The following is a 144,179-nucleotide window of genomic DNA, read 5'->3' as shown; positions in this document are numbered from 1 at the left end:
TTTTTGTCACCTCCTGATGTGCATGTCATGTAACCTAAGTTTAATTATGTAAATTTTGCGAACTGAACTCAGAAATTTGCTAAGTAAGTGTCAATTTTTTACCCCCGCCAATGTGAAGAGCGTGCCGATTTTGCTCAAATTAATGATAATTGACAGGAATATTGAGGAGCTATCGTATCGGAAAAAATAGCCGAAAATCATGCTCTGCGGAGCTCGCAGAGGATAGCGCGCGACCAATTTTTCAGCGACACCATCGTAAGTCCCACGAAAGGAGGTTGGAAACCCAGCCCACACCGGCATCGTAGAAAGAGATAACGCAGACATAGCTTATCGCGTCCGGCTTCGGCTGGGACCATACCTTCCCTCTCCCAATTTCAGGAACGGTCACTTTTCCTACTATCACTGTGTGGGCTGGTTTTCAAGCCTCCTTTCGTCACACTGACAGTGATTGCGCTCAAAAGGTCCTCGCGCGTTATACTGAACTGCCCCGAGAAGCATGATGTTCGGCTATTTTTCCCGACAGGATAGATCCTGAACATCACTGTCAATTATCATGAATTTGAGTAAATTCGGTACCCTCTTCATGTTGGTGGGGTAAAAAAGGGGCCTTTACTTGGCAAATTTCTGAGTTCACTTCGCAAAAATTTACATAATTAAACTTGGGTTACATGACATGCATCAGGAGGTGGCAAAAACCCAATAAGAACAAATGCCGTTGACCCCGTGGTTCTAGGTGCTGGCGTAGTATTTTTTTTTTTTATTAGAATTCAATGACCCGTTTTCTGGGACACCCTGTGTAGAGTAAAACCAGAAAATGACAATTGCACAAACGTACAATGAAATAGCAGTGGCGAATAAACCGAAATAAGCAATATTTACGACATCTTTTTAAAGCTGACAAGGTAGAGCTAAAGGTTAGGAGAAACGTAAGGTTAGCGACTCTATGGTGGTGGTGCTTGCTCTGATCTGTTTAATACGTAACCTGACCTAATGCAACGTGATCAGTTCAGTCACAATGCATTAGACGACACTGCTTACAACATGTAAAGTCACGAGAAGACAGTTTCGATATGATATTTTACTGTGGTGGACAAGAAGGGGAAAGAACGTGTCGGCTGATAGGATGTCCACCAGCATGCTTTGCGCTGCAGCGTTACGTAACTGGTGACGTAGGGGCTCAGGTCGTCAATAGTACAGCCGAAGACAACAGACAAGCAGAACCTGAGCAACACAATGTACCGGAAGTTCCGGTGTATAAAGAGGTGGATGGCAACTAGCAACTGGAACGTTTCCTATGCACTCGCATCTTCAGTATATGGTCCCGCTTATGAGAATTAACGTAACGATAGTCAGTTCCATATAATGCTGCTTGGCCACAGTATTGACATAGGTGATCGACTGTATGTCGAGTTTAGAGATACAAGAACCTCTACATAGCCTGAACAAACATGAGCATGGGCGAGGCATCATCGCCAGGCAACTCGAGGCTTGCATTGTATGTTCCAGCCTTAGAACCATTATTTTCCATCATGTTTGACCTTTAATCGCGGGCATAGTCGCTCCCGGATGCACACATTTATACATACGTCCACTAACATACGGAATGATACACACGACGAGCCAGACCGTCTTGGCACCGTCTGATCACTGCACGACCTATTAGAGTGACTTACTCTCGGCGTTCTCTTCGGGATTGGGGAATACTTCAGTCACCTGAGCTGGACCATTCCCGCAAGCACAGACGAAGCCTACCAGCAGGATCGCGGCAAACCTTCGACTTGCTCCCATGATGTTCTTCCCGCCCGATGAAGCCGCCGGCCAGAATGTTACATGTCTCCGTGCTTAGCACGTGCACTTGTCCAAATGGCAGACAAGCCCACGGCCTACGGCCTATAGAGAGACCTGGACACGCGCCAATCATCTACGAGAAAGCCGGGTTAAAGGTTAGTTCTCATAACGACGGCTAGAAGCGCTACTTATCGTCAGTTAGAGAGAGGTAGCGATATCATCATCACGGCTGCTGCCGTCCGGCCGCTATGTGTTCTACACGTGACATTTACCACGTGACCATTACGTGACCACCACGTGACCACTATACTAGGGCTCCCAGCACCCGCTACCAGCACACTTCCCAGCACCGGGGTAGTAGTTCCGGCGATCACCGCTTAGCTACGTGATTTGGCGCTAGCTAGCACTGTTCGTTATTACATGACTTGCCGAAACCGCGGCAATGTATGGTGGGCTGTGTTGACGACGAAGAAGACGCATGGAAGAGGGTAGCGCCTGCATAGCAACGGTGGTGGTGGTGAAAGGGGTCGCCGTTGTCGGCCTCACACAGGTAGGCAATGGCGACGACTAACGCCCTGGGGGAATGTGCGTCCTGGGCGGACTTATAAGGGAGCTGTGCCGACATATGTCTGAAAGCCTGCATAGCAACAGGTTGTGTACCCATATTGAACTGTCCAATAAAACGTTGTACAACTGCGTGACCAGTACCACACAAGAAACGCCAATAACACCAGTGCCCGCACTGGACTCTCCAGTAAAGTCAGTGCGCACACTGGGCATTCAGTAACACTAGTAGCCACACTAGGCTGGCCAGTAAAACCGGTGCCATACTGGGTCAATAGTCCGGTGTGATACTGGGTGCTGGGTTCCAATCTGTCCAGTGTACTGTTTTTTTTTTTTCAATAGGGAGACGAACGACGGCGGCAATGATGATAATAATGTTCATGTTATTTTCTCTCCCTAGTAATTGGCTGTCTGAATACTACTTCCTTCTGCAGAGGTAGCTAATATTCATGCACTTGGCCACTGGCGTAACTAACACATGACCCGGCTCTCCCATATGTAGACGATTGCCGTATGTCCATGTCTCCAGTATAATAGTAGGTCGTGTACTACTCGAACGCTACTATGTAGCATTTCCTCCATTCCTGGAATCCTTCCGTCAATGAGTGAGGCTACTCTTCCCGGATTCCAGCACCAAAAATGTATGGAAAGGACCAAGGAACGATAGCGAACAGCCTTTACGCAACATGGCTGCACTACGCGGAAGAAGCGCAACAACCTTCTTCCTTTTCTTCGAAACAGTGTTGCGCAGTTTGTTGGTGTCGCACGCAATGGTACTGCGAGCTCCAGGGTCATCCAGCGTACATCAAACGGACACTCAAACTTCGTGCAGAGAGAAGCAGAAAGAACAGGGCTCATGTACCATTCCACCCCTCCTCCCTTCCCCTATACCATCACGATCTCTGCGTTGCATGCAATTACCAGGTGGAATAACTTCCGAATCAGCAATGGCACTTTGCAACCACGCTTCTTTAACGAAAGAGAACATGAGGTGATTGCAAGATAAAAGCATTAAAAACCCAGTGCAGGGAATATAAGAAAACAACAACAACTTTATTTTCAGACGATGAATGGGGGTCTTATCGCCAGGGGCGATACACAACTCCAATGCGGGTGATGATGTGGGGAACGAAATAATGTATCCCTTCACGTTAAGGATCGGAGTCCGATGGTGTTCCAAAATGGTCAAAATAGCTTTGAGGACAAAGCGTTGGTGGACTGGATTTGACGTTAAAAAAGACGACACAACACAGCACTAAACTACAAAAGAAATGACATTTTCATTGTTTTGCAGTTTACTGCTATGTCGTCTTTTCTTATATTCTATTGCACTGAGACTTTTGAACGCTTGTGTCATGGACTACAAAACACCTTGGTTCCTTACTCTTTTTGACCTTGTGACTACAGGTTAGAAATTTTTCAAATTCAGTACATCTGTTCACTAGGCTTCTTGTATTGATATGTACTAATTTAAAGTTCTCATTCGGCAAGTTTTTGGGACCTACGCAAGAAGTGCGTTATTGGCCACTATCCCCGAAGCTACGAACCCGTATATTCAATGGGCATTCTAGAATATACCGCACATTATCAATAAACAACATATCGTAACGGAGCTGAATCTCGTAACCGCACTGTCCCTGATGGTGGTGATGATGGCGCTTCTGAAACAGCTCGTGCTTGTGAAAGAGCTCACCATTGTCTGCGTCACAAGGTGCGCAGGCATAGGGCCGGCTAACTTTGTTGGCCTCACAGAGGTGGGCAACTTCATGACTAACACTCTGGGGGAATGTGCGTCCTGGGCCGACTTCTTAGCAAACTGTCACCATGAGCTTTTTTTAGCATAGCGTATGTGCTGAGATAAGTCTTCAACAATAGCAGGATCACTTCCCCTGTAGCCTTTAGAATTAGTATTTTCTCTCGGCAGCCAGAAGCCGCAGAATGACGGGCCATGCTTTGCTCCCTGATTTCCAACCTAAGCGAGGACATCTTTCTACTCCCTTAATTCGCAGATTCATCTTCTCACAAAAAATAAAAAGAAAAACTCAAATAAAAATAAATAAAAAACGACAAATAAATAAATAAACTAAATAAAAAGAAATAACAACAACAACAACAAAAAAAAAAGGATGTCAAGTGCAATGTCTTCTAGCTCTTGGGCACTTTTGTTTTCGTCTTCTACTTAAATTACAAGACCGTAGATTAGAATATTGTTTCGCCTTCCTCGATCTTCTAGATCAATAACGTTCACCAGAAGTTCCTCAGTATTTTTTTGTTTGTTCGGAAATCTTTTCTTCCTAGGAATCCACCTTGACCGCTGCACTTTATGTGTTAATTTCGCTACCATACCCGTTATCTCGCTCTCCACTGCTTCTTACTCATTACTTTTAATTTGCGAAATGCTCTCATTCATCCCCACATCAAATGTGACAACACCGCTTTCTACAAACCAGGAGTGATAATGACATCATTAAGCGCAATGGTTGACGTCTCCGTGTTCTGTCGTGGCTTGAGAGTGGCTCATGGATCACTGCTTGGCACTAACTCTGCCGTGATACCCCGCAACCGAAGAGAAAGTCACACACACACACACACACACACACACACAGGATACCAGTGTTGCTATATTGGAAACCCATTCGCCGAACTGAGCATGTAGTCACTGTTTCTGAACTACACACATTCCCAGGCCTTCCGCAAAGATATGCCGCCAGGGTGCTGTTTCGGATGAAACCCCATCGCACAGTTGGCCGTCGCTCCGCACAAGCCAGCCAAACGACGGGCCGCTGAATGTAATCTCATCTGTCGAGCGCCAGCGCCACCGTGCATAACTGCAGAAACTACAATATTGTTGCACGACAAGCACTGCAGTACGCTGCACTGAGCACCATGACTCGTAACACGTGGATAATTCAGCGATCCGATGAACGTAGACTGAAGCGAAAGCCTCTCAGGTGACCATTCGTTTTTTTTTTTTCTTTTTCGTAATAAACATATCCCCCCCCCCCTCTCAGGTCCAGGTTTCGAGATCCAAAGCCGCTTTTTCAGAATTTCTAAACGTGAATCCCGGGACGGGACTGGGATTTTTGTGGTACACTTCCCACAAATCCTATACGACTGTTCTCTCTGCTTTTCTACTGCTCTTCTCTTTTTATTGCCGAGACGAGTTTTCTAGAAAGGCTGTCTGCATTTTTTTTTCTTTTCAGTTTCGAATCAAACTATTAATGAAGATCAAGGGATTAGCAGAGAGAGAGGCGCACTTCTACAATATATTGTGTAGTCTCACTGATCGGATGAATCATTGTAATGTCGTAGGAATTTCTAATGTTACTTGATGGCTGCTCTCGGACCTGTGTGCTGAATTGTATCAGCAGCTAACCGTGTTTGCAGTGCGTCGCGGACGACGCAGTTGGGTTGGTTTCTCTTTGTAATTGATATTTTTTTTTTTTTTTTTGCGGAAGGGACTTTTGAAAACAAAGGTCGGTTATTAAGATACCGTCATTTTCTTTTCACACGTATCACCGCACATTCGTTCGTCGGGAAAGCCGGTACTGCATTTACTACCCCGAAATGCCGAGATTTGGCCTCGCAAAGTACCGGTATTTCCGGACACGAAAACAGGCCATAATCCAGGGGTCCAAACCCTGCTCAGGGCGGGAAGCGCCGACAACAGAAATTGTTCTGCTGCGGGCACAGTCCTCATCATTGGCATTGTTTTATTTAAAGGGCCAGTTGATTGTGGGTACAGAGTTGCGGGTTTCCGGAGTTTCTTTTTACGCATACTGGAAGGGTGTTTTTCGGAGTTTATTATTTTCCGAGAATTCGGTCTTTTCCGATGTTTATTGATTCCAATTGAGTTAATATCCGAAATTCCGAGAAAAAGCGACAGGATCGTGCTCTGCGGTGAGGTTCATTTTTAAGCCTGTGCGGTTCCGCTGGCGTGTCAACAAGATGGTGGTGGTGTTGGTGAAAGGGCTCGCCGTTGTCGGCCTCACCGAGGTGGGCAACGTCACGACTGAAGCCCTGGGGGAATGTGCGTCCTGGGCCGGCTTCTAAGGGAGCTGTGCCGACATATGTCTGAAAGCGTCTGAGGGCGTGTCAACAAAATGCCGCCGAATTGCAGATTTTGTCCAATGGGAGAGCGGCGACCGAGTCGCCAGGCGGTGTTGCCAGACGACTCGGCATAGTGCTAGGGAAAAGGAATGCTCTGCGCGAAGCTATTCAGTGACTCTAGTCCAAACTAGCTTCCGGGACCTGCTGAACGTTACCCCCTTCCGGAGAGGGCGCACGACGCGGCTGCCCCTCTCGCCCTCCCCAGTGTGAACGCACTGCGAGAACACACTGTGAACGCACTGCGAGAACACACTGTGAACGCACTGCGAGAACACCGATTCCAGAGGTCGGGGCTAGTAGAACCAAAGGAACACGATAAGACCTTTTGAAACTAAACACGGTATGAATGCAACGAGACGAAAATGAGTAAGAAAAATGAGAAAGTAAATATGGTGAGTGCCGTGTGCAGAGCTCTGAAAGGCTCCAACCTTTTCTTGAAGAACCTTTCTAGCTACTATACATATTTTGTAACTTTTGTGCCTTTTTCGGACACAGGACAAGTGTTTCCCATCGGCTGAACTGTGCCTTCCCCGGCTAGCTCCTTTCCCTCTTTATTTTTTTCTCCCATCTTCTCCTTTGTGGACGCGCATTTTTCCCATTTTGAACCAACTGTGTTGTAGGTGAACAAGGGTAGCCTGGCCGACTTTGTCGCGACTTATGGTAGATTTTTTATTTTCTTTATTATTTCTTTATCATCATCATTAGTAACTTCAGCAGCAGCAGAGCCTTCGGCGCATGTTAAAGATACCTGAGATGGGCAGAATCAATAGACCGACCACTGTGGAGTCGCATATGGCCATAACGGTCTCGCGACGTGAACCCGCGAATTATCATCATCATTAACTTTTACTTATTTTTGGCGGAGGTGGTGGTGGTAACGTGCCATTTCGGAGCGGTCTGCCTTCCTGCCCTCCAGGGGAAATCGTGCGTCCTGGGCCGGCTTCACAGGAAACTGCACCGACATTTGTCTTGTCAGAGCGTCTGGGGAAAACCCAGGAAAAACACCCAGGCATCACAGCCGTAGCCCGGATGCACACCCGGGTCACCTCCCACACTCCTAGAAAAAACGGTGGGGCAGTTACACCTTTTAGGAAGTAATAGTTGTCGCATATGTTGTGCTTAAAAGGTTGCAAAGTTCTACCTGCTTCCTCACTCTCAAAACAGAACTTCACCGCATAGCACGTTGTCCGCCAACGATTGCCACGAATGATAGGGTTACCGCTTTGATTTGGTGAGCGAGGGTCCGTAAGCCTTTTTGTAGGAATTTGGATATATGATAATTGATTTTACCACCCTTTTACACCCTTTATCAGACGCTATGTTAACCTATACGTGGTCACTATAGAAGTTACCACCTTTTCACACCCTTTTTTGTTAGAGTGCGGACTCGGCGAGGAGTGCCATCGCCGTCACCACTAAGCCAATGGAGCATTTTTTTTTTTTTACTAGCTTCTAATTTTTGTTCGACGCTTTTCTAACAACTGTACTCCCTTGTTCGAAACCCCTCGGATGCACTATCATTCCCGCGACCTTGCCTTGTTCTTGCAAATAGTTCTTCCGCAATATCGGATGTATATCGCAATCGACATTTCCATTGACGAAGAACCGACGCAGCTTTTTCCCATTTCGTTGTGTACGGCAGGATTCCAAATTCTCAATAGAGTGCACAAAATAAACTCTCGAATCTTTGAGAATCTTCTCTGAGCTACTTCAATCACGCCTTGTCTAAACCTATACGTCAATCAGCATCGCCAGACTTTAGAGCGCAATATCGTCCGTCCCTGGGACTCCAATTAGTGTCTCATCAAAAAGACGCCATCCAAGAGCCCTAAGATTCCTGCGCTAATAGGGCGAGGAATTTAATAAGTCTGCCCTGACAGCAGCACGAATTAGGAAGACGGGGGCAGTAATTGATCCGAGCCTACGTCACACGGGAAACGCCCGTTGGAGTGATTCGGTGCACACGGTACCAAGAGGGAAACGCCGGCCTCTAGAGTCTAGAGTATCATCATGAGGATGGTGGCGGGGAGCCCGTCGTGCGGTGGGGTTGCACATATGCCGAATGCGTCGCGGGGGCACTGTTGACGTAATATTTTTCGGCATTATTCTTAGTGATTGGTTTGGTTCTCATGGTAAAGCAAATCGTCAGCTAAACTGACAACACCCAGTGACGTTGGGGGGGGGGGGGGGGGGAGAAGAAAAGGAGGTGCTGGTTAAAGGGCTTGCCGTTGCCGGAATGTACTGTACAAAGAGAACTTCACGGAATAATACGTCCAAGGCGGCAGAATGATATTACTTTCGCATTCGAGGAAGAACTCGGGTTTACCCCTGTTGTTGGTGCACGTCACCATAAACGCAAAGTGACCCGAAAAACAAGGCGCCTAAAAAAAATTCCGGCAGCATTCGCTGGGCAGATTGTCATTGAGGTGCGACAGCACTTAAGAGCCCGTCGCGGGCATTCTCCGACGATGGACGTTAGAGGCCTGCACTCTAAAAACAGAACTTCACCGCATAGCACGCTGTGCGCCATCCATTGCCGCGAATGATATGGTTATCGCTCCTGATTCGAAGAGAGCGGTGGGAGTATGTTTTTTTGTGGCAATTTGGATATATGAAAATAGCCACAAAAAGGCGTACACCCCCCTCTCTCTTCGAATCGGAAGCGATAACCCTATCATTCTTGGCAATGGTTGGCGCACAGTGTGCTATGCGGTGAAGTTCTGTTTTTAGAGTGTGTGAAGACTGAAGCATAGCTGACGTACGTAGCCACCACTAGCTTGTCTGCTCAGTCAGACACTCAATAGACACAATCTATAACACCTTCCGTATGGTTGTGGTAAAGTCCTCGAACCAGTTGTTCTGGGGCTTCTTCATGTACGTATTGAAGTGCATCCGGTGTACCGCAGGGTGTTAGCACCGCAGTGTTCGGACCGACTTTTTTTGTTTTGTGTATATTAATGATATATCCCTGGGCATTTCATCTTCCATGCGGTTGTGTGCTGACGACTGTGTTTTATACAGAGCGATTAATAGTCAAACAGATAACAAACGGCAGCGAGATCCTGTGCTTGTACACGACTGGTGCTCGACATGGAAGATGAATCTGAATCCTATAGTAAGTGTGTTCATATTTCGTTTACCAGGCGAAAGAAACCGATCACAGGACAGTATTACATAGGCGGAGACCCGATGGGCACAAAACCTTCAACTAAATATTTAGGTGTTATTTTAGCGTCAGACTGCTCATGGAGCTTACACGTAGACAACGTGGTGACGAAGGCAGGGAGAGCTCCGAGCAACTTAAGGTCCTCGCCTCTCAACTTAAAGAGGTCTGCCTACACTCTTAAAAACGAACTTCACCGCATAGCACGCTCCTAACCAACCATCATCTCGAATGATATCGTTATCTGACCTGATTTGTTGAAAACGGAAGGCGTGCGCCTTTTTTGTGACACTTCTGCTGTTCATAATTGTCACAAAAAAGGCGTACACCTCCCGTTTTCAACAAATCAGAGCAGATAACGATATCACTCGAGATGATGGTTGGCTAGGAGCGTGCTATGTGGTGAAGTTCATTTCTAAGAGTGTACTTCGCGTGTGTTCGCCCTATCCTGGAATACGCTTGTGTTGTCTGGGACCCTGCCTAAAAGAGCTTAACTGAGAAGTTGGAGCGTATCCAGAACAGGCCGGCTAAATTCGTTCTGAGCCGTTGTAGGACGGGGAATAGTTGTACGGATATGAAGCATCAACTAAACTGGGAATCGCTTGCCTCTTGCCGAAAAAAAGGAAAAGAAAACTCCGGGTGAAATCCGTATACATTGTCTTTAACAACAGAACTGGAATAGATAAGGCAGTCTACATCAAACAGCCGCATTATGTGTCCAAGCGAAATGACCATATGCACAAAATCAGAGAGTATTTCACTAAGACTAACTTATTTCTTGTTAATATTATTGCGCAGTGGAATATGCTGTCTGAAGAGCAAGTGTGCTTGTTGAATGAAAATGTCTTTCTTTGTTATCTGTAACCCCTCTGCTTGTAACTCTTTGGGCAATGCGGGGTAAATCTTGAATAAAGAATAATAAGTATCCATGAAGAAGACCGAGAGACACGGACACAGAAGACGACACACGTAGGTTCTCAGACACTAATAATAATAATCGCTAATAATTTGTGTTCAGTCTTGACAGGAGTGACACGGGTTGAACGACCGTGCTTGTACAGAAGGTCATATGTTCCGATCTGCACGCGGTCGGTCTTGCACCCGCGGGCTGAACGAATGCTATCGTCCCTAGTGTGCCCTCGAGGAAAAAACTTCTTCTGGAAGAAGTGGTGTTTCTCGGTCTTCTTCATGGATCTATACCAGCTAGCCTGCACCCTTTCCCTTGTTTCTATAATAAGTATCACATGACAATCATGGGCATATTGTGTTCCTTCAAGTTTTCTACGAATGTGAAGTAATTGAAAAGTTTGACTAGAAGGACTCATTGATCTTGCCTTTAGGGGATCCCGGCGTAGTGTATACGAGCCCGATGAGTGGGGGGGAAGGGGGGAGGCACACATGTATGGTCCACTTCTAGACGCATAGGTGGGGTAACTTCGCCAATCATGCTGGTGGTTACCGTGGTACAGAGAGCATCCCAATGAAGGCTACTGAGGGATACAGGTGTGTTTTCTGCGTTGGGTAGTTCGCAACTTCCTTATTCCCAGATCAGGAGGGACTGCATACCCCTCCCTCTACTGTACCACAACCGCATTTCCCTTTTTGTTTTTTCACCCTTCCCTCTATTCCCCTACCTGGCTGAACCAAGCCGCCACCCACGAGCAGGCTGACCGCATCTCCCTAAAAAAAAAAAAAAAGAGCATAATTCCCTCGTATCTACGACGCATACGTCACCAACTTCATTTGCAGCGGCTAGGGAGAGTTCTACCTTGTCTATACTTTGAGTGTGGTATATCTCGGTTGCTAAGATGGTTTAGTCATTTCTCGAGTAGGTGGCGGCGCCGGCACTTCGGGTGTCTTCTCTCTTGGTAAGGGGAACACCAATGAGCGCTCATAAATGCTATCGCATTTAAATAGTTCAGCATACCGTTAAAACAGAGCGTTCGCCACAGAACACCGAGCAACCCACAATCAGAATGATATTGACGATGATGATTGAAAGAAAAAAATGGGGATTGTAGCCCTCATCACGAGGGCCGGCTACCCCAGATCACCTAAGGAAAGGAGTGCCAGACACATCCACCCACACCCACTGGAGATGTCGCGAAGCGGCGACCAACGCCACAGACAGGGTCATAGCCCGTCTAACAGCTTGATGTCCCATAAAAACTGTGTAACGGCTCGCAAAGCTGGCAGTTGAGTGCTCGTTGACCATGGGCCCAGCACCTTCTGCACTCCGAAGGGTCGATTGTCAACCCGGCCTAACGCGGCTACAACTATGTCACGACACTCAGAGTATCTTGGGCACGTAACTATAACATGTTCGACGTCTTCGATTGAGCCACAGACTGGACAATTAGGAGAGTCCGCCTTCCCAAGCCCGTACAGGAGTCTTGCACTGTATGGTACATTGAGCCGGAGCCTGTGAAACAATGACGTGAGCTGCCGTGGCATGGATGTTGGGAGGACCAGGGCAAGTTCGGGGTCAACCCGGTGCAGAAGGGAAGATCCAGCCTCGCCACAAAACCATTGATCTTTTGACAGCTTATGGCTCAGAGACTTTAAGGCACTCTTGGCGTCCGCCTTCGTGAAGTAAACACTGCGGAATGTACTATTTCCATGTGCTTTCCCAGCGTTGTGATCGGCCGCATCATGACCGGTGATCCCACAGTGGCCAGGTATCCACCGGAAAATCACGTCATGGCCAGCGATCACTGCTTTTTGATCAGAATGATATTCTTCTATAGACTCCTCATTGAAAGTATATGTACGCCTTTTTGTGACAGTGAATGCAAACTATAGTGTCCAAAAAGGAAGTGTGCCTCCCCCCATTTAGCAAATCGGGAGGAAGATAGGATAGAGAGTTTTAGTGAGTCGTTTTTCCTCAAAGGGTTTGCGAACGGTTTCGCGCATCATGAATGCGAAGGAGAAGCGACTCGGAACATATTCATCTGATTGGTTCGTGGCAAAACCGTTCGCGAACCGTTTGAGGAAAAATGATTTACTAAAACTCGCTATAACCCGGAATTATGGCCGGTTATGGTTGGTGTTATGTGGTAAAGTCCTATGTTATCAGTGCAGAGCATACCCAACGACCAGTATGCATCTCCATTATTTTTTTAATCACATCACCTTCACCGACCAGTATGTGAAGATCAAACGGAAGGAGCTTGCTGATTAAAAGCAAATTATTTGTGACGAAACGATAAGCTGAAACGATAAACGGTAATTTGTGTCATAGTGTATTGTGCCTACTAAACAAGTAATAATTTCTGTTCAATAATTTGTATCAGGCAGAGTAATAATTTGTGTTCAGTCTTGACAGGAGTGACACGGGTTGAACGACCGTGCTTGTACAGAAGGGCATATGTTCCGATCTGCAGGCGGCCGGTCTTGCACCGGCGGGCTGAACGAATGCTATCGTCCCTAGTGTGCCCTCGAGAAAAAAACTTCTTCTGGAAGAATGTCGGAGCAATGTTCGTACACATTGGGCCTAGCCTAATCTACGTTATGAATTGTAAAACCCCAGACGCTTGTAGTCGGTTCCACTTGTGAAGCCGCAGTCTTCATATTATTTTGCTTCCAAATCCAATCCAATTCAATCCACGCTTGCCTTCGCTTTGCCTGGTGTGTACATTTCAAAGACCAACCCATACAATAGATTCGGACGACTTACGCAAAATTTCAGTGGCCCACAAAATGCAAGCCAAGCTACGCGAGAAAGAAAAAGCAGGATCTCTTATTTCCCCTCTCGCGTTCAATGACATGACATGGGAGAAAGCGCGCTTCTGGCGGAGCAACGAAAACCGGCCACCGAATCCGTCTTGATTTCTGGGTCTAGCTCCTCGCATTACGTTGATTATTATACTAAAGACGGTAACGGCATCATCGCACGAAATGTAGCAGATGTGCGCCGAAGTTGTATCAGTTAAAAAAATCCATTGGTCAAAATTAATGAGGCTAACACCCTACACTCTAAAAAAATGATGGTAGTAGTGGTGGTGATGGCGAGAGAGCTTGCCGTTGTCGGCCCCACACAGGGGGGCAACTTTACGACCGACGCCCTGGGGAATGTGCGTCCTGGACCGACTTCTAAGGGAACTGTGCCGACATACGTCTGAAAGCGTCTGAGGAAAACCCAGGAAAAACCCCAGACAGCACAGCCGGCACCGGGATTCGAACTCGGTTACCTCTGAAAATGAACTTCCACACATAGCACGCTCCTAGCCAACTATCATCCCGAGTGGTATCGTTCTTTTCCCTGATTTACTGAAAATGGGGGGCGTACGCCATTTTTGCAGCATTATGCAGTTCATAATTGCCACAAAAATGGCGTGCGCCTCCCGTTTTCATCAAATGAAGGGAGAGAACGTTTTCGGGATGACGGTTGGCTAGGAGCGTGCTATGTGGGGAAGTTGTGTTTTAATACTGTATGACTTTGCGGGCGCGATAGTGAGGTGGCCGGAATGACCTCGAATATATAGCCATTTATTGTGATTCAAATAAATCAGGGCGTCTCCCTTCTTTTATAAAAGTATGGCCATAGTTAGCGCGGACACCCCATATGCTAAGGCAGGTAAATATAAAAGCGATGTCGCCTTTCGTAAATGCACAATAAATTCCTTTTATGGCGCGCCCCTTTAAATATTGCAATATATAATTATATTCAACGCGGCATCAAACACTCTGGATGATGATGGGTGACGCCAAAGATGCCATCGGCAGATCTACGCTGCGCCAGGTCCATTGTTCGTCTGGATGTGCCGGTTTGAAGGGTCGCTAATCCGAAACTGATGAGCCTTTAACCTGCTGTAATCCGCTTCGCCGCGGATAAGAGGATCAGAGACGAAAGTGGATTGTACCAGTTTCTCCTGCAGGGTCCCGATCTCTGGGTAATAGGCATGTGTGGAGAGGAAAGGAAAAAAAATTATGTTGCACACCGTTTCAAAAGTTGCGTGGCGAACTGAAAAATAGCACCCCGCGGAGCTCAGGACGGATGGAATTGCGATAGTAGACGCCGTTTTCAACCAATGTGAGGGTCATGCGTCGCTGTGCTGTCTATGAAGAAAATACGTACGTAGAGGATGAGAAACGGAGCCACGAATAACTAAGCGTGACAAGAAGGCACGCAAGGTATTTCCTGTTTCTCGAACAGAGCTGGGGAAATTACTTTTATTAGGTAATGCATTACAACAACTACTTACAGTTTTGTAACGTAAAGCATTCCATTTCACGTTACTTTTTCCTGCTTGGTAACGCCATGACTTTGACATTACATGTGCCCAAAAATCTCTAACGCAGTCCTATGTGGTGTTTGCAGCGAGTACTGCGAAGAGTCGTGGTTGTAACACATTATCGTGGATAGTAATTATAGTTCGTGCAAAATCACAACGTATTAATGAATGAGAGGCAAACACAATATGCGTAATCTAAATGAGAAACCACAGATACATACGTATGTACAGTGACTATAAAATAATACAATAAATACAATAAATTCATGGCAGCGTGCAATGTGTTGGAGTTCTAAGACTCCACTTGGACACTGTCCTTTTTGATGACCAAGGTAGATGGGGGTCACCAGGTTGGGAATTAATTTGTCTGTATACTTGAGAGGGGGGACTGAGATTTTTTGTACGCTGTGAGCGAAAACTCACAGGAAGCGCTGAGCGGCGATAGAATATGCCGCGGGCACCGCACTGGAGCAGCCTATGCGCGGCATTGCAGGGCGCAGACAGTTGGCGCATCCTGCGAGCGATCCGCAGGGCTCACTGCACTGTAAGAAAAAATCGTGTGAAAAGGTGGTAACTGCTATAGTTACTACCTAGGTCAACATAACGTCTGATAATGGGTGTAAAAGGGTGGTAAAATTAATTATCATATATATATATAAATTCCTACAAATTGCCTCTCCCCACTGCAGCCACTGCGGCGCTGTTGAAGATCTAGAGCACACTCTTCTCCATTGCCCACACTACCAACCTTCCCGAACCGTACTCTCCGCATCCCTCAACGAGCTAGACTCCCGCCCCCTCTCTCTCACAAAATTGCTTGGTCCCTGGCCACATCCAGCACACCAACGCTCTGCCCTCAAGGCTCTCTTCACCTTTCTGGACACCACAGGACTTCGATCCTTATTATGAAGGGGCTCATTATTTCATTCCCCGCATCACCACCAGCAATGGGGTAGAGCATCGCCCACGGCGTTGAAACTCCCCAGCCATCATCCCGTAATAAAGTTGTTGTTGTTTTGCTACAAAAAGGCGTACGCCCCCTTTGCTCACAGAATCAGAGGCGGTAACACTATCGTTCGTAGGTAGCAAGTAGAACTTTGCAACCTTTTAGGCACAACATATGCGACAACTATTACCCCCTATAAAAGGTATAACTACTCCATCCTTTTTTCTGAGCGTGTGTCGACGCAGCTCGCGGCACAGTAGCGGACCACGTGGCTCTGGGCAAAGGCGGATCTCTGATTTTTCTGAGAGGGGTGTCCTGCTTTGGACAGCGTCCTAGCACACTAGATAATATCAATTGAAACTCAATGTGACGACAGAAATTGAGGGGTCAGGACATCTGGATCCCCTCCCCCTAGATCTGCCTCTGGCTGTGGGTTCAATATGAGCGCGTAGAATGTAACACCGGGTATATGTGCTGCGTATTACTGCAAAAATTGGTAATGTGACGATAATGAAAACGCCCTCTGTCTGAAGAACAGAAGATCGAGGAGAAGGGAAAACACGGCAAGGCGCAACGAGAGGGACGTTCAAAAGAGAGCGAAAGCCGCGTCTTACTTCGTTATGGGGCGTTTGGTTAGTTAATTAGATCCTGTTCTTTAGCCCTTTTCAGACAGGGCGGGCTATTTTTTAATAGCCTCAGAGTAGGTCTCTGTATAGGGAGTTTTCACCCACGTCACATTGTGACATGGCAGTGACGTGCCATGCTCGAAAGCTCCTCCCACTGGTTCTCACACATTCAGCGGCATTGAAAGATGACAAATTGCGATATTTTTTCAATGCGACAACCATAGTTTTCATAACAGAAAATGCGAGAACGACAATGACGAAGTGCCTTCGGGTTAAAAGAAGAGTACGGACTCAGCCTGATTTCGAAAACCATTCAAGGTTTCGTTTTCGAGCAAATGAATCTCGGCAGCTGCGCCGAAAAAGTGACCACCACCAAACGCGTTCGCTTGACGTCATGTGAAAACACCATATCGTCACATCCCACATGAAATGGAAGTTTCCTACTGCCCTCTGTAGCCGTTTCTCGCCGTCATTGATTGTATCCTTCTATGCCACTCCCACAGATGGCGCTTGGTGCCACTTGTAGGCGGGAGTGTTTGAATCATGGTTGTTAAAAGGTATGTTGATGATATTTTGGTGCTGTCAGCGCAGAAGGATCTTGTTACCCAGTTAGTTTTTGTGATAAAGTCTGTCGCCCCCGAACTGGTGTTCACGCAGGAGGACATGTCCAATCAAAAACTGCAGTTCCTTGACCTGTGCTTACGCTCAACCCCGGGCCTTTGCTGATCCTACGGGAACGCGGAAGCGAAACCTTTATTACCCGCCAGCAGTTCTCACTCAAAGCTGATCAAGTCAGGTGTTATCATGTCTCTCTTGCGTTCGGCCGTCGAAAAGTCCTGCTGTCACTATGGTTTTGAGAGTATTGGTTGCCAAGTGAGCCGGTTGCAGAAAGCTGGTTACGGCTATTGCCTACATCGCAAGTTGTTAGATTTTGCTACTGGTTTGGCTCGGCCACCAGTTGCCCAGAAAGAAAAATTGCCGCGTGTTTGCATCCCGTACTATCATTCCGTATCACACAACATTTTGGCTGCCGCACGTAGATTTAAATCTTCAGGTTGTTTTCTCAAATATTTGTCGTCTTTCAAAGTTTGCCCCTTCCCGGATGTGGTATTTCTCACAAAAATGCTTTCGTGACCTGTGCAAAAAGTGTGGTGTTTTGTATACCGCTATGTTGTGGGTTTTGCTATGTAGGTCAGGCTGGACGGTGTCTAAACACTCGGCTTAGCGAACACAAGAGAAATGCGGAGTCGTTGTCTGGGAATTCCAAACTTGTCGCCCATCTTAGGCTTTGCAATAATTGTTCCCCAGCCTTCGACGAGACAAGTGTCCTAGATTCTGTTCGGGACCCTGTGGACAGACTGTCAAAGGAGTACAAAGAGATTGTCACGAGGGGAAATTGTGTGAGTGTGGCCTCGGTTGCTCCCTCGCCACCAATTCGGAAGTTGTTGTGTACGTCGGTGATTCTGTCATTAAAGGAGCAGTCTAGAGGCCCAAAACTTTGTTGCTGTTTTTGGTCAGTATGGAATGCTAGGCGGCCGAAAACAGTTTTCCCACAATTAGTGCAACCGTAGCGAAATTGGGACGCCTGCAATAGCTCCCCGAACCCCCCGTGCGCGAAACACCCTCCTTCGCCTTCACGATAGGCACATGAGGAGCGCCACCACGCGCGTCACTATGTGACGCAAGTGGTGAGGACCACGGTGGTAGATAGTAAGGTGATCCGACGCCGCGTCTCCTCCACGCCGTCGGGTGGTTCAAGGTCGGTCCGCGCTTCTCTTCCATGCCGACAGAGCGCGACACTCGTATTGGGGCCCTCTTATCATTGCTTCCGCGTTTACCGTGCATTGGCTCCAAATTGAAGAGCGCGCTATTTTGATTCTGAGTCTTGCCTCCGCTTACAAACTCATGTATTTGATGACAAAAAAAGCTCTGATGACAACGGATCCGACATGGGGAAGAAGTGCTTCGTGCCGCGATGTAACTCCGGGTATAAAACGTGTACAGAGAAGGTGTCCCTGTTTTCCGCTCCTGAAGAAGAGGACCGCCTGAAGGTTTGGAGACATGCTACTCCACGCAAAGATCGCCTTCTTCAGACTACAGACTACGTCTGCGAGAAACATTTCAAAGAAAGGTTCGTCTCGAAAACCTGGGACGCGCTTCACGATGGTCAGGTTGGTCGATGCGCTTCACGGTGGTCATGCGTGTGAGAAAGGAGTATATGACCAGACAATTGACTACATCCTAGACAATTACAATTTGTCATTCCCATGCAGTGACCATAAAGCTGATACATACCTGCCAACTTGGGAACATCCAAATTAGGGAGATTTCAAAAGCACGGGGGGGGGGGGGGGGTAAGAGAAAGCCGATGTTGGGTGGCTTTTATTTGCATTCGTAACACGAGCACACTTCACCCCAGTGCACTCGGGCACAAGTTTTGCAGCAACAGACTTTGTCCTCTCCAAGAAACTATCTGAGTGTCAAGCTGTGACAAGGCTATGACAAGTGCTCAAAAGAACGTGAGGTAACAAAACTACGTCTCTGTTCTCTTTGCGAGGTACGCAAGGTCGAAACAGCTATAGTGCAAAGGCACCTTTGTCGCCCGAAAACATGGAGGAAATGCACGGAAACTAGAAGTGCTAGAACTAGAACTATGACCAGAACACCTGAACTCCGTAACACAGAGGCTCTGGGAAGCGGCAGCGATTCCGACGGCAATTGGGCTGGATTTGGATTGACGTTTTCTTCTGTGTGCCCAGAGAAAAAGCAGGCGTTTGAGATATAGAGAGGGAAACTGCATTTTCCGGGAGATTTGCTTCTCGGCCGTACAATCGTACAAACCGGTCCGAATCCGGGAGTCTCCCGGATGAATCGGGAGAGTTGGCAGGTATGCTGATATAATGGCGCATATGCTCCATTACTACGTTGCAGAGCGAATGCGCCAGTACTGTACCCAGCTCAAAAGAAACGAAAAGAACAAGACGCGAAGTCTGCGCAAGCTTTCAAAACTAGTCTAGTGGTTTAGCGGAGTGCCGCCTGGTTTTCCACCAGCAGGACACGACTTCTAGCACATACTTTTTCGGCGTCGTAGTCTTGCTTTGTTGATATCGCACTGATTTGAATTTGAGCGCCCGTGTGTGTGCCTGACGCTTTTTTAAGTCGTCTCATTTTTCTTTCTTGACATTTTTAAATGTTTAATAAATGTGTCGCCTAGCCGTGTCGACTCCGTTCCCCTTTCCTTTTTACCTTGCGGTAGCCCTTCGGCAAATCTCCTAATACTGTACCGGCAACCTATTCAAACTTTCAGCACTTCTTAAGTTGTTTCCTCGCTCTCGCCTCTTCCTATATATTAGTACCACATTTTCAAAACAACGCAAACAATTGAATTTCTTCTTAATGCAAAGAAACTCTAATTTGTCGTTGCCCCCTATTCTCTCCGTTTCCTTGGCTTGCTGCCGTTTCGGGTTCCGGTAGCACATTCGACTGTATGCCTTCCACTTCGCGCCAGTGGTTCACTTTATGCTGTGGTGACAATGTTCAATCAGGCGACTTACGACATTCACCAGAGCATTCGTATGAAGGCTTACAGAAGCGCGCTACACAGGCATGATGCTTTAGCAGCCCTTGCTTTCCATGCGAGCGGAGCCGCACGTCGGGCCCAATCACGGTGGCGCCAGCTCACGGCGGATGTTTGAACCGCGGACAGAATTTTGCTCTCTCCCGACGCGCCGTCACTCCACCTGAAAGACTTCTACCACCGTGGTGAGGACGCTCCTCACTTGACCACATGATCGAGGTGAGCAGCATCGTGCAGGCCGGAGCGTCTGCTACCGCTTCGGAGACGCCATGCGTTCTCTGGCTACGTGATGTCCGAAACGGAGGGTCTGAAGGCTGTCCACGACACAAGCAGGATTTTTTGGGACCGCAGACACCACGGGAAGAACGAATGGTGCAGCCCGAAATTAACTGCGCTTGTACAGCGAAAACCCCTTGCTTCCCGACAGTGTGAAGCCTGTCCGACAGTTTTCACTGCGCAGTTGGTTAAGTGGCTAACAGGTGGCGCCACAATACCGCCGCCATCACTTGCTTTCTGCTACTGTGAATTCTGAGATTGCACAGAAGCCACGGATATATTACCCTTGTGATCGTAATCTTATTTTCTCAGGCTGCATATATGTTTTGTTTTCTGCTTTTTTTAGAAAACGTGATATAAATCATATAAAGAATAGAAGTCAACAAGAAACAGCTCGTAATATTCGTAGCAGACGGTTTTTCCTACGAGCGAATGAGGGGCTCCCTACCTACGTCACAGTAGAGTGGGTGTGGTCTGCAGTTGGAGCGCTCCGGCCTGTCACCGCGAGAGCGATTTTCCAAATGAATTGCACCGTGGTGAAACAACTTTGGAGAGAAATATTTTGTGGGAATGCTTTTCACATACTGCTTTACAAGATGACAGCAGTTTTTGGCCATGTTAGATACCACTTTAATGCTCCTTTAAAGGGTTTGCTGTGTTTGAGAACGTGTCGTGTCGTCCCTCCTCTGTCCCTTTCTCGGGTTCCATTTTTTCACCATGTACCAGCTGGCCTGCACCCTTGCCCTTTTGCTTCCCTTCTCCAACTCTAGGAGAACGGCCTATGGGTGGCACTGCGGGTGCTTCGAATAGTGTGGATGGCTCGTTCGATCCACATAACGTTTGAAGTGTTCGTGGAGAAATTTACTTATTTTTTATTTATGAAAAACCTCAAATGCCCTCCTGGGGCGATACATGAGGAGTGGGGAGGATTTAATGCAGGCTTACTCTAGCATTCAAGAAATTCAACAGGATTACGACGAAATTAGGTAAAATTAGTGATAGATGCGAGTGACTGCGGCAGGTCATTCCAGTCATTAGCGTATAGTTTTGGGGAAAAAACGAGTGCATGAAGTATGAATTGTGACAACGGATGGGCTCCACTTTAGAGGAATGATCTAGCCTCGATGAGGTGTAGTTAGCAGGACGTATGAAATGAGGGCGAATGGAAGAAGCATAGTAGAGTTTGTGAAACAGACATAAACGGGAACATTTCCTACGTGATGAGAGTAAAAACAGGCCAAGGGGGAGCATGGAAATCATTTGGAACATATTTTTCACCGCTTGATATGAACATACTACCTTCATAAACTGTCACGCAAAATATTTCGTTCGAAAAGCGCGGATTTCCTTAGAAAATTAGTTTGCAAGAATGCGCTCCGCGGCGACAGTGTCCCCCCCCCCCCCCCCCCCCCCGAGTCTGGCGTGAGGTGACGTCAGGCGGCCGAGGACTTCATTGGCTGCCGGAAGCGTCCGCTCCCCGCCAGAATTGTCTGCTAGCTCCGGAATCGTGGCGATTTACCGACTGAGACGCTGTTGCTATTTATTTGCGTTTGATATTCACTTGTGTTGTTACGTGATTTGTCGCGTACCTTTTGCAGAAAACAAGACTGCGGGCGGTGTAAAAGGTGTGGCTAGACCTCTGTGTTGCTGTGACGGCCCGGGTTGAGGTGGATCGTACGCGGTTGTGGTTTCTGTTCCGATTGTGCTGAGGTGTCGTTAATTAGTGAACAGTATTGTGCCTGTGTGTTCAGCATATATATGATACGACTAAATACATTCCTGTCAGTTGGAGATTTATTCCATGTGCCACTGTGTATGCTGCGTATGACCATTCAAAAAAGAAAACGCTTATTTGGCTATGTGTTTTGGGGTTTCCCACAGATCGCTAGCATATGAAATCTACTGACTTTATTTAGGTGTCCATGTTGTTGTGCTTGTGGAGACGTTGCGCCCCTGATATCAGTAAGATATGGTACGCGCGATGTAACACAGCTATGCATTCATCGGTCCGCTCTTTCGCCTTGGAGATGCCAGTGTCCATGCAGTTCAGAGCCCATAGTGTTGACCATAACACCACAACACGGAGAAGTCATGATGGTCGACGACCTCTTCAAATGAAAACATTGGTCACTCCGCCGCGTCTTCATGACTATGCATTTGTAACCAAGAAGGAGCACTATATTTCAATCCGAATGTTCGTTCACACTTAGCGGGATCACTTACCAGCCTTCGGCAGTGCCGTGTATGCCAAAGGGAGTCTGGCCATTAGGAGGAGCCTAAAAAAGAGGCTCGACCTGTCAATCAAATTCAGCGTTTTTTATTGGCTACTGTTTTCTATGTGGGCCGTCATGACACCAAAATTTTCCCGAAAATGGCAGCGTAGCTTGGAACGGCGAAGCGAGGATTTCATGACAAATTTTTTTCACAAATTACATGGATTGTATTCTCTAGATTGTGTTGCAATTATCTTGCAAATCACCTTTCAATTACGCTCCAGTGTCGATGTTTGCCTGAAAATAACATGTTTCATTGTCCTAGTTAGGCCTAGTTACGACAGCAATCATAGGCAAATAGCGAGAAAAACGCTATGGACTGCCAAAAATTTGCATTTTATGACATAGTTTTATTCATGTACCCACCTTTGCCCATTCTCGATTCAATCATATTGTGTTTTATAGTTAAAATACGTATAATACAGGCAGTCTGTTACAACTATAGCGGTCCTACCGACCAATCAGTTCTGCTAGCATGCACTTCTGCCTTCTGCTACTTCTGCCTTCCGCTATTCTGCGTCTTCCCAACATGCCCCTCTCCATCCAGATGGTGCCGTTAAAAGTGGACGCAAAATCCATAATGTTGCTTGGTCGTCAGGGAATATCATCAGGGAATATCATCAATTCAATCCAATCCAATCGAATCCAGTTTCCCGAAAATGTCGGCACCCAGTGTATACAGATAATTTATAGCTTGGATAGCCTGGGATCAATAGCGAACTATATTTTGCCTCGTGATTGGCCAGAGAGCTCAAAAAGTGAGTGGAGCTCCAGGTATAGGCATGTCCCATTACCAGACTCCCTTTGGCATACACGGCACTGGCCTCCGGTACATTCATGTTGCGAAATCGAAGCTGGCAGAGCTTATAGGCTCCAACTCAATAAAACGTTTCGTCAAGAAGAGCAGACCTGTCGCCTAAAGAGTGTTCAGTTCATCACCTCTCCTTCCCACGACGTCCGATGAACAACAACGCTTCCTGCTCGGTCGGCTTGCCGGCGTCGCGACGCCGGAGAAATCGCAAAAAAGAATGAAAAAGACGGCGCGGCCAGATGACGTCAGCGGCTGACACCGAGTGACGGGGCATTTCAACCGCGAGATTCAAAGCTCCCTCGCGCGCCAGGATTTAGCGCTACGCTCAAACTTTTTTTGCAAATATGTCTCACAGGACTCAGAATCGCAATTTCTACTTCTCCCGTCATATTTTATTCCGATCATTTCCATGCTCCTTTAAAGGGATAGTCTCATCCGGAAGCGTGTTCCGGAACTGTTATGGTCATGTTCCCCGTCATTCATAATGTACGCCGGCAAATTTTCTCCGCACAATCCACTTGGTTGACTCAGAAACGATTTTTAAATGTTCGCGCTTCCGGCGCGCACGGCAATCCCCGTAAGGCGCCGACACTGGATGACGTCACCCGGATAAACCCACCATCAGGAGGCGCTCCTTCCCGCCGCAGATTCTGTGTGTCTGAGCGTGCGTCTGACCCCTTTTCTTGTTGTCTTGTCGCGTTTGCTTTGAAGTACTTTGAACCACAGCGTGTTGCCTAGGATTTCACGCTGTTGACGTGCGATGTCACAGCCAGGAAACTGCTGCTACGTGCTCGGGTGCAGAAAGGCGTGAGAAAGACTTATAACGCGAACCCCGAGCTTACATTTCACCGACCTCACAATGGCGAAACGAAACGAAAGTGGGAGGCAGCGATCGCCAGCCACTACTGTGGTGTGGCCCAAGGATTGAATGTTTCACGCGTCTGTTCCTGTCATTTCGCCGACGACGCCTATTTTGATGAATATGTATTGCAAGTTCGGCTCGGGCTACGGCAGAAACAGAAGCGGCTGAAGATTGACGCCACGCCTACCACATTCGATCAGGAACAAGGGCAGGAACCAGTAACGGAGGTAAGTGACAATCTTGCGTGGTCACAGCTATGCTGCGATGAAAAATATCAGTTGCCACAGTAAACATCATCGCGAACACCTGGCCTCGCCGCCAATTGTAACGTCACAGTCACACCGGCTACTAATGTACACAAATTATTACTTATGATTGCAGCATTCTGACGCAATAGTACGCGTACTCCAGAGAAAAAAAAATGGGTGTGTTGTTGCTGTGCTAATTGTCGCCAGTATTATGCAGGAGTAACGTAACACTCCCACATAACAGCGTTATTCTAATGTTATTGCAGCTAGTGGATGTTTAACCCCCTTGCCTCCCATCAGAGGTTTTCGAGGATACTATAGGTGTGGTCTTTTCGTCATTGCAGTGTGGGGGATGTTTTGTCTTGTCACTCTGTATCTCCAGTTGAAATCAACAGACTGTCTACCCGTGTGCACAGCAAAAACTACTACACGTGGCAGTATTAGCTCTGGCATCAAATCCAGACTGTACTGCACTAAGTTAGTGCCGAGGTGGGTGTAGTGACGGGAATAAAGAATGACCCTATAATTGTATCGATTTATTGTACAGTGGAGTATGACGGAGTGGGAATAACAAAATAGCTTAGGTTTATTTGCCTCCCATTATGTATGGGAGGCAAATAAACCTAAGCTATTTTATTATGTTGTGCTGTGGTTCTAAATTAATGTGGTGCGAAGTTTGGGTGGTTACAGGTATGCTGCCACAAGGATGTTAGGAGGGTTCATGTTGGCAGATCCATATCTGGTGTAGTAATACGCTATGCAAGTCTGTGTCCATGGTTTTCCTCTTCCTGGAATCAGGGGATCACAACCCCCTTGTGAGATGCGCCGTGAAGTGGGTCCCCAGCACTTGCTTCAGCCATGACCTCCACATCTGAAATATGGCCTTGACTGTTAACACTCAAAAGAATACGTTGAGGGCCTAGCGGGTACAATAACAAACATAAAAATGACTATGCAAATAAATCTTCCCCTTTGCGGTCCCTATTTCACTGGCATAGTTATTTTCCTTTCGACATTACGTTATAAAAGCTGGCAGCCGCATCACACCAGATTCCTTTCACAGAACTCGACAATTTTCAGAGCTCGTACATATCCATTATTTTGTGGGACGTGCAAAAAGAATTGCAATATTTTCGTGGCTGGACAAAACATACCAAATCCAGTTGATCCCGTTGACGTGCTTGCTGCCGCCTGAAATAGAGCCAGAAATTAGCAACAAGGCTGCAGTAGAATACTGATGCAAGTGTCTCGGACGTAGCCAAACACAGATTGCGATGTGTTCACATCCCTGAATGCCGCCATCAGGCTTACACTATGAACTGTAGGCCACTGCTCGCGAGCTGACGCCTTCGCTTCATTGAGATGTCGCAGCTGTGGCTTCGCAGGAAGAACCCAAGCCAATGCGTTTCCCGAAGATAGGCTGCAGAAAATGATTAACTGCGCTGTTGAAGCTGCCATGTCCAAAATAAGAGAAGGAATAAACTCCATCTGCTCAATGATTGCGTCGCTGTCATCTGCGATCTCGGGAGCTGTCTCAGTCATCCCTCTGAACAGTCCAGTCCCCCTGGTGTTAACACAGAATACCCAGCCTCCTATACAGACTCCTGATCATCGTCCCTGGACTCACAACCAACCAGCTTCTAATCAAGCCTCTGCCCAGTGCGCGGACCAGACAGCTGATGCCATGGACTTAACTTTGTCCATCTCTAAACGCGGCGCCTCTCCATCTGCGTCAAGGTGGTGTAGTCCCTGTGACAGCCCAATCGGCAAGCGATCCAGGAAAGTCAACCAAAGCGAGGGTAGCAGTGACGTTCTTGCTGCTGCTGTGGCGGAATCGATCTTAGTTGATGAGTAGCCTACGTGTACTTCAGTGGAATTGCCTCTCAGAATCCTCTGCCCTGTCAGACCTTCATACTCTTGCTTCTCATTGCTCACCCGACATAATTGCGTTACAAGAAACTTCGTTAGCCCCCCATCGCACTTTTTCCTTCCCTGGCTTTCAGGTCTACCGCCTAGACAGGCCTGCGGGCAAGGGTGGTGGCCTCGCAACACTCATCTCCTCAAAACTGGTGCATTCTTCTTGTGTGTTATCTCAGACTTCATCTCCCTCATCTTATCTCTTGCCGTTCAGATTACGCTCCCTCGTGGCGGATCTCTGACGCTAGTGAACGTGTACTGTCCGGCAGGCTTTCAATCACCTTCTATCCTCAACAATGTTCTCGCTAACGCATCTCAGCAGTTCCTCGTCGTCGGCGACTTCAACTCCCATCACACCACGTGGGGCCTCAAGAATGACGCATGCAGTAGGGAGCTCTGGAACTGGATCTGCCTGCGTAATCTCTCTGTAGCGAATGACGGCTCCCCAACGTTCCTACGCGGGACGACGCGATCCGTTCTCGACCTCTGCTCCCCATCAGTACGGGTGTCGTCGTGGAAAACGTCTGATTGGGGTTCGAACAGCGACCATCTCCCTATTTTCTTTGATGTTCCGACCCATGACCAGAGGTGGGCAAAACTCCTCACGGTCTTTGCCCTCACCTCGATTTTCCTGGACGGAGCTTTGTCCCCACCTCACCTCACCTCAACTACTTTTCGGAGAAGTTCCCTCACCTCACCTCACCAAAAAGAAATTCAGAGATTTTTCCTCGCCTGCCCTCACCTCAAATAATTTTTCAGAAAATTTTCCTCGCCTCACCTCACCTCAAAACATTATCCGAAAAATGTCCTCACCTCACCTCAGCCTTTCCTGAAAAAATCTTTCCTCACCTCACCTCACCTCAAAACCTTTTCAGAAAATTTCCCTCACCTCACCTCACCTCAAATTCCGTGAGGTGAGGGGGTTCAAGGCGCCCTCACCTCACTTGCAGTTAGGAGGGTGCCCCTCCCTGCTCAAGGTCGACGCTTCTCACTTTTTTAAATTACCAAAGTACGCAGCGTAAAGCAAGTATCGAGTCTAAAGCATCAGGTCCCGACTCTCTGCTTCAGCGGTAGATTGTGACTGTAGGTGTTTGTGGCGCAAGCGCAACAAAGGCCAGAAAGCGCCACGACTGCGGTGAGTACCTGATGAATGGCGATGATAGCTAAAATTATTTACGGATGATGTCCTACGCATTATATCATGGCCGCTCGCCATCAGCTAGTGGGATGGCAGGTGCATTGCTAATTGTCTCGTTCACCGCCTTCGCATGGCATCCGATAGGTTGAGCGCTACAGTGGTGGTCGAATCGAAGCGCAGCTTTGTGAATCATAATCGTATGAGTGTCACGTCATCAGTGCACCCAATGTCGTGCCCCCTACTTTTTGTGAGATGTGCAGCCAGAGTCTCTAGACCCATCGTCAGGACTCAGGACCAGCCAATAAGCAGCGATTATTGATAGTGAAGTGCAACGGCTCGCGTCGTTTGGTTTACAACAGTCACTGAAAAAACAAATCAAGTAAAGAAGACAGCCCTAACAACTACCTTTTGCCAACTTGCCTCATATCACCTAAAAATTTTCGGACAAATTTTCCCTTTTCTTCTCTCGACACACGAAAAAAAGTCCTCACCTCACATGAAAAAGGAATCCTCACCTCAGAAAATTTTAACAAAAGTTCCCTCACCTCACCTCAAAATTTTTTCAGAAAATGTATCTCATCCCACCTCACCTCAGGCTTTCTGGAGAAAAAATTTCCTCACCTCACCTCACCTCAAAAAGTTTTCAGAAAATTTTCCTCACCTCACCTCAGTCTTTCCCAAGGAAAATGTCCCTCACCTCACCTCAGCGTCTTCTAGGAAGATTTTTCCTCGCCTCACCTCACCTCAACCATTGCTCCAAAAGATGCTCCTCACCTCACCTCAAATTCCGTGAGGTGAGGGTGAGGGAGCCCTCACCCTCACAAGCCCTCGCGAGGGTGCCCACCTCTGCCCATGACAAACAGACTATCTCGGTCCGCTCTCACTGTAGCCGCTCTCTGCAGCAAACGAGCCTCGCCCTACTCCTTGACGAATGTGTTGGACTACCTGCCGTGGACCGCGCTTCCCGAGCTACCGATGCACTCTCGCGCTCAATAGTGACGGCTACGTTTCACCTTGAGAAGCACTCATCGTCAAATTGTGCGCCTTGGTGGTCCGAGGAATGCACTAGAGCCTATCGCCGCCGCAAGGCCGCCTGGAAGCAGGTTCTCTCAAACACGTCCCATGCAAATTGGAAGAACTACCAATTCCTCAAGGCCGTCTTCAAGCCTACCATCTCCGCCGCTAAGCAAGTCTTTTATAATGGCTGCAACTCATTCCTGTCCCACCCGAAGCGCAGGAAGGCCTTGTACAAGCACATCGCTTACATTCGGAGGTCTTTCTCTAGCGCCTCATGCAAAGAGCTTTCTGTCGCCCCTGACGACGTCGCAAAAGCCAGGCTTGAAGCTGTTGCCAAAGGTCTCTCCCTACGCTTCCGGAATGCAGTTCCCCGTGGCCCTGCCTTTCCCCAAGCGTCGCCATCTGGCTTCTTCCCTGTAACTGAAGAGGAGCTCGATGCTGTCGTGCGCTCCCTACCTAGATCTGCACACGGTCCGGATGGCATCACCGGCGCTATGGTGAAGTCTTTGTGGGCGTCTCACTCTCATGAACTTTTAAATATCGTGAATGTATCCGTGGAGCACGCATGAATCCCTGGTGTCTGGAAAATTGCAAGAGTGGCGGTCATCAAGAAAGTTCCCTCGAGGGGCCTGAAGATAGACAACGTCCTGACAATTGCACTGACTTCTGTCCTTTTCAAGACCATAGAGCGCGTTTTGCACCGCCGGCTCGAGTCTTACTTGGAGGCCTCATCTGTACTCAATGATAGCCAGATTGGGTTCCGCCCTCGATGCTCTATCTGGATGGCGCATGTGAATCTTGAAAGCCAGATCCGCCACGCGCGCGAGATTGGAAATATCTCTGCCCTGGTTGCACTAGATGTTGTCAAGGCTTATGACAGCGTGGAGCACAGCGTCCTACTCCACATAATGGCTTCGGTGCGCGTTCCCCCCCTACATCATCTCCTGGGTCGACAGCTTCCTTACAGGGAGGTCGTTCTTCTGCTCCGACGGCCGCTTTAGCTCCTCGCAGCAAGCTCAACACAGAGGCGTACCCCAAGGTTCCGTCCTGTCACCCCTGCTTTTTAATATCCTGATGAGCTCTCTGCCCTTAGACCAGAACATCCTCACCATAACCTACGCTGATGACATAGCCTTCAGATGCCTCTTCCCCGTCGCTGCACCTGCTATATGAGAAGCTGCAAGAGTACCTCAACGCACTTTCCGCCTGGATGCGCTCTGTTCACCTCTCGCTGAACGTTCAGAAGTGCGCGGTGCTCCTTTTCACACCCTCTAGTTACCCTTCGAGCCCTGTGACGATCGATCTCAAGGTTGCTTCCGAGTCCATCCGTCAGACGAACCTGTTGAAATACCTCGGTGTCTGGTATGAGGGACACTTGGACTGGGCCCACCATCTGGAGGGTGTCAGCCATAAAGCCACGAAGGCATGTAGCCTTCTCCATCGCTGCTCCAGCACCCATATTGGGATGCGCAAAACCGCCCTCCTGTTCGTTTACAAGTGGTACATCCGTCCTGTCCTGGAGTTCGGCTGCGTCCTTTTCTCCCACCTCCCTGATTACCGCCTCAGAAGGCTCTTCATCATCGAGAGGAAGGCGCTACGTCATTGTTTGGGCCTCCCTAAATACACCTCGAACCAAGCACTATACTGCGAAGCACGCATCCTCCATCTGAAATCACGTTTCCATGTCCTGACAATTAACGCTTTCCTCTCCTTGTGCCAGAGCCCTTTGTCTTTGAGGCACAATGGAGCTCTCAGGGACATGCGTTACTGGCTGGACAGGCGATGGCGCAAATCAAACACCCCGCAGTTGGTCTTCGCCGAGCTTTTGCTGAAACCTTTGGGTGTGCCGCTGACAGACGTCCCTCCGTCTTGCTGCCCCCTCTTCTGCCCATCTGTGAAGATTGAGGAATGTCTTTCAACCCAGCACCAGTTTTACAGACCACAACAAGCTTGAGGTAATCCTCAATCGCCACATTGACCGCTTTCCTGAACACCTGGTGGTAGCAACTGACGCGTCCGTCTCTGGTCAGCGCGCCGGCGTGGGCCTCGTGTTCCCTCGTCTTGATGGTCACTTCCCCATCCGCCTCCCTGACTACATCCCAGTCTTTGAGAGCGAATTCCTCGCTACTGTTCTGGCTCTTAGGATGGTCCCTGCCCGCTGTTGCAAGACGCTGCTCCTATCAGACTCCCTATCAGTCATCACATCTCTGGCGAACCCGTCTAGCCCACTGCTGCAATTGCTTGCCTCCCTCACTCCGCCCCACATCTCCGAAGTCGTGCTAACGTGGATCCCCGGACACAAGGCCCTCACGCTCAATGAAGCAGCTGACAGCCTGGCGAAGATCTCCCTTACTGGGCCCATCATCGATACCTTGCCACCGCTTCCTCAAATCGTTAAATCCAGATACCGGAGATTCTTGGAGCTTTCAGCGTGCCGCTCACTTCCCCCCAGATACGACCACCTGTCATCGCCATGGCAGCCCGACTGCTGCTCCTCGCGCCTCATAGAGGTATCCTTAACGCGCGCCCGGTGCCTTGCCCTCCCCCTAAACTTCTACCTGCATCGGGCTGGCGTCCACGATTCGCCATTGTGCCCACACTGTGGACAGGACGAAACAGTGGAACACTTCCTCCTCCACTGTCGCCTCTACGATCGACTTCGTCAGAACTATCTGGTTCGCCCTCTGAAAATGCAAGGCGCCTCCCTCTGCCTAGGCTCTCTTCTATCATCCGGGTCTTCGCATGCAGGGAGGTGGAACTGGACGGTAGCATCTAGTGTGACTGCCTTCATGACTTTTAGCCAGCGCTTTTGAGCTGCGAACGTATCGTCGCCTCGCCTTTTCTCTTGCGCTTAACTTCACGGCTATCCCCCGCGAATCCCATACCTATCGTTAGTCCGACAAGCCTCAACCTCCTCCTCCTCCTCCTCCTCCTCACATATATAGCTAGTGTTCAGAAAAATCCACGCCTATGATCCTCATCTGGTACTGGCCAATCGCCCTTAGTGGATAACGGCCATTTTACCTAGTGGTGGAAGAAAAAGTGGAGGATGAAGAAGAAGAAGACCGCTCTCCGCTCACTGCTAGCCTGGTACGCCCACCTTTCCCACGCTTGGCAGGCTGACCACTGCGTCTCCCCTCATGTTGAAGTTTTGCTGACTCGACTACGCTGTCTAGCTCTTCGACTGAACTTTGATGTACACCACGCGGGTGTCAGCCGCTCTCCTGCGTGCGTCCACTGCGGACAAGAGGAAACTGTGGAGCACTTTCTCCTGCACTGCCCCCTCTACGACCGCTCCCGCTTTAACTACCTTGCCCAGCCGTTGGCTAGAGTTCCCTTCTCCCTGGGCGCCATCCTGTCGTTTGGAGCCTCCCACACCGAGAAATGGCGGTTTGAAATAGCGTCGAGAGCCGCCGCCTTTCTCACCATCTGCGGCCGCTTCTGAGACATCATGCACCTTCCGCTTCCTTCCTTCCTTCTGCTATGGCTTCCTTCTACTGTCATGCGATCCTACCATCCTCATTGTCCCACGTGTGAAGCCGTGGGTCTCATGAGTCTTTAGACAGTACTCTGCACGAAACCTTGGCCAATCGCCCTGTGTGGCTAGTGGCCACTGTACCTAGTGGTGGAAGAAAAAGAAGTTTCTTAAGATGATATAGGACTGTGAAGTCTTACATTGGCGCAGCTGACAACCAAATGTGGGTTGAATTCCTACCAGAAGCCACGCCCGAAGGGCCCAAGGTGCGACACCGTGACGTCGGAGAGGACAGCTTCAACCTGGATTCTCACCCCGACCACCAAGCCCTCCTTCAGTATGTGGCTTCAAAGGCAAACCTCGAAATTTCGTCACCTGGGGCACTTTCAGGGCACTTTCAAAGTCAATATGAAGATCGATGACTTTGATTGGCTAGTCCGATTTCCTCGGAAGTCACAGATGCGACAAACGGCTTCGCAATCTAGTGGAGACGCGGCAACGTTGTTATCCATGTTTCAGCACCAACAGAATCAGTTGGCTGAACAACAGCGAGTCCTTGTTGACCTCATTCGCACCATGTCTGTCCGGGAGGATTCATCTCGCACATCAGCCTTATTCAAGCCAGAGGAATTTGACGGTAGTAGGGGTGCGGGGTCATGGATGCCTTTGTACGAACACGCGTGCAGCATAACCATTGGTTAACAGATCGAACAAAAATCGACAATTTACGAATCTTCCTTCTTGGATCTGCCAGGAGGTGGTATGACTTTCGCCTACTTGAGCATTACCAGACAACTTGGGAGTCATGGAAACAAAGCCTCCTTCTCTCATTTGGCGAGGATAAAGTGGCTCGTGGAATGACGCCATAGCCTTCAAGTGTGTTACTGGTTCATGCAATGACTACTATTTCGAAAAATTAGGCTTACTCCAGCTTGCCGAGCCACAGCTGCCCAGCTCCTCCGTCGTTGCTTTGCTAATATACGGACTACCCATTCATGTTGGGCAAGTCGTAAAGATCCGCGGACCATGAGATCCCGAAGCAGTATTGCAATGCCTACGCGACGCTGGTGTGTCTCGAAGCACACGTAAAGTACCAGCTACAACAGTACGTCCAGATGCTGTAGGAAACGCCAGCAACGCAACCTCAAGCCAACGCATTTTTCCGCCTCATGGACCGCACAAGCGGTCAGGCCGTCCAACAAATACACAAACCTCAGCTGTAGCTGAAGACTACACTGACCATGTAGTACAAAAAAAAAAAAAAAAACGAGTAAAAGAGGGTGCTGGTTTCCACCCGAAGACACAATATGAAACAGTTTACCTTGTATCAGCGAAACTCATTTACATGGATGTACGTGTCAACGACATCCTTGCACGTGCCCTCATAGACAGTGGATCCTCAATCACTTTCGTCAACACTCGCCTTGTGTCTCCAGAGGACGTGTATGAAGGAAGAACTGTATGTGTCAAAGGATTCGATGGCACTTCCAAGATATTCAGTCAGTGGAGTAAGGTATCCCAGCGGATTTCCAACGAAACTATCACCACACACGCTCTGGTCATTTCTGACGTGGACTATGACGTGCTACTCTCACGACCAGATATTAAACGCCTAAAACTCAATATCTATTGGGACGATACAGTCTCTACTGCAGATGACCGTATTCACGCTTCACTACAGATTTCCGCTGCTCCTGCTGCTGTTTCCAGAGACTTTGACGTACACAGCCTCTACCCAGAGTTGACACCGGGCGCTGGATTCCCTTCACCGACCACGGCGCTGGAGGTTCCGTTTACAATCCGGGACACCACACCTATTCGCCGAAAACCTTATAACTTATCACTGGACAAAAAGAACTGGCTGCAGCAAGAACTCCAGGCTATGCTCGACGCAGACATAATTCGTCCATCAACATCATCATTTGCCACACCCATAACTCTTGTCCCCAAAGCCGATGGCTCCTTTCGGTTGTGCACCGACTATAGGCTCATAAACCGTCAGACCGACCTTTTTCCGTTTCCCATGCCACATGTGGATGATATTATCAACCAAACAGGTGGGAGCACAGCCTTTTCTTGCATCGATCTCTGCAAAGGATTTTGACAAATCCCTTCGACAGAGGAAACAAAAATGTACACGGCCTTTGTCACACCGTTTGACTTATACGAGTACAATCGTCTCCCATTCGGATGGAAAAATTCCTCTGCGTGGTTCCAAAAAATGATGACATCTGTACTTTTACAGATGTACTTTTACAGATTACTTTTACATCTGTACATTTATTGGCAAGTTCGTACATGTCTTCATAGACAATATTCTAGTCTATTCGAGATCCACAGAGGAACATTATCATCATCTCCATATGGTACTACAAGCACTCAGTAAGGCCAACCTCCAAATCAACATTAAGAAGAGCGTTTGGTTCAGCTCTAGTGTTGTTTTCCTGGGCAGGCGAATTGATGGCATGACCAAAACAACTAAAGAGGAATCTGTGGAGAAGATCAAGCACATGACGATCCTCACATCTGCCGACCTCAAGGGACGCCTTGCAAGATGGGCCTCAAAGCTCCAACAATTTAAGATGAAGATCCACTACAAGCCAGGGACGGATCTTATCCAGGTAAAAATCCAGGATTAAATCCAGGATCTTATCCTGGTACAGAGGCGCCTACCTGGGATGAGAACTACACCACAAGGCCCATACACTGTTACCAAAACGGCATCGAAACAAGGCATACTTAAGATCACTGGTTATGTCACTGTTGATAGTCACATGCACATAGCCCCATTCTGCAATATATGCAAATATCATCCCAAGAATGACCAGTGTTGTACATATCGCCGTTACAAGTAACGCCGTTACTGTAATCGATACTTTTTCGGTATCGGAGTCCGTATTGCGATACTTTTTAAAATTGGTATCGGAAGAGTATTTCCGTTACAAATTTATGGTAACGCGATCTCCGTATCGTTACCGATACCGATACTTTTTAGTGCCCCACCCTTTCTTCACCGACGACATTTCTCACTCTTGTTCATTGTCAATGGTTTGCCTAGCCCTCGACAAGAAGCCTGTGGACATGTCCAAGTGCTCCGTAACCGGAATTATAGAATTACTATACCAAACACATGTTCACTGCTTTTCTTAGAAACTGGAGAAAATAACCACAACAAAAGAGTTGAGGTCAACGAACAGAGGTCAAGTCATTGACAGTACGCTCTGGATTCCACTGCTTAGCTGCCGTGTCGCACTGAGTCACGCTCACATATACTGTGGTATTGTTAACTTCGGATAGGATTCCTTGGTAATCGGACTCCAGGGTGTGTGGGCATGACACTAACGTAATTGTCATACTGGTCTCTGCCAACTGCCGGAGAGACCACGGCCTGAAAGGATGGCAGAAGACGAGTTCCAGAACGAGCTATTGATAAAAGTCTGCTGTCTTTTTACTGCAAAACTGTTCACGTAAGCGATACAGTATTTCTATGTTGCATCATCTTCGTGTTTCAAACAAAAGTATCGGGCAAAGTATCGCGTTACTTTTTTTTAGTAACGGTAGCGGTATTCGTTACTTTAAAAAAGAAGTATCGTTATCGGTATTTCGATACTTTTTACTCAAGTAACGAGTATCGGTATCGCGATACCATATTTCGGTAACGGGTACAACACTGAGAGGGACGAAACCAGCACCCCGGGTCCTATGTAAGGTGCCGAGAGGTGAATAAAGAGGAAGAGGAATGGGGCACGAGCCTCATTCTAGGTTCTTAAGAAGGACTGCGCGCTCTGCGATCGACCTGACCTTGTGCTCTCCCCGGATCAAGCTGTCTTCGTGGAGGGCCATCGATTCGTCCACCAACAGCGATCACCTACCCATTTATTTCGAGCTCCTGTCTCCTGTCCTCCGCACTGTCTCTGTGCGGTCCCACTGTAACCGCTCTCTGCAAGAGAAGAAACTTGCTTCATTGTTGGCTGGAACCGACGGTCTCCCTCCTCTGGACAGGGCAATCTCGTCTCTTTCCTCTCAATCTCTGCAGCAGTCCACTTTAAGGGTGGAGAAACGTACTTCCTCAAGCTGTGCTCCTTGGTGGACCGGTGACTGCACGAGAGCCTACAGACGCCGCAAGGCAGCCTGGAAACAAGTGCTTGCTAACACATGCTACGCGAACTGGACACATTTCCAGCGTCTCAAGGCTCTTTATAAACGCACTATTGCAGCAGCCAAGCGTGACTTTTATTCGGGTCGCAACTCATTCCTCTCAGCTCCGAACTGCAGGAAAGCGCTACGCAGACAGATTGCTTTTATCCGCAGATCCTTCTCCACAGCACCCCCCGCTCTAACCGTCCTTTCCGATGCCGACTCTAGCTCGCGCCTCGAAGGAGTCGCGAGGGGGCTTGCTCTGCGGTTCTCGAATGCGGTAGCTGTCGTATTACCTGCCCTTCCAGTTCCATCCTCTGGGTTTCATGCTGTCTCCCCCGCGGAGCTGGAATGTGCTGTGGGAGCTCTTCCTAACAGTGCTCCCGGTCCTGACGGGGTTAGTGCAGCGGTCGTTAAGCACCTTTGGGCGAAGCATCGATCTGTATTGCTGAATATTGTGAATTCGTCCCTGGAGCACGCATGGATCCTTCAGGTCTGGAGGCGGTCTCGAATTGTCGTCGTTCAGAAGGTACTCTCCAGGGGCCTCTCTCTCAACAATATTAGGCCAATCGCACTGACGTCAGTCCTTTGTAAGACTGTCGAGCGTATCATTCAGCGCCGGCTATCGGCGTTTGTAGAGTCCTCTGGCGTTCTCAACAAAACACAAATAGGTTTTCGCGAGCATTGCTCCATTTGGTTGGCCCACACCAGCCTCGAGTGCCAGATCCGCCTCGCCCGCGAGAGGGGATTTCTCTCTGGGCTGGTAGCTCTAGATGTTGCTAAAGCCTATGACAGAGTAGAGCATTCGGTGCTCTTCCAGGAGTTAGTGAACTCTAACACTCCCCCTTACCTGATTGCTTGGGTCATGGCCTTCCTTTGTGATCGCTCGTTCTTCTGTTCTGCTGGTTCCTTAGTTTCCTCATCTTACCCCCAGAGTAGGGGCGTCCCCCAAGGATCGGTGCTCTCTCCCATATTATTCAATGTTTTGATGAGCTCCCTCCCATGTGGCCTGAGCATTACAACTTTTACGTATGTGGACGACATTGCTTTCTTTGCTTCGGCGCCCTCATTGTCTGAGTTGTACGCTAAGCCTCAAGCCTACCTGGACATCCTGGCAGCCTGGATGAGCTCTATGCACCTTTCCCTGAATGTGAACAAGTCGGCCATGCTCGTGTTCCCGCTGAACACTCCAGTCACAATCGACTTGCAAGTTGGCCTGCAATCGGTCCGTCAAGTTAAGCAGCTCAAGTACTTGGGGATGTGGTACGACGACTCGCTGAGCTGGCGTCACCACATAGATCACTTGTGTCTAAAGGCAACGAAGGCAATCGGCGTCCTCCACCGGTGCTCTAGCCCCCGTGTCGGCATGCGTAGGGATGCCCTGCTCTACGTGTACCGTTCTTACGTGCGACCCATTTTGGAGTGCAGTCCTTCTTTCCTCCCTGTCTGACTGGCGACTAACCAAACTGTACATTTTGGAGCGGCGGGCCCTCCGCCTCTGCTTGGGCCTTCCCCGGTATTCGGCTAATGATGCACTTCTCCTTGAGGCCCGGTTGCCTTCTCTCAACACTCTTAAACCCGTACCTTTTATTGTAACTTTTAGAAACATGTAACTTCTATATAGACGTAGATTTCGAGATTTCTTATAGGTTACACCACTGTAACGTATATTTAGAGGTTAAAAGCCACCAAGGTCCTGTCTTTACAACACGAATAGAAGTTACATCTCGGAAAAAACAAAAACAGCTTGTTGTAACATAAACCTCTACTCCGACACTGTAACTTCTAAGCGAAATCTCCAACGATAATTTCTTTGTTAGTTTCTTATCGTTTGTTTTCCTTCTGTTTTTCAGCATAATGCCACGTTTCAGCCTCCCATTCGAGACGACAGTTGGGAATCTACGCTGTTATATTTTTATCTGTTTCAGCGTCATCTATACGTCGCCTACATGTTATCAATGCTGTATGAACACCGATTATAAGTTCGCAGTCTGGAATACTGATAGTATGTTTCTTTCTAAAGGGTGGAAAACCATTGTCAATGCCGCAACCACCAAGATTTCAGATTTCGCTGCGTAGCCGAGCATGGTCTAGGTCTATCCACACTGAGAACGGTTTCCTTGAAACGCTTAACGCTCGTCGTCCGTCCGTTAACAAGTGTAATCTGTTTTAATCAGTGGTTTTCCTCGCGTTTATCATAGTATCGTCAGGAACAACGGAAAAGCTAGATGTCGCTTGCAAACAAGGATATTTTCGGTGTTCTCAGGGGAAATTGTAGTGAGTGCGAAGATTGCAAAGAATATATAACCGAAAACGAACGTCACCACCGCAGCCCTAATTCACACACTTCATACACTGGGTAAGTGTACATTTTGTGCTAGGTACGTGCGTTATTTTGATAGCAAGAGCTCTTAGCGCATGTTTGTTGTGATTATGGCAAGTGTTTTGCGGTCCTGCATATGAACGCCACTAACGCTTGCTACTTTTCTGCTCTTACTTGGTCGCCAAGTCAATAGACCTCTACCTGTTTGTAAACAAATGACGTCATACTGTTCGACAGCGCCAAGAGTTTGGTAGAGTTGAACTACGTTCAAAGCTAGTGGCGAACAAGGTCATGCCCGAAAGCCACGGTTTTGAGGGGATTACGATGGTCTCTGAAAGGGACGCGACCTTCAGTTCTACTTTTTCTTTCAATAGGAGGTCGCAAACAATTGCCAATTCGTGGAACCCAGCTCCCCCCTTCCGAGCTGTTTCGGTTTCTGTCTGTCTACCAACGTCGTGATGACGTTTCTCGAGTAGAGGTTTACACACCGGCGTGCATTTTGCGAGCTGCGGATATATGCATCGAGATATATAATTCGCAGCTTCCTACTTGTTGTATTCTTACGATATTCTAAGACTCAATCGCGGAGTGAACGCCTTCCCGTATTTATGCTGCTTTATAGCTTGTGCTTTGTACGGATTTGAATGGTTCCGTAAATGTTACTCTCATTGCCCAAACTTTTGTTCCCAGGATCCCACATGCAGGTTCACATACCGTCACCAGCGCAATGCAGTACCTCACAAACTCGTCCCAAAGCGCCTCCAACGCTGATAACGCAGTAAGGTAGTGTCTCCTGCGTTACTGTACACTCATATTCCTCAAGGTTGTGTGCGTTTTATGTAATACTGTATTGCCATTTGCGCTCGCCTCTGCAACACGAATGTGGAATAAATTTTTTTCTGCTGCAATTCTCCATTTCGTTGGGTCTGTTCAGCTTAGCAAACATAGGTCAGTTGTTTTGACTCGCTGGCTTCCTCGCACTTTTATGCATTGCTTCTCACTTAGAAGATCTTTATCTTTCTTCATTCCACATACATGGTAAAGCGACCATGGTTTCTCCTCACATCAGAATCGCACTTGTGCACAATGTGTCACCTCTCGACAGACTTCTGTTTTTGTAATATACATATGTTCAAGATCTCCTTTTCTGCTGGCTCATTTTGGTACCTTGGTGTGTTCTGTAAAGGTCTGTCCATATCCCACGCACAGGGTGTTTGTTTGTATTCGCATCACACCAGCGCTCATTTGACAGGTGGGTTATGTTAATTTTCGCAAATTAATCCGTAGTTACAAACATTTCCGACATTTCCTGACGCATGTGTTTGTAACTACGGATCGATTAATTAGCAAAAATTCACATAACCCACCTGCCAAATGAGCGCTATTCTGTTGCGAATAAAAATAAACATCCTGAATAAAAAGCCGCACGTTGGCGTAACCTTTACGGGCAGGTGCTGGATTGAAGGCCGTAACCTCTAATTAGTGGGTTTCCTTGTAACTTTTATAAAAGGTACTGCTCAGAAGGTACCTGGTAGCTTCTGAAATAGAGGGTAAAATATTGCGATTTTTTACCCTTTACTAAAGGGTACCGAGTTAAGAGTGAAGGCTCGGTTCCGGCTACTTACTGTGAGCATCTTCCTGTCTCAGCGCCAGAACCCCCTTGCGCTGTCAAATAATGCGGCTGTCATGGATGCTCGGCTGTGGTTAACTCGGCAGTGGCACCGTAGAAATAATCCGCAATTAGTTTTCGCCCAGCAACTCCTTCTGCCATTAAAGGTATCGCTCTTGGATGTCCTCCAACTTGGGGCCCCGCTGGACCCTCCTTCTGTGAGTGTCATTGACATCTTCCCCACGAGTGTTCGTCATGCTCCTTTGCGTACTCTGCAGACAGTGCTAACGAACCATCTTCATCAATTTCCGCTACATCTTGTGGTCGCAACTGACGCCTGTGTCTCAGAGGAGCGCTCTGGGGTCGGCCTTTTCTTCCCTCAGCTTGAGTTCCAGTTCCCGGTGCGGCTCCTAGATTTCACCCCTCCATTTCATAACGAGTTCCTCGCCATGATTCTGGCTCTCAAAAGGGTCCCGCCCACCTGGGAAAGGGTGCTCTTGCTTTCAGATTCAGTCTCAGTCGTTTCCGCTTTGGCGACCCCTTCCCAGAACTTGCTCTCCATTCTGCTTACGCTCGCTCCCTCGCACATACGCGATATCATCATAACGTGGGTTCCTGGTCACCGTGGGCTTGCTGTAAACGAGACCGCTGACTGCCTCGCAAAAATGTCCCTCTCTGGGGCGGTTATTGGCCTGCTGCCCCCCCTTGCACATGTGTGTGTCGCCAGATATAAACATTTTGCACGGCTATCCTCTGGCCCCATTTTGCACCCTAAGTACGCCCATCTGTGCTTCCCGTGGAAGCCGAATTCCTGTCTTTCTCGGCAGTCAGAGGTCTCGCTGACGCGCGCTCGCTGCCTCCCCCTCCCCCTCAACTTCTATCTTCACCGAGCCGGCCGCTCTTCATCCCCCGCGTGTCCCCACTGTGGCCAGGACGAGACGGTAGAGCACTTCCTCATGCAATGCAGCTTTTACGCTAGGCTTCGAGAGGCATATATAAGTCTTCCACTCCGTCTGCTGGGGGTTCCCGTGTCCCTAGCAGCCCTCCTTTCGTTTGGAGCCTCCAGCACTTCCAGCTGGGATAGGTCGGTAGCGGTTGGGCTTGCATATTTCCTTTCTCGCTCGCGCCGCTTCTAGCCCACCTTTGCATCCACCCATTCACCCACCCACCCACAATCACCCATTGAGTGTTACCACGCCGTGTGTTACGTGCACGCCGAAGGTGCCCATTAGGTATGTGAAATTCCGGTGGCTCCCTCGCACGAGGCGAGTCAAAGCAACATAAGTCTGAAAAGGGTGGCCGAAGGTTACAATGGCATCTGATTGCTTTGGTTTACCCAAGTATAACTTCGTGCCACACTTTCAGTGTAGAGTATCCAACTCCGCGGGCTCCTACTTACCTGGAATAGAAAGCTACGGTCAAACACACAGCCACGCATCTACACTGACTACTACACAATTACTCTACTACAATGTCTACTGCTAATGAATACTACAATGCCTCTACATGTCAATTATGCAAATAACCACGACATGCACGATGCTTGCCCTTGTGCCATGGAGCCAAAACAAGCGAACTTCAGCACCTCCACCACTTCAACCACTACATTCCCCACCAACCTTCACATTCTCCGCCCAAATTGTCCCCGTCAAGTCATAGTACAGTTGGACATCCTCATAGCCCTGGCCGATCTCCCTTGGGGCTAATGGCCATTCTCCGTGGGACAAAGAAGAAGAAGAAGATATAGGACTGTGAAGTCTTACAGTTATTATTCTCCATTGCCTCCAACAACCTCCTTCCCCTACCGTCCGTTCTTCGGCATCCCCAGGCCGACTGATGGGCATTGAAGTCACCCAGCACGAGCGCCTGGGCTTCCAGAGAACCAAGTCAGCGTTCGAGGTCACTCCACGGGACCTGTACCGCGGGACGTATATAGATGCTGACGACCGTTAACAGTATGGGGCCAAGGCGGATCCTGCAGGTGACATAATCATAAGAGCGATGACAAACTGACCCTATGGGCGCAGCAACGAGGTCATTACGAACGTATAGCGCTGTTCGGCTCTTAGAGGATTGATGAGATCGATAGATTGTGTATCCATTAACGCGATGTGTAGAATCCATGCCAAGTTCGCATACTGCTATGAAAGGGAACTTGTACTGTTGTAGAGGTAATTTGAAATCAGGGAGCTTGTTACGCAGGCTTCGAGGATTACACTGCATCGCCATTGCCTTTCTATACAATGCCGTCAAGCTGATGCAACAAAGATAATGCCTCCAGTGCCAGAAGCGCTTGGACCTCGGGCAGTTGCGAGGCCCCAGGAAAAGCAGAGACAGTTTCCTTAAGGGCAGCGAGTACCGCTGAGAGGAGTCCCAGAGAAGGCACATCATCAGGGGCTGATGAAGGTAACTGTCTGCTCGTTCCTGCTGGTTCCGTCACACTGGCGTAAGTGTGTGTAATCTGCCTTGACGGACGAGGAGGCGATGTCTGGGTGCTTGTGATGGGCTTAGCCGTGATTGTGTTCAGCGACCCTCGTTCACCTCGTGCAGATCGAGGGGCAGTGCATGAAATTCTTGTGCATTTGTACCAGACGGGAGTGTGGCAGTACCACCCCTAGAAGCGTTACACGGAAGACGTAGTGTCCGGTCTTGGTGCCTTTTGGTGGTGGCGGTCTACACAGGACAAAGAAAATGATGCGGGATGGCTGGATTTGCAGTTAGCACACTTTGGCTCTGTTTTATTGTTGCAATCTGATCTCTGGTGAGGTCCGGCGCATATGCCACACCGTGTAGAGCCTCGGCAATTTCGTGCAATATGGCCAAATCGTTTTCAGTTATAACACTGCATGGGGCCTTCTATGTACTCTTGGACTGTGAAGGTCTGAAATCCGAGGGCAAGTCGGTGGGGAAGACGGATTTTAGGTTCAAAAGTAAGCATAACGCTCCGCAACGGGGTAAACACAACGCTGCCATCTTCTGCCATGGAATGCCGAACCTGTCGCCGTGCAGATAAAACCCCTGCGTCTTTGAGGTAGGAGCTATGTGACTTCATATGTCCCCTGCAGCTCCATTTCTTGTAGGTGGTATAGGTGATATCCACAGAAAAGTTCTTAGCATGTGTCACTATTGAGTGAACGACACGTAACACTTGTGCTTTGGGTCTCATGTTTTTGAGTCCAGGTTGAGAAGCGCTCTGCGATGGCGCCAGCTAGGCAGGCAGACCGGTCGTTTACCCAACGCTACCCCCCCCCCCCCCGTCTGCGATGCCGCTTTCTTTAAGAAACACGAAGAAGGCTTTAAGAACACACGAAGGCTTGAGCAGGGCCATTTACCTAACAGCTTACAAGGACTGAAGGGGCGCGAGTCGAGCTCGCTTAGGGCAGCTTCCAGCCTTTCCCGGTGCTGTTTGAAGGCTGGGCATTGGATGATCACATGGAGCGTATCTTCCTGACTGACCACAGAACACCTCAACTGCACTGGGGATTTGTCCATTGCAGAGTGCAGTGTACTTGTACAGAGTATTTGTTCACTTGTGGTGGGCATTGTGCAGGCCAGTCAGGCAGTTCTATGATCTCTGTGGATGCAATAAAATTATGGTCTGTTCAATGTTAAGTGCGCTTAAGTCTGCTTCATCAAAGGCAGTTATTGTCACTGAAGCGTTCATCATGTCACTAACTAACGTTTTTAAGAGATTTGGCCAAAAAATCAACCACATGATACCATGAAGCCTGAATGGGCCCCCTATCTCCATGTCTATACTTAATCTCTCACTTACCACCACCGCGACCTGGCTAAAAGTTTCGTTAGAGCGCAAGATGGCCAGCTTGATGAGCGCTCACTGCACAACCGTCGGGTCTCCAAGGAGACAAACACGTGTTTGCAACCAATATTTGCTCTTCAATAATATGTCTGCCTAGTGTTTTCTTTCCGTCTAGTGTTATGTGAGTGACCCGATCAGTTGTTCTTTCAGTAAGATGCGCCGCAGCGCGCATACACGTTTGCGGAGTTACCTTCAATTAAAAAAAAACATTATTTGAGCTTACCAAAAAGTACCTCTGAGATATTTTTGCCACGTCTCGCTAGGAAGACGGTGCATCGAGTGACACTTTGATCACGCTTCTATCCCCACCTCCTCACACCGAATTTTTCGGTCAAAAATGTGTATTTTGTCGAATTTTTACAACTTCCCGATTTTTTACCGCGACTTACAGTGCGCCGGAGTGGCTGTGGTTTTATTGCAGAGTTACTATTGTTTTTCTGTTGAGCTTTAGCAGTGTTGAGCTGGACAGCTGTGGCATTAGTTCACGGAACATACACGCACTGTACAGCGTGTCATATTTCCACAAGCGTTCCATGTATATGTTTCGAGTTCGCCACAGGTGCTGTCTCTTGTGTCAGCTATATTTTAAACCTTATTTTCGGAGTCCTTTTAGCTTCGATATTTCGGGATAGCGATGACTCATCTCTCCGTTCTATGGAGGGGTAGAACTTCGAGCGTTCCATTGTGTTCAACGGCACGCATAGATTTGATAATGGCAGCCCCGCAAATATTTCCTAGGTTGAATGCGCCTTTGCATGTTTATGATTCCAACCATGCAGCGTACGAGAAACTGCGCAGTTTAACCGTCACAGAATAGAAAAAAAAAAAAAAGGTGACGTATACCCTCAGTTTCTGCCATTCTTCTCGCAACTGAAAGTTCTGGAATACCATGCAGACAGCAGTTATATAGCTCTCTGCCTGCGTGGCGCATCAGTTGAAGGCGCAAATCAAGAGCAAGATACGTTGCATAACTAGAGAATAATGTCGTACCCTGTATCGAACACATCCGACTTCACTTATCTGCAAATGGAAGTAGTGGCCATGGCCCGATCCGATCGGGGCATTCACATTATTCTAACGGTAAGTATTTAATTATCGGAGGCATTCTCCGAGCATTGTATGTTATTTTGGGTGGTTAGGCTTAACTGTTAGGGTTTCTCGCTGCCGGCGATAATATTTTCGTACGTATGCGCGAATAATTACTATATTATGACCGAATAAATAGGAAGCAGCGCAAGAGAATCGGATATACATGGGGCACGTGTACGTATAAAAACGTCTGTACGGCATGTAGTGCACACGATATATTCGTACTGATCAGAATACGCCGTGGCGCTCGCTTTGTGTTGTGCCGACTCTTGGGCCCTGTTCCAGCTGGTATGTGGGTCTTCGGAACCATTTAAATATAGTACTCGTTTCGGACGAAGCATCGATTTGTCCCGAAATTCAAACAGCGAATTCCATATCCGATTCGGAAATCCAGACAAATACTTTACAGCTAAGTGGCGTTACCGCTTGAGACAAGTTGACTCTCCCACCTGCAGCCACTGTGGTGTTCTTGAGGATCTGGAGCATATTCTTCTTCATTGCTCCCAATACCAACCTCACCGAACCACACTCTCCGAGTCTCTTCGTCAGCTGGACTCTCGCCCCTTCTCCCTATCGAAATTGCTAGGTCCCTGGCCTAATCCAGCCCAGCAACGCTCTGCGCTCAAAGCTCTTCTGACATTTCTGGACACCATCGGACTTCGATCGTTATTGTGAAGGGGCTCGTTATTTTATTCCCCACATTCCCACCAGCAATGGGGTAGAGTATCGCCTGTGGCGATGAACCTCCTCACTCTCCAAAGCCAAAATAAAGTTGTTGTTGTTGGACATATTACGAGATGGAGCGATGAGAGGTGACAAAGAGCAGTTATACTGCTATCTCATCAGCCTCATTTTATCAGGATGAGCTTTTCTTTTCCTCTTTTTCTATCGGCGTTAAACGTATCCCCCCCTTCTATCTCGCGGCGCTACAAGTCAATTCCAGCTTACCATGAACTCTTCTCACAACGCTTCTGCGCATGCTCTGTGGCCCTGGCGGCGCCGAACAGGGTTCCCAACTTATTCAATAGGTGGCGCCAATATGACACTGGCTATGAAGTCCCTGCGTTGGGTTTTTATCCAATCCAGGTACTTTAACTGGCTATGCTTTGTCGCGCGCCGATCGTGTTGCGCTGGATAGTCGCTAAAATACGACGGGAGTGTGGAAAAAGTTCATTTGGTTTTATATTCATTTTTTTACCGCCTCCCGGGAGGTTCAAAGAATTACAATAGGCGCCGAAGAAAAGCCCTTATTTCATGCGGGTCGTCTTCTGTGCCCCGAAAGGAGAATAAGGTCCTGCAGGCACAGTCCTTCAGGGTTAGACTAGCAAGCCTTTGCAAGGTTAGATCGTATCGTAAGACACGCGCGTTGTAAGACATATCTCGGCACAGTCCCCTTAGAAGTCGACCCAGGACGCACGGTCTTCCTTGCGATAGTTGTGAGGTTGTCCGGCTAAGCGTGGCCGACAACAGCAAGCACCACCACCGGATCGTAAAAATAGAAGACGACCAGCCCAAACTTTGCAGATTGACAAACATTTGGCTGAAGCTTTATTTGAACTTTTGCGAGGTCATGTAAAAATAAAAATAAAAAGAACACATCCAGTATCTCACCTCATTGACTTTCAATGGCCTATATCACGCAAAGAACACAATTTTTCTTCTCCTGTCGGGCTCACATTCACATCAACACACAGAGGTTGCACTGCCTGCAGCAATAAGACATGCTGACGTTATGCACTAATCCTCTTGGTCTGTATGTTGGCGTCCCTTGTGTGCGGTGATACGAAAATGAAGCCGGCACAAGAAAGGGAAAATGGCGGTGTTTCGTGAACCACAAAAAATGCATGGGGTGAGATATTGCTCGATTCTTAATTTTTTCTATACATGACCATAATGCTTGCAAAAAGTTCCAATAAAACTTCAGAACAATGACTATCAGTGTGAGAGGTTTGGGGCGGGATATACACATTCTTGTATTTTGATCATTCGATCGAAATGTGTAATGATTGCTAGACTAACCCTTTTTGGTCCGTTCCGAGTATGAGACCACCTACAGCATTGAAGAAGCATGGAAGAGCCCGTAAGAAAAATATCTCAGGATGATTTTAGAAGCTAGAATTGCAAGACCTGAGTAGAATGAAAAGTACGAGTGCTCCCTTTAACAGTTGCCAGTCGTTGACGTCTTCTCATTCCGCCCAATAACAAGGAGCGCGCCTTTTCTCGTCGTTCTTTTCTTGTTTCTGTTGCCTTTTACTTTAACGAGTCGTTAATTGCTCGTTTTGCTTCGGCACTCACAATAAGGAAACAACGGGGCGAGAAAGCTTACGAGATCACCGCATAGTAATCGAAACAATGCGGAAGCGGATGCGGCTATTTTGACCTTTAGGGACGTGCAGGGTGTGTGCAAATAAACCTAATCGGCATTTGCACACATAACTCGTTGTCCACTTACCTGAGGAACTCCCGGTGGAGCACGATGGCATATTTTTAGGTGCGAAATCTGCAAAAAGAAAAAAAAAAGGAAAGAAAAGGGTGGGAGCCATGCTCCGCGTAAAAAATAATACTAATAAAATAAAATAAACAGAGCGCGAAAACGTCGGCTTCCATGCATTAGAATAGGGCAACATGGCGGTCTCAGGTAAGTTGTGTGCCGGTACCGCTAGGGCCACTACCGATGAGCATCCATCACAGCAGTATATCACCCAGCTTCTGATAGCGGCGGATGGAATGTGCTTCAGGAATTACAAAATGGCACACAACTCTGCAGACGTGGATGAGGTGCGGTGTGAGAGACGGTATGCATGGCACGGCGACATAGTCGGAATTGTAAAGGCAGCAGTGGAGCAGTGTAAGCTGGTCACCCATCTGTGTATACTGCAGTGTGCGAAGGGTAACGGCACTGCGTCATGTCTATCGCAAGTTGTTTCAACACGGGTGCTGCAACGTGATCCCTCTTGCTCTTGAGCACAGGAATGGTAGTAGAAATCTAAGGTATCGAATAGACCCACGGAGGGGACCTGGGGACGACTGATCTTCCAACAAAAGCCGCTAGCAAGGGCTTTACAGCAGCGATGCAGCGAGAAATGTTGCTCTGCCTCCGCCTTTTGACCTTCGAAACCAAGAGGCGACGACGGTGTTCCGCGACGAGGCGTAGATAATGGCGCACAGTTTCTCTGAGACGTAAGACCTCTACTGGCAGCTCGCAGGCCCCAGCCAACACCATGCACGTTTCACCGGCGCAGGGTACACCGAGGCAGATCCTCAAGCTTCTGGCCAACATACGCTGAAGCCTCTGTTCAGAAGTTCTTGAGATGCCGTGTAAGACCGGGCGGCTGTAGAGAATGGTTCCCCGAACACTGCATGAACCTGTAGGAGTGCTTCCTGATCAATCCCCTATGCAGCGCCAGCGAAGTGAGAAAAGACATTGGTCCAACGTTGAACTTTCGCTTCCAGGTACCTGATATAGGCGCTCCACGAGAGATCGGCATCCAAGATAACACCCAGGAATGTGTGACACTTCACTTGGCTGAGTACATTATTGCCGAGCGAAAGAGGGAAGGCGCTCATGCGTTTCCGCGTGAACAGGAGCACAACTGTCTTCTCAGCAGAGATGTCCATGCCAGCCTTGGTGAACTAATGCTGAACAGCATCCAACGAGTTTTGAAGGCGGCGTTGAATCGCCGGGCCTTCATTTACCGGTGGTCCAAACGCACACATCGCCTGCATATACATTGAGCTGAACTTTGCGATGAACGCAACGCTTTATATCAGTCATAACCAAATTGCAGAGGATGGGACTTAATACACTTTCTTGAGGAACGCCTTGGGTCAAAACTGTTTTTTGCGTGTCACCGTCCCGAGTGCGGACGAAAATGGCTCTGTTGGACATGAAGTCAGCCAGAGAGCAAGAAAAAGCCTGCGAGACACTCTATCCCACAGGAGGGTGTGCAGTACATAAGTATGACTGACCGTATCATAGGCACGTTTGACATCAAGGAAAACAGCCTCGACAATCCTCTTGCAGCTCTTGGCGACTTCAACAGCAGCCACAAGGTCCATAAGGGAGTCAACTGAGCTACGGTGCCAACGGAAGCCCGCCATATCATCAAGGATAACGTGGTTCCATTTCAACCACCATCCCAGCCCGTGTAAGACCATCCGCTCCATCACCTTACCAACACAACTGGTAAGGCTAACTGGACGGAAAGAGGACAGGTGCGACGGCTGCTTGCCAGGCTTCAGCAATGGGACCACCATGGCTTCCTTCCAGCTTACGGGTACCTGGTCAGATCTCCATGACCTCTTGCATAAAAACAGCAAGGTTCGAAGGCCCTCAGCGGCAAGATTTCGAAGAGCTGAATAGGTGATCCCGCCTGCACCGGGGGACGATTTGGGTCGGGACAAACGAAGGGCAGCTTTAAGCTCTGGCAGAGAAAAATCCGCTTCCATCTGTGCGTTCGACGGGAGCGTTACGCTCAAGACCCTCGCGAAGTTCAACCATGTAGGTGTGAAACGTTGCAGTTCCCGCAGCTTCCGCAGCCGCCGCCACAGTTTCGCAGAAGAACAGAGCTACGTCTACCTCAGACTTGTTGGGGATCAGAGTAAGTGACCCCAGTGGATTGGTGCGTCGAAGGCCATCACGTAGGCTACGCGCAGCTTGCCAAATTTTTGCGGGTGTGGATTGGGACGCGAGGCGCCAACACGTCGTTGTTGGCCACGTCGCGAACTGCTGTTCGGAGGCGATGGGCTTGTTGGGTTCAAGACTTCCGTCTGGTGCCCCACTGTTGCCACCCGCTTCTTTGGGCACATGGAACGAGAAGCGGCGTTAGGACCGCCACAGTTGGCACATTTAGGCTGCCTCCGAGCAGTGCGTTCTTAAAACTTATGAGTTCCAGCACATATCATGCACCGTGTTGACCCTCGACAAGAGCACGCTAGGTGACCAAAACTTTCGCACTTGTAACACTGGACGGGGCCTTTAATGTACTCAGAGACTTGGTAGGTATGGAAACCAAGCCGAAGAGTCTTCGCTCTCGTGGCAGTACATGCATAGAACTCACCTGAGGCCGCCATGTTGCCCTATTCTATGCATGGATGCCGACGTTTTCGCGCTCTGTTTATTTTATTATTATTTTTTTACGCTGAGTATGGCTTCCAAGGATTTCTTTTTCTTCTGCTTTTACACGCATAAACACGCCATAGTGCGCCACCGGAAGTTCCTCAGGTAAGGGGGCAAGGAGTTGCATATGCAAATGCCGGTTAGATTTATCTACACACACCCTGTTTATTAGTCAACACCAACGTAATCCTCGAGGTTGTTAAAGGGACTCTGACCAGAAGTTCGACAAATCTTTCGTTTGCATCTATTACGAAGGTATAATATGCCTCCAAGCCACACGCGAAATATTTTGGCTGTGCGCGGAGGCAAAGTTTGCCAAACGGGGAGCTGAAAACCGGCTTCGCTTTTCCCCCTCAACTCGCGCAATCGGGGCCGAAATCTAGCCTCTTTGCAGTGGACATCTGCCAATTTCCGTGTGCGTGACGAAATCACGAGGGCCACGTTTCATTGGGCGCCCGGACCGGAAGTTCTGTTGTTAGTGAGTTTGTGAGAGCGCCGGCATCCGTCCGGAGGGAGAGCGATCTTCAATATGGACGTCGAAGGAAGAAATGCGGAGACTTCGAGCCCGGAACTTGTTTCTGACCTTTCTGCGATCGAGAAGAAAATTCTGCGTGCTGAACAGCTCGGTAGGCTTTTGAAACGTCGCCGATGCCGCGAATGCGAGACGAAGTTAGAGCTCTACGAACATCAGTCACAGATGAAGCAAACAGCATGAGTCGCCTGTCTTCAGGTAAGCGATGAGCTTTTTAACGCACACTGTGATCGAACATGTAAACGTTCTCAGAAATTTCGTGTTCTGATATCTAATGCGCACTTGCTGTTCATGGTGCCGGTGTGGATGGTGTGTCATAATGCCGAAGGAGATCGAATGCTTGTGCTGCAAGGAGCTCGAAAACACTGCCGAATGACTGCAGTATGAGTGCATTACAACCCACAAAGATTTCCAACTTCTATTCTTCAATATGACTGTCCTGAAGGTCGCATATTGAACTCCGTGGGCAGCGCTAACCTATGAGCGACTATATTCACAAGTAAGTCACATGTGTCCTTGTCGAACGATGTTAAAATTTGGGCGCCCAAAACTGGTTTGGTCCTGCAATAAAGTCGTTAAAAACTCCAGTACAGGGCGCAGCACATAAAAAGGCTATACAGTACACGACTCTGAACTGGAGAAAACCAATATAGGCAATTTTGTAATTGTCAGTGTGCTGTGTCCTGAGTCACGTTTTTATGTATTGGCCGGTGCATAAGGTTTTAGCGATATTGAGTGTTCTTGATTGTCGATTCAATGAAAAGTAAAACAATGTTGGGTTCTAAAAGAACACAGCATGTGTAGTAATGTACAAGGTGTGGGCATGTAAACTGCAGTTGCTCTCAGGTACATGTAGAAATGACATTGCACACACACTGTACTGTATCCGGTTACCTATTTGCCTAAACTATATTTTATGTACATCTGTGTAGATGATGCAGATACACTGCGTATCGCCAGTTTGCAAGGTGAGTATGGCACAAGCTTGGGAAAAACAAGATCATGGTCATCCCAGCCTGTGCAGTGAAGAGGGTCTGGCAAGCCTTTCCCACAGAAAATGCCACAGGCTTCAAGTACCCAAGATCCTAACTGGGGGTAGCTCTTCGCACAGCTCGTCTATCACATTTAAAATAATTCAGAATCTGTATTTAGGATGATCTATAGCTCTCAGGATGATGCATGGTTCATGAGTTCAACATGTTGTGTTGAAACACAACACTAGTCCTTTTTAATGAGTCTTGCGGAACGATAGATGAGCACTCCTTTCGGGACATTGTGTACCATTGCTACGGTGAACAATTTCTTCAGCAAGACTGATGAACGAACGAAAAATGGAGTCTTGTCTTCCAAAAATGTATGTTCCTTGTAACTTCCGTATTTGTTAAGTGACCCATGTTGATGTCCCCCCTCATGTAATGCGTGCAATGGTCTTTGAGATATATTCATAAATAAATAAATATCAAAACAGGAAAAAGATGTAACATGTATCCTCTCTTTGTGTGAATGATACATAAACATTCTCAGAAGATTTGTACATAGTCACACTTTGCCTCATTTTGCATAAAGCCTAGTTCCACCTCTTACATCATCTCCACATCTTCAATCTCCAAAGCAGTACAAGGCTAAAGTAATCAGCTACTACATAAAAAGAAGGAGAGGAGGAAAACAAACGCTGGCACATCTAAAATTCGAAGAAACCCTGGTACTTTCACGGGGCTACTCACGGCTCAGTGCTCGATCAGATCCCGATGGAAAACAGCTTTTCTGAGCCTCAGTGATAGATTCCATTGATTGCACTGACTGTGAGGCACAACTCATTGGCTTGGTGGCAAGTGGGCTTACGTCTGATAGTAAGATTTGGAAGAAAGGGAGCAAGGAACATCTCTCTATGGTCTTAAGAAGGATATCAACATTACCTGTCAAGGTACAGCATTTCATGTTGCTTTCAGTAAGTACAACACTCCTCATAGCAGTTACCATTCGTGTTGGGAAAGCATGCTGAAGGTAGCTCAGACAGTGCATCCAGAACTGTGAACCGGGTTCATAGAGAGCACCTGGTGAAAGGGACAGCAACTGTGTCCAGTAAAGACTCTCCAGGAATTTTGTGCAGGTTTGGTGGACACAGCTTTTAATAGTGTTGATGGAAAGCAGGGTGTCTGAAACACTGACTTCTGGTAGATGAATTCTTGTTATTTATAACCAGGTACCCATGTTCTAGTAATCTAGAAAAAGCCTTGGCTCTCTTGGAGGAAATTGCTAATGAATCTGAGTGTCTTTTGTGGAAACAGGTTGTAACTGCCTTTCTATCCACCCTTCTTAGTTGCCCTAGCAAAAGCAAATATGTAATGCTGTACACCATATCTGATGCTAGCACACTAATTGCTTTGAGTGTTCTCAGGCTTCTGAAATGGAGCTACCCCGTACATACGCTGTGCCATGTCGGCAAGAACATAAATCAGACTGCCTTTACTTTTTAAATTGGCCCTTCAGTGCTTCATGTGACTGCAAGAATGGCACCCCCAAAACAATAGGCAACAAGAATGATTTCTGCAATGTATTGAGCTTTGTAAAACAACAACTTTATTTGAAAATATATTCCAAAAGCCGGGTGACAACCTGATAATGTAGCGTCCTTTACTGCAAACACCGCTCAACACAACGAATAAAAACAGAGCGTAAACGTTTTGTCGCCTATCCGGGTGGCATCATCAGTACAACAGAGGCCACACATCAGCCTATCTAAGAGGGAATCTTACACATCCGATAGGGGGCCACGGTATGTATTACAGGCTGAAGCATCACACCTGATAAAGCAGGATTCTAAGAACTTTCTAGGGCCCCATCGCTAGTCATGAGCAAAGGTTACTGCACCACCAAAATATATGTCCCTTAGGACAGCAGTGGTAGACTGATTCGGTCCTGTTTAGTTAAGCTAAGCATTAGTAGCCCTGGCAACTGGCTCTTTTAGTCTTGTCCCACGTCTTTTGTCTACCTCGCCAATGTTGGTTGCATCACATTCTATGCACTCAACTTGATATGCACAGTCAAAATGCCTGATGGGCACAGTGCCCTCCAAATAGCGTATGAAATACGTTGGATGAAAGGAATGCGGACCACCGATTTGACTCCTTTGATGTTGTTTTTGATTGTTCTCTGTTGGAGGGATGATGCCACCTGGATAGGCAATGAAACATTTACTCTCTTTATTCTTAATTGTTGTGTTAAGCCGGTGTTCTGAGTAAAGGATTTTACATTATGAACTTTGTTTGAATGATGATTAGTGGCGAGCTTCACACCCTGGGCCACTACTCTAAGAACTGCTTGTGGTAGTGTGGTGAAATGGAATAACGAGCCTTGTAAGACAATTTACTTGGCAATATATTTATTTATCTCTCATAGGTTGAAGAACCCAGTGTGGTGTTACATAACGGAGGGGCACGTAATCATACAAGACAGATCACCAAAAGGCCTTGCTTTTGACTAGATTAAAATTTGAAGCGATTGTAACATAACAAATGCTGCATGGTGGCGATACGATAGGTGCTCCTCACGAGTTGTCGCCACAGTTACGGTTAGTTGAGAAACTGCATATCCAGGTAGCAGGATCAAATTTTAATTAGGCTACTTTGGCCAACACGCGAGCATAGAGCACAGTGTCAAGAGCCCTTACAAAAGAAAAAGAATACTACATCTACGTGGACCCAGAAATCAAGACAGTTTGAAATGCTGTGAACGAATTCCACTACGTTAGTTTTGCCTGAATACCCTTTTCTAAAGCCATGCTGGAATTTAAAAAAAGAAATCGACAGACTCAACTTGGTTGACAACGTGGTAGTACATGATGTGCTCCATTAGTTTACAGGGAACCCTAAAAAGTGGAGCTGGTTAATAGATAGAAGGAGCATAGTTGTCACCTCTTCTGAAGATAGGAATAAGCTTGATACCTATGTCCTCGACTCGCACACATACTAAGAACCTTTGACACAGATTAACGTATCTTCATTCCAGCTCTTTCAGTTTGAGATGTTCATCTCTGTTGAGTGGTCTGTCATTCTTGTAATACAGATTGGAATTGAAATGCAGGTGCATAAGGGATGCTCTGAAAGAAAAGTGTTTGGTTTTAGTCCTCTTAATGTTTCTGAAAACGAAAACAAACTTCACGGTGACTATTCTTCTGAAATGAGCAATTCCAGGATGACAGCAAAAAAATATATCTCGCCATATCATTATATCCACCTGGCACTTCAATTGAATAATGGCAGTTGAAGATGATTCAATTTAATGACACATAAGCAACTCGGGCTATAGTGCGCCAAAACCATGGTAAAACTGTGACTTGTTAAATATCAGACGATTATGCTAAAATAATATACTTTGTTGGTTGGTAAATTGAGATATAGACAAAAACATGATATGATAAAAATAAGCAATTGAAGAAAAGGCAATTGTTGGCTTTGTGTGACTGATGTCGAGTTTGCCACACTACGTGTTGAATAATAATGTACGCTGATACGCTGTAGCATATAAAGTACAATCATACACACGCTCAATATGTGGTGGATATGTGAAACCAATATACACATACTTACATTTCAAACTTTCTTGAAAAAGGCAGTCCAAGTCTGTCGGATTTGCCAGACTCTATACAAAGCCAGTAGGCACAGTGTGGAATGACTGATTCATCTTTCGAAGGCAGAGGTGCAGCTACCACGACACTTCGTCATCTCAATGCTTCGGAGCGGCATAGCCTAGTAAGAAGCCATCAGAAGGATCTCATAAAGATAACTTGGTTGAAAAAGTGGATGGTTCTGTGGGATATGTAAGAAAGCATACGCGTTACACAACAGCTACGAGAATGATCAACTGCACCTGCATGGTTTTCAGTACGTAGACTTGGAACTGAAAAATAAGTGTGCTAACCTTGTTGATACTACTTTTCCGTCAGGACCAGACGAGAGCACATTTGGTTTCCTTAGTTGAAGGTATCATCAGGTCCCCATGCTCCTTTGAGATGCAGCAGAGAGAAGTTCGCTGAGGCGAGTGACTGCCGTTGCGGTTCGTCGCTTCGCAGCAGATCAAGAACAGTACACCGCAACGATAGGTGAAACGTTCAGAATAAGGTGACCAACTCCAACACCAACCCAATGACCCGAACAAAGAGGATGAACCGGGAGTCACACAAGTTCGCAGTTCGCAAGCTCGGCATACGGCATCCATTACAGCTGACCGGATACGGAAGCATATATCGAACGCCGTGTACAGATTGAAAAGAAAATCGTAGAAACTGTTGCAGGTGATAAATGCAGGGTATATTTTTCTTTTCGAGGCTCTGTAACAAAAACGTATTAACGTAGAAATGCCATTTCATGAAGGAAATTGACAGATATTGCGTGACCACGTGACGCGTTTGAGCCAATTGCGGGAGTTGCGAGTGGCCCCCGTGTTGACGTCATCTTGATGGTGGGCCGGGGTGGATATTCTATATAAACGTATGTTTTCTCGGTTTGACGCTAGGCGTGCTGCACTCGGATGAAGTCGAATGTTTAAAATTCGAATTTAGAGAAACCGTGGGGTTTTAATGCGTGAATTTTCGCATGGAGAGTCCTTGTTGGGTGCTTTATCGTTTACAAGTACGAAAGAGCTCCCACAGTTTCTGGTCAGAGTCCCTTTAACTCCGCCTGTCGATCAGCCCTCTTTTCAATACGCGTCGAGATGAACCGCATAGCAGCTTTGTACAGTGTCCTATTTGCAAAAATTTATATATGTTTTTATTTAGTAGTGCAAATTATCACTGATTTCGAGAATGCCGGCGGCGGTCTTCAGTTCGATTTGAGAACCTCAATCCCGCTCTAGGCACTGCACCGAGTTAGAGGCTCGGGGTTCCATGCTATTCGAATGTGTCAGTGCAGCATTGAGTTCGATGGGCATCGGCTCAATGCGGGTCGAAAGCACCCGTGTAACAGGGGTATAATATTCTCACATAAGGCGAAAAAACTATGTTTGAAGCGTCCATGCTCCTTTAAGGGACTCTGAGTAGTGGTGTGGGAGCTGTTTCGTATTTGCAGTCGATAAAGCAGCCAAAAAGGACCTCCATGCGAAAATTCGTGCATTTAAACCCCGAGGTTTCTCTTAATTCGGATTTTAAACATTAGGCTTCATCATAGTGCAGCACGCCTTGCGTCAAGCCCAGAAAACATACGTTTATGTAGAATATTCATCCCGGCCCACCTACAAAATGGCGTCAAGATGAGGGCCACAGACAACACTCACAAACTGGCTGAAATGCGTCACGTGGCCACGCAATACCACGTAAATTCTGACATTTATATGTTAATATGTTTTTGTTAGGGAGTCCATAAAAGAAAAATATGGCCTGCATTTAACACCCGCAGTAGATTTCACGATTTTTTTCAAGCCTTTCAATCTGTGCACGGAGTTCCGTACCCGGTCAGGTGTAACGGCTGCCACATGACGAGCTTACGAGCTTGTGTGAACCCCTATTTATCGTGCCCTTTTCGTGTCATTGGGCTGGTGTTGGAGTTGTCACAAAGATCTTCGACGGTGGGCCCAGATTGTGCTGCTGCACGCCAGGGCAAAGCATCTTCGATGCCGATACTCGATACCCTCAAAAAGTGTATTTCCGATACCGATACGAGATACAGAACCGAAATTGGTTTTCGATACAGACACTCGGTACTGTATCGTCGATACTTCGATACATACCTGAAATCCCGAATATAATACAGCTGGTGTTATGATTAGCAAAGTTTACATCACTGAAATAACAATATAATAAAGCTGGTAATATGATATGGGATGTAAAACATTTATTCGTTATTTCTAGAGCCTTTAGTGTATTTTTAGAGCGCACTTTTTCTGACAGGGCTTGAACGTATCCGACCGCACGGATTTAATGAAGCTGCACTGTCTAAGCAGCTAGTCTTGTTAGAACTTTAGACTGAAGCCATGGGTACGTTGAAACGATCGCATCAATAAGCAGCCTAGCAAAAAACAATTCTTTAAGACAATGTTCTTCGTGCGTACCGGTCTGTGAGCACTTGACTATACATACGAATAAACCTGAAAATTTTTTTCTGCTGCTTTTATCGTTTGGTACTGCAGTACTTACCCGGTAGCCTCTGACTTTGCCTCTGACTTGATTTTCTTAGTTGGCCGTTGTGAATTGTGAGCTGTAGAACGGGTTACAGTGCTCAAGCTAAGCCGGCGGTTATTCTTTCCGCATGGCAGACGCGGAATCCACACTTCAAGTCAAGTGGACGTGCTCTTGCGCACTGAGGAAGGGTACATCGGGCAGCGCAGTTCCAGAAGCCGTGAGGTTGGTCCTGTGTAAGGCGCTTTCGGCGCGCGCGCCGTAGAAAGAGACGGAAGAGATTCTTCTGGAACCAACCAGAAGCCGCGCGCGCCCACGAGCGCGTCCCAGGGCAGGGCCCAGGGCCTCCTCTCCGGGCGACCTTGACGATGGAGCGCGCGCGCGGACGTAAGCTTCGAACGAATTTATGGTCGACATGTCTACGCCGCTGCGGCCTGGCTTGTACTACCGCCTGAGCGAGCGCCGCCGACCCTATGTCTCACAACAGCCTCAATATTTGCGTCTTTTTTTAGTATCGAATATCGTTAAAATACATGATACACTAAAAATGTATTTTCGATACCGATACTCCGATACTCTCATTTTTGGCACGCGATACCTAATACCGATACACAGAATGTATTTAAAGATTGTATCGAAGATACATGTGTCTGCGATACTGCCCACCACTGCTGCACGCTTCGTCCCACAAAACTGCCTGCGACATATGAGCGGGGCTGGTGGAGTTCGAGAGCCTTGCTCACAGGGCTCACAGGGGGAGTGATCCGAGCCAGCATGCGATGGTAAGCGTGAATGACAGCATGGAACCGCCGTGGTGATCGTGCTGCCGGACGTGACGGTGCAAACGACTCCGGTGAAAGAGTGCGCACCAGAGGCCCCATCCAGCACATTAGAAGAACTTCCGTGGGCGATGGCTCTCCACAGAGGAAACAAAATTTAGAAACCAAAATTTGTACTTTACATTGAATCAAATCAAGTCAAATCACTAAAAACCAAAGCGCAGGGCCAAACATAAAAAGGTGACTCTTCAGGCTACTCCAGGACGCGTTACGCAGTTCAGAGTTGTGTCGTCTTTCCATGTGTTTCCCTGCACTGGAGTTTTTAGCGACTTTTGAGCGCCCAAATTCTAACATCGTTCGACAAGAACACATATGACCTACCTACTTGTGAATATGGGCGCCCATAGGTTCGCGCTGTCCACGGAGTTCAAAATATGAGGACAGTCTTATTGACAGAAGTCGGAAATCTTCGTGGGGGTAGTAACGCATTCGTACTGCAGTTCTTCGGGAATGCTTTCGGGCTCCTTGCAGGAGAAGCATTCAATCTCCTTGGCGCACCAAGTGAGCATTAAATATGTCAGCACGATCTTTTTCCTTTCATTCATTTTATTTCCTTTGTGGGAGTAGCAGATTCCATCAGGTGACGAATTCAATATCTTCCGTTCTTTTTTTTTTTTGTTTTTTTTCTTCTAAAATCAAACTCAACAACAACGATAAATAAATGAAAGATAATGAATGGGGAAATTCGCCATATAAGGTGCGGTCAAACTCAAACTTAATATGAGAGCACGACATTTTCAGAGAACGTTTACATGCTCGATCATAATGTGCGCCGAAAAACTCATCTCGTACCAGTCTGTCGAAGACAGGCGAATCTGTGACCGATGTTCGTTGAGGTTTCACTTCGGTTTGCAGTTCGCGGCATCGGCGATGTTTCGGAAGCAAGGCTCTCGAACTGTTGAGCACGCAGAATTTCATTCACGATCGCAGAGAGGTCAGAGAAAAGTTCCTTGCTCGAAGTCTCCGCATTGCTTGCTTCGGCGTCCATGTTGAAGGTCGCTTTCAGGATGCCGCTCTCAAAACTCACTAACAACAGAACTTCCGGTCCGGGCGCCCAGTGAACATGAGCCTGATGTGCACGTCACACACATTAAAATTGGCGGTGATCCACTATAAAGACGCTAGATTTCGGCGCCGATTGCGCGAGTTGAGGGGGCAAAACCAAACCGGTTTTCAGTTCCTCGTTTGGCAAATTCGCTGCCGCGCACAGCAAAAACATTTCTCGTGTGGCTTGGAGACATATTATAGCTCCGTAACAAATGCAAATGAAAGATTTGTCCAACTTCTGGTCATAGTCCCTTTATAGCATACTAAGCTATTCAAAATAAACAACAAGACGGTTGAACAACAACGACTTTATTGTGAGATGATGGATGGGGAGTTTCATCGCCAGGGGCGATACTCTACCCCATTGCTGACGAAGACGGTTGAGAGCATCTATACGTAATACGCAATGACCCATAGTTCCTTGCAGTATGCTGCACTCCTCTACAGCCAAGTCTAGCTTTCTGTATGTAACGAAAGTCTAGTGTTTGAATATTAAATAGATGATCTCAACCTTTTCTTTTCCTTTTTTTTGGGGGGGGGGAGGGGGGGGGGAGGAACCGAGATGCTATCACTTCTTTTTTTTTTTGCTTTCTTTCTTTTCCAGAACCCCTTGGTTACTGAGAAAGTCTCGAACGGTGTGGAGGTCACTGTGTGCCAACTACCGCGCGGCATAGAGAATGGGACAACCCAAACCCACGTCTTTCGCCTTCCTCAGATGCAAAACTCGTAAGTGAACCCGCTCAAATGAACCCGCTCGGGCAGCCCACTCAATCAGTTTTTTTTTTTTTTTTCAATGCCCATAGGAAACACCATGTACGACCAAAAGAAAATAAACTATGTTTCGTGTATGTGCCAGTAAAGTACTTTTTGTATGGCACAGAACCTCTAATACAAACATGGAAAATCGCAACGCCGCTTTCGCCCATAGAAATCAAAACGGAGAGGCTAGAAGAAAAGGTGTGTGTGTTTGAGAGAGAGAGTGAGAGAGTGAAACGGGGGATAGAGCATTGGATTCATACGGAGGCGTTATTTACTTCCAAACCACGGAGTGGAGGGCACAAGGTTCACACCTTGTGGTTCTTAACCAATAGCCTGTGGAAAAATCGCTCTCTTATCCTGGCTCCAGGTCACAGCAAATGCAGTCGTGAGGCCATGCAACCTTGTCTAGGTTCCGATTTGGCGCTGGCTGCCAATTCCTGGTTAACATAAACTCAAAAAATCATCACGTGAAGGTATTTTGCTGATAAAAGTTACACGATGCTCCTCACGTAGTACCTTATTTCAGCGATCGTACCATATCCGTGCACCGCATTGGGTGAGTGAACCTTAGCACCGGCGTCGTTACCACATAGTTCCGAATGGCGAACAGTAAGGTGACGCATGCGCAAGCGGACGCAAGCTGGGAGAATATTATATACATGTTACTCGTATAGATTGAAAGACGTTGCAGAACGGCAGCAGCGTAGTGTGCAAACGGTTTGACCGCCAGTCGTGAACGCCACCATTTTTATTACACGTGTATGTAATGACGTCAGGCCATGATCTGTCCGGAATGCATGCGTTCCTCTGGCACGCTATCCACCATGGAGCCATGGTAGGGTACACCTGTACAGGACGCCAGTACCGAAACAGACACGTAATAAGGGCATCATTGCTGTCCGTACTAGAGCTATAAATAGACACCTACCTATATGTGAAGGGCCGACAGCAACTTCGGCATAGCTGATACACATGAAATCCGCAGCACCCGCTTGATTTGGAAATTTCCGGCGCAAATATATCCTTGCTCACGCTATTAGTTGTCTAAAGCACGGTTTCACCATTAGTTGTTAACAGAGTTCGAGGTAACTCGTTACAAGTAACTCGTTACTGTAACTAAGTTCTTTTTTTTTTTTTTGGTGACTTCTAACTTAACTCGGTACTTTTGCGCCGTGGTAACTTTCAGAGGAACTCATTCCTTTTTGAGGTAACCTTGCCAAAGTAAGTTAAATTAAGTTCCAAGTTACATTTAACTCGCTTTTCACTCACGTCCACATATTTTGCTTTCTCTCCGGCTCCTTCATGGCATTTTTTGCCATAAAACATGATATTCAATCAATGCAATATCTTATTCAGGAAGTAGGAACGGCGGCCATTGAAATGAAGCTGAACCATTATGCGCCCACAGGGAGTAAGGTGCGCGTTCAATGGACCTCTACCAGAGAAATGTCATCATGACACTGGTAGACAGACTGAAACTGAAACCAATCGGAAGGAGAGGGCTGGGTTCCACGAACGTGCACTTGCTCGCTGCCTCCAACTGAAAGAAAAGCAGGACTGAGGGCCGCGTCCCTTTAAGGGACCATATCGTAATCCCCCCAAGACCGTGGCTTTCGGGGGCAACCTTGTTCACGTCTAGCTTCGCGAATAGTTCAATTCTACCAAATTTGTGGGGCTGTCGAACACTATGACGTCGTTTGTTTACAAACAGGGAGAGCTCTATTGTTGGACATAAACGAAAATGAATTAAGCGTGTTGCACCCCTCCAGAGACAACTCAAGGTCTAACTAAACTGCTCACGCGCGCTGCACCTGCGTAATGCTATTTTGAAGTAACTTGACAAGTAACTCGTTCTTTTTTTACGTAACTCACTAACTGCGAGTTACATTTCAGGCTGAGTAACTTCGTTGATGAACTTTGATGATTGAACTTTATTGATGGGTGAAACTTTACGTGTCCCCAGGCGAGGGAGTCGATAATATTCTTCTGTTTTTTTTTTACATTTTGCAGACGGTAACTTAGCTTGTAACGAGTTCTTTTTGACCGGTAACTTCTCAATCTATGGTTGTTAACGTTGAACCGAGATCAGGCGTTGCTAAAACTTGAAGTTAACACACTGCCTTTTTTTCTTTTTCTTTTGCAAAATTTAGTCGTTGACGTGATGAATGTTTCACTGACAATATCTTCTAAAGCAATGATGCTCAAAAGTCAAGTTAAGAGCATAGAAGTCTCATAATACTAGAAACCAAGCCAGCGAAGGGATGGATCTCAACATGTGAGCCGCCATGATCGATAGGCCTAGCGCCTTGCGAACTGTGTCTTCTTCGAGCTCGGTGCGCCGTTCTTTCATGTCGCGGCACAGGGTGTAAACCGTGTGATCCTCATTCCGTAGGATATCCAAGCACACACGTGATGGCAGACACAACACACACACTTCGCAAGCGGCATGGCACACGGAGCCCAGCGGAAGCGGGAGCGACTTGCATTGGATTGGATACCATTGCGGCGAAAGTCCGTGGAAAATCCGGCGGAATCCAGAATATCGATCATGGCGCCTCCCTGACTTCGTGGATTGGTTTTTTGCAGTATCTTCCAGAAGGGGCTCACCTCACTTTAGTAAGGTTAGGTCAGTTTTGTTTTCACAGATTGGGGCACGCACTAGGCGGTGCGGGCGCGAGACTGTGCCGCCGGTAACGAGGGCTCCCCTTCTGGAAGCTACTGCGAAAAACCTCTCCCCTGACTTCGACATTGGGAAACGGTCTTGTCCTCGTACAACTCCCTTGCTCTCCCTCATCACTCTCTCTCCCAGCTTTTCTCCTGGCCTCTACTCATGATTTCTATGGTTAACATACACTGTTAGAAAAATTTATACCTTTTGGGGTATAAACGGCTTGTCCCAGGGCTCATACCTTTTGAGGTATAAATGCTATACCTTCTTCAAGGTATACTATCTTTATACCTCCCTGAAGGTATATTATTTGCACCTCAGGGTATAAACATATATCTCCTAGAGGGTATGTTTTGAAGACCTTGTGGTATAATTGAAGAAAACGGCAATATTCGATTTGTTTCAGCGTCATATCCGAGTGTTGGCTTCCTAGCGCAGCTTTCCACAAATATTGAAGAAAAAAAAGGACCAAAGGAACGATAACATAAAAGAAAATACCTGGAGACACTCGCGCACAAACTCACAAAGCATGGATGTGAATCGGAGAGGAAAGAAATTAAGTAACAATTAGCATTAAATTGGAAACCAAGAAGCAACACCAACAAATATTAGAAAAAATATTTCCAGGAGTAGTTGGCATTTGCTGGAGAACAGATACATATACGACACACCGCGGCTACACATGGATCATCCTTCGCCCGGGAAGCAACTTAAGAAGTGAGGGCGTGTAAATTTATTTATTTTGGGATCAAATAATTGGCTTCCAGATGTCACTACCCAATATAATTAGAATGCTACTTTATTACTGGCTATGTTTTTAAATTAACTTATTGTTTAACTGATATGATATAGTCACCGTCACAAATTAATGTGATCCCAGATGTTGCGGGACGAAAGGTATACAAAACTCTGAAGGTATAAACGTAATATATAAGTACTTTTTTATACCCTCAGTTGCCGTGGAAGGTATAGAATCAGTGATCTATACCTTACACGGTTTAAACAGGGTATAGACAGTGGCGATGAGGTATAAAAGTCGTACTCTAGACCTTATTTATACCTTTTTTATACCTTTTATATACCTTTTCTTCTAACAGTGTACCGTTAATATTGCTTCAAATATCAGTTAGCGTTTGTGAAACCGGGTCGAAGTCAGCTGGATTGTCCACAACGTTGTGTCACGGGGTGTGTGCCCACCTCAGGTAGGGATCTATAGTGAGCGGCAGATGATCAACTATCAAGTTATCAATGTTATTTTGCCTTGGGTGAAGTGTACGCCAGTTTTATTGATGGGTGAAACTTTACATGTCCCAAGGCGAGGGAGGCGACAATACTCCTCTGTTCCACATACACTCTGAGAAGAAAGGAAGGAGTAGCGTGGGAGCAACTTCCATGAAGTACTCCATTTTCCCTGCTCCTCCTCCCATGTCACTTATCCCCTATTTCTTTCTGCATTTACCATGTAAATAATCACTGTAAATAGTTACTCCCTTCTGCGGTCCAAATTTTAATCAACAAATTTGTAACATCGCCCTCCTTATTATAAGGCGACTTTTGAGTAATAAACTATAGTGTTACTACTACAGTGCATCCATTCAAACGTTGCATCTTTTCTATTACAGATTCTCTGGTTTTGCATTCAGTCTCGTTGGTGAATTTCTCACCCTTACGTGAGGATATATCCTGACGTGTGACCTTCTGACACTCTAATTACGTTGAATACTTATCCCGCAGTTTACCGCGTTCGAGGGAGCCTGTGGAAAGTTCGGATGTCTCTTTTCGGCGAGTAGTTCTGCGGGACTACCCAAATTTCAAACGGAAAGGTGTCGCACCCCCCACCTCTTCTACACTACCATACGACTTCGCCTTTTACGCACAACTTTTCCCATCCCCATCGAGCGTAAATTAAAACGTACCAGTTGAGTTTCGGCTTCGACATATTTATACGCGGAAGCGCAGGTACCCAAAGTCAGAAATTTCACACAAGATTCCAAAGCAGCTGTAGAGGTATACCTGCATAAACCCGCTTGATGGTGTGAGCATCGTACCTATACCTGATGTCACACTTACTCCTGGGAAATCGAGTAAAGTGGAACTCCCTCTGGGAGGGTGTAAGCTTTGCTCCAAAAGGGAGTGCTCTAAGGCACAAGCCTATTACTACCCTAAAGGAGTTGCGACGGCGCTTTTTTTTCTCAGAGTGTTACGGTACTTTGGAGGTACACCTGGCTAGGTGAAATCAACAAGTACGGAACGACTATATGATAACTCCTTCAAGTGTCGTCACAGCTCCCGCATTTCAGATACACAGAGATCAGATGAAGAGACGGTACGAAGAGGTATTCCTGAAAGTGGACCAACATTCTTGTGTCCCTCCGTCAGATGTCGAACCTCTCCGTAGCGTTACAAGCCCCGTGTGTGCGCTTGCGTCACCCAGAGAGTGCACAGACAAGGAATACTTGACACCATTGGCTACTACCAGCACATCGTTCACTTCATGCTGGCAACTCTCAGCACTGTGCCTCCCAAATGGAGGTCAATGTAGGCTTCCGCACGGAAGAACAGGAACAGGAAGGGTAAACGGAGGATGGCAAGAGCCAGAGTCGAATAAAAAATTAAGTAAATAGTAGAATAAAGAGTACATATACACGTAACGTGCTGACGTGCTGTACGTGCCGCACGGTGTTACGGCCGCCTGGTTTTCTTCTCAGGTGCGCCGGAAATCCCCGACACGCGGTACTGGAAGAATAAAAGGTGACTTGCATGTAAAAGGGCTAGAGAACAGGCGAGCTATTACATATTCTAAAGGGTAAAACAGAGAGAGGGAAACAGAGAGAACATGGAAAGAACAAGGACGACGCGTTCTGTAAAACGTTTAGAGAACGTGTCGTTCTTATTCATCCCTTTCCCTGTCTCTAGCGTTTTGCCCTTTGGTGTCTTACATGCCTGTTCTCGTCGTTCCTTGTTTCAGTCATTTATTCGATGATTTCACCGCTGACTTTTTTCTTACTCGTGAAAAACGTGTCAGGCTGCTGTACAGTTATATGAGATGAAGATGTCGTATTCTGAGGCGCTTCTGTGGGCTGCTCTGTGTGTCACTACTATTATCATAACGACACGACGTCACGAGTCTGGACCTTTTGTCAGCCTACTCTACTAACGTGATTCCCCGCAGTGTCAAATACCGCTTTCGCAAGGACGACGGCTTGACCGGAGATAACGGTGGACAATACATGGAGTATTATATTACGCCAGGAGAGGTAGATTTCTACCAGCGAGAATCCGACAACAATCCTACTCCACTGACATGCGAAACTATCAACATAAAGGCACCGACGGTGCTGCAGATGAACGTGAAGGACGATGGAAAAATGGAGGTGAGCTTTCCATTTCACATTGATAGCGACACATTCGTGAGCCACTTACATCTGTATTTCACGTTACAACTGCAACTTCCATGCATTGCCCTCGACCTGGCGTCTCTCTTGGCGAGGTTGGAAATTTTCCGAGTTGCTGTTACATGCAGAAGAGCACGTCGTCCTGTGTTGCTTGTGATTTGAGTTCGACGAGATGTTCGTGTTAAGGCTGACCCGTATGGAGCGATTTGAGTACGCGACAAACTCCATCGCCGACGCGGACGAAGATACTCCCGCATGCAACAAGAGAAAAACGATGTGACAACCCTTGTTGCTCGCGCTACTCTCAGTGTTTTCCCAAAGTCATTCACTGTTAAACGAGCACTGCGGTGACATTTAACGTGGCTCGAATTCCTTCCTCCTCTGCTATGCTGAAAAAAAGAAAAAAAAAGAAAAAAAAAAGCAGTCGGAGAAAGTACCTGCAGACGTCCGACACGATTCTCTGTGACGTATTCGTGGCTTCGTGCCTTGTTTCTTTGTTTGTTTGTTTTTTCTTCGCAGATCACGCGTCGCTCATACATGCTTGACCATGTGCCGCTCTGCGTGACTGGTCACGTGAGGGGAGTACCATACGTCACGACGTCCTATCGATCTGCGATGCGCTCTTTTCACGAGGAGAAGAATGGTTGCGTTAAGCAGGTGCCCCCCTTTTTGCGCCCTCAAATCGGGAGTATGAGACTCCCAGACCGGCCACTAAACAGCGAAAAGCAACTTTGGAGCGCTGCACTGCTCGCTCCCTGATGCCACATCCACTTGCCTGCTCGTGCAGTGCACAGACGGAAGACACGTTGGTTTAGTTTGAACTCATAGTAACGTTGGAAGAGACGACTATGGTTGCGAATACATCTCCTGGTAACAGCAAATGGAATGCAGAATATGGGAAGTTGTAACAGACGTCATAGGAGCTGTTTACTGCGAAGACGGCTGCATGGCGTGAAGATGTCTGGATTAAAGCAACGCATTTCCAGCGAATAACCGCCGATATCCGCGTGGAAGTTGCCCACTAATATATACAAAATACAAAGGCACGATAACAGTTATAAAATATTACAGTTCACTGGTGGAATCGGAGGGGTAACATTTTTATGTCCGTACTTTGCTTCCGAGCGAAGGCCGTCCTGCCTGCACTCAACAGGAAGTACGTTACGGAAAATCTCAAACACCCGGACGCTTGTCGTGTGCTACAAGGCCCCCGTTTCAAAACGGGTGTGCGGGGAGCGGCTCGGAGTCTCGCACTCTTGGGTGCGCGAATGGTGCTTGTGTTGCGTTAAGTGAGTCGAGTCTGAAACACTCGCGCTCCGGGGCGCCTACTTAACGCAACCAATGTTTCGAAGGTGTAAGGAACAGAGCTCTCGCGCTCGCTCTCTAGGTCACCTACGGTCGTCGTTTTTTCGCAGGAACTCATTTTATTCGTTGGAAAACACTCTGCACCGAAAAACAAACAGAACGAAAATGTGTATGTGTGTGTGTGGGGGGGGGGGGGTCACCTTGTGTGAGCACCGTCGCGGAAACAACGTTATGGTAACGTGTACCTGTCCCGACTGTGCTTCTCGTGCAGCGGAAAGGAGCTAGCTCTGTCACGGGAATCACGTTTCATTCGTAAATACGTACTTGAGCGGTTGTTTCGAGAGCCTGCGTTTGTTTCAGTCATCCGGAATTGTTCATCTGCGATCTAGCGCTGTGCCGCCGATTCATTTGATTTGCCCCATAGTTGGACAAGGTTCATTAATGGTAAGCGTAGCACAGCTGCCCGATCGAAAAATCTATCACAGCCAATCCTAATGGAAACATAGCCTATCGTTAGGCCTATCGTAATTTCTGGTATTTCCAATAGGACGAACGGTTATCGGTCTGATGGGACGATTAGGGCCTAGGGTTCTAATGGCTTGATGGGAATATAACAATAGAGAAAAATAAAAACACATAAACACAATAACTGAAACGTACGTCTTTAGTATCAATCAGCACCTCGTATACTGGACAGGGGCTCCTTGATAATGCGGCCCGCCCCCGTGTGGGCCGTGTCTTTGAACGCGCGGCCAATCAAACGGTCGTCGAGGCAGCATCGCTTGCGGTGCTTTGTCCGGGAAGATTTTTTTCCTAAAAAAACAGCATTTTTTTTCGTTGTCTGTTGTCAACCTCTGTCACCACGCATTCTATTTTCTTTTGCTTCTGCTCTTTTGTTTGTTTGTTTGTTTGTTTATTTCCTGGACTCTCATAATGGGCAATTCGCGCAGCGTTGGAAGAGCAAACGGAGAAAAATATAAAAGCCAGGACAGAAGTTCAAATAGCTCGCTTATATAGGCAAGTGTATAGGCATGAAAAGATGGACAATTTGCATCACTTGGACAAGCGGTTAGACTAATAGCACAGATACTGTATATTGCTTGTCTTTCGAGTTTCGGCGAATCCGAGATTCCTGCTTGCTGCCTCAGTCAAACAGAAGAGTGAGCAGTCAGGTGTCTAAATTTTTTTCGTTTTTCTCACACAAGCAACACTGCCGTGGGGAATTGCTAGGAGTATAAACCAACACCAACACAACGTCTCTGTTCCTTACTGCTTTTGGTTTGAGACGTTCTGTATAGGTCCATCGAGAATCGAACTTCTACAGTGCAGTCGCGCGTCCTCTTCTCTCTCGCAACATATGCTTCATTCCGTCAGGAAATTCGGAAAATGTTTGAAACTGCTGACACTCGACATCCAGCGGTTATACGGCCAGAGACGTCCATCTATAAAGGTGCCCGTGGTCGATCGTCTTTACACGCCGGCGATATGGCACCTCCAGTTTCCAACCTCTGATCCGACAGGTTGAGGGGGGGGGGGGGGGTCACATATTTCAACGAAACCATATTCAACTGAATCATAGAAGAATATTGGAACATTCCGAGCCTCAATGAATCAGACAGCATAAACCGTTATCAGCATGTCGGCCTGACAGGCCAGTGCGAGCTGTCGTATTGAGTGCTGTAAAGATGTCTGCTAGTTCGTTGTTTAATTCTTGTATAGCTAAAACTCCAAATGCAAAGAAACACTAAAGGATAAAGACAAAGACAGGACAGTATGCGGTTTCCATCTTGTTTAGTGTAGTCCTCTCATTTACCGTTCACCTAAACTGAGGGTTTTAGCAATTATATGCTATTCCATATTTATTTATCTTATTTATATCACCTCAAAGGACCAAGCGGGCATTACATGAGGGTACATTAGTTGGCAAAAAAAAAAAAAAAAGAAGAATAGAAAGAAAAGGAAACAAAAACAAAAATGATAACAGAAGAAACAGGATACACGCATAACACACAATGTACAATTTACATAATTCAGCGAAAAAGAAAAGGATAGAAGTTACGCGAAAAATTATGGGATCGCGGATGAGAACGAGGGCTTTGGGAAGGCCAGTCCCGTCTATGCTGCTTAGTGGAAAGAATTATTCCGAATGAAGTATGAGTCGTGAGACGGCTGACTTTCGTGGGATGGTCAAGACGTTTTGAGACATGTGGTGCAGGCAGGACGCAAGTGTCGCAGAGAGGGGACGTGTAAATGAACTCTGATCATGAACATCGATCTACTACAATGCGTCATCTGTTGGACCGCTATGCCTCACTGACGGACCATTCGATTCTCCTGTGGGGTCCCTAAGCTATCCTGATGGACGGTAAAATACCTTTTGTTGGACTGCCAGGGGCCTTGTCGTACCACCAGGCCTTCTTGTGGGGTCGTTAAGAGGACATACCACCCCCTGTTTTCTATGTGAACTTTGCATAGGTTTTGTGGCTGAACTACGAGACAGATCGTATTGCGGAAACCTTCATTGGAAAGGTGACGTCAAGATCTCTTAACTCTGGGAACTGAAATATCGCTCTAGCGTTGTAATTTTTTTTTACGGACCCCTGAAGGTGGGAACCCCTCTGTTTTCTATGTGAACTTTGCATAGGTTTTGTGGCTGAACTACGAGACAGATCGGAATGCGGAAACTTTCATCGGAAAGGTGACGTCAAGACATCTTAACTCTGGGAACTGAAATATCGCTCTAGCGTTGTAATTTTTTTTTAAAAAAGAAAAAGAAATGAATTTTGTCGCTACAGCTTCAAAAAATCCAAATAAATAAATGAAAGCAAATAAAAACAATCCGCTTCTGAGGTTAACCGGGGACATGTTTCAGGATTCAAATGACGCGTTTTTTGTGTGTTTTTAGCATTCTGTTTTTCCGAAAAAGAATTAAAAGTGAGTACAGGCATGCATCCAAGGCGTTTACCACTGATTCCGGAAGGTGGCGCCGTCCGCTCGCAGCGCCCGAACGTAGTCCGCTCGTAACCATCCGCGTATTGCGCAGCAGCTGATCGGCGTCCGTGGTTTCGGCGGTTCGTCCTGAAGTGACCAATTCGTGGCTAAGTTACGCGTTTTTTTCACTTTCTTGTCCTGTTCATTTGCTCTCTGTCCTTGTGTGTTTTCTGCGTGTTCATAGTATTTACCCATTATGGCTCGAAGTCACGTCTACGGACAACGGAAACGTAAGAAGAAGGACTTTGCGAATTTACGTGGTAGAGGCAGGCATGTGACGGAGCCTGCGGATTTGAGAGATTTTGGTAATGCAGGATGCTCCAGCCGTGCTGTTCCCAGTGATCGTTGCACTTCGACGACTCCACATCGCGCAGATACCCTTGTAGGCTCAACCTTTGGTGGTAGTGTTGTTCCTCAAACTGTAACTGATGCCGGTCGGAATGCTTGTTTCGCTTCGAGCACAAGCGAAATTCGTCCTTCAAATTCGTCATTTGCTGATTCAGCTGAGGTAGATAATGTAGTCCCCTGCAGTTCAGGTTGTGACGAGCTTGCCGGTTCCAGAGCAAGTCCCGTTCCAATCACTGCCGCTGTTACACCCAGTCGATCTTCATCTTTCGATACTGGCAATGTTCACCAGACACAGAGTCAGCGCACAAGCAGTGTGAATGGTCGGCGTATAGTGGAGATTGATCACTTCTTCTCGTCTTTGCAAAGTTTGTCGGTACATAGTCCGTTTGGTTGCGGCCTGGCTGACATGGAAATTGTATCAGAACATCGGCGAGGTCTGTGTAGCTCTTTCAGTTTGAAGTGCAGGATGTGTCTGAGGAAAGATGTAGTCACAACAGAGGCACCAGTTGATCAACTTGTTCAACAACGCATGGACGTCAATTCCTCAGCAGTGAACGGTATCGTGTCTATAGGTTCTGGTTTCTCAGGCCTTCGCGAGCTCCTAGGTGCTCTGGACATACCCGGCATGGCTGGTAGCACGTACAGTAAGTATCAGGATATTGTTGCTAAAGGAATCGACGAAACAGCTTGGGAAGAAATAAGAAAAGCAGGCATTGAGGAAGCTCGGTTAGCTAGGGAGGCTGGGGACGTCGATGCTGACGGTTTTCCTATAATTACGGTCGTTGCCGATGGTGCTTGGTGCAAACGTTCATACAAGAACAAGTACGACGCTCTTTCTGGCTTGGTAAGTAAAAATTTTTATCTACACTTAATAAAGGTGCCCGAAAAAGGAGGATTTATCTTGCACACCGCTTGGCAGACGGGATATACAGGAAGTCTGTGCCCACCATTTGTGGAAAGAACACTATGAGCATTTATTTGGAGGAAAAAGTTGACCCCTCTGGTGCTATTAGTGGCACTGCTGTCTTTTGGTAAACACACTTTCTAGAGTGGTATACATCCTGTGGCATTAATTCGTATGATACGCGTACAAATGCATAATTCCTCGAAACATTGTCATTGGGGGTAGAGTTTTGTGGAATACAATCCTGACATTTTTTCGTTTTTGCAGGCTGTAATTGTTGGGTACCGCACAAAGAAAGTACTGTTCCTAGGCGTCCGGAACAAATTTTGTACACTGTGCGCAAGTTCCAAGGCAGGGTCGAGCCCAAAAAAGCATCTGTGCTTCAAGAACTGGGACAGCAGCTCTACCAGTATGGAGAAGGATATCGTCGTTGAAGGCTTCAGGCGCAGCATTGAGTTGCACGGGGTAAAGTACTTGCAGTTGATCGCTGACGGTGATTCGAGCACATACAAGTCAATTCTTGAAGCTGCACCGTACCAGCATCAGGTAGTTCAGAAGGTAGAATGTCGCAACCACCTTCTTCGAAACTATGTAAGTCGTCTTCGAGATGTTGCTTTGGCAAAGAGAACAACCCCCATTCCCCCATCGTTGAAGAAGCTACTTCTGGATAATGCTGTTCGACTAAGAGTTGGAGTTGCTAGGGCTATTCACTATCGCAAAGAGCAGGCCGAGTTCAGCAAACAAGATCAGATTCGGAACCTGGTGGCTGATATCCGTAATGGGCCACTCCATGTGTTCGGCGACCACGCAAAATGTGCGGGTTACTTTTGCAGTGGTCCAAAAGAAGGGGAAGTCAATCACGTCCCAGAGCTCAGGAAATGCGGACTTTTCAATGAAATCCTTGTAGCGATGAGTCGTTTGGCAAACAATGGTAGCAGCTTGATCCTTGACGTTAACAATAATGCTGCAGAACATTTCAATTCTCTCGTTGCAAAGTTTTCTGGCGGTAAAAGAATAAACTTTTCCCAGAGGGGATCATTCGGAATGCGGGCTTCAGGAGCTGTCGTGTCTTTCAACTCTAAGCAGTACCATCGTGCTCTACATAAGGCAGTGTACAACACCAGCCCTGGGAAGTATGCAAAAATTATGCTGAAGCGTAAAGCAGCTGTTCGTGCTGCTTGCATAAGGCATCGGAGTTCTGGGGCTGCTCGCTGTAAGCGTTCACTTGAAGGTGCGCCTTGCAAGCGTGCTTCCAGCGACAACCACTATGGTTCCATAGTGGATGCTCCAGACATGAACCACGATGACTATGTTGAAGCTGCTGCGGCGTACAAGGATTCCCTTGTGCTCTCCCAACCAGATGCAGAGCAGCTCGAGGCTGATACTCGAGGTCAAGAAGGGAGAACTTTGTGGATGCAGGAGAGGCGAAAGCGACTCACCGCTTCTAATTTTGGCAAGGTATGCAAGATGCGAGATGCAACGAGCAGTGCAAGTACTGTTCGTTCCTTGCTCTATGGTCATTTTGACACTGAGGCTCTCCGATATGGTCGCGACACTGAGCCCATTGCAATTGCTAAGCTGCAGGATGAGTTAGGGGTGACTGTTTCACCATGCGGCCTTGTTGTTGATCAGGAGTTTGCATACCTTGCTGCAACACCTGATGGGCTTGTCGGTGATGACACTGTCGTGGAAGTGAAGTGCCCTTATTCGGCTCGGCCCCTTACCCCTGTGGAGGGAGTGCGGGCAAAAAAAATCACCTTTTGCACTATTGATAACTCTGGTAATATTTCGTTGAAGGAAAACCATGACTACCACTATCAGGTGCAGGGACAGCTCCACATCACTCGACGTCAGTTTTGTCTTTTTGTGGTATATTCTGGCGAGGAAATTTTTGTCCAGAAGATCGAGAGAAATGATGGCTTCTGGAGCAAAATGATTGGCCACCTTAAACTGTTCTACTCGCATAGCCTTCTACCGGAGTTGGTTGACCCTCGTCAGTCCCGTGGGCTGCAGCTCAGAGATAACAAGAAGAGTGACCATCAGGTTGCCTCGCTCTGTGATGCCGCCAAAACAACTTCCAATCAGGGCGATTCATCCAGGAAGAGACGGAAGACTGGTAAAGATAACTCACCTGCCGCTGTTCTGTAATTATGGCTAGACTGTGGATTTACGTGTCATTTAGTTTGTGCGGCTCCACCTTTGCCAAGTGTTTTAATGCATATTCATCCATTTTGCTTCATAATTTACTGAATGTTTTTCCATATACATGTCTTCGACTTTGGCTCAGGCTGCATATCTTCACGTTTGTGTTTCATATTTAAGTTACCTTTTTCCATTTTTACTGTGCATATCTGTGCATATTTTTCAATTTTCCTAAATATTTATATTAATATATTTCTATGTATAAATCCACAGACTAGTCGTGCGATGCTTGTCATATTTTAAACATGGCGTAAGAGTGTGAAATCTGAATCCAGCCATCAGCACGTGAGGATCTAAGTATGAGAATGGTGCACAATCTCCCAACCGTAGAACCGTCTTCCCCGGCATTGTTGAAACACGTCCACACGTTGATGCTATATGTGTGAGGCCATCATGGTATTCTACCTTGGCTTGAGTGTATGAAGATATAGCAAAGCTGTCCCCAAACCGTCGTTCTTCCCAGGCATGGTTGAAACACGTCCACACGTTGATGCTACATGTGTGAGGCCATCATGGTATTCTGCCTTGGCTTGAGTTTATGAAGATATAGCAAAGCTGTCCCCAAACCGTCGTTCTTCCCAGGCATGGTTGAAACACGTCCACACGTTGATGCTATATGTGTGAGGCCATCACGGTATTCTACCTTTGCTTGAGTGTATGAAAATTGTGGAAAGAAACATGAATGGTATTCCTAGCACTTTTGAAGCTCCACCAGCCTGTTCAGATGTCGACATCCTGAGTATGAATCCATTTTGATATTTTGACAAGGTCGGTAAGTATCATTGTGCAGAGCTGTCTCCCAACTGTCGCCAGTTCCCCGCATTGTTGAGCACGAGCAACATCCCAACATGTCGCTCTGCGTTACGTCCTCTTGCCATCTTGCCTTTACTTGGGTGTCATTTCAACATATGAAAATTGTATTTTCAGATTCAGGTATCCAGTACTACTGCAAATATGATGGCCAGACGCCCAAAGGTCAAACTTCCTAAGTGTTACTGTCTTTACCTGTCATTTGAAAATTTCCTACTCTCTCCCTGATTATGAAGCACCTGCCCTTGCCAGTGTTGTACCTGGTTCAGCATTATGTGGCCAATGATGAATGGTGCCCTGTTGGACATTTTTTTTCCATAAACACACACTCTGAGGCTTTAGCTGCCAACTGACAAGCATGGCAAAAGCAACTATCAGTTGCTACTTCATTGCTCAAAAAGGAAACTCGTTGCTGAGTAACACGTTCCAAGTTTTTACTATTCCCATATTATGAACCTGGCTCTGTCCACCAGGATGCTATATGTTGATGCCGTATGTGCGAGACCTTCATGTCAAAGTGCGCCTACATGCAGCGGACTGTATGGTACTTCATTATGTGTGTATGCCACATCGCCAATGATGAAATGTGCTGTTGGATACTGTATCCACGAATGAACATTCTGAGGCTACAAGCATGAGCTGATACGCATAAGTAATGCAGAAAACGTGACGATGTATACATGCTGCGTTCTTCAATAAAATATCTCCAATCTACCAATAGTGAACACGTGCTACTGATTTCTTTTTAATCTTTCGGGTGCTGGCTGTCTAGGATTTTCTGCTTGCAGTAATCTGTGAACCAGTGGTTACTAACAATGGCTATTGGTCACCTTGACCAGATTTCATCTGAAGAAAAACTTGAGACCGGGGGAACACTGCAAACACATCTGTACGGACCACAATACGAATTTGAGGAGAAATACATTTTTTCTCTTGAAAAGCTTGCTATGAAGCATAATATATTTTATTAACCAAAATATATTGCACGAGTTGCACCCGTAGGAAAATACCCAGCCATCTCATTCAGGCTACAGTGGGCATCAGTGACTCGCACTCATAGTGGCAAGCAATGCAGTAGTCTTTCAATTTCAAATTTCACACGCATTATCATGCACCACCTCGCTGTGTTTAGAGTTTCTGCTCCAGGAAATATCACGGGGAGGGGGGCATATGTGCCCTGGACCAACTTCTAAGGAAACTACTGGTCTCAGGGTGCCTAGGGTAACGAGCAGACAGCCCAGCCGGAAGCTGGCAGACGGCATGAAGCCATTACAAAATTTCCATCGGAATGATGATAGTTGTTTACAAAATTTTATCGGGCAGGTCTTGTGTATGATGTGGGCCATTTGTACACTAATCATGGGACAAAGTATGCGATGGCAGGAGGAACAGGTTAGAAAAAGCTTTGACTACGTTGCTGCTGCTGACAGAAGTGAGCATAGGATTGGGGATCAGATGACGTGGTTGTTATAATACAGCAGGTAACAGTGGTAACATCGTTCTGTGTCGTCATGACATGGCGGCTAAAATGGTGAGCGTTCACCACGGTGAGCGCACAGGCCTGCATGCACTCGTGGGGTGTCCCTTAGCGCGACACTCTTCACACGACTCCATTGGCTTGAGTACGATGCCACGACGCGGACCCGGTGCTTTCAGCCATGGTCCGTAGCGTTTCACGAGGGCTGTGCGGAGGATGCCTGCTAGGCACGATAACCCCCGTCCCGTCGAAATGTGATAGCCATCCCGTGAAAGCATCCCCTCTTTCACCTCCTTGTTCCTGGTAAAGACCTTGTGCTGGAAAAGATATTTGAACATATATACGGAATGTTTTTGCAAACAGCACTTCACAAAGACAGCAATACAAATAAACCGGAATTCCTGGTAGGCATGTGCCAGTACTTCGTACGCATTTTATTTTCGGAAAAATTGCGCGATAAAAAGCAACTGGAAACTAGCTTTGTGATACTTGAATTACAAACAGGTACCGCATCAAGACCATCAACTGTTTGTAATTCAAGCACCACAAAGGTAGCCCCAGTTACTTTTTGTCGCACTGTTTTTCCAAAATTATCGAGCATTATAAAATACCTGCCATGACCACCAGGAAGTTCCAGAGTTAGCGTTCGAGAAGCGACTACTCACGTCAATGCTCAACACCGTAGCGTCACCGGCACGGACAGCTGGAATCGTGCGCAGCATCGCGTTATATCCCTGAATTGTGCCAGAAAGTTCAGGCCGCCTTGTCTGTGGCATCAGCTTATACAGGAATATATGCTCCGCGTAGCCTTTCGCCACCTCAACGGTATCCTGTGAAAGAAGACCATTCATGGAAATGAATCTTCCCTGGCGTGTCAGAGGAAATGGGTTTTAGCAGCACAGAGATTGAAATCGTTGCAATCTGTACTTACTGAGACTTCCCGCAAAACAGCTGCGGCACTCTTCCCATCCTGGATATCGTTGCCACCGATATACATGACGATCCAGTCTACTGCTAGGTGCAGTCGATGGATTTTTTCTCTCAGACGGGCCGCTGTAGCTCCGGGATAGCTAAAAGTGACGATTTCCACGTCAGAGTCTACGAACAGCCTGTCGCGCGTCATAAACTTCAGCTGGCTACTGCCAACCAACGCGCCTTTCATCGTTTACGTTTCTCTGGGATCACAATGCGTTGTGCGGCGAACTGCAAAGTCAGTTGATCTCCGAAGAAGCTGCAAGGGAGAACCATGCGTGCGTCTGTGGCGTGCGCGAGACGCAGTTGGCGCCGTTGCGTAGTCCTCCTCTCCACAGCTGTCTGGTCGTCTGCTCGCTGAGGTCGACGCGACCACCAAGCCTTTGGCAGCCCGCTCGTGCAGACGCGGATGTTATGTGACGGGGCCCACACAACAAACCCATCGCATGCAAAAATATAAATAAAATCAAATGCGTTTGTGGTGTTTTGCACATTGGTTTAGGGCCTTATGGACCAGCAAAACCAAATATAGTGGGATGACCGTGAGGGTGGGGACGTTTGCCACAAGATTTCGCGGCACGCTACCCAAACCCGGATTTATTTGTCATGAGCATTCTGCATGTATTCCTAAGAATCCTTCGCTGTAGTGGGACGATCATATGTTTAAACACTAAAAACAACAAATTATTTATCGAGCGGTCAAAAGCTTCCTTTTATGAACTGTATATGCACCGCGGAAAGGATGGAAATTCGCCTGCGATCTCTGACGGTGAAAATGAAATCATAGTTCGATTGCCGCGGAAATAAACACTTTCTTTTATTTTTGAATCGGATAGTCCGCAATTGATGCAAACTACACTATGATAAACAGTCGCGTCCGAAATATCGAATATTCAGACAAACAATTCAACACGTCAGCCTGAACAGACTGGAAGACAGGTTGCTTTATCTTGGAATTATGAAATTTTTATCGTGGTTGAGGAAGGCCCGGCTAGCATTAAACCCCATAAAAAAGTAACAACAATACAGTGAAGGAAGTAACAAATCGATACCTGCCGTCTGCACGCACACTGTATCACGAAATTGGCCAAATCCGGCGGCCATTTACTCAAAATCGCCGCCAAAATTTTGGCACGATTTTCGGGTATGTTATGGAGCTATCCTTCCCGAGAACACAGAAAGAAAATTGGAATGGACAAATGGGACTGGCCATCGGGCCCGCTGCGAGCCTGGGGAACACTTAGAGCAGAGGTGGGTTTGGATAGGGCCTCAGTATAGAAATATTGGTGTATGGGCAGGGCACGGGCCTAAAAATCCGGCCCATGCAGTGCTCTACCCCTTCTCAAGAGGCAACTACAGTGCCAAAATGCGCATGACCTGTGCATACGTGCACTGTTTGGTTTGTTTGATAGCTGAAGAAACTCGGGACGGGGGACAAGACAGCCGTTTCTATAGAAAAGCGCTATCACGCATTTTGTTTTCCCAAATGTTCGCGTAAGCCAGACGGACACTTGGTAGTTCGACGAAATGGGCACTTGGACCGTATGACGTGCAACCCATTATTTGAGGGTGAAATCCATACCCGACCCCTAAATCCTCTGACAAGACCCGCCACCCGCGCTCTACCAGAAAATGAAATCCACACCCAACCGGACCCGACCAGCAGGGGCTGCGGCGCCTTTGTTTACTTATTATTTGGTATGATCTTTTCTCTTCGTTGTTGTTGCTGTAGCCGTTGCTTGTTCGTGGCCGACCCGCCAGCAGTGCTTGTGCCAAAAACGCTGCCCGCAACAGTCTCGCTACCCGCGCGGGTGTCAATAATATCACCCGCAACCGACCCGCTACCCGCGGGAAACTCCAAACCGGGATCCGCACCGCAGGATAGAGCGTGTCGTGCAGAACCCTGCCTGCACTACGCCTGAAAACTCCGCACTTCGGCTTTCCTCTTGATCAGCGTCTCACTCTGCTTCACGGAGAGAGCGGTGTCGTGTGTACGCGGTTGCTCCTCTCTGGCTTTGTTGAAGGACGCTCCTTCTGCTGTTCAAACGCGCCCACCACGCCTGTGGGCCCCAACGTGTGTGAGTGCATGTGTGTGGAATTTTGAGTAGCAAGCCGTAGCCATCTGGCTGACATCTCCTAACCCCTATGTAGAAGAAGAACCGAGACCCGACACAAACATTCAGCTGTCGAGTCTCATGAAGTCTGTTGACGTACATGCCGCACCATGTGTTGTCGAATCCGAACCTGGCACGGGCACGTGCGAAAAACGTAAAGCCCGGCCCGACAAGGCCCGCGCAATGCTCTAAAGGGGAGTGCGAAACCCTATCGAAATTTGCTAGCAGTCCTGTGCGAGCGCACCGGCCTTGAGTTCTACTATGAAATAATGGGAGCGCTTTCACGACACCAATCGACAGCAACGAACGTCATGGTTCAACAGCGTAAGTGTCACTGGCAAGAAAAGCAGGGATGTTTTGCAACGGGATGTTGCAGTGTCATATGACCGTCGACAACCCCGCGTCCTTTCTGGATACTGCTGCCTCTGACAAAAATCGCTATTCAGCTCAACTGGAGTCCTCCGATACTCTCAGGGACACGTGATCCTGTGACACCACGAAAACTGAAAACTACGATTACTATATCACGAATAGACACCTCCACGGACAGTCTCTGCGTATCGGGTGAAAAGCTTTAGCCCGCTGCTACCGATCAGAGCAATCTTCATCCACGAGAAAGCGAGGTGGTAACGGCGGTACGCGACAGTCACACGGCATGTTCGAGAAATGCCAGTAAAACGTAAACAGCAAACGCGAGACAACGAAATCCACCGCGCAAAAGCAAATCGGGGAAAGGAGAAAATCTAAAAATAAAGGAAACACAACCCAGCTCATAGGTCTCCGCCTGTCACGTGGGCTTGTCGTGTCCTCCAATCAGAGACGCGATGGACTTCTTACAAAGTCGGAGGAGTGAGGGCCCTCCTCACTCCTCCGACTTGTGGCGCCATCTATCGCAGAAAAAAGTTCATTTTTGAGTTGAGACGTATGTGATATGTCCTCTTAAGCCCATCTGACGGACTGCGGGACAGCATTTGTCGGGCCGCCAACAGTTATGTGGGACCACTAGGGGTTGCTAATAGGCCGTCAAGTTGGCTTGATGGTCTATGAAAATATTCTGATGGACAATTAGAAATTCTGACGGTGTCTTGTCGGATTTTGCGATCGGGCGGGTTGAGAATATATGTGACATTCTTCGCCAATTAGTCGCAGGCCGACAAAGCCAAAGCATTATTACACGAATCGTAACTGCACAGGTGGCATCAATAACGTCCTGTGGCGTTAACAAACCACCCCGCAAATAAGAAAGCACTGCAGTCAAGGTGCCTGGTCGATCGAGCAGACGCTCCCTGCCACCGTCGCCAGTATACATTCCCGAATGCTCCGTAGAGGGTCAGGGATGTCTTGAAGGAACACTGATATCAATTGCGTCAGCGGTGTAGACCGCCTGAACCACTGCCGCCATAAAAGTGGCCGCCCCATGTCTGTATCGAAATAGTTAATTTACGATGACAGTCCACCCCCGATATATGAATTCATTCGTCTTATGAACCCGGGCAGGAGGTACAAAACTTTATCTTGGCATTTTACCCTCGTTTTATTAACCTCGATATTCGAATAATGAATGGAATTTCTGCTAAGCAGCAGCTAGGAGTTGCCCAGTGTTTTTGCCCTCGATTTACGAACGGGTCGTTCCGAGGTCAACAGAAACCTTCAAAGGGAATATTCCGTGGTCTTATGACGCCGGAACGGACAAAACGTTTTTGAGGTATTGCACCCTGGGTTCTAAACCCCCTTCCGAACAACAATTTAACAACAACTTAAATCGGAACACTAAACGGGTTTTCGGGGGTCGCACAACGTGCAACCAAGTGTTCCTGACCTCAATTGATGAATAAGGTGGCCGGTGTCACCCGGAGATTAATAAACGGAGGTTAAAAATCCGGGAGGAAATCCAAGACCAGTCGAGTGCGAATGTGCTGACATCTCTTCTTTCCAATATTGACACAGCGGAAGGCATGGTCCAAAGCAAAATTAAACAATTTAGTATTGCATAATAAACAGAGTGTGAATGCGCTAACGTCTGTTCTTTGTGAGATTGACACAGCAGAAGGCATGGCCGAAAGCAAAATTACACAATATATTGCATTATAAACACAATCCCAACTCGGAAATACTGTTCCATGTGCTCGATAGTACTCACTTAACGGAATTTTCGATTTATGAATCCTTCGGCGGTTTTTCGGGAAACCAGGGTTGACTGTATTTAGAATATGGGAGCGTTTTCTGGACATGAAGGATAGGTTTCAGGCGCAGTTTAACATGCACTTTCAGAATACCTTTACAGTGTCAAAAAGTGAAGGTACCCCCTTCCCTGATCTTTTAAGCCACACATCCACACGCAGTGCCAAAGCCATGTTGTACCAGTTCACTTTCGATTGGTCTGATTAATCAGTGCTCTTTTTGTACCTTCATTGCCCCTGTTTAACTTACCTTCTTTTGTTGGCAGGACACGTGGGGTTCGTCAGGGGTGCCCGTTATCTCCAATGCTGTTCGTGTTGTGCATTGACCCGCTGTTACATAGGCTTGCTGCTTGCCCTCATATTCGTGGGTTTCCGCTCCCCTGCGGCGGTTTTGTGGTGGTATCTGCGTATGGCAGATGACATTACACTCTTTCTCAGGGACAGTGATAGCCTGTGCGAAGCGCTTCAGTTTTTTGGCGAGTATTCGCGTGTTTCTGGTGCCCGGCTTAACGATACAAAAAGTAAGGCATTGCCTGTTGTTGGTTTTAGTGGCGACTTCTTGGGCGGTATAGAGCAGTGCTTATCCCTTCGAATCATGGGGGTAGTGTTTGACCAACGGGGCACGAGAAAACTGGGATTCCCTGCTTCATGGAGTGGGGTTGGGGATATGTTTAATGCAAAGTAAAAAAAAAAGAGAAGGGAAAGGTTAGCCACGACGTGGGCTTGCTATTCCCTAAAGGTTTCAAGCACATAAAAGAAGATACAAACAGCTGGGATACAGAAAAAATACAGAAGAAACAGCTCCTTCACTAATCGTTGCACATAGGACGTTTCAGAGGATGCCCAGGAGTTTAGATTCCCGAAGGAATCGTGTCAGCACAGACGTGACTTCAGCGTGCTGGGTAGGGCCAAGTAGCACCGCGAGGGAAAGCTCTCGGTAGCCTAGGTGAGCAAGGCCGTGCCGGAGACTGGATCGGTGATGTTCGTACCGCTGGGAGGCAATGAGGATGTGTGGCACATCGGCTTCTACGTTGCACGTTGGGCAAAGAGGTTATGGGTGCTGATTCATCTTAAATAGGAGGTGAGGAGTTCGTGCCACATTCAGCCGCAGCCGATGAAGCAACGATTCCTTGATGCGCAGGATGCGGCTAGGCGCAACATATGTCATTAAATGGTCAATGGATTTAAGGAAGGCATTTGTTCGTACATTATCCTGCATCACGTATTTGCGAATTGCTATGGCTCTTGGGTGAACCCCGATCAGATAACTTGAGAAAACTGGGTGTATATCGTGGGGTGATATCCGGCCCGACAATTTCCCACGCGAAGTCTGTGACTTTTTATGGAAGGCGGCCTGGGGAGTTCTACCCATAGCTGGGCGTCCTCACTCATGAGGACCCTCATGACGACGCCTCACCCTCACCTCACGACGATTAGGTGAGGGTGAGTGAGGCCAGACCACGCTGAATGTTCCTCACGAGGACAGTCGTGAGGCATTGTCCCTCATGAGGCCCACCGTGAGGGCCCTCATGAGGCCAGACGTCGTGAGGCCATCAATACGTGAGGGTACAACGTATTCCGTGAGGAGCCTCACGGATGAGGCCGTGAGGCCTTTCGTGAGGAACCTCATGGAAGGCTGTGAGGCCTTTCGTGAGGGACCTCACGGATGAGGTGGTGGGTTCGGGCTCCTCTCTGCTGATGCCAAACACTAAGGAGCAGCCTAGAGGCCCACAACTTTGTTTCTGTTTTTGGTCAGTATGGAATGTTAGGCGGCCGAAAACAGTTTTCCTACAATTAGTGCAACCGTAGCGAAATTGGGACGCCTGCAATAGCTCCCTGAACCTCCCGTGCGCGAAACACCCTCCTTCGCCTTCACAATAGACACGTGATGAGCGCCACCAAGCGCGTCACTATGTGACGCAAGTGGTAAGGACGCTCCTCATTGGACCTGGGATCACATGATCGAGGTGAGCAACACCGCGCAGGCCGGAGCGTCTCCTACCGCTTCGGAGACGCCATGCGTTCTCCGGCTACGTGATGTCCGAAACGGAGGGCTTGAAGGCTGTCCACGACACAACCACGATTTTTTGGGACCGCAGGCCCCAGGGGAAGAACGAGTGGTGCAGCCCGAAATTAACTGAGTCTTGTACGGCGAAAACCCCGTGCTTCCCGACATTGTGTAGCCTGTCCGACCGTTTTCACCGCGTAGTTGGTTCAGTGGCTAACAGGTGGCGCCACAATACCGCCGCCATCGCTTGCTTTCTGCTACTGTGAATTCTGAGATTGCACAGAAGCAACGGATATATTGCTCTTGTGATCGTAATCTTATTTTCTCAGGCTGCATATATGCTTTGTTTTTTGTTAGAAAACGTGATATAAATCACATAAAGAATAGAAGTCAACAACAAACAGCTCGCAATGTTCGTGTCAGACGGCTTTTCCTGTGAACGAATGAGGGGCTTTGTACCACCAACGTCACAGTAGAGTGGGTGTGGTCTGCAGTTGGAGCGCTCCGGCCTGTCACCGCAGCAGCGATTTTCCAAGTTAACTGCACCGTGGTGAAACCACTTTGGACAGAAATATTTTGTGGGAATGCTTTTCACATACTTCTTTACAAGATGACAGCAGTTTTTGGCCATGTTAGATACCACTTTAATGCTCCTTTAAACCTCACTGTGACAGTAACAACTGTTACCAAGTTTATCCAAGCACCGCACGAAACCCTATAAACAGTTTAATGCCGCGCAGTATCATTAGTGCCAACTACTGACATAGTAGCAGTGTTGTGCAGTAGCGCCGCTTCTGTAATCGCTACTTTTTTCAGTAGCGGAGGTGTAATTCCGCTTCATTTGTTATTTGTAGCGGGAAAATAATTTCCGCTACAATTTTGAGTAGTGGAACCGCCTCCGCTACCGCTACTTTTGAGGGAGAAAATAAAATAAATAAGACGCTAGACTCTATATAGCGCCTAAAGGTGATTTTACTACATGTACATGCTCCGTCTCGTATTCGACTGCGAAACAGGTAACGATACATGGTATTCACTTTAGGTTCGACCGATTCATGTCACACCAGAGCCTTCAAATCGCTGCTGTCTTAGTTCCGAGGTTCAAGCACTCATGGCTCACGGATGAAAACTAACGAAAGGAAGTAACCAGGCTTGACCGGAAACTAAATGTTAAGGTGTTCGGTCGCCTCAAGTGAGTGCGCCGAGGAATCCACGAGCGAGCTCCATGCAGATGATTTCTTTTCTTTTGGGGAGTCAACTTCTCAGTACGTCTGTGTGCCAGATAACTTTAATTATCCAAGAGTGCACGAGGGTTATCCAAGAGTGCACGAGGCGTTCCTTAGGCTGAATACCGCCGTTCCGTCAAGTGCGTCTGCCGAACGACTTTTCAGTATTTGCGCCGATACGTTCACCAAGAAACGTATTAGGCTCAGTGACAGGAACTTTGAGCGGCAACTGCTCTTGAAGTTGAATGCAAGTGTGTAATCACTTTTTCAGAAAGTACTGATCGCAAGAAATAAAGTATCAGCAAGAACGCATATCTTTGAATCACCGTGCTTTGAATGTATCGAATCGCCTATTCATAGGCCTTCGACGAGAAAGTAGCGGAAGGCAGGGAAGGGTAATTGCGCTTTACATACATTTAATACTTTTTTTTGGTAGCGGTATCGCGCTACGTTCGTAAATTTGTAGCGCCGCTAATATCGCGCTACTTTTAAATAGGGTAGCGGGTAGCGGTATTTCGCTACCTAAATTGAGTAACGGGCACAACACTGCACAGTAGTTCAACGCCGACGTGTCATGTGAACATGAGAGAGAGTTCTTTTGAGGCTCATGTGCCTACTAGTGACTTGAAGACGCGTCGGGCCATGACGGTATTCACGAGGCGAGGGGTCGTGAGGCCATGAGGGCCGTCATTAGGCGAAAGTACGTGAGACGCCGTGACGACAAGAGGGCCCTCATGAGGTGAAGTTACGTGAGGCCATAAGGGTTGTAAATAGCCTCATGAGGTGAAGACATGTGAGGATAAGGATGATGAGGCCTCTCGGGGATCCCGATGCCCAGAGGTGAGGTTTGTGAGGGCAAAATTTAAAATGGAATGTGAGGGTGAGGGCGACTGGGGCTTAGTTACTGGTGAGGGAAATTTGGTGAGGGTGAGTGAGGCCAACAAAGTCTGTGCTTCGTGAGGTGAGGATGAGTGAGGCCGCAGGAAAATGCCCACCTATGGTTCTATACCTACGCGTGATCTCTTAAATCGGTGGGGTGTTACCAATACCTCCCTTTGTCCGAATTGACCCAACATTGAATCAGTGTCTCACGTGTTAGACGACTGTGTTGTAGCAAGGACGTTTTGGACTCTCGTTTGCCGGGTTTTCCCGTTCCGCTACCGTTTAGGGCACCGGATCAGGGACAGGTTTGTTCTTCTGCTCGTTGCAGTGGCAAGGTACGTCTTGTGGAAGAACATATGCAGAGCGGTAGCTCAGAGCAGGCGCCTTCGCGTTCAGTAGCCTCTCCTCATGTCGCTCCACAAGCAGGTAGTCATTTTCTTGGAGACCCAGTTTGTTACACTTGGAGAGACAGAGTTCCTCCGAAGATGGTCGACACGGTACATTAGTGTCCGCCGCGGCCGTGTCTCCTTGAATTGCCACTGGCTCCCTTAGTGGCGTTCTTTTGTAGGGTTCTTTGAAAATATTACGCTTGTTTTAGCTTGTCTTAGAGTGTGACTTCTGTTGTGTAAGCATTTCGTGTATTTAGTTTTTGCTACATTATATTGAAACTGTATTGAACTTGTACTATACAAGTTTACTTGGTTATATTAAATATCCTGATCAGGAACATCATTACAGAGTGTCACATTTTCATGCTTACATTATGTCATACCTTTTGAGTTTTCTATTTTAGATGTGTCAAGTTGAATGTTCATCACTGGTTCTCTGTCCTGCTCACAAGCCTTTTAAGCTTAGGCGGGTAGCGTTTGTATTTTTTATTGCAGGACCTCGCAACAAATTGACTAGAATTCACGCGTTGAAACTTAAACTCAAATTGAGTTGGATTGAAATAACATTATTCATTATTGTTATTAACACCTGCTCGCACTCTTCAGTATTATTGTCTACTTTGACAGGTGTCCTGCAATGGAGGAACCGCGACACCTATAAATAAGGACAACTTTGGCAGTGAGTTTGTCCTTCAGAGGATAGACCAAAAGTTTGATTCTATGACGGTCATGGAGATCCACGTCACTTACAAAAGTGACAGAAACAAGGTCTTCAACACGGTACTGTATACTTGACAGAATGGCGTAAATGCAGGCTAGCTGGTGGATAAATTCCAGGATAGGCAAGCCTGAGCGATGAGCAAGACACATAAACAAACACAAACACGAAGGTTTGTGTTTGTTTACGTGTGTTGGCCATCGCTCAGGCTTGCCTATCATGGTACTGTGTACTTTCATCGCAGTTAGCGGCCAGTAAATGTGGTTCTTTTCTCCTCTCACTTAAATCCCCGTGGCTGGCCAGTTGTCGGTGATGATGACGGTTGAGTTGCAGGTACTCGACAGCAGACGATCTTCAATAGTAGGTAACAGGTTTATTTACAGCAATGGATTTTAAGTGTACAAAAGTTACATCATATGGCAAAGTCACCCCGAGCCTCCGAGCTGGTCCGTTTGCTACGGAGTCCGCAGGCCAAGTCTCCCTAATTTCCCAAACTCCCCCGCTCCCTGCGCTGTATTTCGTCCGCACGATGCCCTCCTTTCACGCGTCTCATGTTACACGCTCAGCAAAATAGAACCACATGAAACAACGCTCCTCGCACAACAGTTAGCTCGTCTGACCAAACGTCTTCGACCCCACAATTTATTACCTCCCGTCGTCCGCTACACGGACACGTGCGAAGCACTGCTCACAGAAACCCTGTCCTCTGTGTTTTGGCGCCAGAATCTGGTGACTGCTTCCAGACCACATGTGTGCGACGGCAAATCCTCAAAGTGGCCAGTCGTTTTCTACGAAAGCGCAGGAAGAAGTAAAACCGCAAAATAACGAGCGCTTCTGTCGCACAGCAAGTTTACACTTTACACGGCCTCAAGGAATAACCTTTGTTTCTGAGGGGTGCCGTCTTCTACGCATTCCGTTCGACGTGAAGGCCGCTATAACTGGATGCCATTTGAAAATGGTCCCAAGGGTGTTCGCGAAGTCAGTGTTTAGCGTAAATGTTGCACGTAGAAATCACGTAGCACTCCTAGGCAACTGGTAGTGGAGCTGGAACCACATCGTCTTGTAATAACGTCGTGCTTGCCACCAGCTACAAAAGTCGTCTTAAGGGGACTATATGACATTTTTCGATAATCTTGCCATACTTTTCCTGAAGGCGGTTCTTCTTGTCTAGGAAGTTGTGCCTCAGATGAAATAGCATCATGGTAGGCGAGCTGGTGCACGAAATCAATTAAAGAAAATCCTGATAATTGGGTGACACGGGGGACTAAAGACACAAACACGGAGCACTCTCTGTGTTTGGGGGTGGGGGTGGGGGGACTATCTTTAAGATCTTCTGATTTTACAGTTACATCACTTCTGTTCCAGCAGCTCAGTATGTTCTAGGTTTGCTGCTGGGTTTGTATCTGTTGTGGAGTTTCTGGTGTAACGTGTAGGCCGTTGAACCTGCAGGGCTCATTTGTGAACGGTAGTGCACCTCCATGTCCTTCGACATGGTGGCTGTCCGTTGATGCATCCTGCTCGGCATGCACAGCGGTAGGGGTTGGGCTGTTCTGTGCAGCTTCTCTCCTTCGGCGCCTTTCTATGCTTAGGCACGTCTTTTTTTTTCTATGTTAGCGCCGCGAAGCAACTGTGGCTACGAACGGCGTATAGATGTGGACAGATGGAGAGAGGACAGGAGGTTCGGATGGCCATGATATATGTACTTTATGATAATAATCATAATAATAATTTTACTTTTGTTTAGGTGCACAAAAAACAACCACTAGGGTCCTCTTATTGGTGCACCACAAAATGTTATACATGTCTAAGCAGGTTATGAAAAACAAATACATTCAAATAGACAAAATGCAGGCAACAAAGTAACACTGAAACATTGAAGTGAAACAGAAATATTTGTAAGATACTAATGAGAAGGAGCGAAAATGTCAAAGTCATAATGTTGTGATGCGGTGTTCAAGATTAATTGTAAACGGTTGATTGGACGAAGCTTTGCAAAAGAGTGAGGGTAAAAAATAAGATGAGACCTCAGAGTACGTGGGGGGACTCGGAAGTTGATGCTGGATAGTAATTCGGGCAGTGAATGCCAGCATGTATGACCTTATATAAGATATTACAGCCACGAATCGTTGTGCGATAAGATAACGTTGGGATACCATGTGTGTTCAGGATATGATCGTAGTCGTAGTAAGCGCTGCTACCAAGGTCACGTAGATGAGAAACAGAGTTGAAACTCAAACTCAGAAACGAAGCGTCGCTGAACATGTTCTATTTCAGCGATTTGAACGATATTTAGACAGTTCCAGGCCATTTATGCAAGTTCAAGAATAGGGAGTACAATAGAGAAGAATAAGCGAAAGGAACAAGATGGATTCAGAAAGTTTTTAGTGATCCGCGAGATGATGACAGTTCCCATGCATTTGTGGAGATATGTGCACCTTAAGTTGCTTCATGCACTCTTCGCTTAGTCATAGTGACAAAGAGCAGATTGCTCTCAAGTAGTCCACGCTGCGTTGTGTGAGAGTTATCTATCGCGAATAACTCCCTTTCAAACGCCCTGTTCTATAGCATGTAACCGTGAGATCCACGACACCACGGAAAAATAGTGGGAGTGCACTTATGGCGAAAGCTGAACAGCTTCGGCACCGCAATGAGCTCGAGGTTTTCAAAATCGTCTGTCCTGTTCTGCTGGTATAGCAGGTCCCTTCAAAGTGTGCTACCAGGATAATACACTTTTTGTGTGAGTGCATAGACTTCTAGAGCGAAATTTCTCCGCTGAACACAGTTGAATTAAGTACATGCAAGGAAGAAAAGCCGTGTTGTGTAAAAAACAATAACCACCGTGTTAAACGGCTGATGGATTTTCATTTTCGCATGTGTGTAATACACGCACACCATGGGGTGCAAAAGCAAACAAAGTAAATTAGTACTCAAGCTGCACTCTTACGTTACAAATGCGTGAACCCTTCGTTGGATCTAATTCGTCTTGCTGGACTCTCGTTCGCCAAATTCGAAGCTGGTGTAGGTCTGCCACGAAGCAATCTAGCTTCCAGCAGTTCCTCGAATGAATTCAACGCCGCGGAACACAGCGTCCAGCATGATGACTGGGACGCGTCGTGGACACGAGAATGGCGGCTTCTGAGATCGACGGTGGCTTTTACTTCTGCAAAAGGTGACTCCACTCTAAACATAGAGGGCGCAAGTATTGGGGAACAGTAGTGTATCTTCCATATAGGTGAACCGAATAAGCACGTAAAATGTTCATCACCAATGGAGTGCCATAACGACCAATGCTTTTTATTTTTTTATTTTTTAATAGCCAATCATCGTATTTTACGTTCTTCCCCCGCAGAGCGCGGACTTCCAGATGCTTGACTTTCCGCTCTCTCCTGGAGCATACGTCGTCTGGGAGGGCGACGCCTCGGGAACGTAAGTCGTTCGGAGTTATTTAGACCAAGTTATTGACTGATACCTGTGCCATACGAGTAGGATAAATGACTAAATGTCATTCTCATTTCATGCCACTCGGATCCCGAATGGCACTGCCAACTAAGGTCTTGCCACACGCCAATCTGTAACGGCATTAAGGGGACGGTCGCATCTGTTTCACCCGATTTCGAAACTACGGTACCATTTCATTTCACATGGACCACTGGCCACGGTATGAAGAATCCCACGCGAAATACTGCCGTAGTTTGACTTTCATTCAATGTAATACGTGACAAGAGCAGACGAAGGATGTTGATAGTGTCCCGCAATTCCCCTCTGGAACAACGAGAAAACGTCACTCCCTAAGAACGACCATTTGATTTATTTCATCAGTGTGGGTGAATATATCTTTGTGGATAGTACGCTCCGTGTGAGTGTCGTCTTTCTTCGTGGTTTCCTCGCGTTTAGCTGCAATGATTGATATGGCCACAAGGCCTAGCACAATATGTCTATGCGCCAACCTCAGCGCTAAGAATCCACGGCAAAGTGTTCGACAAGCTTCAGTTCCGCTCGGGTCACGTTGCGCACTGTTCGGTTGAGGCAACGCTAGCACATTTTGGAGGTGAATAGGCGATTTCAGATATTGCCCTTGTGCTCCGCACGGGGCCCTCAGTCACCTAAGTCACGCGCACTGATCTCGATTGTAAAAGGCTGGATCGCGGATAGGGAGCGCGAGCGTGAAGAAACCGGCCGCCATCTTACTGTACCCACAACAGCCGCCGCAGCGATCATGGCAACTTCTTGCAATTACGGTCGTACCAACCGTACTGGCAAGGTTACAGGGCCTAAATTTATACAGGTGAGTCACTCTTCATCGAGGAATAAATAGGCGTCCATTCTGTATATTTAGTTGACCATTATGAAGTGTTTTTTTGCCCAAAACGAGCATGGATGCAGGTTGCTTGATCGATCTTCCGACGTTCAATCGAGCACATTTGCATTTTACCCGGCGGCAAATACAGTTTGAGTGCATAATATGCTTGAAAGAACACGTTACACTACACAGGTAGTGTTGTCATCAATATATGTGCAAGCACTCTAGCGCTTTTTTGCATGCATTGCTAGCATGGTACACGGTGTTCTCTGCGGAAGCAAGTGCCACATTCATTTCTTTGAATTACCTTCGCGCACAAGTTCGGTATTACGTCGTAATGAGACCACGATTGTCACCTTTTTTCATGTATTGGTATTGTTTTGTGCCTTGGTTTGATTTGTGACAAAGAATCCTATGTAACGGTGGTGTGGCGCGACTTGGATAACGCCTTTGTGTCTGAGTTGTATCGTCAGCTTGTTACGATAGTAATAATTTGTAGCGTGTCGTGCTATTTGTAGCAGTTTTTAAGGCAAAAGTGGTCTCTCAATACAGGTTTCGTCATGAGGGCTACCCAGTGAATAATCTGTGCAGTGTGATACGGCTGGGTGTACAGGTAAGTATCACGTTCCTCATCCACTGGTTTCTACTTTATAGGAAGGAACAACCTCAGTGCACGCACTGTGGTTAGCCTCTCTCACTTTTGCATATTTTCTTACATGTTCACATCAGAAACACACCTTAGACTTTAGGCTCCTTCACCCAGCAATATAATAATTAGAGATTATAATTCTTTTTAGAAGAGTTCCCCATATTCTTTTTAGAATAGTTTTTAATCTTTTTAATTTTTAGAAGATACAGGGATTGTAAACCATGTTTTAAACTGATTTTTAACATTTGTCCAATGTATATTCATTTTTAACTGGTTGCACCCGAATCAATGTTCTGATGTCTTATTTCCTTTGTTGTCGATGCACCATAAAAATTGGAATAATATAGTATATATAATATAATATATATCATCATCATATAATCATCACTATAATAATCACTAATAATCATCACTATAATAATCATCAATGCAGGTTACTTCACAGCTGCCTCGACATACTCAAGAAATGGATGCAGAACCTGCGTAATGCCCACAAACTACCACAGCACCTCCAGAAAGTAAAGGCATATGTGTCACATCGGATTTTTAAAGGCATTCACAGTATATAATACCTTGTATGAACTGTTGTAGATCTAAGCAGCCTCTACGGTACACTCTCAGAAATTAAAACTTGTCAGAGAACTGTGATAATTGTTTTAGTTAATAAGCATGCACATATACGCTATAAGAAGAAAATTATTTATTGAGAATGCACTTCTCTGGCTACTCATGTTGTTTACATCTACTGTTGATCACATTCATTTATCACATATTATATTCTTATATATTATTATTATATTATCACATATTCGATCACATTAAATTTAAAATTTAGGGGTGTTGTTTCCAATGCAGCCCCCAATAGACGGATTATCTCCGATGAATAGAAGGATTAACCATTGTGTAGGGTACACCACTAGAGGGCACTACGAGCGACGCCTCACCACTAGGGGCCGCTGCTGTCGTATTCCGCGGATGACGTCATTGCTCCTTCCGGGAGCATGGTGAGAGATAGCGGGAGGCATTGGATGGCGATGGGAAATAGAGCGCCCCTTTGTGCAAGGCTGTGGTGGCGCTGCGGGCGACAGGACAGACGCTCTCGGTGGCGGCTCTCTACGGCGTTGTTATGGTTATGGTCTCGTGACCGCGATACGCGGCGTCGGCGGCGAAAGAGTTTTGGGTCCAGCGTTGTGTACGAGTCTGAGCGAGTTGATATTAATCTCACTCCGTTTATTGTTCAACTGATGGTTGTTGTTTGAGAGCTCAATTGCTATGCTGTGAGATTGGGGTGTACGGCACGCATATACGGCATACGACAATATAAATAAATACATATAAACAAAAGGATGTGCACGATAAATTACGCCACATTATTATAGCTTCCCGTGTTGCTACACTTTGCATTATAAAGGCGCTTTCGCGAACCAGTCCGTTCACAAACAGCCGTGTGCATCCCGTCGTGTATATATTAGACTTGGATACTTTCCTTTTAATTGCCTAATAACGCTTTTGCGACTCGAGCGCGTATATTGGCAGGCTCCAGACTTGCGCAATATTATTTTGGTGATGGCGCATATGCTCAGACAAGAGCGGAGGAAAGTTGTTCTCCTATTTGCTTTATGTATTTATTCACTTCAGTATAAACAATTATGCACACTACAGTGCTATATGATATATTGTAAGCACCTTATGGCTGCAGACACACTGGGTGGATATCTGTAAAATTTTAGTGCCTTCTTTTTTGTGGTGGTCACTGTCACTAATAGGGATTCAGTTAAGTGTTGTGGCAATTCCAATGTAAACAGTCATCTGTTATATTGGAAAGTGAGTGATTATGGTCAAACAAGTCTCAATAAACATGATACCTTCTACAATACCATCTGTGATTCCTAAATGTCAGTATGACAAGGTATGAAGAAATATTAACAAAGTGCATGTTATCCAAAGCAAGTTCTTCCACATCCCCCCCCCCCATCTACACACACTCAGAAAAAAAAAACAAAAAAAACAAAGCCGGTCTTGGATTTGCCTCTGATAACATAATTTAACTACACAAATGCAGATACGTGCACTCAAACACATTTGCAAGGAAAGCATGACGATTATTGCAGTTGCAACGGTCATGCCAGTAAGTCATGTACATCTTGGTATTTTTGAAATTTCTCAAACATTTCCATATCTTTTATATTCAACGTGCTGGACATCTAGTGTGCAACACCTGATATCGAATCAAAATCTGAGCCAGTATGGGGTCACGAACACACCGGTGTCACCTGAGCAAGAATAAGGTAGACGTCATGTCAACAAGTTGCACACTGCTGTTCCATCTTGCACATTTGTCATGCTCATCTAGGTATTTTGAAATTTCTCAAACATTTCAATATCTTTTATATTCAACGTGCTGGACATCTTCGATTGATATCAGGTGTTGCACACTAGATGTCCAGCACGTTGAATATAAAAGATATGGAAATGTTTGAGAAATTTCAAAATGCCTAGATGAGCATGACAAATGTGCAAGATGGAACAGCAGTGTGCAACTTGTTGACATGACGTCTACCTTATTGTTGCTCAGGTTACACCGGTGTGTTCATGACCCCATACTGGCTCAGATTTTGATTCGATATCAGGTGTTGCACACTAGATGTCCAGCACGTTGAATATAAAAGATATGGAAATGTTTGAGAAATTTCAAAATACCTAGATGAGCATGACAAATGTGCAAGATGGAACAGCAGTGTGCAACTTGTTGACATGACGTCTACCTTATTGTTGCTCAGGTTACACCGGTGTGTTCATGACCCCATACTGGCTCAGATTTTGATTCGATATCAGGTGTTGCACACTAGATGTCCAGCACGTTGAATATAAAAGATATGGAAATGTTTGAGAAAGTTCAAAATACCTAGATGAGCATGACAAATGTGCAAGATGGAACAGCAGTGTGCAACTTGTTGACATGACGTCTACCTTATTGTTGCTCAGGTTACACCGGTGTGTTCATGACCCCATACTGGCTCAGATTTTGATTCGATATCAGGTGTTGCACACTAGATGTCCAGCACGTTGAATATAAAAGATATGGAAATGTTTGAGAAATTTCAAAAATACCAAGATGTACATGACTTACTGGCATGACCGTTGCAACTGCAATAATCGTCATGCTTTCCTTGCAAATGTGTTTGAGTGCACGTATCTGCATTTGTGTAGTTAAATTATGTTATCAGAGGCAAATCCAAGACCGGCTTTGTTTTTTTTGTTTTTTTTTTCTGAGTGTGTGTAGATGGGGGGGGGGGGGGATGTGGAAGAACTTGCTTTGGATAACATGCACTTTGTTAATATTTCTTCATACCTTGTCATACTGACATTTAGGAATCACAGATGGTATTGTAGAAGGTATCATGTTTATTGAGACTTGTTTGACCATAATCACTCACTTTCCAATATAACAGATGACTGTTTACATTGGAATTGCCACAACACTTAACTGAATCCCTATTAGTGACAGTGACCACCACAAAAAAGAAGGCACTAAAATTTTACAGATATCCACCCAGTGTGTCTGCAGCCATAAGGTGCTTACAATATATCATATAGCACTGTAGTGTGCATAATTGTTTATACTGAAGTGAATAAATACATAAAGCAAATAGGAGAACAACTTTCCTCCGCTCTTGTCTGAGCATATGCGCCATCACCAAAATAATATTGCGCAAGTCTGGAGCCTGCCAATATACGCGCTCGAGTCGCAAAAGCGTTATTAGGCAATTAAAAGGAAAGTATCCAAGTCTAATATATACACGACGGGATGCACACGGCTGTTTGTGAACGGACTGGTTCGCGAAAGCGCCTTTATAATGCAAAGTGTAGCAACACGGGAAGCTATAATAATGTGGCGTAATTTATCGTGCACATCCTTTTGTTTATATGTATTTATTTATATTGTCGTATGCCGTATATGCGTGCCGTACACCCCAATCTCACAGCATAGCAATTGAGCTCTCAAACAACAACCATCAGTTGAACAATAAACGGAGTGAGATTAATATCAACTCGCTCAGACTCGTACACAACGCTGGACCCAAAACTCTTTCGCCGCCGACGCCGCGTATCGCGGTCACGAGACCATAACCATAACAACGCCGTAGAGAGCCGCCACCGAGAGCGTCTGTCCTGTCGCCCGCAGCGCCACCACAGCCTTGCACAAAGGGGCGCTCTATTTCCCATCGCCATCCAATGCCTCCCGCTATCTCTCACCATGCTCCCGGAAGGAGCAATGACGTCATCCGCGGAATACGACAGCAGCGGCCCCTAGTGGTGAGGCGTCGCTCGTAGTGCCCTCTAGTGGTGTACCCTACACAATGGTTAATCCTTCTATTCATCGGAGATAATCCGTCTATTGGGGGCTGCATTGGAAACAACACCAATATATACAAACAGAAGGGAAGGGAACACTATTTGAGAACAAAATAGGAGGTCATTTCGGGGGAAGCAGCAGTTTGTTCAAGGCCGGACCGAGGATTACGGAAGGTTTGCTGACACAGTTTCCACAAGAAGTTATGAAAAGGGTCTCTCTCAAAAGTCTTCTGTGTGGGTCCACTTTGGATGCCTTTGCGATTGTTTCATCCCATAGAGGGAAGCAATCTGAGCATTCTTCCAAATGTTTTGCAATTTCAGAGTTTGAAGCTTTATTTTTTGCTTTTAAAGAATGCTCTCTCAAACGATCATTTAAGCAACGTTTTGTCTGGCCAATATAACAGAAACCACAAGCAAAGGGAATCTGGTAAACAACGTTTGAAGAACAGGGGACAAATTTATTCCAGTGATTCTTGCAAAAAACTTCAGGTTTGGCGAAAGGCGTGAGGCGGTCAAGACGGAAGTTGTTCCTGAAAACGATGTTGATTTGAAACTTCTTCGCAACGGCTAACAAGTTGTGAGACACTTTGTGAAAGAAGGGTAAAGCCACCCGTTTGGGGACAGAGGGCTTAGTTTCAGGTGAACCAGGAAGCAAGGTGTTTAACAAAACATCTAAAGCACCAAGTAACATGTGATGGGGGTAACTAGCATCATTCAAACGGAGAAGCTGAATTTCCACAGAGGGGACTCTCAAACTCTGAAATTGCAAAACATTTGGAAGAATGCTCAGATTGCTTCCCTCTATGGGATGAAACAATTGTAAAGGCATCCGAAGTGGACCCTCACAGAAGACTTTTGAGAGAGACCCTTTTCATAACTTCTTGTGGAAACTGTGTCAGCAAACCTTCCGTAATCCTCGGTCCGGCCTTGAACAAACTGCTGGTTCCCCCAAAATGACCTCCTATTTGTTCTCAAATAGTGTTCCCTTCCCTTCTGTTTGTATATATTTCTTGTTTTGTGAAGTAAAATTTTCAGCTGTGTTTGAGACTTCGTGCTGTGCCTGTCCCTTCGTGTTCCCTAGTCTCGGGGTTTTTACATTATGCATCATCTTCACCAGCTCGCTTGCTTCCTAGCCATTTTTTCATTGTTGTATATTCTCTTTACTCATCATCAGTGATCTTCATTACAAAAGCATATCGTGTTAGACTTTTTTGTTTGCGTTTCACATACAGGGTACACGAGAGCCAAAATGACAAAATCACAACTGTTTCAAGCTCCAAATAGTCCTGTTGCAATTTGAAGACCATACGTGGAGCTGCATTTTTTGGAACATGCTCCACATAACAAGCATGACAAAGTCAGCACTGGATAGCAGGACCCCGTCCCCAAGCAGCTTTTCTCACAGTGCAGTTGTATTCAACAAAAGCTAGCATGTGAGTGCTGGAGAAGGACATTGAGTTTGGCACAACCGCGCCTGCAAATAATCAGAACAAAGGAAGAAGCAAACAAACATAGAAGGGCTGTACTTCAAAAAGGGATAAGTCCTGTGTCTCAAGGAGGTGTTACCACTTCCTAAGTAACTTAATTGGTTAACATCACTACCTGATTAACTGTCCTAACGAGTGTGATCTAATTGCGTGAAGTAATTATTTGGGCTGCTTCGGTGTGTCCATATTTGCGAGGCAAAGCACTGCTGTCGTTTACTAAAAGACTCTTTCTAAGGCGATGCTTGATATAAATCATACTAAACGCATACACGGCTAAAACAACGGCTGTGATTCTACAGAACGATCTCTTTCTGCCATGCAAGTATATCTTTTCCCGGACCGCTCTTTATGGAACAATTTTTGTCCAGAACGCAGTACGGGATATTATATACATGGTTGTTGTTAACCTCAAGTCGTTTCTTGTTGAAATATTGGCTGGGAAACGTGCTGTAGTACAATCCCCAGCGCTGCACCGCAGTGACGGTCTAGTTTCGGAATGCAAAACATAACGTAATTAAGAATCGAACGGCAGGACACCTGTGAAACACTGTTAGGATACATCAGTATACTGGCACCTTACAAAATTGTGTGATGACAAACAACGATCAATGCTTGCAGCGCAATAAATACTCACAATCTCTGTTGCCTCCCATTGTTTTCTATGGGCGCGCACAGCACTTTAGGGCCCACCAACATGGCGGCCCGAAGGCACGCCTCTCCCCCACGAGCCCCTCTCCCATGCGCGATCCAGCCTTTATACATAGAGATCAGTGGTCACGCGCATCGCGCAATGCGTCGTGGGAAATGGTTTACATTCGTGCTCGTCTGCACTTGGCCTTCGGGAGAGGAAAATGAGTTGCGCTGCGCATGCGCTAGAAGTGATGTCACGTGTATTTCTTTGCCGCCGCCTTGCCGTCTGCTCGCTTCGCGTACGCATGCGCTAGCAGACAGCGGTTTGTTTGCTTGAGCTGCTTGAGCATGCTTGAGGATGAGATTTGTGGTAGTGGTGAAGCAGCTTTGCCAGATCTTCCGTTCAAGTTCCTCGCTGGATGTCCGGCTCGTCCGTCGATGTTCAACAGGTGAGGGAACGTTTCAGCAACGCCTGCGAGTTTCGTGATCGCGGTTCAAAAGGTGAAGGCGTCTGTACAAAATTGTAAAATGGGCCGCTCTGTTACTACAGATGCAACAAGTGCCAGTCCACTTTTTCTCAACTGCACCTTCTCAGTCCAGCAGCAGCACCAGGTGAATGTAGGTACACAACTTCCAAGTGAATTAAGACGCACGAGTGCAATTCTGGTAAGTACGTCTCATGCTCTGTTACACTAGTACACATATACCATTCGCATTCAACGCCCTTATTTTGCATGTGTTGTAGCAAATGATTCAGTGGCATAAACCGGCAGGCTGGTGCGTAATGTACGCCCATAGTGTCGAGTTGGACTAATTCGGGTGGCGTGTTCGTACAGTCTGTGCAATCGGACTGTCTAATTACTACCTGTTCTATCTTAACACCGAAGTCGGTATATGAGTAAGAAATATCGTGGTTTCGACAATTATCAGTAATCTTTCGTTGTGCTTAATGATTCGTATTATTTTATACTTGTGTTTTTACTCAGAATTCTAATACTGTATTCTTAACTGGAGCAACAAGATTACGAAACACATGAGGATGGTGTTGAAACTGAGGACATTGCTTATTTTTACTGATTTCAGATATGGGGAGAAGAAATGCATGATGCAGCCAAGAGTCATTTTACTAAAGGCACAGGGGTAAAAAGATTGAAAGATGGAAGTTTAAAGTGTTATTATATTTGTAACCGATCGGGTGCTTTTACAGAGAAGAACATCTAAGGAAAAAGGTCCATAAAATCATAAGGTTCCGTTAGGCGTGGGGTAACCTGCATTGATGATTCGTCTGCAACGTTCCAGACTGGCAAAGTTCCAGGAAATAACGGGACGTATGCTCCGGGGCCCCATCTCGCTCATGATCAGAGCCGAGTGTTAAGGCATAATGGTTTCAAATTTCCAAAGATTGCAGTTCAGAATTTGTATGAGTACAACACAACAGCGTGTTCAGCCCGAGACAAAAGTTCACGGCACTGCGCTTTTCTTCATCGGAGCGGTCCCCTGCCAGCTACCAGCAAAAGATCGAATAAGAAACGGGTCTATCTCTCAGTATGTGCGTCCGCTCTTGTTTGATGCTAGGGTGTCACTCCAATGGAGAAATGTGACACCATGGTGGTCCGTAAATATTTGTACCAAGCTGTACATTGTACAACCTCGACAACTAACAAACACTGCTCGGTAAGGTCAGTGTTCCAATTTGAGATTTTCCTGCCTATTTCTTCTCAAAAGGCTGCTCTTGCAAAAATGCTTAAGAAAGTCATTTGGGTGAACTCTGGTGTACCAAGAAAAGTGCAGAACAAAAAATTTATAGTAGTATAGTTAGACTATATAGTAATTTATAGTATGCCTTAGTATAGTTAGACTTTGAAGGCAGTAGTCAACATAAATAAGTTTTACCTCTGAGCGATGATGGCCCATTCAAGGCAACAACAAACTCATAGGTTCACCACATCATCTAAACTTCCTCGGCCTGTTACAGCTTGTTTCTGTCCACAACATCTTCAAGGTGCATATTCTGTGCCATGCAACCAGAGGAGTGGTTACATGAACTATCATTCATCGAGCATTTGTGAGGAGATTGTTAGAGGAATCAGTCAGACAGATGTGTTTCAGATGATTTTTTTCCCCAGGTTTTTATTGTTATTTCATGACAGTATACTCTGATACTGGGCAAGCCCTGTTGAACAGTCCAAGACACAGTCAATGCAAATGTCTACACAATTTGAGGGGAACAGAAATTCCAAGAACACATGACAAGTATAAGAAACAAATAGCAAAGTTATTGCACAACAGAGAAATGCACATAATCAAAAAGTAATTGCGTGTCACCTTACGTATCAGCAGAAAAGTCCTGTTTGATGGTGTTTTTGAAGGATGCCAGATCATTGTTGGAACGAATGCGTAGAGCAGTGTTTCTCAAACTGTGGGTCATGACCCCCAACCAGAGGGTAAAGCTCAATTCATGTTCAAAGCATTAATGGACTGTCATGTGTTGTCACATGACAGTGCTGCATTCATGAGTAAATGATGTAGATGTGAAGGTCCTTAAGCATGAATTCAACAGAAATCCTCTGGCTGGGTGTATTTCCTGCTGCTTGGCACACTCTTGGAATCTGGTTGAAAAGCTGCCCTGCTGCTATGGCTTTCTTCACACCATCTGTGCATCAATATTCGAACAGATTGGGAAAAAAGTTTATGGAGCACCGGGGTGTTGCATTTCTTTATGGGAGTGACACCCTAGCAGCAAACAGAAGCGGCCACAGACACTGAGAGGTGCACAGAACAGCCAGTCACCTGTTTCTTATTCGATACCTTCCTGCTAGCCAGCAGGGGGCCGCTCCGATGAAGTGCAAGGCAACAGGCTCATTGATATGGTGTCCAGCTGGAATTTGTGGTATTTTGGAACAATGTATTGCTAACGAGACCAGTAAAAATATCCAAAACTGGACCTGGACTGCGTGTTTGGCTCACTGAGGTTACCGAAGAGCGTTTCCTTGAGGTGTGAAACAAAGCTTGATAAAATGAATCAACCAAGTTGTGTGATCTAACTGGCCAATACTGAGTAGATTTACAATATAGATTTTCAATATCTTGAGGACTTTTGCCTCTCTTGAAACAAATGCTAAATAAATGCAATCAAGCATACATTGGAACTCAGTTGCTGAGACGAGACACATGAACATACAAACATATGTGATTGTGCTAGTTATTTTCATGCATATAGTATGATCTTCTGAAGTCCCAGTAGCTGTTCGAACACCAGGTTCCAGAACTGTTGTTCTTATTTGCATTTCTGCAGTGGTTGGCTTTCACATAGCTGCACCCGTTTTAACTCCCTGCATCTTTGTTGAGACAAAGCGGAGTTGTTTGGCAATTTTTGTTCAGTAGTGTCACAGCATGTTTAGCATAGCATAGCCAACAAGGGCATAGCCAGGCGGGTTCAAACCCCCAAGATCGTACCTTTGGTAGAGCATCTGGGAGGTCCCCATAGAACCTCCCATAATATTTTCTGGCTACCGCACGGATATCAAACGCTAGCATGAGACAAGATAGAAGCAAACTTGAATATACAAGGCGTACTGATGTGCATGAAAAATTTAAAAATGACTGAGCATTGTATGTGGATTACATTATCAGAATGTTGATGAGAGTCATGTACCCCGGCCACCATACTTTTGATGACAACGAAAGACTGCAATTGAGCTGGTGTGATGGCAATATATTTGTCCTTTAATCAAATTAAATAATTATGCGTTATATAGTCATGAAGAGTTTGCTCGTGGTTGTTGGAAGGGTGTACATTTCCTTGATAAATCATTCACAAGAATACACACAGCGGCTTTGAGCTCACCAAGGCTTTATGCGTGCAATGCCAACTGATGTTAGTATTTTCATGGTAAAAAGCATCTGTTGCAGCTGAAGAAAACAATACAATCAGTCAGGGGGCAGTTGTCTCGTTATATTGCAAGAGAGTACTCAGTACTGGAGAGATATAAACACACAGAATAAAACAAACTGCCTAGTGCAGTGAGTGGAAAGTTTATTCCACTTCTTATTGGCAGAATATTTTTTCTACAAGATTTCTCAGGTCAGAGCACTTTATAGGATATACAAATTGCCAATTATGTGTGTTATGTGTATGTATGTCACCACACTTAAATGTATTTACCTGCTGTAATATACCCCAGACCAAGCTCAAAATGGGGCATATTGTCTTCAGTTGAAAAGTCAATGCAGGAGAGCATGCATTGCTGTAAAGTGTTTCACCTGAACCATTACCCAAAATGTATGAAGTGGCAGTACACAACTATCACATTGAATGACCCATCTGTGGTGCTATGTGTAGAATCTATGCACACTTTTCTTTTGATGTTAACATTGCCTTGAGTTTGAGGGAAAACACAGGACGAACACGGGACGAGACGAACACATAGACACACGAACCAGCAATGAAGGTTTAATACACAAAGTGCAAGAGAGACAGGGTAAAAAGTGTACACTTCGGCATTAACATCAAGTCAACACCAGCTAGCTTTCCTGCTCCTCCTATGTTCATCACACTTTTGTTGGTGCCCAAATGCCTTAACAGCTGTTTTTGCATGCCTGTCATGAGAACTAGCAAGAAATCCTAATCTTGCAACAAGTCAGTATTTCCTCGTTGAAAGACAGTAGGATCATCCTTGCCTTTGTGTGTGAGGGAAGGCACTGGATTGTTTGTTTGGGCTCTGATAGAACTGAACAGGGCAACACTGTTTTGATTGTCGTGTTTCCTCTCACCGTAACATATATTATAGTCCCTCATAGTGGTGTACAAGTACTGCCTTGTAGTGAGGTGAATTGGATCCTTTGAAACGTGCCATCCAGCACACCCCGAATACTGAGCTGCATAGCACGCTGAGTGCAATGCCGTCACATAGTTTCCCTAACATAAACAAATAGTTTCTTGAAGGTAAGAAAAGGACATTCCAGTACAACATAGTGTTTTACAAGTGCCTGCACGGGCCGCCTCTATTGCATCTTCCTCTGTTTTTGTCAGTGGGGTGTGGGACAGCCCCAAAATCATGTGCATAATAGGAAGATTGGAAGACAAACGAGACCTTGCCAGTTTGGAACATTGCAGACATATCAGCAAGGCTGGTGTCCCCACGCCTGACGGTACCTTGTAATTTGATGGACCTTATTTCCTTTGATGTGTCCTCTCTATAAAAGCACCTGATCAGTTACAAATATAATAACACTTTAAACTTCCATCTTTCGATCTTTTTACCCCTGTGCCTTTAGTACAATGACTCTTGGCTGCATCCTGCGCATTTCTTCTCTCCATGCCTGAAAACCTGAAATCAGTAAAAATAAGCAATGTCCTCAGTTTCAGCACAATCCTCATGTGTTTCGTAATTTTGTTGCTCCAGTTAAGAATACAGTATGATAATTCTGAGTAAAAGCACAAATACAAAATAATAGGAATCATTAAGCACAACGAAGGATTACTGATAATTGCCGAAACCAGGATATTTCTTACTCATATACCGACTTCGGTGTTAAGATAGAACAGGTGACAATTAGATAGTCCGATTACACCGATTTTACGAACACGTCACGAGAATTAGTCCAACTTGGCACTATGGGTGTACATTACGCACCAGTCTGCCGGTTTATGCCACTGAATCATTTGCTACAACACATGCAAAATAAGAGCGTTGAACGCGAATGGTGTGTAGAATGAGACGTACTTACCAGCTTCAGAATTGCACTCGTGCGTCTTAAAGGAACTATGAAACGATTTTTTTCTTGGTTTCGTTCGAAAGAAGACATTTTTCTGAGTCTAGAACCGAAATTTTACTTTCGTCGCGCGAGCGGATTTCTCAGGAGCGAATTTAAACGGAGCAGCGAAGGGAGGACAGCTGGCGCCGCGCCGTGACGAGCTGCCGAGCGGAGACACAACGGGTAACTTGACGCGACCACGGCCGGCTTAGCAACACGTCATCGTGACGTGTTGCCGAGCCGAGGAATCCCGCCAGGAGCATGCGCCGTAAGATCCCGCGTATGCGTTCATCGGGAGCGGAAATCTCCATGACAGCAGATTTCGCGCGATCGGCAGATTTCGGCAGTGGCGGCAGCCACAGCGCGAGCTCGCGGCATTACTTGCCATTGTGCAACACCGGTGACGTAATGGGGAACCGAAGAGCGGTCCGTACAGTTACACCATCAGCAGGGAAATATGCGCGGGAGAGGAGGAACGCGGAAGAGACATTTCCAGCGCGCGCTCCTCGCAGAGTGGAGCGATTTCGTTCGGAAAAATTTGTGGCATATTAGTTTCTCTGCGGGAAGAACACTTTCCATCGAAAAAAAGTATGGGGGTTCGGGAAATTTCATAGTTCCTTTAATTCACTTGGAAGTTATGTACATACACCTGGTACTGCTGCTGCCTGCACTGAGAGGGTGCAGCTGAGAAAAAGTGGACTGGCACTTGTTGCATCTGCAGTAACAGAGCGGCCCATTGAACAATTTTGTACAGACGCCCTTACCTTTTCAACCGACCATGAAACTCGCAGGCGTTGCTGAAACGTCCCCTCACCTGCTGAACATCGACGGACGAGCGGGACATCCAGCGAGGAACTTGAACGGAATACTTGGCAAAGTTGCTTCACCACTACCACAAACCACAAATCCCATCCTCAGGCAAACAAACCGCTGTCTGCTAGCGCATGCGCACGCGAAGCGAGCAGACGGCACGGCGGCGGCAAAGAGAGACACGTGACATCACTTCTAGCGCATGCGCAGCGCAACTGATTTTCCTCTCCCGAAGGCCAAGTTTCGTCTGCCTGTTGCTCAAAGGTGTGGGAGGTGAAGGAGAGAGAAAACCGAAGCTCTTTGCGCTCTTCTTCTGCTTCTCTGACTCATGAAAACTAAATCCCAAGGTGCAGCGGGGCTTTCGCAACACGGCGCTCTCTGGTGGGCCATCCATGCAATTTCTGAAATCGTCTATTACAGTCCACGCGGATCCTGCCTATTGGGCGGGCCTTGATGGCGACTTTCCTCCTCTGAGCGCCGCACTCTCACTCCTCGGCTTACAGAGTGACGTCATGCCGCCGGAACTTCTGCGGCCACGGAAGCAGCGCCTCACCTTTAAAGCTCGTTTATTTATTATCTAAGCACTTTTCGGACGAAAAAAAAAATGCCGGGTAGATTGTCAGCCGATGCAGAACATAGGGGTATCGGTTTTATAGACGAGTTCCGGGATGCGACCGTCCGAATTGCTGTAATAGTTTTCTAGAAAATTAAAATTCAAAATTACCGGGCAACACAGCGTCGAGGTAGCCACGAGATGCGCATTGCTCGTGAAATACGTAACTAAAACTCTATTGCCTTAGAACATCAGATGTCGGCTGCCTACGAGTCGTTTACACAGCCCTCACGAAGTCGGTCGGGGACATAGATCATTGTTACTAGGCAAACCTGACATCCCCACTGTCCCCCATTCCTTCTTACTGTTCCCTCTTCGTATATACGACGCTCATGGCCACAGCTGCATCGCGGCGCTAACAGGCAATAACCTGTAAAACTACACCGCTTTACGGTACCCTTAGAGTATACACTCTAAACCGAACTTCACCGCATAGCACGCTGTGAGCCCACCACTGCCACGAATGATAGGGTTATCGCTTCTGATTCGAAGAAATAGGTGGGCGTACACCTTTTTGTGGCAATTTGGATATATGAAAATTGCCACAAAAAGGCGTACGCGCCATCTCTCTTCGAATGGGAAGCGATAACACAACCATTCACAGTTCTCTGTGAAAAACAATAAACAAACACTGCCAAGCTTGGATTTGATTATACAGTTTGGGACAAACGTTTACGGAACAGCGGGATGTGACATTTCTCCACTTGAGCAGCACCCTAGCAGCAAACGGGAGCAGACACACATACTAAAAAATTGAGAGAACAGCTGGTCACCTGTTTCTTATTCAAGCTATTCCTGGCAGGTATGACGGGGCCGCTCCGATGAAGAAATACGCCAACGCCGTGTTCCGTAAACTTTTGTCCCAAGCTGTACCACCTTTATCGTACCGTGTTCGCAGAGCTCTTCCGACGTATACTAAAATTTACAACGATAAGAAACTTGTGTACGGTACTCACGATATCTGCCGATGCATGATGCCGGCTGGGCTGACTCCAGGAAAGACGATGTTTCAAAACCAAAATTGAACTTGCTAGATCACTTTCTCTTTCACCCTTTACGCGCGTATCGTTATTTCGCGGTAAATCTGCTTTATCAAGAGAGTTTTAGCAAACCACGTTCTCCCGCACGGTATGTTACCGTCGGCGCGGCCACGCAACTGCGCATGCTCAGAAGACGCCGACCGCACGGTACCTCTCCGGAGCTACGCTCGCTAGCCGCGATTACCGGACACACTTACGGTTGGAAAATCTCGTAATGGCTGCGTCGTGTGCTAGTATAACACCCTCCCGAAAGCGTTCCACGACCACCGATTTTCTTTATTTTCTCCGTGAGGAGCTCATACAGGACACCTAGACTCTCCGGCGCATTTCATATACAGGGTGTTACCCTATAAAAGTCTACCCGCGCCGGCATGCCGTGCTCGCCAATTACTCAATTCAGGCGGTACAGTGTGTTGCCTACGTATAAAACTCATAAGGACATTCCATCATGGTAAATATCGAAGTGATTGAGCACCGTAACGCAAAGTTATAGCTCAAAACGTGAGGTTCCAGTAGTCAAAACAGCCAAGATGGCGCCTCTCAGTTAGTAGCCTCTCTGCTTAGTATGCGTCAGCATTTTTCGTTCCTCACGTTGCTTACTTCTGAGCAAAATACGACAGTTACACGAAAACGAAATGAAAACTGCAGTTCCATCCGGCTGGCAGGATATGCGACACGTTGTCGTGTGGGGAGCAGCATGTCAAGTGCTCTTCTCAACGCCGCCATCTTGTTTGTTTTGACTATGGAAATTGCACGTTTTGAGTTATAACTTCGTGCTGCGGCACTCAATCACTTTGAAATTTACCACGATTAAATGTCCTTATGAGCTTTGTATAAAGATCGCACAATGTGCCACCTCCATTGAGTAATTGGCGAATACGGCGTGGCGGCACGGGTAGACTTTTATAGGGTAACACCCTGTACATTGCGGCAGCAGTAAGCATTGTTTCAAGCGTGCAAGAACGAAAGAGCAACTTAGCCGCAACTGTCTTTTCTCTCGATAGACAGGTTTCGAAGAATACACTTTAGGTCCACACATTTGTGAACGTTCACGGTCAGGAAAAAAGCATATCACTTATTTGAACATCCTTTCAATTCGTGAAAATGTGGACGGCAGTAGAACGTAACTTCCTCTTCTGAGTGGCTATCTGCTTCTTCTTCGTCTAAAAAGATGTCTTGCGTCGGGCAGTGAGCGCGTCTCTGGTTCCCTCCGGTTTTCTAAAAGTGTCTATGCTGGCGTTCTCTCCGGACACGATCGGTTCGATTTCACCGTATTTATTAACAACCGGGAGCTGCCGGATCCGGTCTGCTAAAACTCCCTAATAGCTCTGTGGCGGCCCGTGGACGACGATGACAACGACGTGCCTATGCTGGCGTGCGCCACTGCGCCTGGCAACTAGTACTACCGGCACCGTCCTAGCTTGAGGCCACGACCATCTGCCCGCTAGGACATTCCATCATCGCCGGTCAGGACTTGTGTAGAGGAACACCACCTTCTCTACATCTCTATATCATATCATATATCTATCAATCAAATGGACTTACGTCACAACTCTGTGCAACTGAGCCAACGTAGTTGTCATTATCCCTGGTAGTGACTTCAAAAACCGAGGGGACGGCTCCTCCCTTGAGCCGCATCCTCTTCGGCGCCGTCCCCACATCGCTCTTGAAGAACATCCCGCCTGAAGACAGGTCGTGGTCAAGTAATCCCCCATTAGTATCCCTTTTCTCTCCAAACGGGGACACTAGTTGCGTTGACAATGTACGCGCGTTTTTCGCTGCGAAGTGAAAGAAAATGTGTAGGAGTTCCCACGGTCCCATGTCAGTTCAGAAAGTACGTAGTCTGCTCTCCCGAGAGTAAAAGCGCGCGCGAGCAGACGATTTCTGCATCCAATCACGTCTAGTTTGCACCCTTTCCACCGCAACGAGATGTACCGGATATTGTTGTTGTCAGCACAGATCCCGATATGCTATGCGGTTCCTATCAACTTAATTCGTTTATTTAATAACCGTGACGATTCTGGTCCAGCAAATTTGCAGTGTTTCGTTTTCAGCAACGCGAATCGAATGGTATACTTCATAAACGGACAAAGGTGTACGAGACAGTCCCTTTAATGCAAAGTTCGTCGCAAATGTTATACACCGCAAGTAGATGCCTCTCTATGGGTTGCGGAAATACATGCCTTTAAGCAGGGTGTCGAACCGCAAAAAAATAGAGGTGCGGTTCGGGTTCACATTACTTGGATTTCGTTCCGGTTCAGTCCCGGTTCGGCCACGCCAAAGATCGGTTCGCGAACCGGTTCGTGAACCGATTCAACGCAAAACAACTTTATTCTTGCAATGATGAATGGGGAGTTTCATCGCCAACGGCGTACCCTAACCCATTGCCGATGGTGATGTGGGGTATAAAATAATGAGCCCCTTCACAATGAGGATGGAAGTCATATGGTGTTCAAAAACGTCAAAAGAGATTTGAGAGCACAGCGTTGGTGGGCTGGATTTGCTGAGGGACCAGGTAATTTCGAAGGAGAGGGGGCGAGAGTCCGGCTGATTAAGAGATCCGGAGAGTGCGGTTCGGGAAGTTTAGTCGTGTGCGCAGTGAAGAAGAATGTGCTCTAGATCTTCTATAGCATCGCACTGGCACCGGTTCAACGCTTCCGTTTTATATCTCCCATAAAACTGCCTTTCTCAGGAAATGCATGCATAATAGCTTACTGCTGTTGTCTGCATTGACGTTTTTAGTGGCGAGGTGGTTCCTTTAACGAGAAAAAGGAGAGCTGGATGAGCACTTGCAAATAGTGGCCGCGTTGATGAAGCGGTGTAGTCCTGCTACTGTCTGTTCCCAAAATCGCTAAATCGCTTTTTGCATAAGCACAGTGCCACCAAGAAAGGCAAACAATATGGACAGCATTTTACATAGAGGACGGTACTGAGCCGCGACACTGCCTTCGCAGTGTGAATCGATCTAACACTGTACTGAAGAATGTCGAAAATAAGTCTGCCAGCATTGTTCTGTCCGTGGTCACAGCAGTGTACCAGTTAATCGACAACACAAAGGCAATGTGTCACGATACAATTACACTAAGAGTTACGCAGAACGACATTTTTCAAACCACCACTAATCGCACCGTTATGCGTATGCTCCTTCTTCACTTCTCATGTTCCTGACTTGTTTAATTTTTACTACTCACGTGTAAAGGGAAATGTTGGGTGCTTGCTTAATCACATATTCTTCCTATGAGTTACACCACTGGCTTACTTCATTCCTGTTTCAGTCGGTGGATGATGGCAGGCTGCTAGCTGAAAATTTGCGAAATCCATGATATGGCGACCAATGTGTCCTCGCTCAGGGATTCAGAGGCACTTGAACGCTAACGCTGACTTCTTTTGCGTCCGAACCATTTCATTGCGAACCGGTTACCGCTATTATTTTTTCCGGTTCTGCTCCGGTTCGGGTTCGACAGTGTCATGAAAATTTCGGTTCGGGTTCGGTTCGACACCCTGCCTTTAAGTTTGAAAAGTCTCTGCTCGGGCGCGAAAATAACACGCCATCCAAAACTTTCGCGTCCATCTTGCTGCGCAGTGGGCTCAACACCAAAGTCCGGAAAATAAACGAATGAATGAATGAATGAATGAATGAATGAATGAATGAATGAATGAATGAATGAATGAATTATGACTGGAAGAATAGTGCGGATATATATAATTTTCATATTAACGCGAAAACACTGAGGGATACGTCCTGCGAATTTGGTTTGCGTTAATGTTACCACTCTTGAATTTCGTTTCCATTTCCAGTAGCCAACCTGGTTTGAATACGTCCGTCCCTCAACGTCTCTTGTGTGACAGAAGCACGGGTTTCCAGTTCACGTACGCAGTTACGCGGCGCGCTTGCGTCGGTTCGCAAATGGACGCATTGAAACGCAATAGTGCGGACCAGGCTTAAAGGGCTGTTTACACCCCGTCGTAACGTCGAGGACCGAGCGAGCGCAACGAGTATGGCTGCCGCCTGCTGCTGTAGGCGGGGGGGGGGGGGATGTCCTGACTCCCCTCAATTTCAGTCGTTACATAGAGTATTAGTTGACCTTTGTAGTATAATACCATGCTTTCCAGAGCAAGTCCCCCTCGGAAAAATCCTGGATCCGCCCCTCGCTCTAGGAGTATTTGTGGGGGGGGTGTCGAGGTAGCTTGCCGTTGTTGGCCGCACTCAAGTGGGCATCGTCACGACTATAGCCAAAAAAAAGGAAAAGAAGGTGGGAGAAAGGGGAGTTGAGGACTTCAAAGTGATGTAGAAGCAGGATGACCGGTACTGATGCGACGGAAGCACACTGTAGGTGAGAGGTGCACTAGAGTGGTCTCTCCGCTAGGCCCGTTGCTTGGAGAAAGCGCACGAGGCCGCGAGTTTTTGAAAGTCGTTCCGCACAAGAACCTTCGGGGAAGAGGACGTCCGTCAGTATACCAGGCCTGGCGTGGGGAAGATGGGCTTCCCGCATGGCATGGTATGCACGGCATTCTGTCAGGATATGCGCAATTGTCTCCGGATGATTACAGTGTCCGCAACTGGAGTCCTCCCTGGAGCCGATCTTGCACAGTTGCGAGTTCGTGAACGCAGATCCTGTGCATAATCGATGGAGCATTATCTGCATACCACGGGGAAGATCTTTCGTGGGAAGAGAGGGTCGGTGATTCTGCATGATGTCCTGTATACCAGGGTGACGCACCTCAACTAGCTGTTTGACGACCATGAGCCTGTCAGTGTCGGCCGGGACTGCTAAGGATGGGCTGCAGCTGTTGTGTGCTGAGGAAGCTAGCTGGTCCGCTCGTTCGTTGCCTCTGGTGCCGACATGAGATGGGATCCATTGGAGCGTAAGCTCACCTCCGGTTAGCCTATGCTGGGCACACGATCTCCTTATGGATCGGGAGTATTTGTACTTGAGCGGCACAATACGTGCACAGCCAATGAGCGTGCTATGGCGTGAGCACGCTGCATGTCGCTAGTCAACACTATACAGCAGCTACGCTCCTTGTCGTCGGAGTAGAAACAGCCCTTAAATGAGCGTGCTGTAGCGTTCGCAAGAGCGCTTGAATGACGCTTTGACCAGCGCGCATTCTAGAACCCCTCCTGAGAAAGCCATCCAAACGTGTGACGTCAAAACGAGATAAATCATGTGGTTTTGGGAGTGAAGTCAACCGTCTGCTCTAGAGCAGCCAAAGCGCATGCGCATGTGTCCAAGAAACGACCTCTGAGTAGCAAATGAAATCCAGTGTCGACTTCCGAGTAGCAAGATCGGGGCGCGCCTTCCTTCGTTTCTGTTTTTACCTGTTCAGGACGTTTCTGTAAATTCAATTGCCATGTGACAGGGCATGCTGAGCGAAAATACTTTGCGGGAATCGCTCCTTGATGAATTCGGCACGACATTGAGCAATCCCTAATGTCATTTACTCGTTGTTTTCCTAACATCCTAGATTCACGGTCAAGTTCAAGGACACTCAAATCTACAGCGCCACGAAGAACGCATCGAGTCTGCGAATAGTGATGAAGATGTTCATCAATAGTATCCTCATAGGACTGGACAGCGAGAAGTTGACGTGCGTAGCCAACCCCAAGACTACAGGGGCGGCGACTAACACCAAGCACCCACTCGTCCTGTCAGGTGGATTCCACCTGACCAACTTCATCATGGTAAGGAGCAGATGAAAAAAAAAAAAAAAAAAGCTTTGCTGTTCGCTCAGGGCGCTGCTATGAAGGTCAAAATGGAAGCCCAAATGCTCCCTCTCACAGCGTTTCATGACTGCGAAGTGTGGAGGGCGGCAGTTCGCGGGTCTCAAAACGACCCGTAGGTCGTTTTCTTTACTTTTTTTGAGCTGTTGCCGGAAGAACAGGGAACGTGTCTTTGAATGGGGTTGGCATAGTTTTTTTTTCTTCCATGAGTTGTCTATTTCGGTGAAAACAGCAGAAAGACGTTGCCTTGACGTGACGGAATTCTGATTTCAATTCTTACAATTAAACCTCCCGTCACGCAGACAAAAGGAGAGAAAGAAGAAGCTAATAAAAATCAACTCAAGTCGTAACAAAAATTCCGTGAACGTAAATGCCGTCGAACGCATCAGTTATTTATTTATTTATTCTTATTTTTCTTTCTTTTCTTTTTTGTAGGAATTAGTACCATGCTAGGTGAAACATCCTGTATGTCTTCGGTTCCTGACAATACAGTTACGATAGAGTTTCGGAATCGCCATACGTGTACAAGACCACCCCTTAAAGTCAGAGTGAGCAAATATGCTGGGATGATGTACCTTCCAGTGTTCAAAGTACTAGTACAGCGTTAGTACAGCTTGGGACAAAAGTTTACGGAACACCGGAACGTCGCATTTCTCCGTTGCAGGGACACCATAGCTCAAAGAAGGAACAGACACGATGAAAAAGGAAAGTCACTGAAAAGATTAGCCAGCTGTAGGACTCGAACCCACATCTTCTGGATTGGCGGTCCAGGGCTCTACCAATTGAGCTAAGCTAACACGCCTATTCAGCGACTTCCAGGGTGCGTCATCTGATGGGACAAACCAGCCACTCTCTCTCAGTCATCCTCCTTTCACTCTTACATTTTTGCTCACTCATACACACATTCATACCACGGGATCGACGCAGGCGGCATGTGTTGAACATGAAAGAACTGATGTTCTGAGGCTGGAACAACATAGAAGGGAAAAACAGGCTTTGTATGTGTTTGTCCCTTCTATGTTGTTCCAGCCTCAGAAAATCTGTTCTTTCATGTTGAACAGACACATCCTGAAGGATAGATAGAATAATCGGCCCACCAGTTTCTTATTCGATCCCTTCCTGATAGCTAGCAGAGGGCCACTCTGGTTAAAAAATACGCCAGTGCCGCGTTACGTAAACTTTTGTCCCAAACTTTACCTTCCGGTACACATGACTCCATGCGACTCGTACATTCAGCGCACTCTAATACCTATTAACTGCGCTAACTACAAATGCTGAATAACCAGCCATCAGCGCATACAAGATGGCATGAATGTGGTCACGAGCTACTGCTCTTACTGGTGAGTTCGGCTTCTGATTTGAATACGGAAACCAAAATCCATTACGTTCGGTATGAGGAGCGATTTAAGGGCAAACACGCAGTACGACTATCAGACACTCATGCTCGGGTTCAACATTTGACCATGCACGACCAAGACGGGAGAAGAGGCATTCTGGCGTCTCGAACCGCGCGAGCACCGGCGATGTAGCCTTCCACGCGTTCCAGCAGTTGTGTTTGTTGAAAAGCTTGTCCTTTGCTTGTCGTCGTGACTCGTGAGTGCTTCCGTGACAGCATGGAGGCATCCGAAATTATACCAACATGCTTCCGGCGACCTCTACGCGTCCTTCGAAACGTGCGGTTTTGCGATCGGATGCGGGGGGTGCGTTTTGCTCAGCGTATCGGATGCGGACGTAAACTGTTGTGTATGCTGTGGATGCGGATACGTGTGCGCGGGTGCATTTCGGATGCAGATGCGAAGGCAGCGGATCGGAAGCGGATATACCGCGTGCTGTAATTTTTCCACCAGCAATTTATTTGTATTGTGCGCCGACAGCGAGCGCATGCTCGGGTTCACCTTTGACCATAAACGGCCAAGACGGGAGAGGAGGCATTCTGGTGTCTCGAACCACGCGAGAACCGGCGAGGTAGCGTTCCACGCGTTCCAGAAGTCTCTCCACATTACGCTTGTTGAAAGGTTTACCTTTGCTTGTCGTCGTGTGTCCTTCCATGACAGCATGAAGGCATCCGAAATTATACCAACATGCTTCCTGCGGTCTTTACGCGTCCTTCGAAACGTGCGGATTTTGCGGATCGGATGCGGATGTAAACTGTTGTGTATGCTGCGGATGGGTGTACGTGTGCGCGGATACGGGTCGGATGCCGGTGCAAAAATTTCATCCGCGCAGGGCTCTACCTCCAAGTGCTTCACAGCGGTGTTCTTATTCTTTCCTTGCTAGAATACTCTAGTGGCAATACAGGAGGTGTCTGTTGCACAACCAGGGATGGGCATAAATACATTTTTTGAGTATTTAAATATAAATACAAAATACTTTGTTGACAGGGGTATTTAAATACTCTTCATAAATAGTTTTCAACATGAGTATTTAAATACAAAATATAAATACTGTATTTAAATACCGTAACTACTACCATAAATACTGTGAGGAAGATGTCATCTGGAATTATAGAAATAATTATGATCATAAGGACAAATCAGCAAGAAAGAATAGCATTTATTTGTTAGATTATCATGGCGATTTTAATATTAGAAATTTCTCGAAGACTGCTTCTTTTAGGCATCTTCTGTTCGACCGTACAATCAGATTCGCAAAGGAGAACAGCATCTCCACAGGTGCCGATGAACAAATGCTTGTATTAAATTTGACGAAGATGCTTCGTTTAACAATGTAATCGGGTAGTCACGACCGTTGTCCGCAACAACAATGAAAAACTCGCCATCTAAAATGGTTTGTCGCATGCGCATGCTAGCGCAAACCCGGCATAATTGCGCCCCAAACTCGCCCTTCTTCTCGAAAGGTCAAATGCAGGGCAACTTTAAGATATGAGACAGTATATTCTGTATTTAAGAGTATTTATAAAGTATTTACAAGAATAAATACCCGAAAATTGGTATTTAAATATAATTATAAATACATTTTTCAATTCTGTATTTAAATACAAAATATAAATACATGTATTTATATCTTAAATAGTATTTTAATTACAATGTATTTAAATACTGCCCATCCCTGTGCACAACCTGTTCGTAACATATAGTCTGTTCGCATGTTAGATGGAATATCCATCCTACGGTAGCATTTCACTTCACCGCACTCCCGTGCGATAGGAATATGGCAATGTTTTAGAACTTCTCCCTTGTTGACTCAGGAAAGAAATAGGCAATACAGGGTTAACAAGCGGGTTAAATGGTTCAGATAAGTTTAGGAAGATGAGTACGCTATCTTCTGTGGCTCATCCCATAGAGCCAATAATACAGTAGCATCCATTCATAGGGAACTCTCCTGCTTGATGACAATACACACACACATCCTACAGTTGTCGATAAAAGATAGAGCATCCTTTCAACCCTTCAACTCCGCGCGTACGCGGTGGAGGGAGACAAACGGGAACCGGTCATTCATATTTTGGAGAAGGGCCACTTGATAGCGCGGCCAATAACACGGCCGTCGAGGCGAAAGCCTATCAAAAGACCGAAAATCGTAACGCCGAACTATCAGAAGGCCGACAGCCAAAAGGCCGAAAAATCATAACGCCGAACTGTGAGAAGGACGAAAGCTAAAAGGCCGAAAAATCATAACGCCGAACGAACAAAAGGCCGAAAGCCAACAGACCGAAAAGTCATAACGCCGAACTGTGAGAAGGACGAAAGCTAAAGGGCCGAAAATCAGAAGGCTGAAAATGGAAAGGAAGATGAACACACCAGTGAATGGCCAGTGGATGGAATTGCTCTTTTCACACGATTATGAAAACGTTTTGTGGCTCTTGTACTAGAAATCAAACAATTGGAATGTATAGCATTTGGTGCTCGGAAACAGACTGGACAGAGAGAGAGAGAAATAAGAAACGGCAACAATAATCTGCGACATGTTTACTACAAAAAGAACGTGTCTGGTGGGTGAATGGAATGCCACTGAATGAACTCTAGAGGAGATGGTACTTCTCTACGTTTGAGACTTCCCCTTTTTTGCATACATATTCCAACTCAAACTTTGCATTTGTGTCCCGAACGTGATTTGAACAAGCAATCGTCTGGACCACTTGATCTACAGAAAAAAACTTGCATAGGATCTCTATGACCAGGTCTGTGGTCTGTTTTTCTTTTTTTTGCTTCGCCTGCAACTTTCTGTACCGTTCTTTTTCAAGAACTTGCCACTTGTCCAAGATCATTCACTGGGCTACTCACCCCACCTATCGAAAGACCGAACAATTAGGTGCGGTTTTGAGTCAGAGCTGATGATGGGGAACTGGTTTTGGGAATGACCTAGGTTGAAGCCGTTGTTAAAAATGGGATGAGCATGGGAAATGTCATCGGATAGCTGATAATTTTTCATTTTAACTTATTGCCATTGTGTACAACAAACACATACCATAACACACTGGTTCATATCTTTCCATTTTCTTCCCTAATTAAATTCGCGAGAAGTCTATCCTACATAAATTGTAGAGCTAATTTTTAATCGCAGTCGTTGGAATAAGAGTTTTCGTATCTTGGGTTCCTTATTTTTCGGCCTTTCGATAATTCGATTTTCTGACAGTTCGGTTTTCTGAATTTTCGGACTTCTGATTGTTCGGTGTTTTGATCTTTCGGCCTCCTGGTTTTCGGCCTTATGACTGTTCGGTCTTTTAATTTTTCGGCCTTTTGAGTTTCGGCCTTCTGATAATTCTGCCATATGACTTTCGGCCTTATGATTGCCACCCCGTCGAGACAGCATCCCTTGCGGCGCAGTTCCGGGGAAGATTTTTCCTAAAAGATTGACTCGGTGTAATAGGGGCTACCTCGATGGGTAGTTCTACTTGATAACAATAAATACAGAGAGTGTTGTTGTCTAGCTTGTAGGATTGTAAAGTGGAGTTAATGTCTGTCCAACGGAGACTACTTCCATATGTAGTTCTTCTGCTTGATGACAAGACACGCACAATACATGCTCTGGTCTGCCTTCAAATCCGCGTGAGCGGTGGAGGCGGGGCAAAGGGGAGCCGGTTCTTCACATACTAGGGAAGCGCCCCTGATAAACGCGGTCTGCCCCGGAGTGTGCCGTGTCTTGGATTGCGCCACCTATGAAACGGTCATCGGAGCTATATCCTTTGCGGTGCTGTTTCTGGGAAGATTTTTTTCTTAAAATACACACCAAGACAATGCAGCCTCCTTACTTGATAACCACGCACAGAATGGGAACGGGCTGCTGTGAGCCTGGTACCCAATATGCTACACAAGTAGGTCAACTGTCTCTCTCCCAGACTCCCTGTCTTGAGGTTGATGAGCACGTGGTTTCTTCTGTAGTTCCATGCCGACCTACGAATGCTCCGCTACTATTGTCATATGACTGGAGGGACAGTTCGTCGCGTGGTGTCTCCAAACTGTACACTCTTCCTTGCCCAGAGGAAAAACTCTCATTGTGTCTGTAGGAATTGAGTGTGAACTTAAATCGCAACAGTGCTGCTCACCTGCAAGGCTCGAGCAACTCTGCAACGCAGCGGCAGCCGAGTATTGCTGCGGTGCGGTTGTTTGAAAACGGAATGTCTGATAACAGTGTCGTGAAATTCGAAAACGTTAACTATGTTTCTGTTTGCCTTTACGCAGCAAACCGGTAGCCGCTGAGGAAAACGAAGGGCAAGGACATTCGAGGGCGTAGCCAGGGATACGTGCAGTCCTCGTGCATTCCGTACCCTCTGGACATGTGCCACATCTCCCAAGAGGTCCCTTACCACGCCTTCTCCCTTTATAAGCTTATGTGTTTGCTTTTTGTAACAACCTCTTGTCTGCACGCTTGTCGAAGGGGTGACGGGGAAAGGAAGAGTGAAGAATGCTGATCAAGAAAAATAACAAGGGGGGCCTTTTGGTACGCGTGACACGTGCACGTGTGTTTTGTGTGTTAATAAAATGATTTGGTAGAAGCATCCTAACCCGTGACGTGTTTTTGTCTGTCCAACTTGAACATTTCGAAACAGCTAGAACTCTATGCCAATAAAGGTTCAGTGGCCACGTATAACGCCATGAGTTATCATGGTCGTAATTGGGAATGTATGTTGAAAACCAGTGATGAACAAAGCATCAGGGAACGTACTTCAAGTAAGTTATTAGGTATTGCAAAATAATGCAATTATAGTAAAAAGCGCTGCAGGCGCTAAATACTTCAGGTGAAGTACAACATATTGAGAACTGTACCAGAAGTACTTTTTGAGTACCTTCAAAACAGCATGCTGTTTTCATGCCACGCCATCTATAGGTATTTACGGAGACGATATGCACACAGATACATTCAAACACGACCTCTTAGACAAGTCACATACGGTCGCTATATGCATAAGTTAATAGCTCCTAAGCTATAATATATACGCAAGCAAATCGGAAGAGCGCTTTGAGGAGTGCCAATTCATTGACTTCGACAGGATTGCGAACGTGCTAAAATAGGCAGAGGCACAGTGCTCTAAACGCCACAATAACGCTACGGTAGTGGGCCGGATCTATATTGCAACGAGCTAGCAAGGCTCACAGAAGGATATACTTCAAGTACCTCAACCGAAAGCACTCCAAAATGTACTTCAGGTAAAGTAGAAAGTATTATTCTGCAGTATTTATTAAGCCAAGTATAAGTACCCCCAAAGTACTTTCAGTCCTACGTAAGTTCATTCCCAGAAAAAAAAAGAACAAATAATAAGCGTTAAGAAACGACCAAATTTTAGACATTTATTCTATATATGGCACGGGCTACCACTTAACGCTATCTTAGAAATAAGCTGTTCAGTGCTAATTTATGCTTATATTTCCACTTATTAGGGCCGTATAGGACTGGTTAAAACGGACAGTGTACGTTAACATACAACGTTATATAGGCGTAACAAACCACACTTTGACACCCCGAGATAAACGACTTTGTACCAGTGTAATCTTGAGAACAAATGCTATGCAAAAAAAAAAAAAAAAAAAACGAAAAGAAGAAGAAGAAGAAGAAACTGCTAGAATTAAACGGAGCGCACTGAAAGCGACAATCAAGGCGCTTCTACCTTGTAAAAACCGCGACGCGCAGTGATGCTCGATTCACGCAGACATACTGACAATCATGGGCGTCTGAAGATGGGGGCAGAGGGGGCAGCCACCCCCTGACCAAAACCTAGGGGGGCGACCCCTCCCACTTTTCGCAAGTGCCGCAAGGCCCGCGTGTCTCTTACGGTACTGGGCGGTAACCAGGAAAAGAGCCGGGAGCTTACATAATTCAGAGCTGCGGTTACCGCTTTGCCTGCAACTTCTCTGGATTATGTAGCAGATGTAGGAGCCCGAGAGGGATGAAGTGAACAGCCCGAGTGAGTTTATTCGACGGAGTTGCTATAGGTCACGCGCTCTGCGCTATCTTCCTCATTGTCGATGCTGACCATATAGCCCCCCCCCCCCCTCCAAAGACGGCGAATAGACGTCCGACCAGCGAACCTGTTTGGTCTTCGGCGGACAAGGCGTCGTTAAGGGAAAGACAGCAGCGGCGAGGCGCTCGTTGTCGACGTGGGCGGGCTTCAGGCGGTCAATGCTGACTCTGTCCTTACGGCCGTTTACCGAGATGGTGAAATGCTTGGGTGAACGGGACAAGACGAGGTGCAGACCGGAATATGGAGGGTGAAGGGACTTCCGCGTGGCATCCGTTCGAAGATACACGTGAGACGCCGTGGCCAATTCGTGGGGAACGTGATGCGGGCGGTTGGAGGGTACACGGGTATCCGTGGGACGAATCTGAGCGACGGTATGGCGCAGGCGATCAATGTATTCGGGCGTGGCTGTGGAAGGCTGAGCTGACGGATGGAAGAATTCGCTCGGGAGCCGAAGCGTGGTGCCAAATACAAGCTCAGCACTGCTGCACGGGAGGTCTTGCTTGACGGCAGAACGGACTCCGAGGAGCACGATGTCAACCCAGTCGGTAGGGTCTGCGTGAGCCATGATGGCTGCCTTGAGTTGCCTGTGTAACCGTTCTACAAGGCTGTTGCAAGCAGGGTGGTAAGCGGTTGTACCGCTGCGAGATGTTCCCAAGAGCGTCGCGAAGGCGGCGAAAAAGTGCGCTTCGAATTGACGGCTTCTGTCGGTGACTATTTTAGATGGGACACCAAACCGAGAGATCCACGATGAAAGGAAAGTGGAAGCGACCGTTCGCGCTGAGGCGTCAGGCATTGGTGTGGCTTCAGGCCATCTCGTGAAGCGGTCAACCGCCGTCAGTAGGTAGCGAAACCCTTGACAAGGTGGCAGTGGCCCGACAATGTCCAAGTGCACCACGTCGAAACGTGCGTCGGGAGGTGCGAAAAGTCCTACGGAGCCGTGCTGTGGCGGAAGACTTTGGTGGTCTGGCAAGCAGGACAGGGTGCAATCCAGGCTCGTATGTCCGAGTGCATTTTGGGCCATACGAAACGCTCAGCAACGGGCTTTTGTGAGGCGCGAATTCCTGGGTGCGGGAGGCGGTGCAACGACTCGAAGACAGTTCTCCTGAGTGACAAGGCCACGCATGGTCGTTGTCGGCCTGTGGATGTGTCGCACGTGATACGGAGGGAGGAACCGGGAATTTCGAAACCTTCAAAGCATAGAGAGGAGGAAGACTGCCGGAAGCTTTGGAGCGCGAGGTCCGCTTGCTGCTCTCGAGCAATATCCTCGGAGGAACAAGTCGTGTCGGGTATTGCGTCGATACGGCTGAGTGCGTCCGCGGGACTATTGTCTGAGCCCTTCACATGCACGATGTTGGTGCAGAACTCCGAAAGGAAAGCTAGGTGGCGCGTTTCCCGCGAGGAGTAGCGGGTGCTTGCAGATCGAAAGGCAAAAGTCAGGGGCTTGTGGTCGGTTAAGAGGGTAAACTTCCTGCCTTCGAGAAAGAAACCAAAATGACGTACGGCCAGGTACGCTGCCAGGAGCTCTCTTCCGAAGGTGCTGTATTTGACCTCTGCCGGTTTGAGGGCCTTCGAGAAAAGCGCTATGGGGCACCAGACGTCATCGATTTTCTGCTGGAGAACAGCGCCGACTGCAACTCCTGAGGCGTCAACCATTGGGACTGTTTGTGCTTAGGGTGGTGAAGGAGTGTTGCGTTAGAAAGACTGGTCTTGATATCCTGGAAAGCTTGGCGGGCTGGTTCGGTCCACGTCAGAGTACACGCACCGTGGCTGGAGCAGCGCGGGTCTTCCTCCAGCGGGCATAGTATGTGGGCGCAGTGCGGAATAAAACGTCTATAAAGATTGATGAGCCCGACGAAACGTCTGAGCTGGCGGAAAGATTGGAGCTCCGGGTATTTCACGATCGCTTCGACCTTGGCGGGAAGAGGTGAGATGCCGTCACTAGAGACCATGTGGCCGAGGAATTCCAGCGACGATTGCCCGAACTCGCATTTCTGTATGTTCATGACAATACCGTGGTCTGCCAGGCGGGTGAAAACGAGATGCAAGTGCGCGAGATGCTCTTCAAGAAACGAGCTGGAAACCAAAATATCGTCGATGTAGGCAAAGGTGACCCGAACAACGAACACCATGTTCGGCATAATTCGGCCCGTTACCATCCCAAATTTCTGCAAGTACAACTCCGAAGCCATCTCCGAAGGTACGGTGCATCGTTCGGCCGAGGAACCGCTAGGCGACGCTCATCGCAACGCCCGCCCGCGCAGCACCATGGTTCTATCCACCTTACCTCCAGCCCCACCCACCTACCCACCTTACTCATCTACCCACCTCACGTCGCCATGGTCGCACACGTCACGTCGCCGCACGCTTCGTGATGGCACTCCTCGGGATTCCACCAGCGACACCTTTCCGAGCACAAAGCTCCTGTACCGGTCGCGGTACGCCGCTGTCGACCGCACCACCACATCTGCTACGCTAGCAGTCTAAGGACCCTGCCCGTCTCGCCTTCCCACCAGGCTTCGATAGACGATGCTCGCAGCCCATCCAAGTGCGATAAAGAGGCACCGAGCCAACGTTCCACCGGGGACCCGCACGGAGGCCACCGAGTTCTACTCCCGGTCTCCCCATGCTTTCTTGATGGTCCTCCCCGGCGCTCTCCTTGGCGACGCTCCGAGCTCACCGCTCACGAACCGGTCGCGGTTCTGTCGCCCCATCCTGCATTACGTTCTGCCTACCTGCCTACTCTGCTCTCCGCTTTCGCCGCCCCTGGAACACTCCCGGCCAGCTCTTGTCCGCACCGTTCATCCCGCCACTTCTGCCCACTCAGCAGAAGACGCAAGACCAGCCGTCCCTGTTCCACGTGTCGCCCGTCTTCCTCCTCTTCATGTATCGACGCGGACCTCAACCGCTAGCTCTACACCGCTCCGCGTCTGAGGGGGGAATGATGTGGTGCCCGTGTGTGATGACGAAGACGTGCCTCTGCTGCCACGCGCTACGGCGCTGGCACGGCAGTTCTACCGGCACCGTCATAGCGTGAGGCCAGGTCCATCTACCCGCTGGGACATTCCATCATCGCCGGTCAGGACTCATGTAGAGGAACACCACCTCCTCTACATTATGCTACACAGTCAAATTTCACTTTTACAGATGCAGAAAACAAGAAAACAATCTTTGTTATATCGCGCATCTGCAGCAGTGGTATTCCTTTTTCACAATTTTCATCGAGGTTACCACTACTGACTGATATTGAGAGTACGCTATCTTAAAGAAGATGGGGCTGCAAAAGTCGTCAAAGCCAGATCCTGAAAGCAAATACACGTGTGCGATTTGGATAGTGCACCCCTGGGAGACCAGCAGGGCCGGCGATAGGGGAGGGGGCGAGTAAGGCAACCGCCTTAGGTCCCGCGCTTGCATAGGCCCCGCGATGTGCCTTTGCCTCAGGCCCCGCACACCCCTAGCACCGGCCCTGGGGATCAGGTTCCAAACACTTCGAAACGACGAACCACCCTCGATAGCTGACTTCAAGACACCACCTCTAAAGTCAGTCGTGCGGAATCCGGAACTTTACATAGCCCACGTGAAGTCGTGAGGTTTTTACTTCTACTTGGCAATTCCAGAACATTTTGTGTATGGATTACACCATCACCACGATAACGAACGCAAGTCTTGAATTTACGAGCTGTTCGAGTGAAATCCGGACTGGTGGCAACCCTATGCTCTGTTACGACCGGTCACCATTTTCGGCATTCCTTCATCTAAGCCGTCGCTGTCACGAATGGACACCGTTTTCGGCAACCCTTCGTGGAATCCATCGCCGGCCAAGAACGCGCAGCGAGATAAACGCCCGCAATCCTCATCCAGGGGCTGTAAGGAGTCTGGCCAATGTATAGAACAATGGTGCAACGCAAGGTCTGGAAGAAAGGCACCAGCGTCGGCGTCCCGTGGGAACCGGACTAGTTTCGGGAAGTCCAAGACCAGCTTGAAGCCCGTGCCAAGGTTGTTCCCTTGCCCAGAACCTATATAACCGTTGGGCGCCATTGCCAATCGCTCTAATTCTTGCTCTGACCATGCCACTGTAAATAAACTTGTACAGTTGTTCCTCCCCGTGTTGATGCCTCGGTTCGCTAAAACGCCGACTTACAACCCAAGTCGCAACAGCTCCACGACAGAGCCAGGCTTGCCATTTGGGGGAGTCCCAAAAAGGGTTCGACCTGTAAATCACAATTCCGCGACTGTGATTCGTTTGCTTTTTACCACGGGGCTCGCCATGACGCCTTACTGCCGCCCAAAAACAAACACGGTGAAGCGGGAATTTCGTGAAAAAAAATTTCACAGAGAACTCTGATTTTACGCTATATGTATTGGCATCGGAGCGGAAGACCAGCCACACAGACTGGCTCCCTCTATCTTTAGAAAAAATCTTCCCGGAAACAACACCGCAAGCGATGTTGCCCCGACGACCGTTTTACGGGCCGCGCATTCCAAGACACGGCCCACCCGGGGGCGGACCGCGTTATCATCCCTCTCTCCTCTCCCTCCCATATCGCTCCCTCTAACGCTGCAGATGTACATCCTCATATAAGTTTCTCGAAAATCAGTTTCAACTGATGCTGCGTTATCGATGTCTAACCGAAAATAACACGTTTTGTTGTCGGTGTTAGGCCTAGTGAACCACAGAGATAGGAAACAAAAAACACGGGGATCACAACGAAATCATAACAAGAACGGCACTGGTCTGTATAATTTTGAATTTAATTTTTGAATCTTATGAATATAAACATCATTTCCTATTTTATTGCAACTATTCATGTAGATAAGTTTAAAAACCGTACCGACAACAGGATGAGCGCGTTAATGGCTCCCATTTTTGTATTTGCCACACTTCTCAATCTATTTAGAACTACGTGCACCGTAGTGCTCTCATCTGGTGTCCGCCAATTTGGTCGAACGCCGTTTGGTCGAACGCCGCTTGGTCGAAAGCCGTTTGATCGAAAGCCGTTTGATCGACGCCGTTTGTTCGAAAGACGTTTGTTCGAAGGGATTTCAAAGCTACATGCACTGTGTTGTCCGCACCACTTTTTCTGTATCTTTTGACTCGAGCATACGGAACAGGCAATCAGTGTCCTCTGCTTTTTTACTTCTTCCTTTTTTTTATTTTTTTGCTTTTTGCAGCCGAAGAGGGGAGACCACTGGTTAGTTGCAGGCGTTTGTCATTTACGAATCAGTAGGACACATATTGAAGAAAGCTGCCCCAGGTTGAGAACAGCCGATAGTCTATCCTTGTTCTGGGTACCCTTCTTATTGCTGGCGACATATTTAAAGGGAACTGTCTGAAACGGGATAGTCAAAGCCACTCGAAGTCTGTGGGTGTTAAGAACGAAATTTCGCCATGGTACAACGAGAGATATTAAATTAACAGCATGCAAAACCATAGTTCGACCTTAGAGTATGCATCTGCAGCCTCGAATCACCACACATGCACGATATCCGAAGAAATAGAGAAAGTACAAAGATGCCCTATAATCTTGTCCAAGTTTCGAAGGACTTCTTCGGCTACATGTCTGTTGCAAGAACTAAATTTAGGTTCACTTGCACATAGGCGAAAAGTAAATAAACGGAAACTACTCTTTCTCCTATACAGTGGTCAGTTGATTACAAACAATATTCCACTGTTAAAATTTGTTCACATTCGACGGGAATAAATAATCAATAATGTCATTTACGTATTTTTTAATTCATTTGCCAAAATGTTTAATACTTGACATTATTATTATTTCACAAAGGGTTGAGGGATTGACAAGTACAGCATGTTTACTCACTATGTGTCAGAGCGGAAAACCTATTCCGTTGTCCAATGGGTTAACGGTGAACAACCCTGGCCCTTGTACTGCTTTTTGGACACTAAAAAGAGGGTTAGCATGAGGAAAGTGTTTACGGGGAAGCAGATTACACAAAGTTAAATGTTCCTTAGGATAACTGCATTTAGTACTGCAGCTTTTTTTTTTCCTTGTCTTTTTTTGTCATTTTCGACACTCCAAGTGAACCAATTAAAAAAATCGATCAAACGACCGCTGCCGTTTCGATCAAACCGCGCTCGATCAAATCGTTTTCGACCAAATGTCCTGCGTTCGATCAAACGGCTTTCGACCAAACAGCGTTCGATCAAATGTCCCGGAACCCTCTCATCTAGGTTAAGTTAGGTTAAGTTGGGATGATTTGGGTTGGCCTGGGCTGGGCTGGGTTGGGTTGGGTTAGGGCTCGCCCCCTTGCCGTGAAGGACTTCCGATGCCTCTGCTGACAATTACTTCTTTTGGTGCTTATCGCAAATATTCCGAATGGTGTTCTACATGAGAAAGTTTTTTGTAGAACGGCCATGTGATTGATAAATGGCTCCGGGATTACAAGCACTCACCACTGTACAACACAACACTGTGCAAATTGCATACGTGTCGTTTGTCACAGTTGTAAGGTTTCCACGTGTCTGTGCAAGAATATTTGTAGAGATACAAGCAGCCACAAAACGTGAAGGCTTATTACAGACATGCAGGAGCAGAAAACAATAACGCGACCACACGAGTTCCCATAGGACTTCTAATCCTATAAACCTTATCATCAACATTGTGATCTTGAATGAGTCAATCATGTCTTGCAGCCATTTTCTCCGATAGCACTTTTCAAAAAGTATGCCTCTTTTCACAAGAGACATCTGAGGCAGTTCAAGTAGTTGTCCATAGGTGGAGCTGTACATAAGACACTTGACATAATATCTTGCAAGCACCAATATAAGAGCAGCGACTAGCTCTCTGAAATTGTTTACTCGATTGGAAAAGACGGTGGAGGAAAATCGCACCGGGTCCTGTGTGGTTTCATTGCACAGCATGAGGACGGTGGGATCGCGTGGATCGTGTGGGCCCACGGATTTTGCTTTGTTTGCTTGAACTGCAAAAACTACTGTGTGTATAGTTCATTAGCACGACGTGTCTCGTCACACCCGCCACTACCGCAGCCATGTTCCCGACAAAATGGCGTATATGCAGGCTACCTGGCGAATGGACTCCATAAGTAAAAGCCCGACTCTGGGCACACGAACGGGCGACGCGAACACACGACTCAAACAAGCAAAAGTTTACTATTCACAAGACAACCATGTACATATAGTCACACAGCAAGAGGGAAAGGAACGGTAGGAAGAAGGTCAAAAACTCAGAAAGAGGTCAGCCGAGAGCAAGGGTTACGAAAGGCGTCGATAAGCCGGATGAATAGCCACAGCAGCGGTAACGCGTGCGCTTGGAGACTGGGAGGTCCGCGGTTCGAATCCGCGGGCCGGCTGTGCCGTCTGGGGTTTTTCCTGGGTTTCCCTCAGATGTGTAATAGGCGTATGCCGGCACAGTTCCCCTGAAGTCGGCCCATGGACGCAGCTATCCTCCCCCCGAGCGGATTCCGCTCGGTCTTCCACTTCACCCCTTCCTCTCCTCCTCTCCACCACCTTTCCCTTCCCGAGAAACATGCCGCCTAATCAGGCAGGCAGACCTCTCGGGTTCCTCCCAACGACACTCCTCCTCCTCCTCCTCGAGGCAACACACATTTTCCCGCACTGCAGATTGCAAAGCCTCTCTGAGAAGCCGCCTTCGTGAATGGCTTCGTTTGGCAGCCCATGGACGACGATGAAGACGTGTTTCTGGTGGCGCGCGCCTCTGCTCCTGCTGGCGACCACCTCCTCTACAACGGTCCCCATGCTATGACTGAGGATTCTCAGAGAGGTTGGCAATAATTGCATACCTCTAAGTCGTTAGATAGATTTGATTCGGGATTTTTTCTACTCTAACCCAACCTCTGACTTGGGCACTGCGACGTTTGGCTAATACTGTATAGACAAACCCACAGGCCAGGGGGTACAATGAATTATATTCTTAGCACAACAAACAACGTTTGATGATCTGTAATTAACGCTATACTTAATGAATCGGAGTTTGGAAACTGGGGTGAGACGATCAAGACGGAACAGGTTTCTGAATAGAAGGCGTACATCATAAGTTTGAGAGAGCGATCTCAGATTATGAGATGAGTTGTAAAAATATGGGAGAAAAACATATTTCTTATACAGTCATCCCATTTTTGCGACACAAATTTAGGCTGATCCATGAACGGCCCGAGAAGTCTGCGTTCAATTAAACTACGGTTATAACCTGCACCTGTGAGTCTTTCTACCTGCCTGGTTAGAAGGCCAGGAACAGGTCGCGAACATAGTTTCACAAGAGGGAACTGGGAACATACCAAGCCACTCTGTCGTATCTTTCGACCAATAAATATGGGGACGCCTTTCCGACGGGCACGCTGCCTGAGAAAATATCAAGAGAAGAATGTAAGAAGGATGCGGGAAGAGTGAAAGCGCATTTACTCATTACCAGTACAAAGAGTTGTCAATTGTCGACCTCGAACGTCCGCGTAACCTTGAAACCGATTATCTTCCCCCAATAAACACGACAGTCGTCTCCAGGTGGCTTGCGCATGCGCATACGCTTACCCGGAAGTAGTTATTTCAGGCCATGAGATGGCTCAACTTCGAACCCAACTTTGCTTCATCTGTCTTCAATGTAGCTAAGAATGTAGTAGAATGTAGTGTTAGTAGACGATTCTACTAAATATACATTTAGTAGAATCGTCTACAAAATGTACAATTAGTACATTTAGTAAATGTACATGTAACCGTCTATTAAATGTACATTTAGTAGAATGTAGTGTATTGTATTGGCCTGCGGGTTTGTCTATACCGGCCGAACGTCGCAGTGCCTAAATCAGAGGTTAGGTCAGAGTAGAAAAAATCAGTGTTCAAACCTTTATTGCCGCTTAATGGTATGCAATAACTGCCAACCTTTCTGGACGGAAGCCTAAGTCATAGCATTCGAACCAGATTCACGAAGGCGACTTCTGAGCAGGGATCGGAGCCGTTATTTTTTTCGGCGCGGTGCTTTTGTTGCTGTTGTTGCCAACAGTGGTTCACAGCAACCCTGCTTGTTACAGATATGCGTGTTACAGATCTGCGTTCCGGAAGCATACTTTTTATGTTCCACCATATACAACGTGATACATTCTGCTCAGGGACTGGTCGTTATTTTCACAACAAATTGGAACAACACTGCGGTGTTACATAGATCAACGAAATTTGGAGCTTTAATGTATTCAGAAGCGATCATTAGCCATTAAGCGAGATTACGAAAGCAGGAAAAAGTGTGTCAGTTCCACGTCTGTAACACTAACCGATAAGTGAAAAATTTTATCGATGTTAATTAAGCGGTGCAGCCGATCAAGTTTTTACTGGTTTCTGACGGGTTCGTTTGAACCGTGCCTGTGTTTAGTGTCATTGCGTGTCTTGTCGTCTAAGTAAACTGTGGTTGCTAGTTAGTGCCTTGTCGTCCGTCCCAATTTTTCATCCCCTGCGCTGGGTTACTGCTTCTGCAATGTTTAAACGTATCCTGGGAAAACGTTTAAATACGTATACATGCTGTTGAACGTATAACGTTCTAACAGAACACGTTTAAACGTGTTTTAAGAAGACGTTTAACCTGGGAAACGCGTTACAAAACGCGTTTCTTAAGAAAACGTTTACACGTTTCGACGTGTAAACGCTTAATAGCGAGCTCTCATCATAACCAAACGCAATGATTTCGTACGTTTATTTCAGTGCGTATGACCACATTATTCAATGCACTCCGCTGCACACTTCATTAGTTCCAACGCAAAACTGACAAGATGCGTGTTCGCAGCCTGGAGAATTGTTTTCTGAAAGTTAAGCTTGCAGAAAGAATTGGGGTATGATGAATTGCGATATTCTGTTCCAGTCGCTGTTATCAGCGCTCGGGCTCTGCGAAAGGCGCAGCTCAAATGGAAACACAAAAGGTGATAGCGACGCCGCTTATCTGTCTTTTTTGGTCTGGAGACAGCTAGAAAGCGTTTTGTGCTGGTTGCATTTTTGGCCACATGAGCGAGCAAAAGCGGGACGAGCTTGCCAGACGGGTCAATTTATAAAAAAGATATGAAATCCTTATATAGGGGCTTATACAAGAGCAAAAGAAAACGCAAGATTTACGCGAAACTGATATTTGTGATCGATAAAAGAGTTAGGGCACAGACTAACTGGTGCATGATGATGAAGGAACGAATAACCGAGAGTCTTCGTGTCCCGTGTCTCTCGGTTATTCGTTCCTTCATCATGATATTTGTGCGCTGATACTAAGTTACATCTTTAATTTATTGGCACCTAATTAGCCACTTAATTATAAGTAACGTCATTATTCATTCAGTAATTAGCAAATAGTTTGTAAGGATTGTGATGGAATAGCGGGTACTCAATTGATTAATTAACTAATTAATAGGTCAATTAATGACTATGACTGAATTAATGAATTGAATGACAACTACGTTAGCTAATTTAAATGGCTTGTCCATTAATTCGTTAATTATGAACTAATTCATTATTTACGTAGGTATCACTTACCGAATTAAAGTGACTAATAGGCGATTTCAGATATTGCCCTTATGCTCCGCACGGGGGCCCTCCGTCGCACAAGTCACGCGCATCGCGCAATGCGTCCTGGGAAATGGTTTACATTCGTGTTCGTCTGCCTGTTGCTCAAAGGTGCGGGAGGTGAAGGAGAGAGAAAACCGTCCTGGGGGGGGGGGGGGGGGGGTTCCTCAGACGCTTGCAGACATAAGTCGGCCCAGGACGCACATTCTCTTAGGGCGTAAGTCGTAACGTTGCCCACCTGAGTAAGGCCGAGCCCTTTCGCCATCACCCCCCCCCCCCCCAACTACCAGAAAACCAAAACCGTTTGCGCTTCTCTCTTCTCTTCTGAAGACTTTCTCTTCTTCTCTTCTCTCTGACTCGTGAAAACTAAATCCCAATGTGCAGCGGGGCTTTCGCAACACGGCGCTGTCTGGTGGGCCAATGCAATTTCTGAAATCGCCTGATCGGTTAATTAAGTGCTTCATTATGAACTCATTCATTGATTATCCACATAAGTACCACTTACCGGATTAAAGTGAATAATTAGTGAACAGAAAGTGACATCAAATAAATAGTTAACCAATTCCCAGTTAATTAATTCACTTGGAGCAGGTGCAGTCACCAATGTCGCTTAGCGCAAGTCATTTCTTGAGACTAACTACGGCATTTGTCAATACATGCGCCCATCAACATAGGATTAAACAAAACACACACAAAAAATAGGAAAACAAAACCACGACCAATACCGCAAGCTCAGCAGCCGACATCAGCAACCCTTGAAGGCGGTTCGCAAAACATATCTTCTCGTGTACATCTGTCATTTGAGACTTTTTTGGCCCAGCCCGCAGGCGGTAGGACTACCGCAAAGGTAAGAATAAATTTGAATTCCCCATTTAACCTTGAACCAATATCCCGGGGGAAAATGTGACATCTTCATCCCAGCCCGAGATATTAACTCATAAAGTTGTCTCTCCAAAATGCTCAACCTCTAGGGAACCAATGCCATTTGGTACCCAACAATGATTTTTGTTCAAATGGGCTCAGAAGGGCTCCCTGATACTATATCATGGGGAAAAATTTGATATGTTAAGTAGAACGGCAGATACAGCAGTTTTTCTTACTTTCCCATTGTATTTTTGACTAGTTTCGCGCGGCGGCCACAAGATGGCGCAAGACGTCGCCGTCCAGAATTTCTGCGGATGGTAGGATTGTGGTCAGTGTACGGGAAGAAGGTGTCGATTGTGCTCAGGGGATCCTGGTCGTAGACCAGACGGAAAGGGCTAAAGCCGGTGGTAGCTTGGACGGCGAAGTTATACGCAAATGTAACGTACGGGAGAATGGAATCCCAGTTGTCATGACAGGCCGATATGTAGGAAGCAAGCATATCCGCTAGCGTATGAATGAATCTTTCGGTGAGGCCATTTGTCTCAGGATGCTACGCCAATATTGGCGTGTGCCCCACGGAAGAAGCGCAAAAAATGTCTTGCTTACTGCAAGACATTTCTTGCGCTTCTTCCGTGGCCAAGAACGATCCGCCGCGGTCACTCACAATGATACGGGGGGCGCCATGACGAAGCAAGATGCTGTGAATGAAAAAGGAGTGCACTTGGGTTGAAGTTGTGTTTCGTTCAGTTTCAGTTTCGAATTTGTTTCGCAACCCGGCACAATCCGAATTGCAAATCGTAGTTCCGATCTCACAACGCACCTGAACCATTTCGCAAACCGGTAACCGCTTTAATTTATTTCGGTCCAGTTCGGGTTCGCTTCAACACGAGAAAAAATATATTTCGATTTGTTTAAGTTTTGGTTCAGCGAAAAATACGGGATTTTAGTGGTTTTCGGTTCGGGTTAAGTTTCGGCTCCGATCCCTGCTTCTGAGAGAGGCTTGGCAATTCGCAATGCAGGAAACTGTGTAAGTGTTGCCTCTGTGGCTTCATCCGGCTTACCGACGCCTTTTGTAACCCTTGCCCCTGGTTGACCTTGTTGCGAGCTTGTGATTTTCTTGCTACCTTTCCTTTCCTTCTTATTCCCATGCTGTGTGACTATACAGGGTGTCCCAGAAAACGTGTCATTGATTTATAATAATAAAAAAAAAATCTACGCCACCTAGAATCATACGGTCAACGGCATTTGTTCTTATAAGGTTTTTGCCATCTCGTGATGTGAATGTCATGTACCCCAAATTAATTATGTAAATATTTGGGATCTGAACTCGGAAATTTGCCAAGTAAAGGTCACTTGTTTTAGCCCACCAATATGAGGAGCGTGACAAATTCACTCAAATTCATCATAATTGACATTGATATTCACGAGCTATCCCATCAGAAGAAAGATAGCAGAATATCACGCTTTTCGGAGCATCGGACCATAACGCGCGATGACCTTCTTAAGAGCAATCGCTCTCCGTCCGACGAAAGGAGGTTCCAAAGCCAGTTCACAGAGGGTGCGTTCCAAAACAAACCCTCAAGTCGAGTAGGCCACATGACCGAGTTGTACCATGTGACCACAGAGTACGCGAATATCGCGTTTTTCGCCAAATCGACGCCGCACAGCGGTGAAACTCGGGACTAGCCGATCCAGGTACACACGGCCGACCCCGCGTTCTATTGCGGAGAAGTTTCTGCTTTTTGCATGGGTCGCTGACCTGCACCTGTATTTTGCTGTTGAAATCATGGATGAAGGGAACAGTGCAGAGAACGACCAGCAAATTAAACCAAACTAGTTTTGTTCTGTGCTGCAATGCGACTCTGCGCGCCAAGGGGGACAGCCAGTTTGTTTTTCCGCGTTTTCTTCTTTCCACACATGGAATACCGCCTATTTTGACGCATCCTCGGAAGAGATGGAGTGAGCGACTCGAAATCAGCAAACCTGTTACATCAGCAATGGTTGTGTCTTTATGGCAGAACTCTTGGAGGGGTACTGCCTACATATCTGATGAACGTTCTTCTTTTTCTTTTTCTGAAGCAAACTTCTGTGCAAATCACGTCAGGAAGGGAAGCAAAACCTTGTCTAGGCAAAAGAGAACTTTTTTTTTTCAAACTTGAGTAGCCATTATGTGCAGGAAAGCGCAGGGGATAGCGCGAAAACGTATACCAAGTCAGTCGTGTAACTGTGCATTTGAATCAGCGCGTCAAATCACATGGGGAAACAATTCAGAAAGAATGCGACGTTTCGTTAAGGTTTCCCAAAAATATTGCGCACCAGTGACACACGGGTATGGCAACCATTACCCTGTAAATACTAAACTACATTCCTACACGCGCTACACACTTAGAAGATCTTATCTGTAAGGGAGCATCAGCACAGATACCATGTGCCTTGCATGTATCTGAAATTCCTGCAGCGGAGGACACTCGCTGCTTGTTATTTCGGCCTCGCAACCGGGAAATGTGAAATTCACCTTCACAAAGTGTGTTTGATGAAACACGCCGGAACTTCGCAAATAATACGCTACAAGTATAGCCTTCTTCTTTGAACAACTCGGTTACGCCTGCCAGAAGTAGATGAGCAGCGTTTAATACACGTTCGCCTTCAACGCATCGAGAATCAACATTGCAGTTCAGAAATCTCAAAATCGAAACTAGGCGACAACCTGCTTACGTCCGCCATGTTGGAGGTTAGATGCGCCACCTACAGGTCGCGCAAAACGCGAATACCACTTGGCCTTCGGGAGAGGAAAATCAGTTCCGCTGCGCATGCGCCAGAAAAGACGTCACATGCCACTCTTTGCCGCCGCCTTGTCGTCTGCTCGCTTCGCGTGCGCATGCGCTAGCGGACTATGCTTGAGGATGGATTGTGGGATTTGTGGTAGTGGCGAAGCCGGTGAAGCAGCTTTGCTGAATGTTCGGTTCAAGCGCCTCGCTGGACGCCGTCGATGTTCAGCAGATGAGGGAACGTTTCAGTAACGCCTGCGAGTAGCATGTTCGGTTCATCTGTTACTGCAGATTGCAACAAATGCAAGTCCACTTTTTCGCAGCTGCACTCTATCAGCCCAGGCAACAGCAGCACGAATGTACACAACTTCCAAGCGAATTAAGACGCGCGAGTGCAATTCTGAGGCAGGTAAGTATACGTCTCATGCCTTGTTTCACTAATACACACTTATGCACACATGCCATTCGCGTTCAACGCACAATTATTTTGCAGGTGTTGCAACAAATGATGCAGTGGCACAAACCGGCAGTCTGGCTTGTAGCAGACACCTACAGTACCGAGTTCGACTAGTTCGTGTGGCGTGTTCACTTGTTCCATCAAAACCAAAGCCGGTAAATGAGTAAGAAATATCCTGGTTCCAACAATTACCAGTAATATTTAGTTGTGCTTAATTATTCCTGTTATTTGTGCTTGTGTTTTTACTCAGAGCTCTCATGCTGCAGTTTTAGCTAGGGCAACGGAATTACAAAACACATGCCAAGAGGACATTGCTTATTTTGCTGATTTCTTTGCACGGAGAGTAGAAATGCAGAAGGCAGCCAAGAGTCATTTTACTAAAGGAACAGGGGCAGAAAGATCGAAAGGTGGAGGTTTAAAGTGTTATGATATTTGTGACTGATCAGGTACTTTTACAGAGGGCGCATCAACGGAAATGTTCCATAAAATCACATGGTTCTGTCAGACCCGAACAAATTTTGGAATACACTTGTTCCAGTATTATGCGGCAAAACATTGGAACGCGTTACCACCAGATGTGAAAAGTGCACCCAGTTTCCGTATATTCAAGAGTATGGTTCCTGATCTGTTGTGATTATCTATTCTTGCTATCGTTATCTGTCTCTCTTTCGTATACTTGGATTATAATCCCAAGTCGGTATCTCTTGCTTTGAAAGGGACCGCATCACAGGCTTGCCCCGCGGTCCCGTTATCAAACCTCCAACGGTAGACAGTGTTGAGAATAAAAATCTCTATCTCCCTGTGGCGTTGGGACACCTGCCTTGCTGATGTCTTTGCAACATTCTAAACTGGCAAGATCTCATAATTGCCTTCCAAGCTTCCTATTATGCACGTGACTTTGGGTTGTGCCACACCCCACTGACAAAAACAGGGGAAGATGCAATAGAGGCGGCCCGTGCAGGCCCCTGTACAACATTGTTTTACTGGAATGTCTTTTTTGTAACCTTCGATAAACTATTTGTTTATAATATAAGGTATACTATGTGACTGCGTAGCACTCAGCTTTGTATGCAGCTCGCTATCTTAAACAGATGCATGGTTCAATTGTCTGATTATTTGTGGCGTTTAAACAACATTTAACTTGTTTACGGCATGTTTTATTTTTAGACACTTCAAGACTCTTTGAGACTTCTTAAAACCCTGTGAGGTTTTCTCTTAGATCCGTGACTTGAAAACGACGAGGTAGGGACGATAACAGACAAACACGGTCTCTCTTAGAATCTGCAGCATCTCAGGACCGCTTGCTCACCGGACCTTCTCTTAGACCCTATAATCTCTTAGGATTATTTTCCCTGTGAGATTTTCCCCTATTTCTAAGAGAACATCTTTCTTTTAGGTTTTCTCTTAGCATTCTCATAAGATTAACTTTCTCTGTGAGAAAGTTCAATGGGAATCCTATGAGAAAGATCTTGTCTTGAAAGGTCTCACAGAAAATCTCACACAGTCTGTAGGAAAGTTATTTTCTCATAAAGTTCTTACCTGATGTTTCTCTCAAAGCGATATTTCAGAGCCATACTTTGTAAGATTTTCTATGAGACTGAGGAAGCTCTGTAAGAATTTCTAAGAGTATGCACTATTTCTGTGAGAAATCCTAAGAGAAAGCGCCGTTTCTGTGAGAAAATCTGTAGGATTTTTCAATAGGGTGGATGGCACATTGCAATGGATTCAATTCACCTCACTACAAGACAGTATCTGTACACCGCCATGGGGGACTATAATATATATTACAGTGAGAGGAAAGATGACGACAATCAAAGCAGTGTTGCCCTGTTGGTCAGTTCTGTCAGACCCCAAACAAGCAGTTCAGTGTTTTCCCTCACACAGAAAGGCAAGAAGGATGATCCTACTCTCTTTCAGTGAGGAAATACTGACTTGTTGCAAGGAGGAGGACTTGTTGAGGGTTTCTTGCTGGTTCTCATGACAGGCATGCAAAAACAGCTGCTAAGGCATTTGGGCACCAAGAAAAGTGTGCATAGATTCTACACACGGCACCACAGGTGGGTCATTCTATGAGATAGTTGTGTACTGCCACTAAGCACATTTTGGTAAAAAGCATATTTTGCAGCTTAAGAAAACAATACCATCAGTCAGGGGTGCCATCACAGGGGCAGTTGTCTAGGTACATTGCAGGTCACTCAGTACTGGAGAGACATAAGCACACAGAATAAGCATTAACTGATTTGAATGCCTGAGTGGGCCTGTTAGTATATAGCTATACGAAGAAATTGGAGCTGTAAGGACAAAGGACATAAAGAACACACATACACAGGACTGGTCCCTTGTCCTTACAGCTCTAATTTCACTGGTTCATTGTATGCACTGTTCTTCGCTGTCTCTTTTTATCTACCACTGTTTATCCATTGTATGTTATTAACTGGTTACTCTGTATATACTGCTGTTATTCATTCTATGTTATCAACTGGTTTCTCTGTATATACCACTGTCATTTGTTCTATGTTATTAACCGGCTTCACTGTATATACCACTGTTATTTACTGCTTGCACTGTACATATCATCAGGTTAATGTAATAAATTTTCTTTAGCCCTAATTTCTTCATATAGCTATGTACTAACAGGCCCACTCAGCCATTCTAATCAGTTAATGCTCTATGCTATGTGCTTATTGCTGTCCAGTAATGAGTACTCTCTTGCAATATAATGAGACAACTTCCTGCATGACTGCGTCCCTGACTGATATGGTATTGTTTTCTTAAGCTGCAACAGATGCTTTCTACCATGAAAGTACTAACACCAGTAGGCATTGCACACACAAAATCTTGGTGAGCTCAAAGCCATTGTATCTATTGTTGCGAATGATTTATCTTAGGAAATGTACACCCTTCCAACAAGCATTAGCAAACTCTTTATGGCTATACATAACCATTTAATCAGATTAAAGAAAAATATATTGCTATCACACCAACTCAATTGTCATCTTTTGTTGTTTTTAAAATTTGCATACACCTTGTCTATTCAAGTTGACTTCTCTCTTGTCTCCTGTTAGTGTAGGCTATATGTACGTGTGTGAAGGGGTGGGGGGCTCTGTGGCGACTTTTCATGTGGAACGAGTATTCTGCCCTCGTTTCCCTTTGCCAAATGTACGATTTGTTGGGGGCGGGGGGGGGGGGGGGGCTGTTGGCTATGCTATGCTAAACCTGCTGCGACACCACTGAACAAAAATGCAAAAAACAAAAACAAAAAAACTCTGCTTTGTCTCAATAAAGATGCAGCGAGTTAGGAGGGGTCAGCCATGTCAACGCCAACCAATGCAGAAATGCAAATAAGAGCAATATTTCTGGAACCTGATGTTCAAAGAGATACCGGAAATTCAGAAGCTCATAGTGTGCGTGAAAATAACTAACATAATCACAAATGTTTGGATGTTCGTGTGCCTTGCCTCAGCAACTGAATTCCAAATTTATCCTTGACTTCATTTATTTCGCATTGGTGACATGAGGCAAAAGTCCTGAAGATACTGCAAATGTATATTGTAGATCTGCTCAGTATATGCCAGATAGATCACCCAACTTGGTTGATTCATTTCATAAAGCTTTGTTTCACACCTCAAGGAAACGTAGCTCTTCAGTAACATAAGTGAGCCAGAAACACAGTTCAGTCAAGTTTTCGATATTTTTACTGGTCTCGTTGATTGTTAACAATACATCGGTTCAAAATACAACATAAATTCCAGCTCGACACCACATCAATGAGCCTGTTGGCTTGCACTTCATCAGAGTGGCCCTCTGTTGGCTAGCAGGAAGATATTGAACAAGAAACGGGTGACTAGCTGCTCTATGCACTTCTCAGTGTGTGTGCCGACTTCTGTTTGCTGCTAGGGTGTTGCTCGAATGAAGACATGCGACATCCTGGTGTTCTGTAAATTTTTGTCCAAGCTGTACAAATATTGATGCATAGACGGTGTGAAGAAAGCAATAGCAGCAGGGCAGTTTTCAGAAACAGCTTTGCAACCAGATTCTAAGAGTGCGCCAAGCAGCAGGAAGTACACCCAGCCAGTGTTCTTCTGCTGAATTCATGTTTAAGGACCTTCACACCTACATCATTTACTCATAAATGCAGCATTGTCATGTGATAACACATAACAGTCCAATAATGCTTTGAACATGCATTGAGCTTTATGCCTCTGGTCGGACGTGAAACAATGAATCTTTCAGCGAGCATACCAGTTTCGAAATTGCAAAACATTAGAAACAGTTTATCAACATGTCTTGTGCCATCTCCAACTGATAGGAGAGTATTACCAGGCTTGTATCCGAAACCTCCCCCAAAATCCTTAACCTCGCTAACAATGTACTTAGGCTGGGGCCACATGAACTCACTCTGGTATCATCTGTATCGTTTCTGGGCATTGTGCTCCATGAAAATATCTGGTGGCAACATCGCATTCACTTTGTTGGTGTCTACGTTTGGTGTCTTCACATTTTCTAAGCTCAAATGCTGTTAACGTTCTGTGTGCTACGCCCTTATTCATTCACGTGTCATGCCCGCCAATTTTGGGCACGAAAAGTTTTCAGTCAGCTGAATGTATAGTTTAGTGACCTTGCTTTATTGCTGTGTCTTGGTTTGGAGCGTGTTGTGCGGCCTTCTGACGTCGTGGTTTCCCACTATGGGACGAGCCTTGAACAAGCCTTGGAACCCCGGGCGACATGTAGTGAAGGACATCGTCACAGCCGCGACGCTATCCACAAAGGAGAAAGTTATTCTGATGCTCCACTGGATGAGGTCGTACGAGCGTCGTTCCCCGTTGAGGCAACAAAGGAAAGGTGCCTTTAAAAAGCGAAAGCCAAGGAGAAAAGGGCAGTCTGCCTTGGGAGTGGAAGCGAGATTGACGGACGGGGCCAAAAGCGATAGCAGAGAGCCGACAAAGGTGACCAAGACTCACTGTTCCTGTGGCCAAGCATCGTGGGTCAACGACAGCGTCGTCGCAACTTGGCAACGGGACATCAGCGGCAAACATCGACTGTGCGACAAGCCTGCAACGATCGACGTGGCACAACAAGATGCGAACAGATGTGGTGTGAAATCCGGCGCCAGAAGTAAGTCCAACCCGCAGCTCTAAATTAAGGCTAGGCGATAGGGCAGGAGATTGATACCTTTGTTGTTGTGATTAAATTGCTGTTCACCATCCTGATATTCGAGTTGTCTCTCACTCAAAGGCGAACACTTAGTTTTGTTTGTGCGGTCCCTCCTCCGGGTTTAGGGTCGTCACACACGTATCACTTATGGCCTCACATCTACCTTCAACCCCTTCTCCTGACCCAATAGCGGGCACCGCAGATTTTCCTCTTTTTAGATCCTGGTGAATCTGTCTCATTTGCTTTTCCCCTTTTCCGCATCCTCAAAGTACACCAGCTTGTGAAGTATAAAGCAGCTCAGGTTATGTACTGGCTATTTTACACGCCTTCTAGTCAAATTCAGTTAGCCATGCACAATTATACCGCACTAATTTCACCTTACCATACTAATTTCGGTACATTCTTCCTTTCGTCCTTGGGTAGTCAAATTTGGAACGACATCCCTCTACGCCAGTGTTTCTCAAACTTTTCGAGCACGTGACACCTTTGTGTAGCACCAAACCTATCATGACCCCCCCACCTTTACCATCACCCCACCTTCCGAAAATTTACTTTTTGTGTTTTTTTTAGACCTCAACCACAGCGAGAGCAACCAAAAATACTCATCGATGTTTTTTAACAAGGATTGATTCAATCATGTATCTTAATGAATGATGTATTTGCTTCCTTGATACAAGCAAATCAATACGTTGATCTGTGTGGCTCAAGACATATCAATCTACGCAAGCAAGGCATATCGCATGTCTGCTTCGACCCTCCATGACCCCCAGAAAAAGGCTCATTTGGGGGTCATGACCTGCAGTTTGAGAAACACTGCTCTACACATTTGTTCCAACAATAATCTTGCATTCTTCAAAGACGCGAACAAACAGGACTTTTCCGCTGATACGTAGGGTGACATGCAATTGCTTTTTGCTTTTTTTTTGCATGTCTCTGCTGTGCAATAGCTTCGCTATTTGTTTCTTATACTTGGCATGTGTTCTTGGTATTTCTGTTCCCCTCAAACTGTGTAGAGATTTGCATTGACTGTGTAATTGTACTGTTCACGAGGGCTTGCCTTCTCAGTCCTCTTATCAGTAATCAGTGTACACTGTCATGGAATAACAATAAAAATCTTAAAGCTACAAAACAAATCATCTGAAACACACCTGTCTGGCTCATTCTTTTAACGATCTTCTCACAAATGCTTGATGAGTGATATTTCATGTAACCACTCCTCTGTTTGCATGACACAGGATATGCACCTTGAAGATGACGATGTGCACAGAAACGAGCTGTAACAGGCAAGGGAAGTTTAGATCACGTGGTGAACCTATGAGTTTGTTATTGCCTTGAATGGGCAATCATTGCACAGCGGTAAAACTTATTTATGTTGACAACTGCCGTCAAAGTTGAACTAGACATTTTTTCATACCCTGCACTTATCTTTGTATCCCGGAGGTCGCCCAAATCACTTTAAGCGCTTTTGCAAGAGCAGCCTTTTGGGAAGAAATAGGCAACAAAAATCTCAAATTGGAACACTGACGTTGCCGAGCAGTGTTTGTTAGCTGTTGTGGTTGTACTATATACAGCTTAAGACAAAAGTTTACGGAACACCATGGTGTCACACTTCTCCATTGGAGTGACACTCTAGCATCAAACAAGAGTGGACACACGCACTCAGAGATAGATAGTCACTCGTTTCTTCTTTGATTTCTTGCTAGTAGTTGGCAGGGGACTGCTCTAGTGAAGAAAAGCACCAGTGCCGTGAACTTTTGTCTCAGGCTGTACACGCGGTTGACTTGTAGTCATACAAATTCTGAAGTGCATGTCACTTTTTAGAGAATCTTTGGAAATTTGAAAACGTTATGCCTTAATTTTCGGCTCTGATCATGAGCGAGATGGTGGGTCCTACAACCTTGCCAGTCTGGAACGTTGCAGACGAATCATCAATGCAGGTTGCCCCACACAGGCCACACGTAACGGAACCTTATGATTGTATGGACCTTTCTCCTTTGATGATCTTCTCTGTAAAAGCACCCGATCAATTACAAATATAATAACACCTTAAACATCCACCTTTCAATATTTTTGCTCCTGTGCCTTTTGTAAAATGGCTCTTGACTGCCTTCTGCATTTCTTGTCTTCATGCATGAAGATCGGAAATCGGTAATAATAAGCAATGTCCTCAGTTTTAAAACAATTTTCATGCGTTTTATTTTGTTGTCCCCTGATAAGAATACAGCATGGGAATTCTGAGTAAAAACACAAGTTCAAAATAATAGGAAGAATTATAAGCACAACTAAAGATTATTGATCACTGTCGGAACTACGATATTTGTAATATATTGACCGATTTCTGTGTTGAGATAGAACAGGTGATACAATTAGATAGTCCGAACACGCCACCCAAATTACCCGAAGATGATGGGAATTGATGTTCTGAGGCTGAGACCCTGTGACTTCCTCCTTTCAGAATTAGTCGAACTCGACAGTATACGTGAACATTTGCACCAGACTGCCGTACCAGCATCATTTTCTGCAACACCTCCAAAACAAGTGCATTGAGCGCGAATATATGGCATGTGTGTGGCATTAGTGTAATAGTGCATGAGACGTACTCACCAGCTTCAGAATTGCGCTCGTGCGTCTTAATTCATTAGGAAGCCTTTGTGTACATTTATCTGGTGCTGCTCTTGGAGCCTGGGCTGATGCAGTGCAGGTTTGAAAAAGTGGACTTGCACTTGTTGCGTAGCTGTAGTAGCAGAGCGGCCCATGGAACATTTTGTACAGGCGCCCTCATCTTTTCTAACGAGCATGCAACTTGCAGGCGCTACTGAAACGTTCCCTCACCCGGTGAACATCGACAGGCGTCTAGAGGGGAACTTGAACGGAATATTCAGCAAATTCACTTCACCACTACCACAAATCGCATCCTCGAGCAAACTGCTGTCTGCTGGCGCATGCGCACGCCAAGCGAGCAGACGGCAAGGCGGCGGCAGCAAAGAACGACACGTGACGTCACTGCTGACGCATGCGCAGCACAATGCATTTTCCTCTCCAGAAGGCCAAGTCGCTAGACCAGGGGGATCGGACTCGCTCAGAAGAGGGTGACCATGCGGGAGCTGCCGTCCGTTGGTCATGGAAGGCGTTACCTTCCGTTGGCTGCTTCATTCCGCTAAATTTGACGTGCTCCTTTTCCAAAATTCATCACTTGCTATCTAAATTCCGCGTAACTATGTGCGTACCTCATATGTATTCGTTAAGCAAATATGCAGTGAATATTTTCCAACTACATCAATTGCTTGTGTGATGCCGTTCGTTCACCATTTTATTATCACGAATGTCGACAGACCAGAGCATGGAATAGCGGGTGGTTTCGTTTTCGCCATTTCCGGTTCCCGTTGGTTTGCAGAGCAGCATGAAAATGGCGCTTTACTGTGTGTATTCGTCTTCAGAATTCTGTTGCCTTCGGAAATGCATGCCTACATTTGTTACGATGGGCAACGATTTCTTGATTTCGCTCGCAAAGCATACAAACGCCACTTCAACACGTCATAGGCAGTAAACAGCTTCATCCGTGTCGGTGGAAAGCAAAGGGTTGGTGGTGTCGCAGGTAGGGTTGCCACCAGGCCGGTATTATACCGGCACAGCAGGTTATTTGCTCGCTCTGCCGGTTGCCGGTAGGAAGATGATACCGGCAGCCTTTTGCCGGTATTTGTGGCTCAACAGCTTTCATAGGGGCTTTTACAGGGTTTTCCTTTCAACATTCCACTACAGCTTGAATAAATCTGGAGCACCAACCCAACTCCGTAGTCAACAGTCGTTTTCTTAGTTATTCATTATTATTATCATTGTTGTCTTGAGCGAGTACGCTGGTTCCTTCTTTCTCTTTCTCTATGTATACTCTCCACCACTCACCCACATTGCCATTTCCGCGAACATTTCCTCCTTTCCCTCTATTCCACCTCCTCTCCCTCAGCCGGTATTTTTCACTACGAAAGGTGGCAACCCTAGTCGCAGGTAATCTCATAGATAAGATATGATTCACGTTTGATATGGCAACGTTTACCTTGTGATTCCGATAGCACTACTATTCATCAATCAATCAATTCTGCACGTATCCCGAAGATTCGTGCGTTCTGAACACATTACACGGCTGGCCTCGCTTCCTACGGTGGACGCCGTTGCCTCCATCGGCTCGTTCACAAGTTTTTCGTCCCACGTGACTGCACAGTGTTGGCAACAAACGGAGCAGCTCCGCTGTAGTTAGGGGGCTGAAATTCGTCCACTAACACTGTCCATGACCAACGGATGGCTGCGCCCGGGCGGTCACGCTCGGGGATAGGAGAATCCCATTGAGGGCACGCCAAGTACGTTCTCTAGAGTCTTCCTATATTAACTCTATGCGCTAGACATGTCCGCCGCCGCCATTTCTCCGCGCGCTGACGCCGCCGCTGGCGCCACCCCGGCGCGCCGATATCCCGCGCGCGTCCCAATCGGTTCCGCTGCGGAGCGGGAAGCTCGAAGTGGTTTCGCGCACTTCTGCCGGTGTTGGCCTCACGAGTATTGAACTGTCATGGCATCAGGGACTGGATCTCCGTTTCTGAAGCGCCTGTCGTTGTTCTCTGTTGATAATAACTCAAGTGCAT

General features: G+C 46.7%; 4 protein-coding genes and 1 non-coding gene across 7 annotated transcripts in view; 1 reads left to right on the top strand and 4 right to left on the bottom strand.

The window, feature by feature from the left end:
• Positions 1 to 1,896, bottom strand: part of LOC135392812 (alkaline phosphatase-like) — a 16,390-nt gene extending 14,494 nt beyond the window's left edge. For both annotated transcript variants that reach the window (XM_064623521.1, XM_064623522.1), the window contains exon 1: positions 1,674 to 1,896. In XM_064623521.1, the coding sequence (XP_064479591.1) occupies positions 1,674 to 1,788 (115 nt within the window). In that variant the 5' untranslated portion in view covers positions 1,789 to 1,896. The remainder of the gene's footprint in view (positions 1 to 1,673) is intronic.
• A 42,911-nt stretch (positions 1,897 to 44,807) lies between these two features.
• On the top strand, positions 44,808 to 118,328 carry LOC135392811 (uncharacterized). 2 transcript variants are annotated; one of them, XM_064623519.1, is made up of 7 exons: positions 44,808 to 44,994; positions 60,256 to 60,377; positions 66,251 to 66,452; positions 86,909 to 87,061; positions 90,349 to 90,425; positions 112,108 to 112,324; positions 118,006 to 118,328. In XM_064623519.1, the coding sequence occupies exons 1-7, from the start codon at positions 44,896 to 44,898 to the stop codon at positions 118,021 to 118,023; spliced, it is 888 nt and encodes a 295-aa protein (XP_064479589.1). In that variant the 5' UTR covers positions 44,808 to 44,895; the 3' UTR covers positions 118,024 to 118,328. The 2 variants fall into 2 exon arrangements, with proteins under 2 accessions (XP_064479589.1, XP_064479590.1); XM_064623520.1 differs by lacking the exon at positions 44,808 to 44,994 and adding an exon at positions 57,952 to 58,152.
• Trnag-gcc (transfer RNA glycine (anticodon GCC)) lies at positions 113,088 to 113,160 on the bottom strand. Its single transcript has one exon. It is a non-coding gene; the product is annotated as a tRNA-Gly (tRNA).
• Positions 118,329 to 119,778: 1,450 nt separating the features above from the next.
• On the bottom strand, positions 119,779 to 120,804 carry LOC135391420 (uncharacterized). Its single transcript, XM_064621676.1, has one exon. It carries the CDS (start codon positions 120,802 to 120,804, stop codon positions 119,779 to 119,781), a length of 1,026 nt encoding a protein of 341 aa, XP_064477746.1.
• Positions 120,805 to 121,363: 559 nt separating this feature from the next.
• LOC135391418 (uncharacterized) lies at positions 121,364 to 121,912 on the bottom strand. Its single transcript, XM_064621674.1, has one exon. The coding sequence runs from the start codon at positions 121,910 to 121,912 to the stop codon at positions 121,364 to 121,366; it is 549 nt and encodes a 182-aa protein (XP_064477744.1).
• Between the last annotated feature and the right edge of the window lie 22,267 nt (positions 121,913 to 144,179).

The sequence above is a fragment of the Ornithodoros turicata genome, chromosome 4 (genome assembly GCF_037126465.1).
Source record: "Ornithodoros turicata isolate Travis chromosome 4, ASM3712646v1, whole genome shotgun sequence".
Lineage (NCBI taxonomy): Eukaryota > Metazoa > Arthropoda > Arachnida > Ixodida > Argasidae > Ornithodoros > Ornithodoros turicata.
This window is presented reverse-complemented; position numbering and strand designations above follow the sequence as displayed.

Bases quoted from the DNA above. Each gene is read 5' to 3' on its own strand.
- LOC135392811 (XM_064623519.1), top strand. From the start codon at position 44,896: ATGTCGTACCCTGTATCGAACACATCCGACTTCACTTATCTGCAAATG. The intron at 66,453-86,908 runs GTGAGCTTTCCA...CTACTTTGACAG, and splicing joins AGGACGATGGAAAAATGGAG to GTGTCCTGCAATGGAGGAAC. The intron at 87,062-90,348 runs GTACTGTATACT...CTTCCCCCGCAG, and splicing joins GAAACAAGGTCTTCAACACG to AGCGCGGACTTCCAGATGCT.
- LOC135391420 (XM_064621676.1), bottom strand. From the start codon at position 120,804: ATGGCCCAAAATGCACTCGGACATACGAGCCTGGATTGCACCCTGTCC.
- LOC135391418 (XM_064621674.1), bottom strand. From the start codon at position 121,912: ATGGTGTTCGTTGTTCGGGTCACCTTTGCCTACATCGACGATATTTTG.